Genomic DNA, 121,271 nt, shown 5'->3' with positions numbered 1-121,271 from the left:
CGGTGTGATCTTGGGTTCCAGTGTGATCACGGATCCTTCTCGGCCTGTTTCCTCAGTTATAAAATAAAGTTGAATTAGATGGCCTCAGATCCTTCCTAGCTATAGGTCTAGGTCCTGAAATCTGAGTTCTTCTGGCCATGTGTGTCAAGGGGCCTGAAAGAGCGACCAGCACCGTATGAAGAGGCCAGGTGTCTTCCAGAGAGAGCGAGGATTCTGTGAGCATAATAAATGTGAGATAAATTTCAGGTAATGGGGAGTTTATTGAGAGAGACAGAGACTGATAGACAGTCGAGGGATGGATGGAAAGAGAGAGAGATGACTATAAAGTCATGAGAGTGTGTGTGTGTGAGAGAGAGACGGACAGACAGACAGAGAACTATAAAGTCATGAGGGAAATATAACTATAATGTTGAGACAGAGAGAGAGAGAGAGAGATGACTCTAAAGTTATGTGATTCGCTGTCTTGGCAAGGTATTCCCAAAGAGAAGTTTGAATTCCAAAACTTCTGAGCAATGGTAGCTCATATCTCTGACTAAAGTATATAGCCTCCAGGGTGACCAGGAGGAAGGAAGGCTTTCACTTGGATGTGGACATTTGAGCGCATTTGTTACATTGTCTTACTATTTTATAATCACACCTTGTATATTTTAAGAAGGTTCTGCCTTCCTGGCAGTGTTCCCAAGGGCTCCCACTTTTTCTCTGGATTTTCTACCTACTTCTATACTATTAAGTTATTGATTTCCTTTTGCCTGGGCTTCCTTTCACAGCCAAGGAGAGGCCCATTCACCAGCCATGCCAAAGGTGCTAGCTTATAGTTCTGTAATCAAATTATGTGTTTAGAGAGAGTAGGGGGGTGGTTGGTCACTTTTCCATCAGCAACCTATCTTACCAACATGGACTGACTCAACAGAAACTTTGAGAAGTGCTTTCTGACCATAAAATAACAAATTGGAGAAGAAAAGGCTAGCATAAGCGGGTGATCAGCACTGTAAGAGATGGCAAAATCCAGTCATTAGAGCATTGGACAACATGTCCGTCAGAAGATCTGAGTTTCCATTCTATTTGCTAGTGGTAGGACCTTCGGTACGCCGCTTCACACCTGAGCCTCGGCTTCTTCCTATACAGAGTGATGGGGTTGGACTTGATGATCTCTTAAGGCTCTTTCTGGCTCCAAAACGACGATCCTGTGACCCCCTCTGAACCGCAGTTTCCTCATCTTTAGGATGGGGCTAGATAATAACGGTCGTACCATCTACCTCACAGAGCGGTTGTGAGGAAGAGAGTGCTTTGTGAACTGTGAAGCACCACGTCGACGTGAGCTATTATTATTATTATAATAAATTCCAAAGTAGTTCATGAGTTTCCCAAGGCAGAATTTCCCAAGGTCATACGTGATGAGACAAGGAAATCAGAATAGCGAATAGAATACACTCTATATGGACACTGTGAGGAGAGCGCTGGATGTGTGGTTAGGAAGCCTGGGTCTGAGTCCACCTCGGACCACGCCCTTAACCTTTACAAGCCTCTGTTTCCTCATCTGTAAAGTGAGGAGAATCATGCCTGTATCACCTACCTCACAGGGTGCTTGTGGGGAAAGATATTGGTAAACCTTAAAAGATATAAATGTATGTCGTTATCGTGCTTAGCTTCCAGAGGACAAAAACCTATTTCGTTTGGAGCATCGGTACCAAGAATGTCCTAAAACGACGCATCTGCTGAAGGGTTGTATGTGCCAAGCAAAAGGACTGTATTTCTAAACACCCAAGGCACTTGACATCTCCTGGGCTTTGAATGAATCACTTTCTTTCTTTTTTAAAATGATTTTGTATTCCCCCCCAATACATGCAAAACAATCTTTACCATTAATTTTCTAAACAGTCTGAGCTCCAAATTCTCTCCCTCCCTCCCCACGTCATTGAGAAGGCAAGCAATTTGATATAGGTTGTACGTGTGTTATAGGTTAGACATCACTTGTTTTCTAACAGCCTGACCCTTATTTTCCCACTTCCTTGGGTCCCTGCCTTCTCTCTAAACAGCATAGCTCTAAATCCTCCCCCAATTCCCTGTAGACCCTCCCAAGGTCTAGATTTGTTGAAGATGGCACAACATGGTAGAAATGGCACTGGAATTCGGAAGACATGATTCCAGACCCAGCTCCATCACTGGGTATTAGTATGACCCTGGGCAAATGCCTTCCCCTTGCTGGGTCTCAGATTTCTCATCTGTAGAGGGAAGGGGTTGGACTAAATGACAGGTAGGTGGTATAGTAGAGAAAGTCAAGAAGACTTGAGTTCAAATCCTGCCTCTGGCTGTGTAACGTTGGGTACGTCACTTAACTCTCAATTGCTCAAAGTTCTCATCTGTAAAATTCAATCTCTGACATTGTACGTTCTTGGGCAGGAGATTATATCATAGCTTCAGAGTTGGAAGGAACCTTAGAGACCATCTAATCCAATTCCACCCATTTTATAGGTGAAGAGAAAAGGTCCAGAGAGATTATATGAAGGTCACGTTTTTATTGTTCAGTCATTTCAGTCATGTCCGATTCCTTGTGACCCACATCTGGGGTATTCTTGGCAAAGAGACTGGAGCGGTTTGCCAATTCCTTCTCCAGCTCATTTTATAGATGAGAAAACTGAGGCAAACAGGGTTAAGTGACTTGCCTAGGGTCACAGAGCTAGTAAGTATCTAAGGCTGGATTTGAACTCAGGTCTTCCTGAGTCCAGGCCCAGCATACCATCTACTGTACCACCTAGCTGCCCTGTAGGTCACATAAGTAGTGAATAGTAGAAGTGAGATTTTAGCCAAAGTCCTGTGTTTCAAAGCCATTGCTTGTTTTCACGCTGTACTCAAAGTAATCAAAATGAAAGCAATATGGATTTCTTTTTCTCTCGTTTTTTGGCTAAAGAGAAGCACACCGTCCACTGGATGAGTTTTCTCAGCTTCTGTTTTCAGGACAGTCTGGTATTTGTGTGCATGGAAATTTAAGGCTGGTGTTAGGACTAGATAGCATCATCCCAGACAACTTGACAGATGAGGGAAGAAGGAATGGTGAGATATAAGGGAGATTAGTGAGAAGTGACTGGGTGGGTGAGGCTGGATTATGGAGCATCTTAAATGCCAGACTGAAGTATCCAGACTTTTTTTCAGTAGGCAGGAGGGAGTCATTGAATCTCTTTGAGCTGACATGAGCAACAGAGCGCTTTAGAAAGATTCATCTTGCAGTGATTTATGGAATGTACTGGAGTGGGGAGAGACTAATGGCAGAGACACCAGTTTTTAGGCTCTTGCAATGATCCAAAGGATAGGTAATTAGGATCTGCATCAGGGCCGTGGCAATGGAAGGAGGGGAGTGAGCAATAGCATGGGAGAGACATTGCAAAGAAGAAACAGCCAGATTTAGAGATGGGCAGTGGGTGAGCAAGAGGCAAGAGACAGATTATTCTGAAGTTTCAGGTCTGGGTAAGGTAGAGAAAAGTGATGCCATGAATAGGAGATCATACAGGAGACACAGGTGTGCACTCTTAGGCCCCGGCCCTTCCAGGAACCCTACAGTGCTGCTGCCTCCCCTTCCTCTTCCCCCTTTTCTTGTTACTGCATTCCCACCTTACTACCTCAGCTGTGGTCATCTCTGCCTTTGCTGCAGAGACCATTCCATTGCCCCACCACCATGCTCTCCGCTGTTCCTGATGCTGCTCACACCTTTAGCTATGGCCACTTTAAATTCTTTACCCACACTGCCACCACCTCAGGCAGCAGCATCACCACCACTGACTGAGTGCTGGGAAACTACCCTCTGCCAATACCTTCTGTGTCCAGGCAGCTGAGCCACCACAAATTAGGAAATGTTGATATTTTAAAAACATCTTTCTATTAAGGAGCTTTGGAAATTTAATGGAATGAATGTACAACATACCAATTTCTCTGTTATCCAGAGAGCCTACAAAAGTGAATGTTTCCTCTAGTATTAAAAATAAAAATGTATTTTGAGGGCAGTGTTTGAAGAAGGCAAATGAATTTTTTATGTAAAACATTTCCACACTAGCCACATTTTAAAAAGTAAGAGAAATAAAGTGAGAAAATTCTACTTCAGTTTGCATTCAGAGTTCATTAGCTCTGTCTCTCTGGAGGTGAATAGCATTTTTTCATCATGGTCTTTTGGTGTTGTCTTGGATCATCGTATCAAAGCAGTCAAGACTTTCACAGTTGATCATCTTTACAACATTGCTGTTCCTGTGCACAGTGATGTCCCGGTTCTTCTCACTTCATTTTGCATCAATACATATATATCTTGCCATGTTTTTCTGAAGCCAGCCTCTATCATTTCCTACAGCCCAATAGGACTCTGTCACAATCATATGCCACACCTTGTTCAGCCATTCCCCATGTGATGAGCATCCCCTTGATTTCCAGTTCTTTGCTATAAATATTTTTGTACATATGGGTCCTTTTCCTTTCATCTCTTTGGGAAAGGTGAGTGAGAAAGGCCTCTGTAGGGAGAATGGCAAACATTTTGTCTGATGGTGAACGATGGGCAGAGGTTGGGGAGACAAGAGGCTTGGTATTTAAAAAGAGGAAGATGTACATTTTCATTGGCACCAACCTGTCAGTCTCCTGCCAGTCATATCCCTCTGCCTTTGTATCCTATGACGCTGACATTTTTTTCTCCCTCTAAGAAATATAACGAGGCACCTTCTACCTTATGTTCCAGCGGCACGGGGGAGAGTGATGACTTGTCACAGTACTATATTTCATAACATTTTGGAATCCGCAATGTCAAAGCATATAACCTAATTACATCTCACCGGACCCCTTGAATTTCCTTGGTTCCTTCTCTCTACGGCTCACTCTGGGATGGCCATCCTATTCTCCATCTCGCCTCCTCACCTCCCTTGACTTCTCCCCCATTTGTTCCCAAGTCTTCTCTCTCCATTTTTTTCCGTGTGGTTTCCCCTTCCTTACTTCATTTCCCCAAATCTCTAGGTTGGCATCGGTTCCCCTTGCTCAACAGGGGCCTCAATTCTCCCACATCCTGGAGGTCAAACTCCTGTGTGTGTGTGTGTGTGTGTGTGTGTGCGTGTGTGTGAAGAGAGTTGTGGAATACTTAAAATGAAACTGTATATTCTTGGATTTGGTATGGATGGGCTGAAGGTGACCCTTGGAAGAGCCAAGTAAATGGGGTCCTGCTGTATTGTGCCAGCTTTCATGTTGGCAAAACTCAACAGCTGTAGGAAGCCAGTGAGGAAATAATAGGATTAATGGTGGCTGCAAATTCTATTCTTAACTTTGCCGTGAAGTCTGCCCTTGAATGCGACCTAATTTTTCTCTGCCTTGGTTTTTTCATTAGTAAAATTGGTGTGATGCTTATCTACCTCCCATGAATGTTGTTTAGATTAATCAGTTAATGATGGTAAAACATTTTTATAATAAAAAGCATTCTAAAGTATGTGCCATTGTTGTAATGCTAACATTCACTCCTTATCTTCAAAGTCTTTCTGTGTTCACTTTCCCTGCTCTAGCAGAATTACAGATGTGCCCGCTTTGTGTGGTAGTACACCCTTCCCCCTTTTCCCCATTGGGGAGGCTGAGGCCGGTAGATTGCTCTGACTTTAGAAACACTTAGCTGCAACAGAGCGAAAGCTGATGGGTCTTTGCAATATGGTGAGCACTCAGAAATATAGGGCCACTAGACTGCCTAAGGAAGAATGAACCAGCTCAGTTCAGAAAATGGTAGCAGGTGAAAGCTTCTGGGCTGACCACTATGGGGATGGGGCCCATGGGTGGCCACTGTAGTTCTAGCCCAGGTAAGATAAGGAGATCAGTCTCCAAAAAAAATTAAGCGTATAAGCTATGGCTATTTGCTATACAAAAGGGTTCAATACAGGGGTCTAGTAAATAGTGAGCCCTTGGGGTTAGTTAAATAGGATTCCTTTCCCAAAAATGTGATTCACATATAGTTTTTAAAGAACATATCTACTGAATAAAGAAAGGCAGCCCAATATAGTTGATGGGTTTCTGAAATAATCAAGAACTCAGGAACAGGGCAGTCAGCTTATTACAAGCTAGATGGCAGTTCTATGGCGGTTCTCTTGTTATTTATGTGAGAAGGGTGGCTCCCTTAACACACCAGGATTTGAAGATCTGGTTGGACCAGTAAAATAGCTGAAGGCTTCAGGCTCACAAATATTCCTATTAGCAAAGTGACTTAATAGAATTTTTTTTTTAAAAAAAACAATGGGCTGGGAGTCAGAAAGTCTAGGTTTGACTAGTTTCAACACTTGCTGTCTGACTTCAGGCAAGTCACTGAAAGTCTTTGAACTGAAGATTGCTCCTCTATAAAAAAGAAGGCTTGTCCTTGAAGTGTTTACCTTTATTGGAAGCCAAGTACTTTGCAGATGGCAAAGCACTTTGGAAACCTGAGCTGTTGTAGTAGCCATTGGAAACCCAGATTTCAGATTCAGATTTTTCTGATTTCTCCTTCTTTTTGTGCAAAGCACAAGATGAACTCCTTGGGAGGGGGAAAATCCCTCTTTTCCTGTTCCTGTTCTTTTTTTACTATTAGCCAGTGGATTTTCCTAAAGTGAGCTAGTGAAAGTACCTACGGGACTCTGAAAAGCATTTAGGAAATGTTGAGAGTGGATAGCAACCCATAGAGAAGGCATTCTTAACCAGTTTTTTGTGTCAATCTTTGGCAGTCTGGCTAAGTTTATGGATCCCTTCTCAGAATAATATTTTTAGTTGCACAAAATAAAGTACGTGCAAAGTAACCCATCATTTTGAAACCTAGTTATGAATCTATTAAAGAAATGGAGTGATGAGCTGAAGTATTTCAAGATAATCTGCAACTACTAGTGCGATATGAAAATATCTGAATTCTATTGGTGACAAAGTAATAGGTATTGCTAACAGTGCCATGGTTTGTCGCTTACATTCATAATGAAAGGAAATATTAAATTTCAGTTAGAGGTTAGTAAAAATAAAGATGTTTCCATTTTTTTCAAAATAACTGAAATCTGTCCATGGACCTGGGGTCTGTGGACCCTACCCTGAACAATACTAATTCACACATACTGTATCTGATCTTACTGTGGTCTCAACCCTCCCTCTCGAATTTTAGTGACACAGCAAGCAAGTGAATTCTCTTTCATGTTGCAGAAAGGTCTTCTGTGGGTTGCTGCTGGCCATGGGCCAGAAAGCTGAGTTCATAATTTTGAAATGCTTAGAGATCACTGCCATCTTATACTGGTTATTCAGCCTATTAGGACCTGAGGTTTATTACCGAGTTCTATTGGATGCTACTCTTGAAAAACATTCACAAGGTTAAAAGACTTTGACCTCAAAGGTACTTGGACAGATAGTTCAGGTCATGCATTAGACATTTCATAATTGTCAGTTATGTACACGATACTCTGCTAGGAACAGGAGCCAGGAAGATTATAGGAACAAGCTCAGTCAGGCAACAAGCTTCTCTTAAGCACTTTCTAGGTGCCAGTGCCAAGTGCTGGGGATACTGAGGACAGCCCAAAAAAGCCCTATCCATGTCCTCAAGGAGCACACAGTCTAACCGGGGGGGAGGGAGGAAAAAGAGGCAACATGTAAATAACTAGGTATGTACAAAATACATACAAAGGAGAGGAAAGGAAGGGTAGAAAGAACAAAGCTAATATGGGAGGGGAAGGCACTAGTTGCTAGGATCTCCTGCAGAAGTAGGAGGATTTAAGCTGAGTCTTGAACCAGGGAAGTTGAGAGGCAAAAGGGAGGACATTCCTGGCATAGGGAACAGCTGGTAAAAAGGGCACAGGGATGGGAGACGGTGTGTCCTTTGAGGCTTCTACAGTGTAGCTGATAATAATAAGAATAATGGAGAGTTAAGAAGGCACCAGGTCGTAGGGAGCTTTAAATGCCAGAGAGAGGAGTTTATATTTGATGCTGGTGGGAAGAGGAAGCCACCAGAACCCAGTGAATGGGGGGCGGGGTGGGACATCATCAGACCTTCACATTAGAAAAAATAGTTTGGTAGCTGAGTGAAGGACAGATTGGAGTAGGGAGAGACAAAGTCAGAGGACTACTGCCATAGTTCAGGAGAGAGGTGATGTGATGAGATCCCGAATGAGTGGAGATGCTGTGAAGGTAGAAATGTTAAGATTTGGAATTAGATTTGGTATGTGAAGTCAGTGAATGAGAGTGAGGAGTGGAGGATGCCACAAGAGGTTGTGAGCATGGGTGACTGGGATGATGGTGGTACCCTTGATAGGAAAGCCGGGGAAGTTTTCCTTGATATGAGGAAGGGGGGGTGCAAATTGGAGGAAAAGATGATGAGTTCTGTTTTGGACATTTTGAATTTAAGATGCCTCTGGGGCATCCAGTTTGAGACATTAAAAAGGCAGTTGGTGATGCAGAATTGTAAATTCTGGTGAGACTAAGGCTGTACACATATATCTGGTAATTGTTTGCATAGAGATGATAAGAAAACTCATGGAGGCTGATGAGATCACCCAGCGAGATCCTATAGAGGGAAAAGAGAAAAAAGGCCTTGCCTTGGGGGACACCGAGAATAGTCAGACAGACAATATGTATCAACAATCTGGCTAGCAGCTGCTATGAGGGTGTAAAACCAACAACAACCAGCTCACAGAACACTGCAAGCCCAGGTCCTTTTGATCTGCTTTACTGAGGAAAGCAACATTAAGGGGTTAACAATCTTACTTTAATCCAGCATACAAATATCATTCACTTAGTTCAGGGGAAAAGACCAGCACCCTGAATTACAGACCAAATACAATTCATAGTCATTTTATCCGAGTGTTCAGCCAGGGAGCTTATTACAACGGCTGGCCCAGAGTCACAGGCCACTCCAGCTGTGGCTCAGAGCTGGTCCAAGAGAGAATGCCAACCTCTGCGCTTATATATCCTCTTCAGGGCCCCGAGGGCCCTGACCTCACCCAGGCTGGGCATGGAAAAGTTCCCCACCCCCAATTGCTCCTAATTGTCTCAGTGCTGAGAAATACAAAAACATCCCACTTTATCTGCCCCATTCAAACAAAGGCCCCAGTCATTAAAGGTCAACGGCAAAAAGTCCCAGCTTAATTACCATTACACAGTAAGAGAACCAGTAAAGAGCAGTGGCAAAAACCTAGAGAGGAGAGAGTAGGCAGGATTACAGGCTAATCTACAGTATAAAAATGCTCAAGGTAGGTCAAGAAGGATGATAATTGCGGAAAGGCCATTAGACTTGGCAAGTAAGAGATTATTGGTGTCTTTGGAAAGAGGAATTTCAGTTGGTTGATGAGATCTGAAGTCAGACTGTAAAAGTTCAAAGAAGCCAGTTGATATGGGGAACAATGATAAGATGGAGCTGAAAGGAGAGTGGAGGCAAAGGTTGGCCAGGAAAAGGGCCACTTCATCTGGAATGAAGGAGAAAATTGTTGGGAAAGATGTCTCAATGATAGGAGAGGAGAGGAGAAGGGGTAGCCCTTTGTTAATGGCCTCAATATGGGGGCTGAAATATGAGGCGAGGTACTCGGCTAAGGGTATGGGGATCAAGTCAGCAGAGTATTGGGATTTCCTCCAGTTTCATTCAGCAGCAAAGGAGATTTTTTTTTAAAAAAGTAGATAATAGGAATAATCCAGAGTTGGGGGAGGTAGTTTAGGTGTGATTAGTGATAAGAAGAGGGAAGAAATTTAAGATGGAATTTATTTGGTTCACCAAAGGTTGGAGACAGGGAAGAGAGGAGAGTGGAGTCAGTTCAGTGGTGATGGCCTAGATGAGAACTAAGGATGGAGGGAAACAGAGGTAATGGAGAAGAGAAAGAACAGGGTTAAAGGTTTGGCACTGGGAAAGATAGAATGATAAAAGATTATGATTAGATCAGGACTGTCCAAAATGTGGCCCTCGGCTGAAGTTAGATTTATGCAGCCCGCCTACAAGCATAGAAATTTACATAAATGCCAAGCTACCACAGAGCTCTCACTAAAATGGCAAATCAAAATATATTGTCTATTGTTTCAATAAAAACCTAAAGTTGGACAGCCCTGGATTAGATAAAGGAACTTCAGAGTTTGTGAACAAGAGCAAGTTTGTGAAAAAAAAAAAGGACCTGTAACATTTGGGGGTGATAGCAAGATCAAGGGTCTAACTATCTCTACGCCTAGCTGAAGTGGATTGAAGGGGGTCATGGGAAGTGAGTAGATTGAAGAATTGGGAAGTTAGGATATTGGAGTGGGGTTTCAGTGTGTATACAGGCAGCTAAGTGGCTCGGTGGGCAGCGTGCTGGGCCTGGAGTCAGGAAGATCTAAGTTCAAATCCAGCCTCAGACACTTATTAGCTGTGTGACCTTGGGCAAGTCACTTAACCTCCGTTTGCCTTATTTCATTAGAGAAGGAAACGGCAAACCACTCCAGCATCCTTGCCAAGAAAACCCCGCAGACAGCAATGATGTGCTATGACAAGACTGAACCACCACCAATGTGTATATTGAGAGACTCTGGTATGAGGAAAGGAAATGAGGAGGCAAGAAAGACTGGGCAAAGTACAGAATTCATTGAGAAAGGAAGGGGAAATGTCCTGGGAGCAAAAGATAATAGCCACTTAGACAGAAGAAAATAGCCTCTGCCTTCATGTAGCTTGTAGTCACTTAGGGAAAAAAAAAACCAAATATTGCAAGTAACTATTTTGTGGTTTAGTCTTTTCAGTCATGTCTGACTCTTTGTGACCCGATCTGGGGTTTTCTTGGCAAAAATGCTGGAGTAGTTTGCTATTTCCTTCTCCAGCTTATTTTGCAGATGAGAAAACTGAGGCAAACAGCAGTGACTTGCCCAGGGTCACACAGCTAGTACTTATAACTATAATGCCAAGTAAGTGATGCTGACTGCACTAAAGAGGTGAAAACAAAGTAAGGTTCTAAGGGGAAGGGTGGTACTAATCCGGAAAGGCTTCATGGAGGAGGCAGGTGGTTGATCTGGGTTTAAAGGCCGGATAGGAATTCGACTGCTGAAAATGGCAGGGGCAGGGCGGGGGGGGGGGAGGGATGAAGGAAAATGAATGACATTCAATGAAGGAAAAGGAATGACATTCAGGCATATTGAAGAGTATAAAGAAGGTACCTAGGCAGGGAAATATTGATCATGGGTACCTAACAGAGGACATAAAGGGGAGTAGTAAGAGACAAGGATATAAAGGGAGTGGTTACAAATTATGGGGAGCCTTGAATGCCAGCCTGAGCAGTTTAAACTTCAACTTGATAGGCAATAGGAAGGCTCTGAAGGTTTTTGAGGAAAGGAATGATGTGACCAGATACATTCAATTGGTCCGGCAGCAGTAGCAAGGGTGGATTGGAGTGAAGGGAGAGTAAAGTTTGGGAAGTTATGGCCATTTCCCAGGTGAGTGGTATTGCATTAGGGTGGTGGCGATCAGAATACAGATAGGATGGTTGAGAGATATTGCAGAGGCAAAGCAGATGGAACTTGGTAATTAGATGGATATGAGAGGTGGGAGAAGGGGAGGATTGAAAGAAAACATCCAGGTTCAAACATAGGAAATTAGATAGACCGACAGAAGTGATGATGGCTGAAGGAGAAGTAGAATGTGGAGAGGCATGGATATAAGCAGCTCAGTTTTGGAAATTTGAGTTCAAGGGGCTTAGCAGGACACCTAAGCGGAGCTGTCCAACAGGCAGTTGGAAAGAAGGGTTTGGAATTCAGGAGATAGGACAGGGATGGAGATAAGATCTGGGAGTCATGCACAGTTGACTGAAGCCTTAGCAATGAATGAGGTCGCTAAAAAAGAGAATGTAGATTAAATGAAGATGAAGAAGGCCGAGGTCAGACCCTGAGAGAATGTTTATTCTTAAGGAGTCAGGAAAAGATCGAGTGGTTAGAGAGAAAGGAAGAAAGCCAGGAAAATCTGTCGCCATGGAAACCAGCAGAGGAGAGACTATGGAGAGGGGAGCAGCCAAATGTACTCGTCAAGATTCCGTTACCTAACAGTGCTGCAGGGGAAGGAGCATGGGTTATTGCCACTGAATCGCATCGTGGGGCCTCAGGGAAGTCACTTCCTCCTCTGTAATGACTGACATATACATAGCATTCAAGGTTTGCAAAGCAGTAAGGGTTCCCAAGTTGGAAGGAACCTTGTGGCCATCTAGAGCAGCCCTTCCAAACAAGAAGCTCTACGATGACCCCCTCCCACTCCTGACAAGTGATCCTCCAGCCCTTGCCTGAAAGTCTCCAGGGAGAGGAAACCCTCTACCTAGAGGCAGTCCATTCCATTATATAGTTTTTTTTCCCTAATTTAAGCTTAAATTTGTCTCCCTCAAATTTTCATCTGTTCCTCTGAATTCTGCCCTCCAGAGCCAAATGAGTGAGTCTAATAAGTCTTCACAGAACAGCCCTTCAAATATTTGAAGACAGCCATCGTGGCTCACCCCAAGACTTCTCTTCTCCGGACTGAACATTCCCAGTTCCCTCACCAGATCATCACATGGGATAAAGCTCTTCACTCTTTGGCTTTTCACCCACTCCAAGTTGCTCTCCTCTGAAAACTCTCCAATTCATCAATGGCCTTTCTAAAATGTGCTGCTCAGAACTGAACATGATATACCTGATGCTACCTGTCCAGGGCACACTGCTGGCTTCCTCCTTCTTCCTATAAGCCAGGAGTTCTTGACTTTTTTTGGACCCCTTTGGCAGTCTGGGGAAGCCTGTGGAGCCTTTCTCAGAAGAATGTTTCTAAACACACAAAATTATGCGCATAGGATCACAGGGAAAACCAATTACACAGAAATACAATTATCAAATTATTTTTTAAAAGTTTGTGGACCTGAGGTTAAGAACTTCTGCAGTAAGCCATGATTCTATGAATGCAATGGCTTTGTGGGCTGCTTCATCTGATCCTCAGAACAGCTCGTGACATAGGGACAAAGGTACTGTGGTGCCCATTGTACAGATGTTCAGAGAGGTTTAAGTGACTTGCCTTTGGTTATACAGCTACGAAGAATTCAGTTGTGGGATTTGAACTCAGGCCCTTCTCATTCCCAATCCAGTTGCTTTTTCTTTTTTCACAATCCTACCTTACCTGTGTTATAAACTGTGGGGTTCCATGGAGGGTTAGGGATGATTTTTGCCTTTTCTAGTGTCCTCAGTGCTTAATGCAGTTCCCAGCATCTAGTAAATACTGAACAAATGCTTGTTGATTATCCCAACAGGCCTTTCTTTTCCTAATGTTCTAATTCTAAATTATTTGGCACCTCTGATTCCTCTCACCCTAAGTTAATTATAAAAGCATTTATTAGCACTATGATCCAGCTCAGTTTTCCATTTACCTTTGGCAGAAAATCCAGTATTGTGAAATCTCTTCTACTGAAAGACTGAAGCTTTATAATAAATGGCCTGGTTTTACAGTGACCTTTCCACCCCATATATCCTACAGTCCTGCTGGCATCCTTCAGGGAGAGGTAAAAAGCACTCTCTTGTTCCCATCTGAATTTTCTAGGGAAAGATGACACCTCTGTATGACTCCTTTACCTGTTCAGTCCCTGCTTTCATGTGATCAGAAGTGGCCAACACTGCCTTAACTTTTAGAACATCAGAAAGACAGCCCCCCCACCCCGCCACTCCCCTAGTCCATCCTCCGCTTCACTGTCAAATTGGTCTTTCTAAAATACATGTCTGATCATATCACACACCCCTTCCCAAACCCCATTCAATCAACTCCAGTGGTTCCCAATTACTTCCAGAATCAAATATAAAGCCCTCTGTTTGGCTTCCAGAGCCCTTCACAATATGGCCTCTTCCTACCTTTCCAGTTTTCTCACAACTTACTGCCCTCCATGTTCTCTGGCTGGCTTGTCTCACATGCCTGGAACTCTTTCCCTCCTCATCTCCACGTCCTGGCTTCTCTGAGTTCTTTTAAATCTCAGCGGAAGTCCCATCTTCTGCAAGGGACCTTCCTCAGTACCTTCCTTCAGAGATCACCACCAGTTTATTCTGTACATATCTTGTTTGTACGTAGTTGTTTACATGTCTCCCTCATGAGACTTTTAGCCCCTTGAGGGTAGTAACTCTATCTGCCTTTTCTTTTTTGTATCACCAGCACTTAGCATAGAGCCTGGGCACATAAGAAATGCTAGTTGACTGACAGTTAATCAGCTGCCAAATCTCGTCTATTCTACCTCCACGACATCTCTCCCAGTTTCTCCACCAAACCCCTTTCATCATCTCTTCCCTGGACTATTGTAATAAACTTCTGATTGGCCACTCTGCTTCTAATTTTTCTCCTGTCCAATCCATTCCCCACACAATAGCTAAAATAATTCTTCTTAGGGTACAGGTCTAACCATGTCATTTCCCTGCTCAAAAACCTTTGGTAGCTCCCTAGTACCTCTACAGGGATAAAACATACACTCTGATTTCAGTTTTCTCATATTGAAAATTAAAGGGTCATACCAGATGATCCCCAAAGTCCCTTAGAGCCTTACATTATGCATTAGTCTAAGGCTAGCAAGGGTTCTTAGCCCAGCCTCCGTGAACTTTTACCAACAAAAAAGCTGATAAACTATTTCAACATGATTGGTTTCTTTTGTAATCTCATGTGTTTTATCTTATGCGTTTAAAAACATGATTCCAAGAAGGGGTCCATAGGTTTTGCCAGACTGCCAAATGGTCTATGAATAAAAAGATTTCAAACTCACGGGCTAGAAAGATTCAGAGTTTAACCTTGAATTGGTTAAGACCCTGGGTGACAGATGGCAGAAATGATTGTTGATTCCAGCTAGTCTTTACTGAGGGTTATGTATGACGTTGGATTCTGAAACCCCACCCATCCATACCTACCTACAAATAAGCAATAGGGGAGGGGTAGTGAGTAACAAACCTGTCACAGAGACCCACGACAGGGAGAAACAGGCTGTTGGATGATGACGATGAAATGGAGGCTTTGGTTCAAGAAGCAGGTGCCTCATTTGGATTGTTCAAAGAAATGAGACAGTGAAACAAAAGGAAAAAGTAACATGGAATTGCAGATGGACTTTGATTACTGAGTCTATGGTGGTTCAGTGGAAAAAACAATGGCTTTGGAGGGGACCTAGGCTTGGAGCTCAGCTCTGCTACTCATTAATTGCGTGGCCTTGTGCATCTCTTTGTCTGGCCTTCACTTCTTCTAATCCTGGATCTCAAAGGTTCCTTTCTGCTCTAACTCCTCTGATTCTATGAACATCCAGCTGTGAGAAACTTACTTACTCAAAGTTCTCAGGGAAGGTTATGGTAGGTAAGACCACTAGCTGCCTGTATTTGGATTTCGTTTTCTTTTCTTGTACTCCATCATTTAGTACTTGACTATTATTTAGAATTAATTTATTGTTTCTAGGCCTGTTTTGTTTTACTTTTTTTTTCTAAAGCACTAACTGGTGTGGGAGTTACTAGAACTTTTTCTCAAATTTTCTTATAATTTTCCTTTGCCTCTTACCATCACACTTTGCCTTGTCTGTATCCATGTTGGATCCCCTCTGGCAAGCTTCAGGAGGGCAGTGGACAATGCCATTTTTCCTTTTTGTGTCCTTATCATTTAACATAGAGTGCTTTGTACATCAGTGTTTAATAAATTTTGGTGACTCCTCTTCTGCTGCTCAAGGAGCCAGCCACCACCATAAATGATACCATAACCATCAGAATCAGGAAGTTCATGACAAATAGACTTCTTCAGCGTAAACAGATGGTTATAGATGTCTTTCATCCTGGAAAGGCCATGGTGCCTAAGACTGCAATTCGAGAAAAATTGACCAAGGTGTACAAAAGCCAACTCCAGACATCACTTTGTCTTTGGATTTAGAACCCATTTTGACGGTGGCAAAACAACAGGCTTTGGCATGATTATGAGTCCCTTGACTATGCAAAGAAAAATGAACCAAAGCACAGACTTGCAAGGCACGGCCTGAATGAGAAGAAAAAGACGTCAAGAAAGCAGAGAAAGGAACACGGGAACAGAATGAAGAAAGTCAGGGGTACTGCAAAGGCAAATGTCGGTGCTGGCAAAAAGAAGGAGTGAAAGGCACTATGGATGATGTTTATCCCTGAAGATAATTTTTTATCAGAGCATTAATTCACTACGTAAAAACTTTTAAAAAGTTTTGGTGATTTGAATGGCAGTCCCAAGAGCCTGGTCTAACATCTGATAGCATTCTGCTTATTGTGAGATGCTTACTAACTCACTACTATGGGAGATGAAACGAAGGAAGGGGACAGTGTAGAGTGGGTTCTGTATCATACCTCACCAAAAGCTGGAAGTGGCTCAGACTTTGGCTCAGCAACCTGATTTTGTTCTCTTCTGTTCTTGACTTTACCTGTAAGGTCTGTTTCCTGATGCCCCCTGCCCCACTCCTCTCAGGTTATCCATCCTTCTGACTCCATCCAGGGGACCTGAGGCTTGTTTCTTCCCATCGCTCTTTGCCCTTCTCTGTACCTAAATTCTAACGAGGAGCCTCTCCATCAGCTCAGCAGGACAGGTCTAAACACTTTTCCCTGACAAACAGAAGCCTGGGGTCCTGTTTTAAGCTCCAAAATCCTGGACGCGTCCTTTTCACTTTGGCCTGTCTCACTTGCCCCAAATGCAAATTAACACCAAAGGACTCAGATGAAAGGCAGCTGCCTTTTCTGTAAAGCTGCTTTTGTTGTCATAGACCTAAGTCACCTAGCAAACTCAGAGTCCTGTCATTGAAGAATAAGCTTACTTCTATTTAATAACCCAGAGGAACTACCAGCAAAAGGCTATGCTTTCAAGGCTCAGACATGTTACATCCCCATCTGAACAGTCTATGCTTCCCTCATAAGCATGAAGCCTGTATATGCAGCCAAAGGGATTATGAAAACTGTGTTGAAAAAGTTCTGGTTTCCTGGGAGTGGGATGACCTGGATTCCAGGCCTGAGCTCTGACACTGATAAGCCATGTGACCCGGGTGAGGAATTTCACCTCTTGGGTCTTGGTTTACTCAAATAGAGATAAAAATGTTTATTCTGCTATAACATTTATTACTCAGGTTCTCACTACTTGAAGGCTAAGTAGGTTATGTTTTATCCTTCCCCTAGGGTTCTCAAGTACCCTTCTTAGGGAGAAGTGAAGGGGTTTTCTAGGCTCTCTGCAATTGGTTCTACCCTGCCGCACCACCACCAAAGGTGTCCCCTCTAGTGTAGGGGAAGGTCCCCGGCACCTCAGTTCCATTTAATCACTAACAAAGTAGCTTTTACAAAGGAATGTTTACTTCAAAGGTATAATAACAAATACGTAGGCATACTCTCCCGAAATGTGGAACGTAATCTACCTCCACCATTACACTTGCCAGCTCAATTCTTTGAGGAGTGGAAGTGGATTAGATTCACATTTTAACTCAGTTGACTCACTTGCCTACAGAACACCCAGTCTCAAGTTCCAAGTCCAAAACCCCCATCAGGTTCAAGTGCCAGGTTCTCTGCCTTCTCCAGGCCCCCCTATTGGGCGGCCCGGCTGCAGAAGTCCTGGCTTGAAGGTCACCATGGGTTGAAGTGGTGGGAATCCCCTCCAATACCTGACACTAGAACAAATCCACCACCAGGCCCTTTTCTCTCAAAGCCAGGTTAAAAGAGAGACTGTGTAGGTGAAGGAACTTTTCTCCTCTCACAGGTTCATTCAGTTCATGGCATCAGAGCTCTGGGTGAACGGTGTGATCTTCACCCTCTGGGTTCAGCAGCAAGGAGTTCAGAACAGAGTGCAGAGTAGAAAAAATGACTATCTTAGTCTTGCCAGTATTAAAAATGCAGCCTTTGTAGCTATGCTTCCAATCAGAGGAGGCTACATCCATTTACCTAGTAGGGGATGCAGAGCACTTCCATGTTAGGCACTCTGGGCATGCTCCAAAGGCCCCTCGGAACACCTCCTTACACCGCTTATCTTACTTAGAGAAGGCACTGCTGGCCTGGCCTGGAATCTGGAAGACTGGCTTTGAGTACCATGAGCAAATCACTTAAGCTCAGTGCTCCAGACCTCTTCCTAAAACCACGGTCTACAGATGAGTGGCCAGTCTTCATCAGTGGAGAGAGTTGCCAGATTGGGAGTTCCTCATACGGATGGAAATCATGAGTCTGAACCCAAAACCCTGATCATAGATGTAGGGCCAGAAGGGACTTTAGAGGCTCTCGAGTGCAACCCTTATTTTACAGATGAGGAACTGAGTCTGACAGATGTTAAGTGACTTGCCCAAGGTCACACAGTATTAGTAAATATCTGAAATAGGATTTGAAACCTGGTCTTCTACATGCCTAGGCCAATACACCATAAATTACATGATGCTGCTGTGAGGAAAGAAAGCATTTTGTAAAAATTAAAATACTAAATAAATGATTATTCCCACCCCTCCCAAGTTGTGAAGAAAGAATTTTATACAGATTTAAAGAGCTATAGAGATGTTTGCTATGATTACTACTACTATTATCCACCTCCTCATTGCTATGAAGATAACATTTTGTAAAAATTAAAATTCTATAGAAATTTACATTACTCTATTAACATCACCAGTACCTGACCCTCCCCCAACATTTCCCCTTACGACCTAGCTACCTCAGAAAGTTCTTAGGAAAGTACTTAGTGGACTTCAAAGTACTAAAGAAATATGAGCTCCTATAGCTTACTGGTGTTTTGATAACTCCGTTTGCCACAGACTATCACGGTGCCGCCATCTTTCCCACTAATCTGACAAAAGCGTCACCAAAGCAACTCAGGGTTAAAGCTTTATGTGAAAGTCGGTAAATGTGTAACAGGTTAACATTGTCATGGCACTGTTGCTTGGGGCGTCTGGGCCTCACTGGAACTTAGCATTTGCTGTAGATAGCGGCATTCCCTCGTTCTTCATATTCCTCTTTGCTGACCCAGAGCTGCTGGAAGGCTTGGAGTGAGGCTAGGATGGAGCCTCCAGTCCACACAGAAGTCTTCCTCTCCGGTGCTGCCGCCACGAGGGGACTGTCATTGGGAAAGAGCTGGCTCAGCTCCCTCTGGAAGCGGTCTGGGAAGCCATCCAGCATAGTGCAGCCCCCACATAAGAGTATATTGGCCATCATCTCCTCCTTAAAGGAGGCTTCACACTTGTTGAGACAGGTGGCAGTCACAGAGGCCAGGCCCTGCTGGCTCGAGCCAGCTACGGAGGGCTTGAAGAGCATTTCGGAGCACAAGAACCTTTCCTTGCCAATAGTGATCAGTTTACCATCCGGGAGCTCATAGTCCACCCTCAGGTCTTCGAGAGGCAAGCTGAGCTCTTCGTCCGGATCGGATGCCGCGTAACAGCACTTCTTCTTGATGTGCTCCATGATGTGTAGGTGTTCATTGTCGAATTTGTGCCCAGCTTCGTTCAGTAGCTTCATGAGGTGGTTGGTTAGGTCGCAGCCGGCATAGTCTACATGGCCTATCAAGCCTGGCATGATGTCCCCCTCTGAAATGGGCACGACATGAGAGACACCGTGGCCACTCTCCACTACCAGTCCTGAGGTCTTGCCGTAGGAATAGATGGACAACAGGGACTGAGAAGCGATGTGCATGGCTGGGATGCTAAAAGTCTCAAACATCAGCTCTGCATATTTCTCCCGGTTACTGCTGGGACTCAGCGGAGGGTCGGAAACAAGAATAGCATGTTCCTCAGGGAGGATCTTCATGGCTGAATGAAAGATATATTCCCAGATATCCTGGACACAGTCCCAGTCCACCACTATACCGTGTTTGAGAGGGTTGACCAACTTGAGGGGTACTTCTGTGTTCAGAAGTTCATGTCCCACATAGGTTTCTTTCTGGTTGTCTCCCGAGTGGGCGGTATCCGGGAAGTGCTTACCGACGGTCGATGAGATGAAGTAGGTGGGCCTCGGTTCTCCTGCATAGCCACATTTACAATACTGGGAGCCAAGGTCGATGACTAGCGCTTTGACCTTTCTTGTTTTCTTTGGTTTCATCTTCATCTGTGCTGATGTCCCATTATCCATGGATTTACCATCTAGGCTCATTAACACACTAGCTTCCCCAGGATCACCTTGGGCAGTTCCTACAGGCATGGGCCTAGGGCTGGGGGTGTTCCTCGTTGCCATTTGCCTCCCTGACTCAGTTTTCACATCCACATACTTGAGATCTGTGGTGAGAAATAAGTAAGGATTACTCTCCGGTGGATGTCATGGCGACAGTTGTAATTATGATGTAATAAGCATTCATACTTCAAAGGTCTTTCCCCGCCAGTGGTCTATATGATGTACTGAGGACATGTGAACTCTTCACTTAAAAGTTTTGATCCAGTGGAAAATGCATAACCAGTTTTTTAAAATTCCACATACCACTTATTCTGAGAACCTCTCTCCCTCTCTCTTTTACTCTTTTGCTAAGAAGAGTTGAGTCTTCTAAAGGGGTTATTAACACTTGTGTTCAAAGAAGCAGGCAGGTCCAGAACCAAAGTTCCCCTGATTAATTTCTTTGAGAAGGTATAAAAAAATGTCAGCAAGTCAAGTCACGGGAGGCAATTTGAGAAAATCTATTCTGAGACAAGAAACAAAAACCTAATTTAGTAAGTATAGTCATAGTGGCATAGGGAATAAAGAGCCAGCCTTGGAGCTGGGAAGAGCTGGGATCAATTCCCTCCAAATGGACATTGGCTACATGACGCAGGGCAAACTGCTTTTGGTACTCTAAGCAATTCTCCAAGACTAGAAATTGCAGAGAAGATACTGACCTATATTGGTAGTAAGAGTTGCCTATACTAATGAAATAAGTCCAGTATTCATTCCTTTACTGTATTTTAAGAGGCAATGTAGAGTAATGGAAAGTGAGCTCAGTTTGGAGTCAGAAGACTTTGGTTGGAGATCTATCTCTAGCCATTAGTTGGGTGACCTTAGACTTTCATTTGAAGAAAATGAGGTTCAGGGAAGATATCTCCTAAGAGGGATTGATATTAACTGTCCTGCCTGCCTCACGGTGTGGTTTCGAGAAGCAGATGAGATGCTGTAGGTAAATGTTCTTTGTGAAATGTCGAACAGTACACAAAAGAAAGCGATTATTAACATTACCACTATTAGAATCCTCCTCTCTTTTCCTGTTCTACTGTATGGAAGTGCGCTCTCTCTCTCTCTCTCTCTCTCTCTCTCTCTCTCTCTCTCTGTTTGTGTGTTCATAAATTCAAGATAAAAAATAAAATTTAAAAACAACATTATCATTATTATGGTTAAAAGTAATTTAGGTCTATGGCAGCAATTAAAAAACAGAATAAACAGAACTGTTCAAAAACTATTCATTAAGGTCCTCTAGGTGTACTGTTCTGGGCTAGATGCTGGGGAATACACAAGTATGAGTAAGACACGATCCCTTCCCTCAAGTAGTTTTTAGTCCAGAAGGAGATAATACACAAGTAAGTCTAACATGGAACAGAACAGACATGCATAAGAGGGGTACAAAGTATACAACATCTGAGGAAGGGGGAAGATCATTTTCAACGGGGATCAGAGAAGGCTTCAGGGAGTAAGTAGGTAGCATTTGAGTCAGTTCTTAAAGGATGAATGGTATTATTTTAACACATCTTAAAGACAGAGTTAGAGGAGAATATTTCAGTCACAGGAGATAGAGGCAAGGAGATAGGAAAGTACAAAATTCGTACAGGAGCCAGAGATTTGTAAAACGTAGGGAGAGGCTTGAAGCAGGGAAATCAATTAGGAAGCTATTTCAATACTCCAGGACAGAGAAGATAAGAACCTGAACTGGGGGAGTGGTGTGAAGGGGACACATGAGAGAGAAACAAGATTTGGCAGTTGATTGCACACAGTGAGAGCGACGCATGGAGGATGCCACCAAGGTGGCCGTCTGGATGATGGTGCCCTCTGCGGTAATAGGGAAGTTTAAAAAGAGATGGGTTTGGAAGGAGAAATAACGAGCTCTGATTTGGACTTATACGCGGAGTTTAGTTGCCAACAGAACATCTAGTTTGAAATACTCCATTGGTGGTTAGTGATGCAAGCTTGCTTCTCAGGAGAGAGGTGAGAGCTGGATATGTAGATCTGGTAATAATTTGCACAGAGATGACACCTGAATGGAGGGCGGGGAGGGAGGTGGCTGAGAATGATAATAGCTAACATTTATTTAGGGCTTACCGTATACCAGGCACTTGTGCTAAGCACTTCACAGTTTTCTGATTTGTACAACCACCCTGGGAGGTAGATGTTATTATCTCCATCTTACAGATGAGAAAACCAAGGCAAACAGACACTAAGTAATTTCGCTAGGATTATAGGGCTAGTATCTGAGGCCGAATCTGAACTCTGACTTCAGGCCTGGCCCTTTATCCACCATGCCCAGGAAAGGTCCAGGAGGTTAAAGGACTTTCCTGGTCCCCCTAGCTTCTAGTGCCTACCTTCTATCTACTGTGTATTTATCTTGTGTGAACCTCATTCTTTGCATGTTGTCTCTCTGCTGGTTCCTTGAGTTCGGGGACTATTTTTTACTTTCTCTGTATACCCCAGCAGTTAGCGCAGTGCCTGGCACAGAGAAAGCACTTAATCAATGCTCAGTGACCAAATGGATGATGAGCCAGCAAAGGATCTTGAGAAGAAGCAGTCAGGGAGGTAGCAGGAGAACCAGTTATATGCCAGGCACCGCGTTAGCCCTGAGGTTACAAAGACAAACACAACACAGACCTTGACTTCAAGGAACTGGCATTCTATCAGGGGAGATAACGAATGAATGAAAAAGTATTGAATAAGCCCTTCCTGTGGTACAGATCTGTTGGGCCATGCAGAACTCCCAGGAAGTTTGGAGTCGTTGGTCTGGTGGGTATACGATAGGTTTGAAAGTTCAGTCTCCTAGTTTTCTTCCAGGCTGACCTCAAACCTCACCTGCATGAGGGCTTTCCCTGCCCTGATGGCACTACCTCCCCTTTCCCTAAAAAAAAATTACCTTTATTTAAAATGTAAGCTCCTTGAGGGGAGAGATTGTTTCATTTTTTTTTTTCTTTTTAACCTAGGGCAGTACTGGTCTGGCTCTTAGTACTATGCATTTACATGTTTGTTGATTGATTCTATATAGGCAAATGGGGAGAGATCACCTAGTAAGGCAGGTTGAGTTCCTGATAGCCTAGCAGGTCCAAGCAAGAAGCCAATTTAAAATACAACAATGGCTGTCCCTTGCCTACTGAATGATGACTGAGTATTCAAGTTCTTCCATAAGCTGGCTCCAAACTACCTTTCTAGCTTTCTCCAATGTGACTTCCCATCACGTACTGTGTGTTTTAGCCAAATTGGATCACTTTTCCCCCCCTGAAACGGGTCTCGTGCTTTCTCACTTCTATGCGCTAAACTGGGAACACTTCCCCCTACACACACGCGTGCGCGCGCGCGCACACACACACACACCCTCTTAGGCCCCAGTGGAGACATTGAAAGTATCTTAAGCCCAAAAGTGCTGAGGATAGTAGCTTCCACCTTCCACCTCCCCTATATATAAATATATACAAAATACATACACAATATAAGTGTAGTGGAGAAGGGTAGGATTTGGTTCTATAGCTTCTACCCAGAGCCAACTGATGTGACCACAGAAAGCAAATGGGAGGGTAAAAAGACATGCTAACAACACCCTGATGTCCTTCTATGAAATGTGATATTCTTCCTGGAAAAATTAGAAAGGGAGCCTGGACGTTGACCGGGAAGACAGTTTGACGATGAGAGGGAGAGAGACAGACAGACAGAGACAGACAGGAAGAGAGAGAGAGAGAGAGAGAGAGAGACAGAGAGAGACAGAGAGAGAGACAGAGAGAGAGAGAGAGAGGTTGTGCTGTGTAAAGCTTCGGGGCTACAGGGCCTTTGACTGGCCCCAAATATGGCCCAGGAGTGCCTGAGCCTGACGTATTCGGCTCCTTACCTACTACCCTTAGCACTACTCAGGTAGATGGACCAATGATGTGTATGATGAATATTGGCAAAACATTTTATTCATCTTCCCCAAACGATTAACAAGGACTATTCTATAGCCTCTTATTGTGCTCCTAGAGCACGGTATAGTGGGTGCAGTGCATAGATAGCTGGCCTTAGAGTTAGAAAGACCTGAGTTCAAGACCTGTCTCTGGTATGTACTGGCTATGGGACTCTGGGAAGCTAAGTCCCTTCAACTCTCAGGGCCCCAGTTAACTCTGTAAGATAATAGTTCTCAAAGTATGGCCCATTGATCCCCGGGGGTCCCTGAGACCTTCTTCCAGGGGTCTGTGAGGTCAAAATTATTTTCATAATAATACTAAAATGTTATTTACCTATTAAAATGCTCCAACTACATATCTGTGTGAGGCTGAATTTTCTTTATACACGTCAATCAAAACAGAATGTAACAGACTGAAGTGAATCTAGTTCTATTAAGCCAGACATGAAAGAGATTCGCAAAAATATGTAAAAACGTGGGGTGACAGAAGGGAGGGCAGACTGGGGAACAGGGCAATCAGAATATATGCCATCTTGGGGTGGGGGAGGGTAGAAATGGGGAGAAAATTTGTAACTCAAAATCTTGTGGAAATCAATGTTGAAAACTAAAAAATATTAAATAAAGAAATAAAGAAGTCAAAAAAACATATAAAAACAGTGCCACTCTTCTCACTAAATTTTTTTTTGCTTTGGAAGTTATTTTCCATAAATTATGTTATTTATGTTCAAATGTAATGAGTTTGTTATTATTTTAAACAAATCAATAAGTATTTGAAAAATTTGTCAGTTTTAATTTCAATATAGTAAATATTGATAGACATAATACACATACACAAGCGCTCTTTGTGGTACTCAGTTTCTGAGAGTGTAAAAGAGTCCTAAGACCACAAAATCTGGTAACAGCTTGCTCTAAGACTGTAAGTTGCAGAGAAAGTACTAATATGCATAAGTGGAGAGAATTTCCCCATGCAGCACTTCCTTAACCAATGAAACCCACAGGCCCATTCCATTTTCTTTAAGACAAGCAGAAAATATGTAACCTTCTCTGTTATAAGCAAAAACATTCTTGAAGAATTGTTTTTGTTAGTTTTATGTTTGTTTGTAATAGGGCCTGCCTAACATTACTTTGAGAAGCTGTGTCTCCCCTGTAGTTTTGCAGAGTTAAAAGGCTGAATAGGACCATAACCCAGCTAACACCTTTAGTCCCATAGGGCAATGGTGTCTAAGTTTGCTAGTAGGGAGATGGGGTGGAACAGGTTCCAGGCAGCTTACTTACTAAGTAGTGGTTCTTAGTAAGGTAATTTGAGGGAATTTTCATTAACCAGCAAGCATCTCCTTGGGCACTGTTATGATAGAAAAAAGGAATATATCTTTATTTCTGCCATGAATTATTTTTATGATATTTAATTTTAAAAATACCATTTAGTCTCATTTTCTCAGGGATACATATATGTATATATATATAATACACACATACACACATTTGAGGGGGGTCACAGTAAATGGGAAGAGGAAAAATAAGTTGGTCCACAATGATTTTCCCCATTGTAGTCATTCACCAAAAAGACTGAGAACCACTGAGGGGCAGACATAAGGAAAAAAGAAACCACCCACATAAGGAGGTTTGAGTGATTTAAAGTGGGTAGTCCTAGGAAAAGAGCACACAGAAATGACCAACTTTTTTAATCCAAGATTTATCCTAGAGCACACAAAACTTCTCAGTGACTGAAAATCATTATTCCACCAGGCTGTGCCAACAGTTGCCTTCTGTCACAATCAGTGAGGTCACTGTCAGGAAGATTCTGAAGTCACCATTTTGATGTTGGCCTCTTCCTCTGTATTACTCCAATTGAGCCTAAGGAAAGAGTCACCCATGAGAGGAGGGGAGAAAACATGGCATTCACAAGGACATGGGCTCCACAGGTAGCGACCATCGGGGAAGGTCCAGCAAAGAGAGCTCTACTTGTTAAAGCAAACGAACCCGAGTCCTTCCAGGTTGCCTCCTTGACAGAAGGTCCAGCAAAAAAGGCACTGCTTGTCAATAATAGGAAGAAACGTGAAGACAATGCCCTTTCTACATTCGTTAAGGAGAAACTAAAGAGGGTGAAGAAAATTAGGGCAGTGGTTGTGGACATTGGCACGGGATACTGTAAATGTGGCTATGCTGGAGAGCCAAGGCCTAGCCACGTGATTTCATCTACGGTAGGGAAACCTTACATGGAGACTGCTAAAACTGGAGACAACCGAAAAGAAACATTTATTGGACGTGAGCTCCTGTACCCCGATACCCGCCTCAAGTTAGTTAATCCCCTGAGACACGGTATCATCGTGGACTGGGACACAGTGCAGGATATCTGGGAATATCTTTTTTTGCACGAGATGAAGATCCCTACAGAGGAACATGCTGTTCTGGTGTCAGACCCTCCCCTGGGTCCCTATACCAACAGGGAGAAGTATGCAGAGATGCTCTTTGAAAGCTTCAACACTCCGGCAATGCACATAGCCTATCAATCTCGACTGTCCATGTACTCTTATGGAAAGACATCAGGTTTGGTGGTAGAAGTTGGCCATGGGGTTTCCTATGTGGTCCCAATCTTTGAGGGATATCCTTTGCCAAACATCACAGGTAGGCTAGACTATGCTGGCTCTGACCTTACTACTTATCTAATGACGTTAATGAATCAATCTGGGAAGCATTTTACAGAAGACCAGATAAACACTGTAGAAGATATCAAGAAGAAATACTGCTTTATGGCTCTTGATCCCATCCAAGAGAGCTCCTCCGTTAAAGATGATATGATAAACTACCGGCTTCCAGATGGAAAACAGATTACTATCGGCCAAGAACGTTACCTGTGTTCTGAGATGTTCTTCAAGCCTTCCCTTATCAAATCCATGCAACTGGGCCTTCATACCCAGACTATGACCTGCCTCAACAAATGTGACGTTGCCCTCAAAAGGGACCTCATGAACAATATTTTGTTGTGTGGGGGCAGCACCATGTTGAGCGGCTTTCCTGACCGTTTTCAGAAGGAGTTGTCTAAGATATGCCCTAATGACACACCAACAATGAATGTGTTACCTGAAAGGGATACTTCAGTGTGGACTGGAGGGTCAATCTTGGCCTCACTCCAAGCATTTCAACCACTGTGGGTCCAGCGGTCAGAATACCAGGAACACGGGCCTTTCTTCTTATACAGGAGATGTTTCTGAAGCCAAAGCATGCTTGCTGGAACATGTACTCGTGACTCAACTCTGCTATCTCTCAGGACAGGGGCCCAAGATCTATATAAAATACCATAACTCATGTTCTATTCAATAATTACCATGTTCCAATTCACTGTGTAAACGATCTTCTGTTGCTCGATTTCACAGGAATGGCAGACATCACAAGTACATCATCTGACTTAGGTATTTGCCAAAATAAAAGGGTAGGGGGAACAGGGAAGTTTAAAGGCATATACTAGATTGTTCAACCTAGACTTATTTTTCCTTTAGAGGAAAGAGAGTCATTTATTTACTTACATGCAATACTTAACATGCAAAAAAACTTTATAGTCAAAATTGGGGGGAGGAGGAGGGTCCATTAGTCATAATACTGATTACAGTTTACCAGGGAAGATAAAATTGCATATTTGCTTCTCAAAATTGGGGTAAAATTATCCAAGAAATGTCCAAGATAGTAAGAAAAGGTCAATCATCTGTGTCCATACCCTGTTGGAAGTGGGCAGGCAAGGCTCAGTGAGGTACAGACATAAGTAAGGAAAAGAGCAGTGAGTAGAATCGACTTGGACCTTAAGTTCACAAACTTCTGCTAGGCCATTCTTAAAGAAACACAAATTTGCAATAAAGTTTTCCATCCAGAGCCACATATATCAAAGAAATATGAAATCGTTCTCAGAATTTGGCCTGTAAGTAGAGTGTAAACTTATAAAATATAGATGTGAATTATTTCATACCTTCCCAAACTGGGGCTGGGGCGGGTTGTATTTGTCAAGCAGGATGATTATGGGAATGGGTCAACCATACAAAGTAGTACATGATCAACCAGTATTATGCAACTACTGCACGCCGGGCACGGTGCTAAAGGCCACATAGTCAATACCCTGATGGGTCACAGACCTAAATCATTCCCATTTCCCCAGCCAGTCAAGACACAAAGTTCTGATGCTGGGAAAAGTCCCTTTGTCAATACTGTCAACCTTAAGCAAGTCACCTGAACTCCCTGGGCCTCAGCTGTGAAATCATTTGGATTAGATGGTCTTGAGTTATCTTCTAGTCGTAGATCTATGACACCTATTCATCAATTTATTCTGTAAATATTTACTAAATATCTGTGTGTAAGGTACTACGGGAAAGAGAGTGTGATTCAGTGGAAAGAATGCTACATTTAGTCAGGTTTTTGTCTGTGAGACCTTAGACAAGTCACTCGATGTCTCTCATTCTCAATTCCCTCTTCTCGAAATTGAGAGAGGACCAGAGTAGATAACTTCCAAAGTCCCTCTACTTCTAAATCTCGATCTTCAAGAAGCTTCTAACCATGGGCAAGTCATATTCTCTCTCGGCTTCCATTTTTGTTACCTACAATTCTGTGGCACCTAGGTGAATGCTTGCTATGGATGTGCTAAGGTGCAGTCAAAGTGCTATGGCATCACGGGCTCTGCATTTGGGGCACTGTGAACCCGTTTGGGGAGCTGACATGCACAGACATAACTGTGTTAGTGTGGTTGAAGTAGAAGGCCCAAAACTGTAGCATCTTCTTCTACTGTGCATTTTTCACCCGCCTGGAAATGTTCTTAGGAGTTCCAGAGTAGTGAAACATTTTATGGGAATAAGTATTACCTAGGACAGGTTACTCTAAAGCCAAGTAATGTGTGCGTTTGATCCTTGGTCTAGAATCCCTGTTTGGTTGTAACCCTTCTCTCCTCTCTCCACCCTTGCCTCCCCACTCCTCACGAAATAAAAGGAAAAATTCATTAACTCTTAATGGAAATCTAGACCTGTGTGGAATAAACTTCTGGCTCTCACACATCTGAGATTCAAGGCACTCCAGGGGAAAATGCATCATAATCATAATCACCAAAAATGAATCACTTTGCTACTGCTCAGGGACATCTACAGCAGGGGTTTCCAAGGTGGGGGCCACTACCCCCCCCCCAAAGCAATCGACGGGGGAAAGACGGTTCATGACAAGCCGATTGGAGAGTGAGAAAATGAGTAGCACCTCACTTTCCCTGACAGTCAACTGAATGCTTGTCTCCAACACAACCCCACTGTTATCTTCACTCATCACTCTCCATTCCCCTATTCTCACCATGGAGCACCAAGCATCAATTTCTCAGGTGTTTACAACTTAATACTGACCCAGGCACCCACATCTACTACATAGCTGCCGTTGGGAAAATTCTTTCTCATCTCCTAATGTACTCATATCCTGATCCCAAAGCATCTCGTGGCTGTGGCAGGTGCCCTGAGTTAGTGAACAGTTGACACACAGGATGAGTAACCATCTGCATTGCTCGTCCCATCTTTTCCTTGTGCGTATTGCCCTATTTCTGTTAAAAGCACTACCACACTTAGTTACCCAGGTTCATTAGCTCGGCGCTGTCCTCCGTTCTTCACTCTTGCACACTCCACACATCCCATCCGTTGCCGCACCTTGTTTCTACTTCTATTCCCTCTTCTCTACTCACACTGCTATTACTCCAGTTCAAACCCTCAAGACTTCTCACCTATATTGTTGCAGTAGTGTCCTAATCCCCATTCTAATCTGTTCTCCACCCAGATGCCAAAAGGACTTTCTGCAAGTCTGCTGTCCCACTCAGTAAATTCTGGAACCTTCCTATTGGTTCTAGGATCAAATATAAACTCCTTTGTTTGGCATCGAAATGCTGGCTCCAACCTACGTTTCTAGGTTACACGTTACTCCCTTCTGCACTCTAGGATACGGCCAAACTGTCCTCCTTGCCGTTCCTTACAACGCTCATCTTCCCTGTGTGCCTCTGGCTATCCCTCGTGGCTGGAAAGTTCTCCTTCCACACTCTCGCCTCATAAAATCCTGTTTCTTTCAAAGCTCACCTCAAATATTACCTTTTACACGAAGCCTTTCCTGATCCTCCTAGGTCCTAGTGCCTACCCTTGCAAAATCACCTTCTATGTATTTTGCATACATCTTGTACATGCGCATTTACGTACATGGTATCTCCTCAAACAGGATCGGAGCTGCTGGAGGGCAGGGAACATTTCATTCTTGCCTTGGTATCCTGGTACCGTGGCCTGTTCAATGGCCATTGTGTCAAACATTACCTCCTGTGGGCCCCTCATGCATTTGTGCAACCCCTTTAGATGACGATCCTAAATTAAGGTGATGTCACCTTGTACAATTTTTTCCTGGTTTCACTATGTCTCATGAGGCAAATTAATTAAACAAATATTAAGCATCCACATATGCAATGTACTGTACTAGGCTCTAGAAATGCAAAAATAAGCAAGCTACGTTCCTCATGCTCTCCAAAAATTTACCACGTAGTAGCAGTAATGAAATGTATACAGACACATGAGTAAAACTAAAATATGATAAATGCTTAAGAGGAATGCAAAATGTTGAGATGAGGGAGAGGTTTCAAATCAGAAGAGATGAGGGAAGGCTCATTGGAAAAGGTGCCATTTTCTGGTCTTGAAGGAGGGCAATACATCAGAGACAGGATGAAGCGTGCATTTGTGCGTGTGTAACGGGAGCAGGTTTGGGAAAATACAACCAAAAGCACATTAGAAAGTATGGGATCCATTCAGACAAGAAAGAGGGATCCAGTTTGGCTGAAGTACAGAGCACACGATGAGAAATAGAACTAGAAAAAGTGAGAAAGACAGTTCGGAGCCAGATTATGCAAAGACTTGAACACTGTCTTTATTTAGTAGGCAATAGGGAATCATTACTGTCCTTGAAATTAGCTTCTTCCTTGGGCTGGTTGGGCTATAAAAAACTCAACATGCCTCACTTCAGTCAATCTCTTCCCATTTGCTCATATTCACTCAACCAACCAATCAAGAAACATTTAAGTGTCTACTATGTGCCAAGCTAAAAATACAAAAATGCCCCCAAGGAGTTTATGTCCTAAATATAAGGTAATTTTTTTTGGGGGGGGGACGTTGCAAGGGGGAGGGCAGGTGAGGGTGGTGGTACTGACAAGGCAGGGAAAGGCCTCATGCAGGTAAGGCAATCCACTTAGGTACTATGATGGTATATTTTTTTTTTAGAAAAGGATCACTATAAATTGATTGTATATGTTGTGTGTGTGTGTATATATGTATATGTGTGTGTATATATATATATATATACACACACACACACACAATATATATATATATATATATATATATATATATATATATATATATATATATATATATATATATATATATATATATACATACACACACACATACTTTTTTGATTCAACTTAAACATTTTTATTGGCGTCTTTCATTTTTACATCACTTTAATTTCTCAATATAGCTCTCACCCCCACGGTATGTGAAGTGTTCCACACCTATGGATCTCCTCTGCAAAGAGAAGGGGGCGTATTTTCACATCTCTTTTTCAGGTCCAAGTTAGCTTATTGTAATAGATGCTTTTTTATTCTTTCCGTTTTTCGCTGTTGGAATCATTATGCAACATTTTTTCCGGGTTCAGTTTACTTCCCTGTTTCCCCCAGGAGTCTCTGTATTCTTCACACCACAATAATATTCCATTATATAATGAACCACAATTTGTTGAGCCATGATGTAGTCTCAGCATTCTTAAGAGATCTGGTATTCTTACTAACGCTCTGGGCAGTAAAAGAAATCCTTTGGGATTCTAGTAACACATAAATTCCTCGCGTGTAGGAGCCATTTTTAATTTTTGGATGCATTTTTCCAAAGCCTTAAACACGGTATGTGCTTAATAAATGCTTACTGAATGCCAAATTATCAGAGCCCAGCCTCTAATCTTCTTCATCTCTTAAGTAGTATGATCCTACTTGTTACAGGGCTTGCAGGATGGAAAATTGTGCAAATATTTTATTTCTATTCCAAGCTAAAACTTTGCTTTTTATAATTTGCTTAAAGCAGTATCAAATAAGACAAATTTGACTAGAGATTTATCAGAAAGTTACCAAAGACAAGTAGGGGTGTAAAAAATCTCCTATTAGTATTCTGTATCTATTCAAAGTAACAGAAATAGAATTTCTTGGTGGTTTACATTCTGTAATCAGTAAGAACTGCATATGGGCTGTTTTGTGGTTTTATTTCATATAAAGGCTAGCTCATGGAAGGTTTTGGATAAGACCCAACAGCCATGAAGTGTAATCAGAATGAACTAGACTGTCAAGCTCTGCATTTGTATCCCCACACCTCATCTGCCTCTTAATGCCAACTTCTTTCCTCAAAACAGGGAAGAAAATCATCTTGAAAAATCTGCTATTTGTCAAAAAGAATGGAATGGAAATTAGAACACCCATAATCAAAACACAGTAGTAGCTGAGACTCTGCCTAAGACACTAATAAAAGGAAACAGTCTTTGGAAAAACAGGAGTTATTATTACATTTTATATGCTATGCAGGCACTCTGCTAAATTCTGTTGTGAGCGTAACAGTATTTCACAGGCATTTTGAGTCCATCTTCTAACACTGCTATCTCACTAGCAGTAAGTATTGAGGCAATCTATCAAGGCAGTCCACATATATAACCCAGCTATGTAGGAGGTAAAAACTCAGCATCTGGAAGCTTACTATTTGTGAAGGTATGCCTGTAGTTTTTATGAAAGTAACAATTGCCAACTAAGTGAAAACTGACAAATAGGAGAGTTTAAAAATTCAATGGAATCATAAAACTTTTTATCATGCTTTAGTTAATTTGGAAAAAGATACATAAATCATCGATGTTCACAAATCTTTAGGTGGTACAACTATTAGCAGCTTATTTTTCACATATATTGCCTTTCTCCAGGAACTTCAAGCATGTTATGGGCACGAAGGCATTTGCCCTCACAATACTCTTGTGAGGTCGAAAGTAGGAATCATTCTCATTTTAAAGATGAAGGAACAAGGCACAAAGACTAAGTGATTTGCCATTGTGTTGAAAGTGTAGTGAAAAGTGAAGCCAGTCCTGACTCCTGCACTAAGCAGTACTCACTAACTTTTACGAACACCATGAATAAGGTTCTTATAACTTGATACTGCATACAGACGCAAGTCTCTGTTTCAAAAACTGAGTACAGCGTAAGACAATAAAGAGATGAGTACTCTAAAAAAAGTAATTTTAAGGTGTTAGCCAAGATCTGACCCAAAAAGTAATAGTAATTTCAGAGGATATTCCTCTTGTATTCTCCAAAGTTCAGATATTAGGACCTCAAGATAGGGATGGGAAAAGACTGAGAGGAGTTTAAAATATTACTAATCACCCTCAGAGCAACTCCAAATGGCAAGAGAATTACTCTAGAAGGCTCAGTTTCCACTGGATAGTTTTATTGATCTTCGGAGGGATGAAAAGTTCTGTACCTGGAAAAGGGGGGAAAAAAACAGAAAAATCTGAATGATACATCAAATCTATCTTTAGTGAGAGAAGCAAAATTATATTCTAAGATCCTTGAAACCCCAAAATTCAACATCTGGTTGATATATTGTCAACAGCAACCCAGAAAACAAACGATTCTGATCTTATTTTTTGTCTATTATTAGAAATGGCTAACACTCCGTGTTCTTGGGAATTACGTGCCACTTCCCTGACGTACACATAATGGAAAGACAATACTCATTTTAAGTGCTTCTCAACACTTATTAATACAACTTGGTAGCAAGGTTGGGATTTTGTCCTCTTCCCAACGACCTGCTATGGCCATTTCTTCCAATTTCCTCACGTGACTGTATCCAACTCCAGGAGGTAACAAGATCTTAGAGACACTGCCTTCATCTGATTCCATGTAAAATCTTGATTTAACAAGAGATTTTCGGCTGATAGCTTACATTTCTAAAGCTCTATCAAATTTAATACAATCAAATTCTAATATAACCAAGGAATTTGGACACTCTCAATGATCCTCAGGTTTGCTATGATGGAATTTGACTTGAATGAGAAACAAATTCCTATCAATCTAAAACCAAGAACTTGTGAAAACAGTGACCAGAAAGTTGAAATGATCTAAAGTTTTTTCTTCAGCTTACTAATATATCCATATTCCTTTGAAAAACTAACCTGGAGAACATTATATACAATTACAGACACACAGTATCTGTAAGGACTAACTTTGATAGACTTGTCTCCTCTCATCAATGCAAGGTTCAAAGAGAGCTCCAAAAGGCTCATGATGGAAAAAGCTCTGCGCATCCAGAGAAAGAACTATGCAGTCTGAATGCAGATTGAGGCACACTATTTGCTCTCTTTTTTTCCCTTTTTTTGATTTCATTTGTTTTTTTCTCATGATTCACTCCACTGGTTATGATTCTTCTTTACAACTTGACTATTATGTAAATAAGTTTAATGCGAAGGTATATGTAGAACCTATGTTGGATTACATGCCATCTGGGGTGGAAAGGGAGACCAGAGGGAGGAAGAGAAAATTTGGAACTCAAAAACCTGTGGAACTGAGTCTGATAAACTAAAAATTAAAAAAACAATTTAAAAAAAAGAAAAACTAACCCTGGAAAACAGGAGCTGAAGCCTTTTGTTGTCGGTAAGAAGCCATGATGCTGTTTGCAGTTGAATTGGGACCCATAACCTAAGCAGAAAACAGCAATATTATTAGCAGCACATTCAAGAAGAATTTTTTTTTGTTGTGGGTGCAAACTGTCTACAGCATTCAAAGGATCTACCAGACGAATGAGGGCAGGGCTTCTCCAAGATACATTGCCAGCATAGCCACACAATTCTCAGAAGAATAAGAATGTGTGAACCCCAACAAATGGCTTTATTTACTTTCAATTCTTCCTTACTAGAGGAAAAAGCTTTGGTTTTGAGGATCTGAACCCTATGTATGTATACATGCATGCAAAAAAATATTTGCTGGGAATTCATTAAGTGATGCTACACTAGAGTTAATAACAAAAAATAAGTGTTCTGTCATTGTCATGGCCTAGTGGGGCGGCATAGCAAAGTGATAAAGTGCTAGTCCCAGAGTAAGGAAGAACCCTGTTTAAGGCCCAACTTGGGCATACACCTACTATGTGACCAGGGGCAAACAGCTGAGCCTCTGAGTGCCCCAGGCAATGCCCTAAGACCAAAAGTTGCAGAACAGTTGCTGACCTACTCTACCAAAGACATCATAGGTCTGGGTCACTCCTACCCCCACCTCCACCATGCAATGATGACTACGAGGAATTCAGAGACATATGGGAAGGCTTCTATGACCTAATGCAGCACGAAGAAAGGAAAATCAAGAGAATATATACTAACAACTAATCATAACATAAAGAGAACAACTGCAAAGGATATTTAAAGTCAAGAGGCCTTCTTCAGACCTCAGCTGGAATACTGGGTCCAGTTCTGGGCATCAAAATTGAAGCACTCTGATAAGAATATTGTCTATAGGATGACAACCAGGATAATGAATGAGCATTTTGAGTCTACAGAGGGTCCCAAAAGGCTCAGTACAGTTTTAAGTTTAGCTTTAAGCTAAGCTTAGCTTAAAACTGCACTAAGATTTTTGGGACCCGCTATACAGAAGTTAAGCCTGAAAAAGAAAAGACTCAAGGAGCATATGATAATTGTGCTAAAAAATCTAAAGGGCTGTCGTGTGGGAGAAGCATTACTCTGTGGGGCTCCAAAGAGTAATGGGTGGAAGTTGCAAAGAAAGAAAATTCTGCCTTAATGTCAGGAAAAACTTTCTAATATTAAAAGTGTCCAAAAATGGAATGGGCTGCGTCTAAAGCTGGTAAATTCCTCTTCCCTGGAGGTCTTCTGGCTGGGGTGGGATGACCACATGTCAGGTATGTTTACAGTGGGGATTCCTTCTGGGTAAGAGTTAGACAAGATGGTCCCTTCCAACTCCCAACTTCTGTGATTCGGTGAAATGCTATCATCAATCTTGGACTTATATACAGTTTTCTTTTTCTTTTTGGAAATATTCAGGATGATGTCTGTCAAATTTACGATATAAATAAAAGACTCATTGTGTGTTCCAGGTAAGTCATTCATTTAACCTTTTTTTTGAGGCTCAGTTTTCCAATTTGTAAGGTACTTACCCTTCCTACCTCAAAGGGTATACACACACACACACACACACACACACACACACACACACACACACACACACACATAGACATATAAAAATAGATATATATCTCTAGGGATTACAGTATTCATGCAGCCCGTTTTTGTTCATTTTTAAACCTTCCTTTCATAAGTGAGGGAATTCATCATATTGTCCCTTTTTATTGAGTTGCCTTAACTAAATTTTCTTGGATTTTTATTTTGTTTACCGGTCAGTTCACCAATCAAAAAAATCCAAGGAAATTTATTTTTGGTAACTCATAGAAAAGAACCAAATCATAAATCCCCTTACTTGCCAAATGAAAGTTTAAAGCAAAGCAATGCGATATATAAATTATGTAATCTCTGAGAATCAAGTTAGTGAAAACTTACAGGAAAAGTTGGATTCTGCTGGCAGGAGGGGGTCCAGATTTCTGGGAGCGAACTTTCTATCAGCTGCAGAGTATCCTCAAACATTTTCTGTAACTCTCTTGCTTGTTTATCATACTCAAAGAGAAAGAGTACTTTTAAAAGCTGGTAAATCTCATCTAGGGAGAATAAATTTGAGAAGTCACAAGGGCCTAAGAATAAGCATCTGCATCCTCGATCCCTTCAATATTACTGAAGGGGTCATAGGCTATGTTTTCCAAAAGGAATATAGATAACATCATACACTACAGCTGCAATCCTTATATATTCCTCTCCTCCAAACAATAAACTGCAGTTTTCAGTAGTTCTACTTCATGGGAAACAGTCATACTGTGGCTTAATTTACCCTTCTACTGATTTCCTTTAATTCAGTGGTGGTGTAAAGAATTCAAGTTTGATTGTTCGTTGTGGGAATCTAGGAGGACATCTTCATTGCTCTGGAGTGTTCATTTCCTGTGAACTACTTTAACTCCAAAGGCAGGGCCATTTCATAAAGGCATCAAAAATGGCTCCTCTTTGTTCAAAACCTCCTGTTTCTTATGGCTAGGACATTGTGCTTGTTACTAGTTTCCTGTCAGCCAGTAAGTCTGTCCAAAAAACTCCTCTTAAGGAGTAGTTTCTACATGAACCAATGTATTTGGCACATGAGCATCAAGAACATACCTTTCAGTTTTTCAATGTTGTTTACCACTTCACTCAGGGCTTCCAAAAGGGCCAGGTCTTCGAGTGGACTCCCCTCTTTGAGGCTGTGCTTCTTTCTTTCTGCTTTTCGGCGATTCTTGGAGGATCTCCTATTAGGAGATTTGAGAATTAGTTTCAAAAAGGAGGACTTCTCATGGGAAAATCAGAGAACCTAAGTAGAGTGGGACGGTAGTGACCAATCCACAAATGACTGAGACCTATTATTAAAGAAGAAATTCCCTTAAGGAGATTTAAATTTGGAGTAGATTTAGAATTGGACAAGACCTTAAAGTCATCTAGTCTGGATTCTTCACTGGGATGATGAAATTGAGGCCAAGAAACGTTTAGTGACTTGCTCAAAATTATACAAGGAGTATGTGGCAGGGGCAAATTCAAACTCAGGTCCTCTGCATCTTGCTGCCTTTGTGTTTGGATACAGAACAAATGTTCAGATTTAGCTAGACTGGTAACATCAAACAATCACACACACCACAAGGACCTCTGAAACTAGAAATGATGACAGTTTCGGGGAAGAAGTGGCTACATGATCATATTATCTGTAATAGATAAAAGGAGAATGTTAGGCATGGTCCAACCCGAATCCTAGGCTCAGGGAGATCAGATTTCATAAAAAGATAGGTCCTACCTTGAGGCCTAAGATTCTACAAAGGAAGTTAGTTTAAAAGGGATGGGATGCTCTCAAGAAAGAATTTCTGATGAGACAAATAAAAATGATTCTAACATGGCCCATAAGGGGAAGATAACTAAAGGACTCAAGTTTCTGAGAAGGGGAGAATTTATTGATTAAGCAAACTGAAGCAAGGTCAAGTAGTTGTGGATGAATGTAAAGGAATGAAGGTCCCATAAAATACTCTAAGAATATTTAAATTCATCCAACAGAAGCTTGAAATGAATGCTAAAAGACTTTTTATCTGTCCTGGGAAAACAAGATAGTGATCTTTGGGTGGACGACAATAACACGAGTGATGAAGAAAAGGCAGAACTAACCTAACTACAATTTTGCTTTTTTCCCCCTCTATCAAATAAAGTTACCTTTAAACAATTAAACACAGGGAAAAAAATAATGGGAAATTAAGTTCCAAGATAGTAATTGAGGATGTGATAGGAGGGGACCTAGCTACCTTAATGAGTTCACATTATTATTCAGACTGAGTTTAAATACCTTCTAGTATTCTTATTTTACAGATAAGGAAACTGAGGCCTGGAAGCAACGGGTGACTTGCCCAACGCCAGATTGCAAATTAATGGCAGAACCAGGCTCTGCTTCTAAAATCAGCACTCCTTCCACTACTGCATGCAGCAACCTCTGTCCTGGGAATACCAAACACTTGCATTTTATAGTATGAAGAACCCAGTGCTAGGAAAACACTAAGTTGTTTAATAATCAGTATACACACGCAGATATCCTGGAGTTACTATGAGAGTATCTGCCAGTCATGTCACTGCCACTCATACTGCTAGTTTCAGAGAAGAAGTCTGACTCCTGGCCATTTGGGACGTCATCATCTGTAAGAGAAGGGGGATAAACAAAATTTTCTTTATTCATAGTTAAAGACATACAAAAACACTCATTGATTTCTGAGTTTCCCTTCCAAACATTTTCATTTAACAGGGTAAGGTGACTGAACATAAGTCAAAGCCACAAATGTTCACTTTGAGGTGGATTCAGTATAACTGAAGTTATCTTTCTAATATCGCCGTGAAGTGCAATATGCAATGACAGAGTAAGCTTTTGCTCGCCCTGTATGCCAAGCGCCTAAATCCTCAGCGCTTACCTAGATTCGCTTGTTGCATCTGTTCCTTCAATTCTCGAACCACCAGCAAACGTTTTCTATGGCGGTTGAAAATGGCTGTCTGAGAGTCCATAAACACCATGTGGTTTTTTTGGGCTGAGCAGTAAAATGGAAAAAGAGTTTTGGAATGGTTTTAAAGGCAAAGAAGCAACAAAGCCAGGAAGGAACAAAAGTTCTGAAAGTTTTCTAACCAAGATAGCAAAATTCTCACTAGCCAATATAATACCTATCTTACCATTTAGTAGGAAAAAAGGAAAGGGAGAGTCCAACCTCCACTCTGTGTGTGAGGCAGTATTATATATAGTTAATAAAGCAATAATATCAATATAGAAATGAAAAATAAAGAGATAATTTTATCATCTGACCAAATCTTGGTGACAAAGCTTTTCTTAGGGGACCAAGAAGAGAAATCAGTAAAACGAACAGGAGAAGGAGGCATCAAAGTGGGAGCGCCGCAGAGTGCGGCATCTTGAAAATCAAGGAGGGCCGACAATGCTAAACGATCCAAAGAAGTCAAGGAGGACAGGGACTGGAAAAAAGCATCACATGTGTAAGACTGGCACATGTAATAATGGTTTTAGGCTTTCATCAGCTTAAATCTGCACTGAGACTTTTAAAACATTCTGCACGGTAATTTTAGTCCAGTGCTTTGTAAATATGAACTCATTTTATCCTCACATCAACCCCGGGAAGTAGGTACTATTATTATCCCCCTTTTACAGATGAGTAAACTGAGGCAAGCAGGGTAAACTGACTAATAAGGGTCTGAGGACAGATCTGAACTTGAACTTGGGTGTTCCTGACTCAAGGTCCCGCGCTCTATCTGCTGTGCTGCCTGGCTTCACTCCCCAGAGTGTGACAGCACTGGAAAAGAGAACGGTCAGGGCCTCTCATTGTCTTTCCCTCTCTGTTTCAAATGAGACAGTCTAAAGCATGAGTCCCCATTTAATAAAATGAAACACTCACCTTCTAAAATGGAAGGTTTAACATTTGTCTCTATGATGTCAAGCCGATTGTATTTGTAAACCTAAAAGCAAAAACCAAACAATAACAACAGGAAGAATGTGAATGGGCCCCCTCCAAAGATAACTAAATCTTCTTTAGGAATAGCTCATTTTGGAGAGGGAGCATCTTACCCAGTGAATGGCAGCTTGGAGTACTGGGTTTGATAAAAGCTAAGAAAGGTAGAGTTTACTCATTTCAGACCAAATATAAATATATGTTCCATTAAGGCCGAGCTCATTTCCATATTTATAATGAAAGAACAAAAAATGTGAGTTCCATTTCCTCAGACCCCAGCCTGAGAGCATGAGCTCACTAGCTGTTGTCAGCTGATCAAAGACTTCAGGCGACTTTCCTTCCACCTTAACCCAATACCCATCAACACAACAGCTCTTACCAGTCTTAATGCTTCTTCCCAGTTAGCTCCTTCCAACAGCAACAGTACAGCTTCCTCATAGTCCTGAGAGGAAACAAGAGGCAAGGTAATCACTTATGCAGAATCCTCAACATTCAATAGCTTTTGAGGGCGCTAAAATAAGTGACATTAAGAAATTGTCCAACTTCTACAATCAAGCCAGATCAGCCTCTATACTCATTTAAAGGACAACATAACACTAGTGTCCTCACTACTTTTTATTATCTTAAATGGTATTTAAATTGTTTTCTATGTACTTGCTGAGAAAACAGGGCACAAAGAACGCAGGTTTGGGAGTCAGCGTATGGCACTAGGAAGCAAGTACTGTGTTTCACTTCCAGATCATCCACTGGCTCACACTGATTTAATTCACACTTCTCCAATCATACAATGGGTAATTACTAAAATGTGCTCCAAGTACGGTAAGGACGAACAATAGAATGTTATGTAACATGTAACATTTATAGTTCATAAAGCATTTTAGATCCTTATGTTTGGTGAGGAAGATAATGTAAATGTCATGCCTTCATTTTACAGGTGAGTAAACTGAGGGAGGCTAAGAGAGATTAACTGATTTATCTGAGGTCACATAGCTATTAATCAGCAGGGCCAGGAGTAGAGTCTACATTCTTGGTTGAAACTACTGTATCATGTTAGACATTTTGGGAAGAAATCCAAGTTATGTGTAACCATGGTATCTTAACAAATGTACTGATCTTTGGAAGCTAGAACCATAAAATGTTAGATTTAGATGGGGCTGTAAAGAAGACCTAGTCATTTCATTTGAGGAGGTCCAGGGAGGGGGAAGGTCATCCTCAAAGCTGAATATCTAGTTCCATGGCAAAGGATCTGAATCCAGATCTTCTGATTTTAAGTCCTATGCCCTTTTTCTACTTCAGCTAAGCTGAGGGGTTATAGGCATACCTGAAAGTCATGGATGCATTCCAGAAAAGAGAGCTATGAAGCATATTCACGTAAACTTAAAGCACGGTTCTACAGTAGATCAACACCCTCCCTTCTTTTTAAGGCCATTTATATAACCTTTCCCCATCATTTTTGTCTATCGACTGACCACCAGGACGTTCATCTGCTATTTTCTTTTTAAAAAAGGACTTTCTTACTGATATCTTTTGTTTTTACGTTGCTAGAACGTCTCTCAGTATTCCCTCTCACCCCTGCCCCAATTATCGATTGTGGGACAGCTTTTGGTCTTATATCATATACAGGGTGTTCCAAGTCCTAGTGAAGTTTTAAGCTATTAAAGCTTAAGAAAGGGGGCTTGGAGTTATTAAAGATAAAAACTTCACTAAGACTTTTGAGATACCTGATACAGACGTATCTATCTACATACACATATATCTAAGTTGTGTATACATTTTGGATACCAAATCCTGATCTGAGAAATTTGATATAAACATTTTTCCCCCCACTGGACAACTCCCCTTCTTAACCTAGATACGTTAATTTTTTTATGTAAAACCTTTTCAATTTTATAGCATTAAAATTTGTATCTATAGTATCTTTTGTAATTACCTCTTATTTCTAATTATTTTTGAGAACATATCTGCCTACAGCTCTGAAAGGTATATTATCTATCTCTTCTAATTTTTTTATGGTATGACCTTTGATATGATGTATCCATTTTGAAATGTGGAATATGGTATAAGAGGTGGTCTAAGGCTAATTTCTGTCAGACTGCTTTCCAGTTTCCCCATAAGTTTTTATTAAGTAGGGAATTTTTTCCTAGTAATTTATATTTTGGGGGTTTATTGAACACTGGGTTACCGAGTTCCATTTCAGCTTCTTCCTTGTCTAGTGTATTCCACTGATTTACCTCTCAACTTTTTAACCACATGGTTTTAATAGCTGCCGCTTCATAATCTCTTCCCATTCTCAGTGACTAGCAACGGACCTCGGTACCTTCTCTCCTACAGTCATCCTAGAAGATTTTAACATTCGATTCACGTAACTCTATACTAATTAGAATGACCAAGCTCCCTCCCTTTTATGTAGAGGTGGGGTCAATGGATATGGAATACTGCACATGTTGTCAGAAAAGGTGATGCTGGCAACAGTGGCCGTCTGTCACAATCAGTGAGGTCACTGTCAGGAAGATTCTGAAGTCACCATTTTGATGTTGGCCTCTTCCTCTGTATTACTCCAAATGAGCCTAAGGAAAGAGTCGTCCATGAGAGGAGGGGAGAAAACATGGCGTTCACAAGGACATGGGCTCCACAGGTAGCGACCATCGGGGAAGGTCCAGCAAGGAGAGCTCTACTTGTTAAAGCAAACGAACCCGAGTCCTTCCAGGTTGCCTCCTTGACAGAAGGTCCAGCAAAAAAGGCACTGCTTGTCAATAATAGGAAGAAACCTGAAGACAATGCCCTTTCTACATTCGTTAAGGAGAAACCAAAGAGGGTGAAGAAAATTAGGGCAGTGGTTGTGGACATTGGCACGGGATACTGTAAATGTGGCTATGCTGGAGAGCCAAGGCCTAGCCACATGATTTCATCTATGGTAGGGAAACCTTACATGGAGACTGCTAAAACTGGAGACAACCGAAAAGAAACATTTATTGGACGTGAGCTCCTGTACCCCGATACCCGCCTCAAGTTAGTTAATCCCCTGAGACACGGTATCATCGTGGACTGGGACACAGTGCAGGATATCTGGGAATATCTTTTTCTGCACAAGATGAAGATCCCTACAGAGGAACATGCTGTTCTGGTGTCAGACCCTCCCCTGGGTCCCTATACCAACAGGGAGAAGTATGCAGAGATGCTCTTTGAAAGCTTCAACACTCCGGCAATGCACATAGCCTATCAATCTCGACTGTCCATGTACTCTTATGGAAAGACATCAGGTTTGGTGGTAGAAGTTGGCCATGGGGTTTCCTATGTGGTCCCAATCTTTGAGGGATATCCTTTGCCAAACATCACAGGTAGGCTAGACTATGCTGGCTCTGACCTTACTACTTATCTAATGACGTTAATGAATCAGAATTTTACAGAAGACCAAATAAACACTGTAGAAGATATCAAGAAGAAATACTGCTTTATGGCTCTTGATCCCATCCAAGAGAGCTCCTCCGTTAAAGATGATATGATAAACTACCGGCTTCCAGATGGAAAACAGATTACTATCGGCCAAGAACGTTACCTGTGTTCTGAGATGTTCTTCAAGCCTTCCCTTATCAAATCCATGCAACTGGGCCTTCATACCCAGACTATGACCTGCCTCAACAAGTGTGACGCTGCCTTCAGAAGGCACCTCATGAACAATATTTTGTTGTGTGGGGGCAGCACCATGTTGAGCGGCTTTCCTGACCGTTTTCAGAAGGAGCTGTCTAAGATATGCCCTAATGACACACCAACAGTGAATGTGTTACCTGAAAGGGATACTTCAGTGTGGACTGGAGGGTCAATCTTGGCCTCACTCCAAGCATTTCAACCACTGTGGGTCCAGCGGTCAGAATACCAGGAACATGGGCCTTTCTTCTTATGCAGGAGATGTTCCTGAAGCCAAAGCATGCTTGCTGGAACATGTACTCGTGACTCAACTCTGCTACCTCTCAGGACAGGGGCCCAAGATCTATATAAAATACCATAACTCATGTTCTATTCGATAATCACCATGTTCCAATTCACTGTGTAAACGATCTTCTGTTGCTCGATTTCACAGGAATGGTAGACATCACAAGTACATCATCTGAATTAGGTATTTGCCAAAATAAAAGGGTAGGGGGAACAGGGAAGTTTAAAGGCATATACTAGATTGTTCAACCTAGACTTATTTTTCCTTTAGAGGAAAGAGAGTCATTTATTTACTTACATGCAATACTTACATGCAAAACTTTATAGTCAAAATTGGGGGGAGGAGGAGGGTCCATTAGTCATAATACTGATTACAGTTTACCAGGGAAGATAAAATTGCATATTTGCTTCTCAAAATTGGGGTAAAATTATCCAAGAAATGTCCAAGATAGTAAGAAAAGGTCAATCATCTGTGTCCATACCCTGTTGGAAGTGGGCAGGCAAGGCTCAGTGAGGTACAGACATAAGTAAGGAAAAGAGCAGTGAGTAGAATCGACTTGGACCTTAAGTTCACAAACTTCTGCTAGGCCATTCTTAAAGAAACACAAATTTGCAATAAAGTTTTCCATCCAGAGCCACATATATCAAAGAAATATGAAATCGTTCTCAGAATTTGGCCTGTAAGTAGAGTGTAAACTTATAAAATATAGATGTGAATTATTTCATACCTTCCCAAACTGGGGCTGGGGCGGGTTGTATTTGTCAAGCAGGATGATTATGGGAATGGGTCAACCATACAAAGTAGTACATGATCAACCAGTATTATGCAACTACTGCACACCGGGCACGGTGCTAAAGGCCACATAGTCAATACCCTGATGGGTCACAGACCTAAATCATTCCCATTTCCCCAGCCAGTCAAGACACAAAGTTCTGATGCTGGGAAAAGTCCCTTTGTCAATACTGTCAACCTTAAGCAAGTCACCTGAACTCCCTGGGCCTCAGCTGTGAAATCATTTGGATTAGATGGTCTTGAGTTATCTTCTAGTCGTAGATCTATGACACCTATTCATCAATTTATTCTGTAAATATTTACTAAATATCTGTGTGTAAGGTACTACGGGAAAGAGAGTGTGATTCAGTGGAAAGAATGCTACATTTAGTCAGGTTTTTGTCTGTGAGACCTTAGACAAGTCACTCGATGTCTCTCATTCTCAATTCCCTCTTCTCGAAATTGAGAGAGGACCAGAGTAGATAACTTCCAAAGTCCCTCTACTTCTAAATCTCGATCTTCAAGAAGCTTCTAACCATGGGCAAGTCATATTCTCTCTCGGCTTCCATTTTTGTTACCTACAATTCTGTGGCACCTAGGTGAATGCTTGCTATGGATGTGCTAAGGTGCAGTCAAAGTGCTATGGCATCACGGGCTCTGCATTTGGGGCACTGTGAACCCGTTTGGGGAGCTGACATGCACAGACATAACTGTGTTAGTGTGGTTGAAGTAGAAGGCCCAAAACTGTAGCATCTTCTTCTACTGTGCATTTTTCACCCGCCTGGAAATGTTCTTAGGAGTTCCAGAGTAGTGAAACATTTTATGGGAATAAGTATTACCTAGGACAGGTTACTCTAAAGCCAAGTAATGTGTGCGTTTGATCCTTGGTCTAGAATCCCTGTTTGGTTGTAACCCTTCTCTCCTCTCTCCACCCTTGCCTCCCCACTCCTCACGAAATAAAAGGAAAAATTCATTAACTCTTAATGGAAATCTAGACCTGTGTGGAATAAACTTCTGGCTCTCACACATCTGAGATTCAAGGCACTCCAGGGGAAAATGCATCATAATCATAATCACCAAAAATGAATCACTTTGCTACTGCTCAGGGACATCTACAGCAGGGGTTTCCAAGGTGGGGGCCACTACCCCCCCCCAAAGCAATCGACGGGGGAAAGACGGTTCATGACAAGCCGATTGGAGAGTGAGAAAATGAGTAGCACCTCACTTTCCCTGACAGTCAACTGAATGCTTGTCTCCAACACAACCCCACTGTTATCTTCACTCATCACTCTCCATTCCCCTATTCTCACCATGGAGCACCAAGCATCAATTTCTCAGGTGTTTACAACTTAATACTGACCCAGGCACCCACATCTACTACATAGCTGCCGTTGGGAAAATTCTTTCTCATCTCCTAATGTACTCATATCCTGATCCCAAAGCATCTCGTGGCTGTGGCAGGTGCCCTGAGTTAGTGAACAGTTGACACACAGGATGAGTAACCATCTGCATTGCTCGTCCCATCTTTTCCTTGTGCGTATTGCCCTATTTCTGTTAAAAGCACTACCACACTTAGTTACCCAGGTTCATTAGCTCGGCGCTGTCCTCCGTTCTTCACTCTTGCACACTCCACACATCCCATCCGTTGCCGCACCTTGTTTCTACTTCTATTCCCTCTTCTCTACTCACACTGCTATTATTCCAGTTCAAACCCTCAAGACTTCTCACCTACATTGCTGCAGTAGTGTCCTAATCCCCATTCTAATCTGTTCTCCACCCAGATGCCAAAAGGACTTTCTGCAAGTCTGCTGTCCCACTCAGTAAATTCTGGAACCTTCCTATTGGTTCTAGGATCAAATATAAACTCCTTTGTTTGGCATCGAAATGCTGGCTCCAACCTACGTTTCTAGGTTACACGTTACTCCCTTCTGCACTCTAGGATACGGCCAAACTGTCCTCCTTGCCGTTCCTTACAACACTCATCTTCCCTGTGTGCCTCTGGCTATCCCTCGTGGCTGGAAAGTTCTCCTTCCGCACTCTTGCCTCATAAAATCCTCCAAACAACTTTAAAATAGTGCCTCAAATCAAACTCTGGAGTGGTAGACTCAATAAAAGGTAAGAGTGAGACATTTTCTACCCTGAGACAACTTAGGAGGTTGGCAGAAGAGGTCTGTATCACTGGGGTAGGGGCCAGCCCAGAGCATAGCATCATCAGTGGTAGGCCTTGGAAGAAGTAGTGACAGTGGTGCCTAGAGATAGTGAGGAAATCAAAGAACTGGTCAGAAAGAGATTAGAGGGGAGTCTTTGCTGACACTGGGTGCAGCTGGTGCTGACTGGCAATTCTCTTGCCCGTAAACAGTTGTGGGTTGCAGTTCCACGGTAGGGAGGAATGCATGTGGTCAGTTACAAGGGAGCAGGGGCTCTGGTCTCAGTTCCACAGCAGAGAGGTGCACTAGTGTTTGTGGCAACAGGAAAGCAGGGGACCTGGTGACAGTCCCAGGGTCAAGAGGAGCTTCAGGGTAAGAGGAGCCCTTCCTGGGTATAAATCAGAGCACAGGCCAGGAGAGGTAATCACCCCTCTCCCTGGATCACAACACCACGTAAGCACCAAAAACTTGCAGATCCCCAGAACTAGCTCTGAAGAAGCAGGACCAAAAAGCCTGAAGCATGGGATGCACAGTGCCTCCCTCACCCCCAGGTGAACATAGCCCAACTTTAACGTAAAGCTAAAAGGCAAGAAATAGTCTGGGAAAAATGAGTAAACAACAAAGAACTGGATAACAAAAGGCGAAGACTAAGACACACACTCAAAAGGAGATAATAACTTGAAAACAGCTATAAGCAAAGCCTCAAAGGAAAAAAGATACTAATTGGACATAAGCCCAACAAGAATTCCTCAAAGAGTTAAAGAAAAAGGTAAGAGTGGTAGAGGAAAAATTGAGAAAAGAAATGAGAGTGATACAAGAAAATTACGAAAAGAGAATTAACAGCTTGGTAAAAGAGGCACAAAAAAATAATGAAGATAATAACACCTTAAAAAATGCAATTGGCCTAATAGTAAAAGATACAAAAATTCACTGAAGAAAAGAAATTCTTAAAAAGGATAATTGGCCAAACAGAAAAAGAGGTGCAAAAGTTTACTGAAGAAAATAATTCCTTAAAAATTAGAACTGGGCAAATGGAAGCTAATGACTCCACGAGACTTCAAGAAACAACAAAACAAAGTCAAAAGAACGAAAAAAAATAAAAGAAAGTGTGAAATATCTCACTGGAAAAACAACTGGCCCACAAAATAGATCAAGGAGAGATAATTTAAAAATTAAGGGACTACCTGAAATCCATGATCTCAAGAGAAAAAAAAAAAAAGCTTTGACATAATTTTTCAAGAAATCATCAAGAAAACTGCCCCAATATCTTAGATCCAGAGGGTAAGATAGAAATTGAAAGAATCCACCGGTCACTTCCTGGAACCGAGATCCCAAAATGAAAACTCCTAGGGACATTACAGCCAGATTCTAGAGCTCCCAGGTTAAGGAGAAAATGTTGCAAACAGCTAGAAAGAAATTACTGAAATATGATACAGTCCCAGTCAAGATGATACAAGATATAGCAGCTTCTACGATAAAGGAGCAGAGGATTTAGAATATGATATTCCAAAGGGCAACTCCAAAGGATTACAACCAAGAATCACCTACCCAGCAAAACTGACTATAATCATTCAGGGGAAAAAATGGGTATTTAGTTAAATAGAGGACTTTCCAGTATTCCTGATGAAAAGACCAGAGCTGAATAGAAAATCTGACATTAAAACACAAGACTCAAGAGAAGCATAAAAAGGTAAACATGAAAGAGAAATCATAAGAGACTTAATAAAGTTAAACTGTTTACATTCCTATATGGGAAGATACATATAAGTACTAAGAATCTTATCATTATTAGGCAGTTAGAAGGAGTTTACATAGGTAGAGGACATGAATGTAACTCAATTATGGTTGGGATGATCTAAAAAAAAATGAAAGAGTGAGAAAGGGATGCATTGGGACAAGGAGGAAGGGAGAGGTAGAATGGGGAAAAATAAAGAATGAAGAAGAGCTTTTACAATAGAGGGGAAAATGAGGGGATTGTAGGCAATGTTTGAATCTTCCTCTCACTGGAATTGGATGAAAGACTATATATACACACCCAGTTGGATATAATCTATTTTATCCAACAAGGAAACAGGAAGGGAAGGAGATAACAGAAAGGAGTGTGTGTGTGTGGGGGGGGGGGGAAGTGATAAAAAGGAGGGTGGATTAAAGGCAGCAGTGTCAGATGCAAAGCAAACTCTTGAGAAGGGACAGGAAAAAAAAAGAGAAGCATAAAAGGAAGAAAATAGAATGGAAGGAAACTGTAAATGTGAATGGAATGAACTCACCTATAAAATGGAAACGGAAAGGAGAAAGGATCAGAAACCAGAATCCAATGATTTTTTTTTAAAGAGACATTTGATACAGACACAGAGTTAAAATAAGGAGATGGAGCAGAATCTATTATGCTTCAGCTGAAGTAAAAAAAGGAAAGGTAGCAATCATGATCTCAAAGTGAAAGCAAAAACAGACCTAATTAAAAGAGAAAATCAGGAAACTTCTGTTGTTGTTCAGCCGTTTTAGTTGTATCTGAATCTTCATGATCTGATTTGGGATTTTCTTGGCAAAGATACTGGAGTGGTTTGCCATTTCTTTCTCCAGTCCATTTTACAGATGAGGAAACTGAGGCAAAAGGGTTGAGTAACTTGCTAAGGGTAACCTAGCTAGTAAGTATCTGAGGCAAAATTTGAACTCAGGTCTTTCTAGCATTCTATCCACTGTGCCCCCTTTTTGGGTTCTACTCTCTCATCTTATTAGTTGGATAATAAAATCATTTGTAAATAATGACACGTTTTATGGAGATAAATATCCCTAAAGGGCCTAATCTTAAAAAAGAAAACAACAAAAAAGCCTTTCGCGTTTTATTTATTCTGGTCCATCAGCAAAGGAGACTGGTCACGTAAGGTTTTCTTTTCAATAAGAGTAAGGTAGTGACAATCTATTCATTTGGAAGCCTGAGATTTCATATACACAGTATCTCAAAGCTACTGAAGCTTAAAATTTCCCTAAGCCTTTTGGGCTTTTTTTTTTAAACATACAGATCTACAAAAGTAGTATATTAATTGTTTCTAAATCAACCATCCCTTTATTGCTTCTAATATCTTCTGATTTTTAAGTTTCAATCATCCTTTCTTGTCACCTTTATTGAATAAAAAAATAACTGAGATCACGTAAGAACATGATTACCTTATTTAAATATGTGATAACTAGCCTTTTAATGTTTGGTGTAAATCACTAAATAAAAGTTGAATAACTTCAAATATGGTAACGTCATTAATATCAATTATTTCAGATTATCCCTATAAACTGTTACGTATATTCAATTTTCCCTCCTGATCTGGGGTCTGTGCATTTTTGGAAATTCAGGGTTACATGAAACTGCATGAGGCAACAGATAACAGAGGAAATGACAACACAAGCAGGTAGGGAGGGACACCCCAATGAATTAGTTTGAGATTTGTGATGAAATCATGTATTTTGGGCAGTATTTACCTATATAACAATTTACTCTTACAACTCACCTGTATAACAATTTACTCTCCCTTATTTCCTAGTCAATAAGTGATTATTAAAAGCACAACTATTAAAGAAGTAAAAAACTCTTTAGCAAACAAATAAGATATTAGTGCATTTTTCAAAGTAGGCCTTTGCTCTAACAACTACAATAAAGCATTTTCAATAATATAGAGAAATTATATTAAATTTTTGGGTTTCCAAATATCAAGTTTTTCATATTTAGCATATTAAAGAGAAGTGCTACAACACATCCCCTCCAAAAAAAGGTATACTAACTTACAAATTAGGACATACTAATTTTTCATTCTGTTGATTAGGACTGGTACAGATTGGATGTTTTTCTCCCTTTTTGGTGAAGGAAGTTAACATGAAGGAAATAAAAGAGGTTTTACCTGAGCATACTGCTCCAAAACTAGGGCTGCATCACTGTGTTTCCTCTGCTCTGCTAGTTTTCCTGTAAGAAAAAGATGTCATTAACAGATGAATTGTCAAGAGAAACCTATTAAAAACCCCTCCATTAAACTTATAATAATAATTAATTTATACTGCATTAATGTTGGAAAAGAGATATTTTAATCCTCAATCATTTTAAGTTAAGAGTTACCAGAGCGCATGGATAAATGCCTCTTTAGAATGGTGTTTTTATCAAGGTTTTATGAAACTAAGGACAATCCCGTACAGTATTAAAAAACAGTGAATACAAAGAGAAATGAGAAAAACACAAATTCTAAACATAGCTAATTTGATTAAGGTTAACCTAATTTACTGACTATTTAAACATGGAGACACATCGAATCAAAGGAACAAAAAGATAGAATGAATTTTATGTTTCAACTGATCGACACAGTTTCTGAAGAAAAAAGATTTTAGATAGTGTACCATGGATCAGAATATGAGCTACACTCCAAGTATGTATTATGCAAACATAAACACTTTTAAGCTTTCCCAAGGAATGTGGATGGTTTTCCCCCCTTGAAGCACAGTATTTACCTATTGTTTCAGCAGGAAAAGAGCTAAGTGGCAAAACAGAGAACCAAGTTAAATTTTGCAGTTTATCTGGACTGACATTAATCTGCAGCATAAGTTCAGATTAAGATTATTTCTGTCTACCAACAACAGCAGAAAAAGCCACAGAAAGGAATATGAAAAACAATACCTGCATCAATTTTGGAGCCTAATTAAAGGTACACAGAAGAGGAGTGAACAAAGGATAGAGAATCTGGGCAGAAGATGCCCAACACTCACGAAGAATGAGAAAGTGCTCAAAAGGCTGAAGACATAGTCTTCAGGAAATATCTCCCAATCACTCAGTAGCTTAGACATGCAAAACATTTCTGGAAAACTCAGGAATATCTTCCTACCTAAATCCCTACATGGTAAAAGTTCTATCTTCTTGCTTGATGTGGGGAAAAAAAAAAAAAACTTCCTGTACCTAGGAAAAAGCTGACTCCAGGATCCCAGGAGAAGCTGGGCATATTTATACTTCTGGTTACCTGGGGCTCAGGCAGGATGGCCTTTATGGCTCTAGCTGAATAAAACAACATGAGAAAATTGGGAGCAGAATGAGATTTTATAATGCCCAGGACTGCTGGAAAAGAAGATCCCAGGTAGAACACAGAGGAATTTTCAGCAGGTGGGAGAAGGAAGACGTATCACAATGTTGTACACTCTTAAAACAAGCAAGTTAGTGTCGTCTCTAACTTCTTTCGCAAAGAAGCCTTAACGCAACAATGTCTCTATCCCTTTGGGAAAAAGATTACTGGCCACTACCTGCTACATTTTAAGGCTGTCTCCTCTTAGAGCTACATGCCTCCAGGTGTCAGCAAGTCATCTCTCTACATACAGTCTAAGGAAAACTGAAGCTTCCTCCAGATGTGACAAAAATAAGATGTAGCAAAGAATGAAGAACTCTCGAAGATGTTTGGCCCTAGAACTCTACATTTGTTGACCTCTGATTGGCTTGCAATTCTATGCTACCAAGAATTCATTCATATATTAGTTATGTTCAAAATGTGCATTTTTTAAAAATTACCAATAGGTCTATGAGAGAAGTTCATTATTCTGGCATGTGTGTAAAGATTTTATAGGCCAAGATGCTGGGTTACTGCACTTGGCAGTTGTTAAATTGTCCACAGACCCAGTGAAATACATAAATTCACATATACGTACATGCAGGTGAAAGGATGCAAAGCTGATGAATGATAAAAAGTGGATGGGTAGAAAGACTAAAATAAAGGGCTGAAGGGACAGAGATGAGGCTGATATACAGGGATGAATTTGGCAGACAAGGAACCACAGGATACAAGTGGAATCTGTTTACTGTATGATTGGAGCAGTGCTGCTCAATCAGTGTTGTGGACAAAGCAGTTACGTTACGGGAAATCACGTTTCCCTGAAGCTCTCTGGCTTCATTTGTGTCTTAACAGCCCAGCTCTTAATCCATTTACTCTGAGCCTTTCATTTCTCCATTACTCCATACATAATCTACAACCTTCTTACCTCCAAATATAGAAACTAGCCCTGTCTGGAATCATGTTGGATTTAGGTATTCTACCATCCCAATCTTAACTGACAGCTGTGTAAATTACCTTCAAGTGTGGTATACGAAATTAAGAATGTACAAATGTGTCAAAGAAATAACAAAAAGAAAAGGGTTACGTAAGACTGGTGAAGCAAACATCAAGTCTTACCTGACAGAGTTCTGCCCAGGCCAGACAACTGGTCTTCAGTATAGGTCAACTGAGCTGCCATACAGAAGGCTTGCTGCCAGCTGCCACTGTTCACAAAAGCTTCCAGGGCTTTCTCATAGGCGCCGGAGCGTGCAAATACCAGTCCTGCTTGTTCAAAAAGATTCTTTTGCTTCAGGTGCTCCCCATAAACGCTACTGATATCCTAAAGTGAATTTAAGGGTAAATGAGACTACAGATAAAATAGCCCCAATTACAGGCTGGCTCAGCCAGACATTTTTTCACCAATAACTTACTTAGCATGATAATATGTCTAAACAGCTTGAAGATAAACCTCAAAGTCAAGAACAGTGTTACTGGGTGTAATACCAGTCTAAATAATCCTACCACAAAACTCAACAAAGTCTCAGGACAACAAATCACATACCTTGTATTGTTGAGACTCTGATGGGTACAATTTCAGGGCTTCATTATATAAGTTTTTGTCCTTTACCAAGTTTAAACATTCTGGAAAATACTCAGGGCCTATGGAAATAGAATTAAAATATAGAATTTAGAATCAGAAGGGATGTAAGAAATCACCTAGTTCAATTGCCCAATTAGTGAGTAATCCCACTGAGAACAACCCTAAGAGATAAAAGGGTCTTGGCTACCTACCTTCGAGGACAGTCTGCTGGAAAGATATTTACCAGGCCAGTCTTCCTTCTGTTGAACTAAATTTCCCACTTTGTTAACTTACTCATTTTATTGGCGTAAAAAAAAAAAATCTCTTCATAAATGGCTCCCCTGCGATAAGATTTCAAGATAGTATGCTGAATATAGGTCGATTTCACATATATGTGTGTAGATAACATGAACTTCAATTATCATATACTTGTATATTATGTGTGTGTGTGTATACATACGTGTGTGTGTGTGTGTGTGTGTATGTAAGGCCATTAAAACTTGTAAGTGCTCATTAATCATACCTGCGATTAATGTTTGCGGAATGAATTAATGAAAATAAATAAAATTGGCTTTTCGATGAACTGGGCTCAAACTCAGTAAAGAAAAGAATGAGGCCTCTCCCTTAAGATCATGTTTAGAATAAATAAGAAATACTGAACAATGACAAAGGATAGGTTTAATCACAAATGACACATGGACCCATAGGTGAGCCCACAAGCAAATCGCCTCAATCTTTTACAAAAGCTTCAGATTCAGTTATTTCAGGGTACAATTAAAGTGGCAGCTGCTTCTCTAGGTGAAATTTTCTGGTATCTCTTCATGGTCATTGTGAGCTGCTACTACTGTATTCCTTGGAACTGCTGCCTCTACCCTGATGTAAAAGGTTGTTCACTCCTGCCAGTGTGATGACTTGAGCTACTGAAGGAAGAAGTAACCATGAAGAGAGGTAGTGAGATAACCCCTGTCAAAAACAGGAGCTATTTCATTTTCTACAGACTTGCAAATTTCTGAAGCCTGCCGCCTAGGGGGTAGGGTGGGCTCTGATAGCTCAAAGGATACAGCATTATATTTCAATAACAAATCAACAAATTCGGTTGCATGGGGGTTTCCAACATATTACAGCTTATTAGAAGAGTAAGGTAAAATTAAGTCTTCCTTGAATCTTTATGGACTTTTACAAAAACTACATTAATCCTAACTACTAAATAAGGTTTTCATTAGCCCAGGGTCATGCCCCAAGTTTTAGAACAGAGGATCTTAATTTTTTTGTGTGTTATGGATAACCCCTTTTGGCAGACTGGTAAAGACGCTGAAACCCTTCTCAAAATAATGCTTTTCAATGAGTAAAGTAAAATAATATGTACGATTACAAAGGAAAACAATTATATTGAAATATAGTTTAAAAAACAAAGCCAAGTCCAAGTTCTGGGCCCAGGTTAAGAACCCCTGAACCAGAGGATCTAGAATTCAGCCATCATTTTGCTCAGGTCTGTTAAAGGTGTTTCAGACTATCCACTAGTACAGCGGCACTGCTAGCTCAGATTGTCTAAGGCTAGCTCTCATACTGTTTTTCTGCTAAAAACTTATATTCAAAATTGACAAGAAACTATTGAATGAAAAAAATGACAGCTTCTATTAGTGGCTCTTACATATCATTTTAAATGAAATTCAGTCTCTTTAAGAATGAATAAATTTGAAGTTTTTAATCACTTACATTTCACGAAGTCATCTAAAATCAAACTGAACAGGATGATGCACTGTCCTGTGTTAAGAAAATCTGATACAAAGAACCTGAACTTTAATTGAAATATCTCTTTAAGACTAATCATAAACTTTCAATGGAGTCAAAGGACATGAATGGACAACTTATGAAGGAGGAAATCCAAATTCATTAATAACCATGGGGAACAAAGCTCAAATTTCCTAATAATCAAAGAAATGCAAATCAAAACACTAGGAGAAAAAAAATTATAAAACTCATACAAATATTTTAAAAAGCAACCTGGTAAAATATAAGAATCTTAATCCTATCTTTTGATCCTCTGATTTCTGTACTAGGACATTCTTCTAAAAATGCCATAAAATCCACCTCTCAGTAAAAAAAAAAAGTTGTCATTGCTGTACAAAAATATCCATTAGCTACATCATTTATAATAATAAAAAACTGGAAGCAGTCTAATACGCGTAACAATCAGAAAATGGTTGAATAAATTAGGGTTAGTATCATGAAAGTTGTTTAAAAAAGGGGGGTGGTGGGGAGGAAATATGAACCCAAGGAAAATCGGAAAGACCTATATACAAGATTGCAAAGCAAAATGAGTGAAACCAGAAGTGAATACACACGTGTGCACATGTATGTTTGTATACACAAGTGTGTATATATATATATATATATATATATATATATATATATATATACACACACTTATACATACACGGATACAAATACATACAAAGGAAGAAAGCCAAAGACAGTGAAACTTCAGACAGAACTGGATGGGACAGAATGAACATGTCTTCTTTGTTTTCTGTTACCTTGTTTGTTTCTGTACTACAAATTAAACGTTTTAATGCCTTGCTTTGCATGTGTATTTGATAGTCTGTTTATGGTTATTAAGTTTATGTAAAAATTTATTTTTTAATGAAAATCCAATGTGTTGCTAAGTCCTATTGATTCTACCTTTGCAATATTTCCTTGGACACTGACACCATTCTGGTGCAGGTCCTCTTCACAAACGATTTCCTTTAGTAACCAGGCCTCGGCTATAAACTGGTAAGATTTTGCAATTATATTTTTAAAGGACAACAGAGCTAGAAAGTTTAAGAAAAATTAGGAAGAAGACAGAAAATGCATTTAACTTTTGTTTATCATCTATTGCAATTTTGTTCAATTATTTGAAAGAATGTACAGTATAATAATCTTGGTGATTTTGTGTATGACTTTGTTTCGTACTTTGTACATTTATTTCATTATTTTTATTAACGATGATTAAGTTTATAGTCAAAAAATTGAAGTATCCAATGTCCCCTAATTAATTTTAAATAATTCAATTTTTAAAAATCTGAATTACAGATTTCTTAGTAATATATTTAGTTGGTTAAAGTAAGATGTGCTGTTACAGTAAACAATATAGATTTTAGATAGGAGAAATTATGATCTATGCCATATGACTTTCATATAAATGTTACCTTTTAAAAAACCAAATAGTAAAGAAACATAACAAATATTATCATAGACTTACCACATTTGCTGAGATGGCCAATGGCTTTTTCATACCGTTTCAAGTGCTTATCAATTGTGTACCGTTGATAATTGATTTCCATCTTTCTAAGTGTGTTCAGAAATGGAAGATATTCTTTGGGATCCTAGAGAACCAAATAACATTGCTATATTCATTTCTCTTGAATATCAAAGAATACAAGTCAATTTAGGCTAAATTTTTCAAAAATCTAAAATATTTTTACTTTTCACGCAGAATACACTTTGCTATTTAACTAAAATTTCACCTCGTCTACCTCATTCTCATGCCTTATTCTGTAAGCTAATACTGTCAAAGTTCTCACCTAAAAGATAATTGCAATATATTTCTCTCACAATATTCCTTTTGTTTTCAAAGGTTATATATGAAAGAAGCTGAATTTTTATGCCAAAGTGCACATTACACAAGTCTCCAGACTTATTACTCAAATATTTACTGAATGCCAATCTCCAAAACCACAGGGCACCAGGGAAGACTTACACAAAACAAAAGATGGGGAATCAGCATGGTTTAGTGGAAAGAACACTGATTTTAGAGTCTGATAACAATAAAATAGCTAACATTAATAGAGCCCCTAAAGGTCTGCAAAGAGCCTTTTGTATATTATTTGATTCTCTTAGATTCTGGGATGCCACTACACATCACAGAGCTCCTGGGCAATTCATTCAGGTGCTCCCTGGCAGAGCACACTCCCTTACTATAAATAGGCCATTTGTACTTAACTTGAGAAAAAAGAAGTAGAGCATATCTATTGAAGAAGTTTGAAAGATGTGGGTAAATTTTACTCTTCAAGGTCTTTGACTCACATACAAAAGCAAAAAGTACTTCAGGAAGCACTAACGTTAGCTTTACCAGAAACCATAATTTAATGCAAGTAACGTTTGGGAACAGTAAGAAATAGTCCTTTCCATTTCTCCAGAATGCCATGCAGCATGCATATGCTCACTTAGCATTAAAGATGGTTTATCTATTTTGAAAAAGTTCTTGAATTTTGTCATTTCTATCAATTTTTTTGGAATAAATGTTACACTACCGCTATCAAGGTAACAGGGATAAAAAGATATAAAAACAAAAAATTACTGATATTGTTCATACCTTCTGTGACTTCTCAGCTACCATGAGCACCAAGTCAAAGTCATACGTCCCTAAAGAATGGTCATACAATTCATTGACATCCACCAAAAGTAGTAAGTATTTTAAGGCTTCCTCCGCACTCACAGCATCAGGAGAAGATGGAGCATTTCCTATAATTATTTAAAAACACACAAGTCAACAGAGCAAAAGCCAACAATAACTACGTTGGGTCTACTACTAGGTTCTGGGCTGATATGCTACTACACTAACCATCCTCCTAAAAGGAAATCTCACTGAAGAACAAAATGTATACGAGTACATCCAGAAAAGCAACAAAAATATCAGTCACGCCGGGATTCTCTGCACGGCAGATCTGGAGGAAAGTGCAGCCTGCATTGTGAGCAGTAAAGTAATATCAAATTTTGGCAGAGCTAACACTATCTGAACATACACTTTTCTGACCGTTTGCATGTGACATGCAGCACTACCTCTGCCCTCCCCCTTTGCTACCCAATGCCTCTCATATGCATGCAGTACACTATGATGATTTACTGTTCTTTAAAAAATCATTTTAGTTTTTTTCTTGGTGACATCAACACACTGTTATGGTACCTTGAAGCTCATGGACCTTCTGTAGGACAATTTCTAGTTCTGGTTTAGTCTTTTTTATGTGAGAAGTCAGTATACATAGGCAGTACCTGAGATGAAAAGAGGAAAAAAATAATGAAAATTATTTCTTCTTGCTGTTAATTAGTATTACTAGAGACTTCATTCGACTTTTTACTCAGAAAGATTTTACTTCCGCTTCTCCTTTTTTTAGGTATGAAATACAATACTAGTATTAAAAGTTTGCCTGTGGTAAAATCATGTCTATTTATAATCAATATTGATTAAGGTATCTTAGACATAGCCTGTAAAGCTTAACATATTATTTAATCAAGTGACTAGGGTCTTTTAATTAAATGAAATTTATATGTCATATACAAGATCACTAATTTTCAAAGAACCAGATATACTAAAATATGATTTGACACTAAAATCATGAAAATAATTTAAAGCTTTTTTTATGATTCAGCACCAGCTTCAGAATCTTTCAGTGAGTCAGTTACCGTATAAACTTCAAATGACATTGTCTAATACTGTCAAATGTTAAAAACAATAGAATGGAATGGCTCTGGGTTCCACTACACACTCTGAGAGTTGTTGCTAGGAATAAATTCCTGATATTTTTTTTTTATTTTGATAAGCAACAAATAGAATGCTGTAAAAAGTTTCATATTATTCTAACAACATAATTCTTCCTGCCTCCACACTGTTCCTCCTTTAATTCATCTTAAACAATTATCACCATAATGAACATCCTGAAATACTGTTTTGCATAAGCATCTCAACTGTTCAAATATTTTATACTTTACCCCACAACTACAGGATGAAGTTCACACTCCCTAACCAGGCGGTCTTCTTTAAACTCACCTCCACCTACCTATCGAGCCTATGCCCCACTATTTCCCTACATCCCTTAAGTGCTCCTGCTGATTTATTCAAAAAGTCTATGCTTTTCCCGACTATCCATTGCTTCGCTCACACTTCCCTCTTCAAGAACGTCTTCCTGTTTCCTCTTTGTTGACCCAAGTTCTTTTTCTCTTTCAAGGCCCAGGTCAAGTTCTATCCCTCTTGTGAGACCTTTCTGGGCCACTTAATTACACAATAATCTGATAGGATTTATAGTCTATAATTACTCGTTTGGCAATAAATCATATACTGCCTAGTAATGTGTCTTGTACCATTGCCTTATATCATTATTCCTAAGTATGTATCTTGCCTCACAATTAGATCTGCAAATGTCTTGAAGGCAGGGATGATGACTTATGCTTCTATTCTCCATGAAACCTAATGTAAGAATTGTTCAATAAGCATGTGGCTAATTGTAAAGGATTTGTTCAGATTGAAAAAGTTCTCCTCTCCCAAAGTAAATGATTTTGCTTTGCTGTCTTTGTTGTGAGAAGATTTCAAGAGCAAAATCTGAAGTTGATAAAAATGCCAATATCCCATCATTTAAAGTTATATTTGAGTTCACTATCTTGTCTTCAAGACAAAGTCATGACAATATTGTCCGTGGTGTAATAAAATCATCTCCTATTGATACAATGCTTCCAAGTTTGCAAAAGCAATACAACAATTGTTTGAGATACATAGCGTAAATATTATTCTCCCCATTCTCCAAATTAGAATACTAAGGCCCTGAAAGGTTGAGGACTGAACTCAGGTCTTTTGATCACACAAGCCAAGGGTCCTTTCTACAATTACCAAACTTCCTCTTATGTTAAATACGAATGCAAATTTTGAACTAGATTCTAGGGTATACAAACAGTGCTCACTTTCTGTAGACTTCTCCTTCCCCTCCCCTCCAGGGGCTCCATGTGGCCCCCATTGCCTACATGTCTCCGCAGCCCTGCTTCAGTACTTGGTGCCTCCTCTCACCCCCCAGCCAGAGCAGCTTTAATGCCTGCAGTGGAGGACCCCTGGTATGGGATCCTGCAGCCTGCCTGCCAGGTTGCTAAATTTGTGTGATGCAAATTTACATAAAGCAAGAATTGTCTATACACATAAAACACAAGAATAACCTCCAATTTTGATGAACACCAAAGCTATACAAGCGTAATTCCATACTCCTGCTATTTCAGAATTTCTCTTAATGTATAGTATACATACTTGTGAGGATTTATGTTCTGCATAGCTACTCTCATGGCATCACAGATAAGGTCTACTTTTTTACCATCAGGACCTCTGGTCATCTGGATATTGTTGGCAACTGGAGAAGGGTACATAGTCTTTGTAATGTCTTCTTCCCTAAAAAAAAGTGTGTATATATACATATGTATTTGTGTGTGTGTGTATGTATATATATACACACATACACACACACATACACACACACACACGAATTATCACTAGTTGAACCCCACCACATGAATCCAATTATAATTTATACCCAAACGTGCCTAAGTAAAACAATGAAAAAAGTTGCAAGGATCAACAGTATGGTTCTAAAGAGTAAAAAAACTGGCATTTGTCTCTATCAAAAAATTCCAGACGCAAATTCTAGCAGTTTATTCATGTCCCCAAAAGTAGCCATTCAAATTTTTCAATTCCTAACGACATCAAAATTAAGGATCATTGTTCAAAGAGAATCACAGGCTCTTGGAGATCTTGTAACAACTATAAAAATCACTGTGTATGAGCTCCCACCTAGTAGACATCCCCTCTAAAACATCTCTATTAGCCTTTGTTTAAATACTTCAAGTGACAGGGAAATAAATCACTTTATAGCCCATTCCATTTTTGAACAAGCTGTAACTAATAAAAATCTAGAAAGGAGGGTAAAAAAAAAAAAAATCTCCGGATACTTACTTCAGTTCTGTGAAAAACAGGTTGATATAATTTACAGAATCAATCTGCTTTACAAAGGTTTCCACATTTTCAAGAAATGCCTGACAAAAAACAAAAATGATTTCAGTTTATCGAATAAACAAACACAAAAAGATGATAAGCAAAAGGAAGACATGTTTAGAGTTAATTAACTTCTGCCCTGAAATGACTCCATAATATGTAAATGTATAATTTTAAAACAATTGTATGCATATGCTTTCATACTACAGTCCTAAAGTCTGGACACATAGGCAAAAATGCATATTTTCAAGAAATGAAATTTTCAACAACATTTTATTTAGTTGGAATATTAATAAATAACATCTTCAATACGATTTCTATCATTTGTGATGCAAAGGTTGCAAGATTCACGTGAAGTTGATGCAATAACTCCACACTGTCATCAACTGCCTATGTGTCCAGACTCTAGGAACACCCTGTAACTGAATAACGGAAGCATTCTTGGTCAGTTTTTGCTCTCTGAAAATTTTCCTCATTATTTTTCTTCTCTTATTTCAGCCTTAATTATTTCTTTTCAAGATGGAAGATTTAAGTGTAGGATGGAAGTGAGCTGTTACTCCCTTATGTTTGTGGAATGTATATATGAAAAATCAGAGATTTAGACATTTACCTGCGGGTTATGGTCATGAATTAGATTTAGATTAATTCTCAGTTTTCTCATACATTCAAATGCTTCTTTAAACATAAGTCTGTGGTAAGATAAAAAAGGATGGAAAATACGTATTTCAGAAAAATTCACTTCACTGGAATCAGAATGGTTTCACTATTACAAAAAAATTTACAAGTAAATTATCTCCATATGCAAAAAAATGAATTTCTCTCACAAGAATGCAGTAATGGGTTTCTACTTCCAAAGAGTACAAAGTAAAAAAAGTCAAGTGCCAGAGTTCATGGGACTTCTTAAAGATGTTGTAGAGACAGGAACCATAGGCAGAAAGAACTCATAAGGCTGTTCAAAAGCAATTTTTTGGGGGGGCTCTAAAATGTTCCTAATGCCAATAAAAACCCACAATCATCTCATTAACAATACTGTTAACAGTAAAAGCATATGACACTCACCTGTCTAACCACTTCCGAATCTGAGCTAAAACCAGGGCTCGATGATAGACAACTTCCAAGTTTCCCCTTGGCATCTTTAACATAACAATGTAAATAATGTATTAAATTTTATGTTTAAAAAAAAAAAGCAGACAGATAATAGCCTCCTGGACCACAGGGAAGTGGGAGCAAGTTACCCGGCACAGACTTGTAAACGCTGTAGAGGCTCAACACCAAACCATCTTTTGGCGGTGATGAATCTCTATCTGCCTCTTGCTATGCTCTCAGTTAAAGGGGAACCCTCCAACAAAGTGCCTCGTGGGGAGTAATTCTGTTCACATTGTTCAATAGAGATGATACAAAGACAGGCGTTTAATAAATGCCTTGGATGACTTTTCACAGGAGAAATCTCAAGGGCAATGGCTTCCTCGGGACATATTTTCAATTCTGCTATCAAATATAGAGTAAAAGTTACTTAAAAATAAAAGCCGACCTGTAATACAAGCTTTGTGTCTTGAGGCACAACAGTGACAATGCGGGACCCTCTTTCTACTTTCCGCAGAGTTTCTTCATTAGCGGCAGTGCTGTTGGTCAGACCTGCTTGGAAAGCTGAAAACAACACAATAGTAAAACAAGCTGCAAAATAACCATGATCATCCAACTAGATGCAGTGAAGGCCTGGACTGAAAAAGGATGCAGACATACGGGAACTTCACAGAAATGTACTCAGGATCAAACAGAGGCCTAAGAAAATTTAGCCTATTTATAAGACATACCAACATGCAATCAACATCCACGACTATAATAGAGAATTACTATGCCAAAAGAAACAAAGAATATGAAGAATTCGGAGATGCAGAGGACAAGTTTATATGAACTGATGTAGAGTGAAGTATCTAGAACCAGAAAAACAACATATGAAGTGACTATAATAATGTATATAAAAAAACAGCAAAGTGAAACAATGGAGGAAAAAGTCTTTTCTCTGATTAAAGGGCTGGTAGCAAAAATAACTAGGGAACTGATTCAAATACATAAGAACCAGAGCCATTTCCCTGAACAGATAAATGGCTGAAAGATAAGGAAGGATACGAAAAGGTAGTTCTCAAAAAAAGAAAAGTTATCAACAATCATATGAAAAAATGCTTCGGATAACCATTAAGAGAAATGTGCATTTACAAACTCTTGAGGTTCTGCCTCACGCTCACGAGATCGGCAAAGAAGACAAAATGAGAAAATGGGGATTGTTGGAGATGCTGCAGGAAAACCGGCACACAAATATACTGCTGATGGAATTATAAACTGGTCTAACCATTCGGTAGAGCAATTTGAACTATTCCCAAACAGTAATTAAATTCTAAATATCCTTTGAACCAACAATACCACTACTGAGCACGTACGCCAGAGAGTTAAAAAAGAGAGAAAGAAATTAAAAAAAAAAGTTTAAGAAAGAGAGGAAAAAGGAAAGGGCCATAAGCAGAAAAAGATTTTTTTTTGCTGTGGTAAAGATTGCAAATTGAGGAGATTTCCACTGAATGGGAATGGCTGAACAAATTATGACATATCAATAGGGTATTAATGTAAAACATGACAAAAAGGACAGATTCAGAGGAATCTGAGAAAATGAGCATGAACTGATGCAGTGACAAGAACAGAATCAGGAAACAATGTATACAATGACTACAACACTGTATATAAAAACTATAAAAGACTCAAGAGCTCTCATCACATAATGTACAACCACAACGCTAGGAGACCGATAATGACTCACGCTTCTGATCTTTTGACAGACAGGTAATGGACTAGAGACGCAAAATGAAATACATATTTTTGGACACGGCCAACATGTGGATTTGTCTTACTGACTATGCTAACTAGATACAAGGGAAGATATTTTTGGGACCAGGGAGATGTTGGGGTGAGAGGGAAGCTAATACTAGAAATACCAAAAAAAAAGGTCAATGCATTTTAAGAAAATGCAAAAGAGATCAGGAGGAGTTTCAGAGGTCAACAGACAACTGAAACAGTTTTGAAACTAATGTGCTGAAATAAAGATATTCCTCCAGATGGTGGACAAAATAAAGGTAAAGCTCAGAGGAAAACGTATCAGTTAAGCTATCCTTTCTTACTGCTACTGTAGATAAAATATGAAGAAACAGATTTAGTCTGTAGAATGATGGATTTAGGAGGCTAGATATATGGCAAAATTTGCTGACAAGACAACCACTGAATATTAAAATGGGTTACTTACGGGATCATTAAAGAGTGTTGTACAATCTTATTTTCTGGAGGCTTTTCCAAATGGGACATGGGACAGATTCTAACTAGTGTGGAATGGCTTAATTATCCTGACTACAAATAAATGAAGGGACTAAGCTACATTTCAAGATTCCTTACACTCCCAGGATTACATATTTAAAAAAAATTTTTTTAAATTAGCTAGAACACAAAATCCTGTCTTTAGGAGACAAAGAACTTCTACCACAGTTGATTATACTTCTTATCTGAAAACTTACCTTTAAAAGAAGTATCTCTCAAGTATAGACACTGGCAGGTATGAGAGTGGGTTGTCAGCAGCAAAAATTCATCATATATTGCAAATGACATGATATTTGATGCAACCTACAAAGTGGAGAGTAAAGCAAGGAGGAGAAAGTCAGCATTTTGCATATACTCGAAGCTATGATCAATGGATCAATTTAAAAAATTAGCCTAGATACCTCAATGTCGTTAATGAAAAAGCGACACCTATCAGTCAGCCCCAGGATGCATTCCTACCAAAAGAAAAGAAAATGTAGATTGTGAGGTCCACCCTAATTTTTCACTGTGACAGTACAAGGACCTATAGAAGATGCCATCTCTACTAGAGAGATCAGTTGGATATTTTCATGTCTTAAAAAAATACCAAGCTTTTCCTAATGCCCATTTTTTTTAGTTTAAAAGATGAATTTTGTTGAGCCAATCTGATATGTTATTTCTCTCCTCCCACGTTCCCTCCCAACCCAATTCTGAGAAGAAATTAAGGGCTGCTTTGCTTGCTGCGAGGAAGAATTTCTCCAAAGGTTGATCATAACAGAGGGTCAAATCACTAGAAAGTAAAAATAGGATTAAAGATATGTTAAGAAAAGTTAAACTGATCTGAGTTCAGAGGCTGCACTTGGAGGGAGCCAGGAGAATTAAAGAAAATGTATTCCTGGACAGAGATGCTGAATTCTTTATTATCCTGGTCAGTAACAGTTAGAACCTAGGATAATTTACCTTCACTATATTTTACTAGCAAAAATGCACTTATCAACATTCCATAACAAACTCTTTTGATAACCATTGATACTATAACCATATTTGGACTATAACTTCTCAGCGCCTGGTGTACTACAGGAAGAAATAAAAATAATGCTCAAGATCATAAGAATTGAAAGAACAACTGAACTAGGATATAGAAGAAACCATCATTGGAAATGACAGGATCCTGAAAACATTAAAGGACAGATTCGCAAAATATCTGAAAAAGAGGAAGGTAATGAAGACCTAGAGGGGAAAAGCATGGATGCCAACAGAAATGAAAACAGGCAACTGAATGGGGATCAACATTTAAGGACTCATATGCCTACCTTTACTCCTTCAAAAAATCTTTGAGAATGATCTATATACACATCAAAGATATCTGTGATAAAAATGTTACAAAGGGAAAGGCTAGCTTTTGCACAAGATTATCTAGAAATGACCACAAGACTTAACTGTGCTTACAGTTGCTCATTATTTCAAAAAGCAGCCTTCAAAGTTCTCTCCCAACAATCTGCCTCCCCTGTGTACTTTAACATCACACAAGATTCCTTCAGGGTTGCAACATAAATATTGTGGTGATCGTGACAATCCAAACAAAGAGAAGCGCAAAGTGGGAAAGCATAAGTTCAGTAAGGGATCTGCACTGCCATGAAGAATGACTGCCTCAGAGTTTAATTTGCAGATAGCATTTTGGCGACTGTATCAAGTTGCAGAATATTCTAAAGTTCCCTTATTTAAATTGACAACTCAAAGGAATTAGGCCTAACAACTCTCACTAGAAAAAAAAAAGAGTTAATAAAGAAAGTTTATTGTCTAGACTATGATATGCAGTTGGATGAATAGACCATCAAGCTGGCCTATCAGGACATATATTTTGTACACTCGATGCAGATATAAAATCAGCTTGGCCCGGAATTAAATCGGAAGAAGATAACAGGCTGGTTTGCATTTGAAAAATTAAATTACCCTTTCAACTACCCAAGATTCTCTCTGAAATGAAAACTCGACTTTTTAATACTAAAAGTCTTTCAATGATGCTAGATGACTGGGCATACCAAAATCTCCAAAGAACCAAAATCATGCATCCTTCAAAGAGCAATGCAGAGACACAAGGTGGGCACAAATAGGCTGCCGAATATTGCCAATACTGAACTGCACACAAGAAACAACGTAAGACACAATCAAAGAGATTAATGGCTGGATGAGGTTGTGGGCCAGTCATAAAGTAAAAATGAATGATATCAGGTGGCCAGCCTTTGTGTTGCACTGGCATCCACATGATTAAAAAACATGGAGGAAGGCTCCTAGGATGTTGGGTGGGCCATAGAAGGAACTTACGGGAAAAACATGGCGAAAGATTCAGACAGGCTAAGAAAGTGTGGCTAGGTGGCAATCTGTACCATTAGAAGAAATACCTACATTGATAAGACCAGTGATTGATTGAAGCATACTTAAATATATAGTAATAGTACTCTATGTGGGAAGGATCTAAATTTTGTCATGGTTAGCAGAACATTCCACATTTAAAGGGTAAAATAATATGTTATATGAACAGCTTTTCCTAATATTCTTCACTGAATCTGAACACTGATAGAACCCAAAAAGTGAGTACACAATAAATCTGCCACTGAATATTTTGTGCAACAGGGATGGTACGCTTGCACAATAAGCTGCAGATTCCACCACGATGTACTCAAAGAATGAATAAGAAGCATTTATTAAACTCTTTCTATATCTATGCCAAGCACACAGAAGTCAGCTGTATCAGGTTTCGTTTCTAGCGCAGCATTCTCTCTTGGAGAAGTCCTCTCCCAGGATCACTTACTTCACCACCTATCACAGCCAGGGTAGTTTGTGTGCATGGATAGGGAAACTGGACAGCAAAACCACTCCGATCCTTCCATGTTTCAATAGCAGGAATTGGAGATTCTACAAATATATACAAAAGCATTTCTTTTTGAATCTTGTTACTTTTAAAGAAACAATAGCACAAGTTTTAAGAACTTAACATTAGGTGATGTGGAACAATACTGACATAGTATACCAAGTCATTTGTACCCTCCAAAATACACAAAAGGAAGAATGATACATTTAACAATATAAATAATATCTTAAAACTCAAACTCTGAGAAAGACCCAATGAAATAGATTACACTTTTCTAAAAGACTAAAAGATAGAAAAATTTTACAGTAAATAGATAGAAGTTCCAACCCATGGTTATAAATAATATAGCCTTAGATTCTTTATGGGCATACCCTGAGCTAAACTCTTCCATTTAAATTTATAAAGAAAATCCATAAAACTTACAATAAAGAATTTTGATACTTACCCCAAAGGTATTTGAGGATCTGTCCATCAGCTAACTGTAGTGCCACTGACTTGGTTTTGGGATTGTAACACAGACTGATCACAACTCCATCCACAGTCACTGATGAGCTAACAGAAATTAGAGAGGAACAAATGATTATCTGACAGATTTCCTGGGTTTAGCAAGGAAAGGAATATAAGAGGCAGTTTCCACATGGCATGACTTCTATTTCCATATAGAGGCAAGTATGGTACAGTGGAGTAAAGCCTAGGCCTAGAGTAAGAGAACCTAGATTGGAGTCCAACCAACATCACTTACAAGTCCTATGGCCTTGGGGGCGTAACAGCATCTCTGCATCTTGATTTCCTCACCAGTAAAATACCAATGCTTGCAATACCTCCCTAACAGTTGTGACGGAAGCACTTTGTAAAATGTAAAGTGCTATGTAAATTTAATGTATTTTGTTACTGTTATCATATGCCTTGCTTTCTATGTGTCTACATGAGATAATTTCAAATTTTAAAAAAATGGCATGTTTTTGACAGCTCTACCTAAAAATATTTAATTCCAACTGATGCGATACTGCACGCTGAATGAGAACTATGCTTTTATAGTAGTACACTACTTTCTTAAAGCCTTATTTGTTCAATGTAGAAAATCTGTGATAAGAGAATCTAAGATCTCTTGAATTTATCTACCTTCCTTCCATTCCTTGCACAACATTTCATTGTTACTCATCTGGCCTACTGCTACTTTACCAGTCTTTTGATCCTAGACCTCTTACCATTCCAATCCATCTTATATACGGCAATGCCAGATTGACCACTGCAGAGTTCTGATCAAATCACTCTCCAGCTCAAAAACTTTCAATGGTGAAACTTTATTCTCTACAGATTAAAATTTTAAGCTCATTAGCCCAGCATTCAAAGTCTTCAACGGTCGTCTCCAACCACCTTTCCCATCTTAGATCACACTATCCCAAGTCATACAGATTACAGGGTAATAAACCTAGCTTATCTGGCATTCTCTGAACTCATCCTGTCCTTTTCTGCCTCAAACCCTATGCTCATCCATCCCTCTGACTGGAGGAGAGCATCAATTATTTCCTTACTCCCATTCCTAACTCTTGCTTGTTTAAATCCTACTCATCCTCAAACTAGTGTTTTCTTGTCTTCTCCCTATTTCCTTGCTCAGAACTCCTTGCTACTGATTTCATGGTAAAGTATAAAAACCTCATTTCTCAGACCACCAAATAACACTTGCCTAAAACAAGCTGTCAGTTCTCAGACTGTTATGCTCTGGGTTTCTAACTGCTCTAAGTTATGATAGAAAACCAAGTTCTCCCTTCTTCTGAAATCTCATAACTTTCTTTTTTATTCCTCTCTTATTTATCAGACTCTGCTTTATATATTTGTTCCAGTCTTATTTCTACTTTAAGATTTTCAAGCACATATCACTGAATTTTGTATTACCAAGTGACGGTCAATTCAGTAACTATTTGTTCAAACACCACAATTCCATTTTGTTATTAATGAATCAAAAACATCCAAAAGTTTCTAATACCTGATATTCAGACATCCACTTTTGTCCTCTGTTTTGAAAGAGGCCACAGTCAAATGGTGAACAGCAGAGCATGGGCCAGGCTGACCATGACTGATAGCCAAGAAAGTATCTTCTTGGATCCAAGTGAGAAGGCACAAGTTCAAGGGATTTACTTCCTGATCTTCTCTATTCTCAAACTGAATTCTGTTTGAAATATTCGAGAAATCCAAGACATGAGTAAAGTTTTAAAGGCAAACTGGATTTTTTTTGTGTGTGTAGTCTATAAACTACTTTTGCAATTTGAATTGCTCCACATTATTTAAAGTAATCTTTAAAATTAAAAACTATTATTTTGTCATCAAACACTCTTATGCTCTGAGTAGCTAAAATGACTTGAATGTATTTTCATTTGTACATGAGTATATACTACATTCTTAGAATTCACAACACTTTAAAAAAATAAACAATAAAGTCACACTGTAAATCCATTGTTTAGGAGATAAAAAACTAAAATCTTGCTACCCTATTTCCTTGACCAGAACTCTCTGCTATTGATTTCATGATAAAGTATAAAAACGTCATTTCTCCGACCAGCAGAAAACACTAGCCTAAAACAAGCTGTCATTTCTCACTGTTATGCTCTGGGTTTCTAACAGCTCTAAGTTATGACAGCAAAATATGATAACTGGTTTTAAATCTTTAAATTTTAAATCTTTAAAATCTTTCCTTCTGCTGGGCTGTAGGCTAACTGAAAACAAAAGCAAATGAGATCTTCTCTACAATACATTTTACCATGTAATTTTGCCAATAAAAATCTCTGAAGGCAAGATGTGCAGTGGAATAGACAATGTATACAAATTATGATAATGTGTAACAGAATAAACTGTTCAGGTTTCTTGGCAACTATACTGCTCTTTCCAGTGGAAAGACTTCTGGACCTGGAGTCAGGAAGACTTGAGTTCAAATCTGACCTCAGTTACCAGATATATAACCTTGGACAAGTTGCTTAACTCAGTTTGCCTCAGTTTCCATTACTGTAAAAAATAATAATAGCACCTACTTCCCAAGGGCATTTTGAGGATAAAACGAGATGTTTGTAAAGATCTTTGGAAATCTTAAAGTGCTACACAAATTGTGGTTGTTGTTACTCTAATACAAAGGTAATCACGGACAAAAACTAATGATGACCAATCTCCCCCCCACCCCCAAAAAGGTAATTTGTAATTTGCAAATTAGTGTCTTTGATTTGGTTTGAACTTGTGGTTTCTTCTGTGCAAAGAAACCCTGATATGGAAACTCCATCTACAAGTTAAAATGGGCCTTCAGAGGTCAAACAACTTGCTGATGGTTATACAGCTAGCAAGTGTCAGAAGCAGGATTTAAACGCAGGCTTTTCTGGATCAAAGGCTGGGCCTTTATCCACTCTGCAGTTCTGGTATATGTAAAACCCAAACAGAAAGAGATCCCAACAGTATATTCACTTAGAAAACCACAATGAACATTATCTATGTTGTAATGTATTTTTATTTATTTTGTTAAACATTCCCTAATTATATTTTAATCTGGTGGGTAGCACTCAGGAGGGGCTTAGAGTTTGACAGTATACCACTCCGCAGTATATCCCTTATCTCTCAATGTAATGCATTATCCTTCATGTAGAAACAGGTGACTTTTAATTAATTTTTTAAAAATAATTATTTTAATTAACTAAAAACCTAATAGAGGCTGAGCTTCAATTACAGTTAAGTAATAAACTTTATATTTCAACAGTATTGTTGAATTTCATATTTAGCATGGATAAGTACAAGCACAATTTTAAAGTATAAGTTTGCCAGAAAAGCTATCTAGATGTTAAAAAGGCACTTATATGTTGAAGAGGAGCCTACTGAGTTAATTTCCTCTACACTGCAGTTAACTTTTTTGTGTCACAGACCCCTTCTCACAATAACGTTTTTAAATGCATGACACAAATACATAGGATTACAAAAGAAGCCAACTATACTGAAATATAGTTATCGAAATATATATTTTTGAAAACACAAGTTCTCAGACCCCAGGTTAACTGCTCTATGTGATACAATGAAGTAAATACTGTTGAGATTCGTCAGATTTTCATATTTCTATTACAATTTCTGTATTTCAGTTAAGTGAACCTTTAATTCGACTGGTCGAAGTGTTATTGAGTAGACTATACACAAATTATAAATATAATATTTTGCATTTTTATAGCATTTTAATATACATTATCCTATTTTGCATATTTGGAATAACTTGGAAACAGTTTCAAGGCAAATTGTAAGAAAGAGTAAGAGAAGGCAGATCAAATTTTTGAGAGCTCAAAGTATTTCATTTTCAGCACTCAAGTATTCAGTCTATACACCTTTATTCCCTTAAAGGGATCTGGGGAAAAGGAACCCACACCTGAAGGGGTAGCAGATAGTATCATCAAAAGGAGAAAAGTAGGGATAAGGGTAAATAGCCTGGACCAAGAAGTCTTTGAAAAAATTAACAAACATTTATTTTCCTCAAAGGTGACAGGTCAGATTCTACCCCTCTCCACACTGTAGCATCATATCACCAAAAAAATTGCCTACTTGTATATTTTTTCCAGGTGAGGTGTTGTAAAAGAAACTTTAAATCCATTTCCCCCCACAGCTCCTATTTTCACTGTGGGGTCTAAATCTGTAGTACCACCTAGAAAACAAATGTAATTATCATCACCAACATCACACACACACAAGAATACAACCACTCACTACGATTTTTCCTTCATTACCACCAAACTGCTTGATAAATGCATTACTACACAGTAAGGAAAGCCAGAGAGGACACTATCTTCCTTCCCCATAAACACATATTGATCCAGAACAGAATAACATCTTCTTATTTATTTTTGACTGATCATTCTTTAAAAGCAGATCAAAGTGGAGATCACAGCTTCCTTATTTTCACTGAAGAAACTGAAACACACAGAAGCTGATTTACCTAAGTTATCTGTGACTCTTCCACATTATTTCTCATTTCTGTAACAAATATTAAGGAAGTGGAGGGCTGAAGCAGGGAGAGGGGGAAAGCACAAGTCAAGGCTTTTATAAAATAACTATACAAATCACAAATAAAACCAAAATTTAATTCACTATATCAGAAGGCATCAAATTTTACTTACTGATAAGTAAGATGCTTCCCAACACTTAAACAAGTGACTTCACAAAGTATAACCCCTCCCCAATTTAAGCAAAATTGCTCAACAGTGACTATAACTCAGAGTACCAAGCATCATATAAAATTTATATTTTGATTTTAATAAAGAAGGAATCCCACAGCTATTGTATACCCCCCAGGTCCAATCATACCTGAGATACCCACTCTTCAAGCTCAAAATGCTCTTATTTTGAATTATATTGATTTATATGTTATATATTATATTATATATATATATATAAAATCACATACATATATATAATTTGAATTATTTATAAGCCAACAGAAACATAAAGTAACCCTCCAAAGGCAGTATTAAATTTTTTATATACTAAAATACAACACTAGAGTTCATTTTTTTGGATGAAGGCCAAAAGGTTTATAGCAGAATAAAACAAAGAAAAATAAAAGCCTATATATTTAAAATTCAAAAAAAAAAAAAACAACTCCTACCAGATCTATAGACAGAAATCTGGTTATGGGCATCAAGAACAGCAAGGTCACTGCTTTTTTTAGGATGAGCACAGAACATGACTTGGTTCACAGGATGTGGAAGATGCAACTCATAGGTACAGAGAGGTGGAGGCACCACAGAATGTTGAAAAGCTGTCACCAATACCTTGTCTTCAATTGAAAAACAAATTAGTACATAAAAGGTTAGCTACAATGATGTTTTCATTAAAAAGTAGGCATTTATAGAATACTGCATAACTAAATAGAGATGACAGTAGCATATTTCTATTAATTTTCCTTTAAAAGCTATCTTTTTCTGTCTCTGCAACAAATATAAAATGAAAGAAAATCATAATAACAAGCTTATAGGTTATGGAGGAATGTCCATGAGCTTTACCAGATAAGGAGACATAAAGGGTACCCAAATATAGGCCATTTATATTGGGATAGCCAAGAACTGCTGAGGTGGTCAGTGATATCTTAAAGACTGTGCAGAACAGGACAGCCACATCAGGAACAGAAATAGGGAAATGGCCCAATTTTCAAAAAACGGAGGAAAGTTTGTTGCCTGTAAACTATAAACCATTAAGCCTATCTTCAATTAGTGGCAAAACTCTAAATCAATGATATCGAACTCAAATAGAAAGTAGGGAGGGGTGCTAACATGGGAAGCACACTGACTTCATCTTTCTAAATTTACTTTCTGTTATATTTTTAGTTCCACACTGTTTCCCACTCTCCCCACAATATGTGACACAGATACCTTCTAACCTCCCCATCTGTAAAAAGTACTATGCATATACTTCCATTTATCAGCTCTTTCTCTGGAGGAGGATAGCATCTTCCTTCACAGATCCTTTGTAGTTGACCTGAGTACTTACAATACTCAAATTAGCTTAGTCATTAACAGCTATTCTCAAACAGTATTGCTGCTACTGTATACAACGTTCTCTGGGTTTTGCTCATTCACTCTTCATTATTTCATCCAAGTCTTTCCATGTTTTTTTTTTTCCTAAAATCAACCAACTCATCATTTCTACAACACAGTAGTATTGCATCACAATCATACACCACAATTTGTTCAGCCACTTCCCCAACTGATGGGCATCCCCTCAATTTCTAGCTCTTCGCCACCACAAAGAGAGCTGCTATAAAGAGTTTAGAACACAGAGGTTCTTTTCCTTTTTCCCTGATCAGGTTGGGAAACAGACCCTAATAGTGATATTTCTGGGTCAAAGGGCATACACTTTTATAACCCTTTGGGTATAATTTCAGATTGTTCTCCAAAATGGTTAGATCAGTTCACAGTTCCACCAACAGTACATTAGAGTCCCAATTTTCCTATATCCCCTCCAACATTTGTCATTTTCCCCTTCTATCATTTTAGCCAATCAGACAAGTATGAGATATCTCAAAGTTCTTTTAATCTGCATTTCTCTAATCAATAATGATTGAGAGCATTTTTTCATAAGACTACATATCACTTTGATTTCTTCATCAAAAAACCGCCTATTCATATCCTTTGGCCATTTATCAATTGGGAAATGATTCATATTCTTATAAATTTGAGAAATTTCTTTATATATTTGAGATATGAGACCTTTATCTGAGAAACTGTCTATAAAATTTTTCCCCTCAATTTTCCGCTTTCCTTCTAATCTTGGCTATACTGTTTTTATTTATACAAACCCTTTTTAATTTAATGTAACCAAAATTAGCCATTTTATGTCTCACAATACTCTCCATCTCTTGTTTATTCATAAATTCTTCTCCTACCCTTAAGTCTAACAGGAAATATGTTCCATATTCCTCTAATTTACTTATGATATCTCCCTTTGTATCTAGGTCACGTATCCATTCTGACTTTATCTTCGTAAATGGTGTAAAATATTGGTCTATACCTAGCTTCTGCCAAAAACTGGCATGCTGAGCTTTTTGAAATCACTTATTAACATTTTATACGTTCTATTTTATTAAATATTTCCCAATTACTGGTTCTGACAACCCAGTGTGTTTGAGACTTCTACTTTAGAAAATATTAGTAAAGAGATGGCCCTTGATAAAGGAAACATATAAGAAAACAGTGATCACAAAGATCCAGAGTAGCTTCTTTGAGCCCAAGTCATGACAGACTTTGCAAAAAGCTTTTCCCAGACCTCCTTTGCACTAGTGCCTTCCCTTTGAGATTATCTCCAATTTACCCTTGTATATAGTTGTTTGCATATTGGCTCTTCCTGATTGGACTTACTTCCATCAATGACAGCCACACTTGCTAGGTCACATGCATTCTCTCCTGCACTCCGGTCAGTACTCCAATGCCAGTCATAGCAGAGGTAATGCCATCCTTGACAGAGGACGTGTAATCTGTATGGAGTCACTGGGTCCCAGGTCAGAGATACAATCTTGCTCTTTTTGCAATTACTGAAGTGTAGATTTTGTTTAAGGTACCAGTGATAGTTACCAACTGTCCACAGCTGAACTATGGGAGAAAATAACAGGTCTGTTATAAGCTATACAGACTTAACTAGAAAGACCTAAATTTCCTATTATTTGCGAGAGTGCAAAAGTAGAGATAGTGCTTTAGCCACTTGACCTAAAAAAGTAAGGAACTGACGAGGGTAGAATACAGTCAGAAGTAGTCACAATGCTAACAGTTTTACTTAATTTTTTTTTTTGTTAAAAGGGAGGGATCAGTTGGAGGGAAAGGGAAACACGAGATGATCACTTCTTTAAAAGACTGCTTCCTATGGAAGGAAAATGTCAGGTACCAATACGGGGAATCAGAGATGCTTATTTTTATCTTGGATTTGAATTTCATGGGATAGTGGTTAGTCACTGTTTTCATCAGTTAATGTCTTTCAAAACCGATTGTTCCTACATAATTGCTGTTACACTGTTCTCCTAGTTCTGCTCATTTTACTTTGCTTCAGTTTAAACAAGCTTTCCCAGGTTTTTCTGAAACCATTCTCTTCATCATTTTCTACAATACAGTAATATTTCATCTCATTCATATACGGTAATTTCTTCAGCCATTCCCCAATTGATGGGCATCTCCTCAGTTTCCAATTCTCTGCCACCACTATTTTTATATTTATGGGTATTCTTCCTTTCTGTGATCTCTTTTGGGTACATTTTAGTAGCAGTATCACTGAGTCAAAAGGCATGCACAGTATAACAGCTTTTGGGGCATAGTTCCAGATTGCTTTGTAGAATGACTGCACAAGTTCACAGCTCCACCACCAACGTATTAGTGTGTCTATTTTCTTTCTTTTCGCTGAAAGCAGCATTTCATAGATGAACATAGGAGAAATAAAATATATATAGTTTCCCAAAAATTAGGACAAGACAATTTTTAAATGTTAGTTTCAGTTTAGCAACTTCTCTCTAGTAAGAGTTTCAACAAAATTACAAAAGGCAAATAAAAACAAATTTAACATGTCACCCTTACAATTTGTATTCTGAGATTCCACTTAGATTGTTAGAGATTATGCTAATAAAAGAGTTAAATATTGCTTATGCAAAATTTAACACTCTACATGAATGGTTTTGTTTTTTTTTTTTTTTGAAAAATACTGTTTAGAAATTCCTATGGTTGCTGTAGCTCTCCACTTAGCAACTGAGGCCAGTTTTCTCTGGACAGCAGTTTCTATTTTGATGGGAGCTCACCCAGACAGCTAGACTCATAATCTGCCTCAGGAAGCACTAACCCTCTAGAAGTCACATTCTCTTTAGGGCAAGAAAAACTTGCCTGAAATGGTTATTCTTTTGGCCTTGTTTGTTATAAACAGTGAAGTTTTCCACCCCACCCCCCAATTTGAATAGTAAACAATATTAATAAAATATAAATCAGTTAAACTTTTTATAGTGAGATGTAATAAATTGTTGGTTTCACTAGACTGTTTACTATAAGCATATCAAATTTTTTTCATATAGAGAATTCTTGTAACTTTCACCTTTAAGAACTGTATTTCCAATTAAAACCACAAAGGCAAGTTTTAATTAATAAATCAATGCTTGATTTGTAAGAAAGTAGTGTGCTTATTTTCCCATATCCCCTTTAGCATTTGTCATTTTCCTTTTTTTGTTACAATAAACAATCAACTGGGTATGAGGTGGTACTATGAGTTTTTTAATATGTATTTCTCTAGTTATTAGTAACTTAAGGGCAGGCTATTGATAGCTTAGTGACAGCTTTAAGGTCTTCTCCTGAAAATTGTCCATTCATATCCTTCGACCATTTATCAACTGCCCTTGTTCTTGCATATTTGACTAAGTTCCCTATATAGACAGCTCCTGCTTTATGTAAATTCACATCATGCAAATTCAACTTTATGTAAAGAATTCTGAAAGAAATGCACAATTCAAAAAAATCCTATGTTAACTTTATCGCATAATCCATGCTTTCTAACTCCCCTCCTGCCCCTCAGCTTGGCACTCCACAACCTCCTACTGCCTCACCAAAAAAAAAAAAAACAAAAAAACAAAACCACCCCCCAAAAAACCTCCAAGTGAAATCACAAGAACGTAAGGGCAGAGAGCCCACCCCAGCTGCTGGATTGGGGGCAAGCTTAAGACATCTGTGCTGAAAGAGGAGACCTTTGCCCCGCCAGGCCCAGCTGTCATGTGTCTGTCTTCTGTTCATCAGTGCTCAAGTATCGCCTGTCCTCTCCTATCTGTGTCTATGTTTGGCCCCCATGTGTCTGCCTCCCAAGTGTTCTTTGGGTCATTGAATCGTGTCCTGGCCCCCTCCCACCACTGGCTCAGCCCTTTTCTTGCCTTCCTACATCCCTCCCTTCCCCATGCCCATGGGCAAATTCGTCTTACATAAAAATTGCTTTACAGAGAAGTCTGCAGAACAGACCACTTATGTAAAGCAAGAACTGTCTGTATACATGTACATGCATAATTATTAAAAATAAACAAAATAAGTAAATGGTAGAAGAGACTAAGGGCACTGTGAAGTCCTGGAATAAAAAGAGATCTCCTGTCCTTCCTACTACCCGAATATTTTTATCCATACTCGGGATAAGTAAAGCTGCGGCTCTATACTTTCTTACCATAAGATGCTGGACCTGCATTCTCTTCAAAGTTAAGGTCTTCAAGCCAAAGTGCAAGGACTGTAGAATCTGAATTCCACAGTAGCTCATTTACCTGGTAAGAAAGATTCTGCTGTTATTGTACTATAATTGTTATTGATTTTTCACTCAAGTTTCCAAAAAACAAAGTCTCACTGACGCTGGAAATGCTTCTGCTCCTTTGTATAAATCAAGTGCTCCAAGAACCTCTTCGGCTACTTAACCGACAAGATCTCAAATAATACCTTAGTGGTGACTAAGTTACTTCCAAAGGTGGTGTCTGATATTCAACTGCTGATTAGCTTTGGTAATGAGGTGATTGTCTTATAAAATTAACAATAAAACACAACAAAATTCTCTTTCTACCCAGACTCCATTTTCCAATACAGTTCATTCTTTTCCAATACAGTTTTGTTTCAGGGAAACTTGTGAGGGTGGTATGAAAGGGAGTACATATCACATTTTAACAATCCATCTCTCTCTGCCTGAGTAACAAAACCATTAACACCCAAAAGGAGAAAAAAAAAATCAATTCAAAGAAATATATTCAATTTGACATTTATTCAATGACTATGTTCAATAAGAATCATGTTTTTAACAGTAGGCACCTATGGCGGAGATGTAGATAAGGTTTTCTTTTTAAAAAAAGTTATAAACTTGGTAAACATCGATGAACATTCCCATATACAAAAAGGAAAATAAGATTACATATTAATAGATGTTTTTTCAAAACTGTGTTTGAACTGCTAGACACGGTAAACAGTTATGTTGAGTTCAGAGAAAAGAATGCCTGTATGTATCTGTATCTATCTTTTTTAAGTGTAAAACTCAGAGCTTCAGATTAAGCGGCTGCATCCCAGATGCGTCCCCTGTACTTCCCAAGCTAAACTCTTCAAGTTTGCTTGAACCAAATAGTTTTGAACAAGTCCAACCTCAGGAATAATTCTCAAGAGAAGTCAACTAACCTACTAAACACCTGCTTATTCATAAAGTCTGTATTTTAACCAGTTAGCAATCATTCATTAAGCATGCACTATGTGGCAGGTAGGACAGGCAGGTGGCACAGTGGGTAGAGCCCAGGACCTGGAATCAGGAAGACCACAGTTCAAATCTGACCTCAGACACTTAATAGCTGTGTGATCTTGGGCAAGTGACTTAATGCCTGCTTGCATAAGACTGGAGAAGAAAACGGCAAACTACTCCAGTATCTTTGCCAAGAAAAACCCTTGGACAGTTGGTCCACAGGGTCACAAAGAGTTAAACATGACAGAACCACCACAAACATGTGTCAGACACTGAAGTGCAAGGAATAAAACAATCCCTACTGCAAGGGGCTTAGATTCCAATGGAGGAGACAACAATTACTTATAGAAAGTAAGCAAATACAAATATATACAAAGTAGTCTGGGAAGAAGGGGGGCCCTAGCCGTTAGAGGGATCAGGAAAGAGTTTATGTAGAAGATACTACTTCAGCTTGGCCATAGGGAGAGAGAGATTTTAAGGAGGAAGCAGTTACTGGTACTACGTAGGCCTTAACTAAATCCTTACTGACTTGGCTCAGTCCAGGTATAGCAAATAGTCAGGACGAAGGCAACTAAGTCCTGAGATGAAGAAGTGTAGGTAATCACCAAAGGAACAACTATACTTGTTATGCACACTATTCTATCAGCTATAAGCATTATTCTTTCTATGAGAAACAGTTCATAATGTTCAAGGAAAAGGATTCTGAAAATTGAACAAATATTTAATAGACTTCCAAATGAATTCCAAAAGCAACTCTATCTACAAAGCCATGATATCAAAAATCAAACTTATCCCTCTCAATACAGCAGGTGACATATCTTGTTTTTTAAATTTACTATGCAAGAAACAGTTCTCTTTTTTTTAAAAGGAAAGAATCATGCAGTGTATTACATAAAGAAGGTGCTTAACAAATGGTTGCTGAATGAAATGCCAGCTATAACTGACTTATCTTCCTTATTAAGAATTCATGTTTTTATTAATAATTAATGTCAGTTAATAAGACTTCTCCCTTTATACCAAAGACAATCATAAAGCTTTCCTATAGCTATAGAAAGTTTACTCAACATGGTAAGCTTAAAATTGATTCATCATGTACCTACTTTACTTACCTTTACCTGACCTTTCTGGAAAGGAAGTATAAAATCTCCATGAAGAAGTCCATTTTTTTCAAAAAACACAACATCATGCTGGTTAGGTTTATTCTGTGTAGATGCAATCAAACTACCAGAAGGCCTTAAAGCAAACCAAAAGAGTATTACAGTAAGGCCAAGAGCTTTTTTTAATAGCAAAGAAAACGGGCACCCACTTACTGGGGAACTTCTGAACAAACTGTAGTATATGAATATAATGAAATGTTATTTCACTGTAAGAAATTCCAAAGGTAAAGAATTCAGATCAAGAGCAAAATAACCAGAACTAGAATAATGATTTACACAGTAAGAACAAAAAGGGAAAACAACATTGAGCGGCATCATAACTCTATCAATGCAGCACACCATCAGAACTCCAGAGCATGGCTTGTAAAGCATGCCTTTCTCTTCTCAGCAGAGGGACAGTGAACGGCAACTACGAAACGAGGCATCCTTTATCAGACAGAGTCCATTAATTTTTTTCTTTCATGTACCTTGTTAAAAGAGAGGGTACTATTTCAGATATCAGTGGGGTGAAAGGAAGTGATATTAATGCTTAAAGGCTTAAAATTTCTATAAAATCTCTATATTAAATGACTTCATTTTTTTTAGTCATGGGTCCAAAATATTCCCTGTCTCTTTCACAACCATTAAATCATACACTCACTAGATTTCCAAATTAAGTGGAAGTTACATTCATCCCTTAGGACTTCTTACAAGTCCTTAAAATAATCGGCTCAGAATTTTCCTTGTTTCAGTTGCTCCTTCCTATGAGAATTTCCATATACATTAATAGAAAAAGAGGATTGTATACAAAGTCATGAATCTCTTATTATAAACTGCTTGCTTTTCCTTTCAATATAATAAATTCAAATAACTGAAGGCTGTATGGATGTTTTAGCTTATCTGAAGAATTCAAAACTGTTTTACGGAATGGTTGGTCCAATTCAAAGCTACTTGTTCTGTGCTCATAACAGTATATACAGCAGTATATCAATGGGCTCGTTATCCCCCATCTCCCCTGACTATCCCCATCCTTTGTCATCATTGGTTGTGAAGTAAAACCTCAGGCTTGTCTTCTTTTGCATTTCTCTTATTATTAGTAATGTGGAACATCCTTTCCTATGGCCGTTAATAGTCTGCAAATCTTCCTTTGAAAACCATTGATATCTCTTGACCACTTCTATGTTTGGATCTTACATATTCCTGTTACCTCCTACAAATTTTGGATATCTAACCCTTATCAGAGATAAATGATATAAAGATTTACTTCTCAATGGATCACTTCCTTTCTTATGATAGTTGTATTAATTTTATTCATGTCAAAGCTTTTCAATTTTATGTAATCAAAACAAAATCATTGATTTTCAATCCACTTTGCTATTTAATGAAATATTCTCTCTCATTTCTTATGAAAGGATTATATGGCATAAAACAAAACAGAATCTCACAATTCTATATTCTGTTCTAAGAGTATGACCAAAACTACATAGTTTAAAATAAATCTTTTACAGATAATGGTTCAATACTCTACTGAAGTCTGTTTCACAGAATAAGGTTAAAGAGTAGTGTCAAACACGAACAGAAATGGAGGCCATTAACTATACATAACGATATGCGTGGGCCACATCAGAAAAACATGTAACATTATCTTTGTTCTACTGTATTTTTATTTATTTTGTTAAATGTTTCTCAATTACATTTCAATCTGTTCTGGACCACACTGCGGCCCTCGGGCCACTTGTTTGACACCTCTGAGGTAAAGTGGCTAGAACTAAAATATGTTGCTTCTTCTATTGTCATCTAAGAAGCAAGGCAGCAGAAACAAATTTTGGATAGCTGGAAGTCCAAATGTTACCATATTATGGGTATAATAAGTTAACACCTACACAGCTTTTTAAGGTTTGCAAAGTTCTTCACATAAAATACAAAAGCTTAACACTGCACTGAGACCTCTGGAACAACATCAAGTGATGGTACTTCTAAGGAGCTATTTCATGACCAGGAACTAGACTGTTTAGAGAACTTACATAAAAGAGATTAAAGTATACAAAGAGATGAAATAGCAAACATAAATATCTTTTCCAAGACTCATTTCTGATGGAGAACTGAAAATCAAAAGCACGTCTCTGACCTTTACCCAAATGAAATCTACAAACAGCAGTGAGGTCAGACCTTATCAAAGACAAACTACAAAGAATACATAAAAATCTAGCAGCACTGTAATTCTACATGGCAATTCTACAGAGTTTTAATAGAGCCCAGAAAAAGAAATGTCAAGGTTCTGAAGTAACCATGAGCTAGCCAGCAAACAAAGCAATACATTTCTCCACTTACTTCCATGCCAGTGCTGGTCCTAGTCCTGCAACAGGCTCGCTGGTTGACTGTAAAACAAGCTCTCTGTTCCATACTCTGATTTTGCGAGCCCCTATAGAGTAAAAAGAGTGAATCGACATTTAAAGAAGAAGAAATGGGGGCAGGGGAGAACCAAGGAAATGAAGGGAAGTTACAAATTATTGTCAATTCAGAAACTTTTTGAGGAATTCCTTCATAAATGAAAAGTCTATATATAGGTTTACACACAAATAGATTCATGATTTTCTGCTAGCTTTTTAAGCCTGTTAGAATTTAGTCTATCCCATGTTGGATCACTTCTGTTTCTCAATGGGACTGGTTCAAATTTTGTATTCAAAAGAAAAACTGAGCTAAAAAAAGAGCAAAATCTGTCCAAGGATCGTATCTCTCGAAAAGGATGATGCCATGAACATTATGTCTTTAGGACAAACACTAGGAAGAGAGAGGAAACAAGCTTCTACTATTTAGTTATTGAGAAAGTAAAATCTACTTATTGGTAACTTAAGGGAAGTAAGTCAGGGAATTAGGGAGAAAAGTACCTACTCTTCTGAGTCACCATATTTTATGAGGGTGCCTGCCAAAATAATAAACAGGCAGCTTTGAAACCATGTAAGATATATCTGAAGGAAAATTCTTGAGAGCAAGAATGTTGTTATTCATCTGTGCATCCTTCACAGTGCCAAGTAGTGTTTTAGATATAGTAGCTGCTCAATAAATAAATGTTAAATGAATCAATCATCATTTAACCTGGTATAGAGAAGCCTTGAGGGAGAAGTGATAGCCCTTCAAATATATGAAGGAAGATTATACGGCACAGCGATCAGACATTGTTATTTCCACAGGGAAGAACTAGGTCCAATGGGTGGAACATAGAGGAAAGGTTTTGGCTTCATTCTTTAGGAAGCATTCTCTAATAATCAGAGTTGCCTAAAAATAGAACAGGCTGCCTTGAAAAGTAGTAAGCTCCTAACACTGGAAATAGTCAAAGAAAATTTAGATGACCAAAATGAAAGGTGCTATAGAAGTGTTCCTTCATTAAGACTTTGGATCAAATGACTTCTTGATTCTCCTTTCATAAATTAGATTCTGTAATTCTTTAGCATTTATATATTTTTGAAGTTTACAATGAGAAAAAAATTATCCCAAAATGACATGAGATACAATTTCTTTAACTTACTAATAAAATTAAATTTTAAAAAGAATATTTATGGAAGCAGTTCATCTCCATACCTGTCTCTGGGCAAACAGCACTCACAGCAAAAAACTGTCCATCCCCTCTCCAGGTAACTTGGGGTCTATGATCATCCCAGGGCAAAGCAGGCTGCTCCTTCTGAGTGAAGAAGAGAAAAAGAAACAAAATACATCATCTAAACGCCTGAAACAATGCATGTCCCCTGCCCTAAAATGGTTTCTGGTTATTAAAAATAAAATATTTTGTACGTAGAATAATGTAGAATAGACATTTTGTATGTAGAATAAACCCTGACTGCCTAGAGGCCAACTATTAAAAATCCTACTTGATCCTTCAGGCTTCCTTATCTAGTATATACTTAGAAGTTGTGGGTCTTCTTTGGCAATGAAGCAGCAGACCCTGATCATCTAATAAGAATGGAACAACACAGAGAAGACTCTTAGAATTGCAGATGATATTCCATGAATTATAATATTTAATAACTCTTACTGAGGCATCATTTTAAAGCACTTTATGCAAAGCATTTTACACATATCATCTCATTTATTTCTCAAATAATCCTGTGAGACAGGTGCTATTATTATTCTCGTTTTACCAATGAAGAAATAGGCTAAGAGAGGGTGAGTGACTTGTCCGGGGTCACACAATTAGCATATGAGGTGGGGTACAAACTCAAGTCTCCCTGACTCCACGCACATTTCAGCCACTAGAACAAACTGCCTCCCACAGCAGTTCAGTTCATTGACTCAGTAGTATAGGAGTGCTATGTGGTAACTGGTGGTAGCTATCAACAGCCTTTTTTTTTTTTAAATAGGAAAGACAAGCAGCATAGGAGAAGAAATAAGGAATAAAGGAAGATGGCTGCCATCAGGAGCAATGAAAGCAGAGATTATAAGGAATGATGAGCAACTCTAACACCGGAACAAAGAGCATGAAATGAATAGATATGAAATAAAATTTTATGTCTTCTGGCTTTGTGCACAACCATCTGTATCTCAATACAGCAACCCCTGATGGCATGGGACACTTCTATTCTGAATGTGTATTTGGGAGGTGGGAGGGACTAAAAAGGCACCTGTGCTACACTCCTAAGAAACCCTAAAGGCATCACTTTCCTTGAAGAAGACATATCGATGAGTACCGTTTAACAATAGGCGGAATGAGGACAGGAGGACAGGATACACTAAGTCAAAATACAGTGGAATACTTTAGTCTATAATCATCGTATAAAAAAGCAAACAGTAAAAAGGATCTGGTTACATCACAGGAACAATACTATAAGATTCAATTTGTGTTAAGTCAAAGACTAAACAGAGAAATGGAAAAAGGTTGCATTAACCTTAAAATATAAAATGGACACCTGTACATGATTTGAAAAAGGGAAGCACAAGAAAAAGCTGATGATAGCTAAAATACTGTGAATCTCCATGGCTTAGCATGCATGGTTTGTTAAAATTTTCTTTGCGGATTCTGACACACCTAAATATAGAGTAGTGCCATACAACACACTTAACTAAATTACAGAACTTAGACCAACTTGTACATGAGTGGTTTTCAAAGAAAAAAAAAACCGACGGTACTCCTACTTCTAGTCCAATGTTTATTGAAAAACAAAAATATTTTATGAACAGTCAGATAAGCTGTGTCTATTCTCTGAAGGGTGACACTGGTACTTCGAACTAAGACATGGCATAAGAAGGCCAGATATAGCTGATGAAAAAAATTCAACAAATTATGTGGCCAAAGACTTGTATAGTTTTTTCCAGATAACTCATTTGAGTATAGTCAATTTTGCAATCATGGTAAAAATTGTCAACTTTTACCCAGTAAAGTATTAGTAAATTATGTGTGCCTCACATTTAAACATGCTTTTTGCCTGGGCTGATACACAAGCTATAAAAAAAAAAAACTTCACTGAAAATTGAAAAATTCATTATCACAGAGTAAAGGCATTATACATTTGCCTCTTGCATACAAATCAACTAATGCGCAGATAGTCAAACTGTTTTTAACTGCTTTGCATACTTTCGGCAAAAGATCGTTTTAGGACCATGGGCTTACTTGAAGCAAGGAGAACAACTTATTGCTAGAGACACTTAAAAATTTCAGTCTAAGGAAGTACATTATTTCCTTTTTTCCATAATAGTATTTTTTTCCAGTTACAAGTAAAGAAAGTTTTGAACATTCATTTTTCTAAAATTTTGAGTTCCAAATTTTTCTCCCTCCCTCCCCCACTTCTTCCAAAGACAGCAAGCAATCTGATATAGGTTATACATGTACAATCACGTTAAACATATTTTCACATTAGTCATGTGAAAAAATCAGAACAAAAGGGAAAAAACACAAGAAAAAAACAACAAGTGCAAATAGTCTGCTTCCATTTGCATTCAGACTCCATAATTCTTTCTCTGGATGTGGCTAGCATTTTCTATCGTGAGCCTTTTGGAACTGTCTGTGATTATTGTATTGCTGAGAAGAGCTTAGTCTATCATAGCTAATTAACAAACAATACTGCTGTTGCTTTTGCTGTGTACAATGTTCTCCTGGTCCTATTCACATCACGAAGCATCAGTTCATGTAACTTTTTCCAAGTTTTCCTGAAATCTGCCTGCTCATCTTTTTTTTTCTTCTTCTTTTTTTAGCATTTTCTTTTTATTTTTCCCCAGTTTCATGTAAAAACAATTCTCAACATTCATTTTTAAAACTTTGAGTTCCAAATTCTCTCTCTTCCTCTCTCCCCACCCTCCCTCACTGCAAGCAGTTCAACGTCATACATGTGTAGTCATGCAAAATATATCCATAATAGTTATGTTATAAAAGAAAACAGACCAAAGAAACTCAAAAAAAAAAAGTATGCTTTAATCGGTATTGAGACACCATTAGTTCTTTATCTGGGGATGGCCAGCATTTTTCATCATATGTCCTTCAGAGTTGTCATGGATCGTTGTATTGCTGAGAATAGCTCAGTCTATCATAGTCTATCATAGTTAATCATCACACAATGTTCTCTTGTCGTGTACAACATTTTCCTGGTTCTGCTCACTTCACAAAGCATCTGTTTGTGTAAGTCTTTCCAGGTTTTCCTGAAATCCGCCTGCTCATCATTTTTTTCCTTCTTTAAGTGTTTTTTCCCAGTTACAAGTAAAAACAATTTTTAACATTCGTTTTTAAAACTCTTAGTTCCGAATTCTCTCCCTTCTTCCCTCCACAACTCCCCCTCACCAAGAAGGCAAGCAGTTCGATATAGGTTATACATGTGCAATCATGCAAAACATATCCATAATAGTCATGTTGTGAAAGAAAACACAGACAACCCCCTGTCCCCCCAAAAGTATGCTTCAATCTGCATTCAGGCACCATCGGTTCTTTCTCTGGGGACATGAAGCAGTTTTCATCCTAAGTCCTCAGAGTCATCCTGGATCACTGTGTTTGTGTTGCTGGGTCTAGCTAAGTATTCACAGCTGATCACCTTACAACATTGCTGTTACTTTGTACCCAGTACATTTCACTGTGCATCAGCCCATGCAAGGCTTTCCAGGTTTTTCTGAGAGCATCTTGCCCATCATTTCTTACAGTACAATAGTATTCCATCATAATCATATACCACAACTTTTTCAGTCATTCCCCAAATGATGGGCATCCCCTCAATTTCTAATTACAAAAAGACCTGCTATAAATATTTTTGTAAATGTGGGTCCTTTTCCCTTTTTTATGTTTTCTTTGGAATACAGACCTAGAAGGGGTACTGCTGAATCAGGATCAAAGGGTATGCACAGTTTGGTGGCCCTATGGATATAATTCCAAATTGCTCTTCCAAATGACTGGATCAGCCCACAACTCCACCAACAATGCATTAGTGTTCCAATTTTCCCACATCTTCTCCAACATTTATCAATCTTTTTTCTGTCACAATACCCAATCTGATAGGTGTGATGTATACTTAAGAGTTGTTTTAATTTGCATTTCTCTATAATCAACAGTGTTTTAGAGCAATTTTTTTCATATCATTACAAACAGCTTTAACTTCTTCCTCTGAAAACTACCTGTTCATATCCTTTGACCATTTATCAACTGGAGAATGACTTGTATTCTTATAAATTTGACTCAATTCTCTATTTTAGAAATGAGGCCTTATGGCTGTATAAATTATTTCCCAGCTTTCTGCTTTCCTTCTAATCTTGGTCGCATCAGTTTTGTTTGCGCAAAAACTTCTTAACATCATCAAAATTATCCATTTTGTATTTCATAATGTTCTCTATCTCTTGTTTGGTCATAAATTCTTCCCTTCTCCATAGATCTGACAGGTAAACTATTTCTTGCTCTCCTAATTTGCCTATGTTACTATCTCTTAAGTCTAAATAATGTATACATGTTGACTTTATCTTGGCATAGGGTGTTAGATGTTGATCTTTGCCTAGTTTCTGCCATACTATTTTCCATTCATCCCAGCAGTTTTTGTTAAATAGTGAGTTCTTACCCCGTAAGCTGGAGTCTTTGGATTTATCAAACAGTAGATTGTTAGTCATTTACTAATGTGTCTTATGTACCTAACCTATTCCACTGATCCACCACTCTATTTCTTAGCCAGTACCAAATAGTTCTGATGATTGCCACTTTATAATATAGTTTTAGATGTGGTATGGCTAGGCCACGGAAGTAGATTATTTCTAGGAATATTTTTCTATCTCCTTCCTGCCCTTCAATATTATCTTAATGACTGATGGACCAAGTTGTTATTCACAACATGAAGTTATTACAAATAGGATTTCAGAACTTTGCTCTTAGACCATCATCTTTTTTTCCTCCCACTGGAACCCTAGACTCTGACCTGGTTTCATCCTCTCTGGTGACAAGTAAGCTTTCACATTATCTTGCAGAAACCCAGGTTTCCAGCAGCTGCAGGCACTGCACCCCTTCCAGTGCCCCTTTATATATTGTCTTCCCCCATTAGAACGTTAAGTGCCTTGAAATCAGGGACTGTTTTGCTTGCTTGTATTTGTAAAACCAGTTTTTAGAATGGTGTTTAGTACATAGTTAAAATAAATATTTGGTTTCTTTTAATATGCAAGTTACAATTCTCAGTTTTTTAATCTTGGCATTCAGCTCAAAGTCAAACAATCCAAGAAAGGTCACAAAAGCTGAGAGACGCTAATATATTCAGAAGCGTCAACAGAGACTGAGAGAACTTTAGACAGCAACTGGAAATCATCTAGTAAAACTTCCTCATTCTGTAGAGAAGCCAACTGAGGCCCCCAAAGGTGAAATGACTTGTCCAAGGTCACACAGTGGGCTGGTAGCAGAGCCAATGCCAGAAACCAAGTCTCTTGACTCTCAGTCCACAGCTCTTTTCCCTTCACTATGTTTTTAACAGCGAACACTTTATAGGCTTTGGAGTAAGCTAATCTTAATACAAATTCTTAACAGGAAGAGGAATATTCCTTGTCAGCAAACTTTATACAAGTGAGACTGAGTAGTATTTAAGTTCAAGATGCCAAGGAGATGCCTGTTACACACAACATAGATAGAAATATCCTATTAAAATTCTGATCCTTAAAAAGGTTAAACCTCAGTTATCTAGGGAAAACTTAACATGACAACACTCATTGTCTCAGGGGTTCCAACAGGTCCAGAGAACTGAAGCTTTATTATACTACATAAAGACCAAATAATTGACCATCATTAGCTGGATACCTGGGATTTTCATAAAATATTTCTATTTTTGATTAAACATATCTGTTACCACTATATACTTACCACTCCCAGGAATTCACTCTTTTGGGTCTGACCAGTACACTTAAATTAAAGAAATGACTTAGAAATCACCTTTGCATGTTCCTAACTATCCCCTATGTAATTGAGAGATGTTATCACACAGAAAGGCATTACCATTTGCTTGCGATGTGCCGCTTGTTTGCCTTCTGATCCATGGAACTGAGTCTCCTTTTTACCCCATCCAACAGTGATAAATTTGCCTACAGATTAAATTTGAAAACATGAAAGATAAAACAATTAAGCTAAATAAATTACAACAAGAACCTCCATTATTTCCTATCTAAGCTACTAATCAGCAATTACTTGAGCTTTTAGAGTTTTCATTTAACTGACCCAAAGTAATTCATCTGAAATACCTAGTTTCTTAATATGCATACCTATTACTATGAAGAATTTAAAGAAGTACTTTCTATTTCTATTTTAGAGATTCATTTAACAATTTTCATGGTAAGGTATGTCAGTAATCTTATCTCGTGCCACATGTGAGCATTTTAAAAAATTATATATCCATGAAAAAAGCAAATTACTGGAAAAGATAAAAATGAAATTGACTATTTCCAAGCCTTCAACTCACCAGCTGCCATTCAATTTTCCTGATTTTTTTTTAAACTTTAATTCAATTTTATTTTCAGTTCCAAATTCTCCCCCTCCCTTGGGTTTCTGCCCAAGAGACCAACTCTTGAGCCTTCTCCTGGGTGAGGGTAAATGAGGAGATGAGTTTCCAAAGAGGGACTCTGTCTCCAAGTCATTCACTAATGTCTGTTCACACATGTTCAGTCATCAATTTGATATTCATGCACCATGCAGTCATTTGCTTCTAATGAATCATCATTAGTGCCCAACTTTAAAAATTAAAGGCATTAGATCAAATAGCATTTCAAAGTTAGACTTTTACTCACTTTCTCCAAAATCATCTTGATGGATTTGCCTTTCAATGATTGGTTCAAAGTCTTTGGTCATCAAAATTAAGGTCTGCTGGCCTGTAAGGAAAAGAAAAAACAAATGGTTTGCTTACCAAGTTTTTGCTATTCCCTAAAGACAATATTTATTCCCCAAGGAAAATGTTTAGTAATCAAAAGGATATGGAACAAGATCTGTGATTTCACACTGAAACAGCTTCTAAGTGAAGAGATCCCTCTACTAAGAGAGGTTAACTGGTATTTTTAGAGGTGACCAGCATGTGTCTGAGGTGAGACCAAAAGCCAGTTCTGTGGTTTCGAGGCTGGCTCTCTATCCACTGTACTAAGCTTCCTTCCTCAGCACTCCTCCTTTCATTCATTAGCTTGTCAGCGTTAGTGCTCATACGTTCACTCGGGTGCACACAGGGGCCCTTATCCCTGTAATTCCATCAGGAATCACAATTCTGTTCCATGAATACTGATGACTGCTATTCATCAAAGAATCCTTGGGAAACTGGTAGCCCATTATTAAAAGTTATCTGTTTACAGACACAGTTACATAGGGGATACAGACAGACATGAAAAGGAAAAATAAAACATTTTTAAAAATCTGTGGATAAGGGTACCTTTCACCTAGCATCTCAAAATTCATAGATCTGAAATACTAGACTAGGCATACAGGATTAAGCCTTGAACTGTTAAGAATAAACAGCATCTTGAGATTTATCAATGATAACTTTCCTAGAGAAATACGCTGCACTGTCACCCACTTAAATATTTTATGACCTTGCTTTTCCTTTCCACACACTCAGAAAATAAGGTTTTAGCAGCACACTGTGCTAGAAGCTCCAAGGACACAAACAAGATTCCCTCTAGACTATGATACTATGTAACTTTTCCCCCAAAGTCTTCCTTCTGACATATTTTTTTTAAAGAAACAAGTCGAAGATACAACAGACTAAGTTACAATACTTTATGAGAGGGTCAGTGTAGGTAAACTATGACAACTCGACCTGTAACAAGAAGAACAAGCTCCTGGTCTGGACTCCAACTCATGACAGACAAACCACTGGCAACATTCCCAACACACTCCAGCTGAAACACACAGGGGAAAAGAAAAGTGAAATGCTGATGTTCAGATGACCAATTGGGTGCTTATTTAAGTTTCCTAGCCTTGAATCAAAATAGTAATAACAAAAAAACCTAAAAAACCCTTAAGCATCACACCCAATTTTTTAAAATAAAGAAATAAATAATACAAGCTGTCCAAGATGGCTCCAATCAATGTTTCTGAGCTGATTCCAAAAGCTCTCCATTCCAGGCCTACTTCCTGTATTTTGTACACAGTATTGCTCCTCCTGCCACCATGCTTTTGTGGAAGTTGTCCCTCATTCCTGGGATGTTCCGTTTCTCATTTCAGCCTCTTGAAATCTCTAGATCCCTACAAGATTTTGCTCAGGTAAGACCTCCTACACAAGGCTTTCCCTAATTCCATCCCACCCACAATTGTTTGGGATCTTTCCCAACACTAATATTATTTTGTATTTATTTAAATACATGTTAGTTCCTCACTCTCTCCCTTCCCCACCTCCCCCCGCAAGAATATAAGTTCCTTGAAGACAAGGACTCTTTTATTTTTTTCTCTGTATTCTTAGCACAAATGTCTGACGGGCCCCTAATAAAATGTTTATTGGAATGAATTAAACAAAATTTGAAATCCAATACACTTTTGACCATAAAATAATCTGGAAGATTTATAATGGACAATTTATATAGCTGATATAAAAGACAGAAAGACAAGACAGCAAAAAGGATTAGGGAAGCCAGGTCACCAATCTGAAAACACTGTTAGTAAAAAAAAAAAGGGGGGGGGAAGGGGAATCTATATATCTAAAAAAAATAAAGTTTACTATATCAACAATCTAATAGAGGAAGATGAAGTGACTTTAAGAAGCTACCTTTACCCCATTAGTTTTTTTTTAATTTATTTTTTATTTTCATTTTACAACAATCAGTTCTACAAGTTTTTGAGTTCCAAATATTCTCTCCCTCCCTCTCCCCCAAGACAGCATGTAATCTGATATAGGTTCAACATATACCTTCACATTGAATTTGTTTATGTAACAGTCCAGTTGTAAGAAGAATTATAACCAATGGAATGGATCATGAGAAAGAAGAGGCAAAACCAAAATTCAAAAGGAGAAAAAAAAAAAAAAGAGAGCAAATAGTTTGCCTCAATCTGCATTCAGACTCCATAATTCTTTCTCTGGATGTAGACAGCTCTCTCCATCATGAGTCTTTTGGAGCTGTCTTTGAACCTTGCATTGATGACAAGAGCACCCCATTAGTCTTAATACTTTGTAGCACTGATGCATTCATGACAAAAAAAAAAAGTAAGTTGCATTACATATTTGAAAGAAATGAGTAAGTTCAGACCTAAAAAACAATTGCAACTTAGGATAACATTTTCTGGAAATGGTCAACCCACATACAAGCACACAAGGCATAGCTCTTGTCAATACCATAATAATTATATTTGTAAAGTTCAATGATTTGTCAATAGAGGACAATATAAATTCTCTGTATGGTTTCAGCCAAAGAATACCCTCCAAATCAAGAGTGGAGAACCTGTGGCATTGAGGCCACAAGTGGCCCTCTAAGTCCTCAAGTGCAGCCCTTTGATTGAATCCAAACTTCACAGAACAAATCCCCTTAATAAAAAGAGCTGTTCTGTAAAACTTGGACTCAAAGGTCAAAAGGTCACACCCAGGGGCGGCTAGGTGGCACAATGGGTAGAGCACCGGCCCTGGAGTCAGGAGGACCTGAGTTCAAATCCGACCTTAGACACTTGGCACACTTTACTAGCTGTGTGACTTTGGGCAAGTCACTTAGCCCCAATTGCCCTGCCTTCCCCGCCTCAAAAAAAAAAAATTTAAAAACAAAACAAAACAAAACAACAACTACTAAGCAAAAGGCCACACCCAAGGGCCTAGAAAGTGACATGTGGCCTCAAAGCCACAGGTTCCCCACCCCTGCGTCTAAACACTGCCAGGGCCAAGACTGCAACTCTATTAAGTGTAAGGCCACAATATAGAATACAGTGACATTTAACTTCTAAAAAATATACTCCCAAGAACACTGTAACTGATTCAAATCAAGATCTTAAACACAGGACACATAAGGCAACTTTTCAGGGAATCTGCAGATATTTATTCCTTTTACCTGGCTAGTGGTGAGATTACAGAGTAGAACATCTCCTGCAGCTGTAGCCACACACACAGACTCCTGATCCAGCAGGTCCTGGACACCCACAATGCAGCCACTGCCATCTTCTGGCAGATAGCCCTCTGACACCAAGGGAATCTCACAGGTTACCTTTCAGTCAAAGAAAAAGAAACACAAATGAGAAAAGCAAGGCTCTCAAAACAGCACAGAGCACTCAAATCACACAATAATGCTTAATGGCTTTCACAAGTACAGAAGTTTCATGAAAGGCCTTCAACTAGGGAAAATTCAAAGCTCTGCTAAGGAAAAGATCATACAAGTAAAGCGTCACTGCGATCTTAGAGGAATGGCAGGCTAATGGTAATAAGCTCTGTCTTCAAATTGTGTAAAAACTGAAAGGGTACAAAGACTAAATGCTCACTTCCCAAAAGGCAGAAAGTAAGAGGATGGGAAGGGAGAACCCAGTTAAAAAGATTCCCACTATTTCAAAGCAATCTTGTTTGTTCTAGGCTGAAATTGCATTGAGCACTCAGGTGTGTTCAGTGAGTTCAAGTCAACAGGTCCAGGCAAATTACATCCCAGGGTAATAAAATAATAAACTACGATAAACAGGAGAGGTGTTACAGAACTGAAGGTGGGCAAATGTCCTGCTTATTTGAAGAGGAAAAGTAGATAATTTAATTTGTAGAATAGTGATCCTCACTTAAATTCCAGGCAAAATTCTAGGTGATTGTTGTGTCCATCAATATCGACCTCATTCTCTTTGGAGAGCGTTAGTAAACTGAAAGATCCCCACCCCCCCCAAAAAAGATCCAACTGATGTTACAGGTAGAGCAAATACGAACTTCAGCAAGAGTGTGCACAAGATAGCTAACACTATCCTTGAAGAAAAAAACAGGGACGTGTTGTAAACGATAATACCTGAGTGTACTTAGAACTAAGTGAACGCCAAACTGTCCCCAAAGGGTAGTGACTAACGGATCTCTGTAAACCCGAGGAGAGGACCGTAGAGGAGTGGAATAAAGTTCTACTGTAGCTTTTCTCTTTCAAATTTTCACCAGTGACTTGTAGGGAGGCATAGATAACTTGTACGTGTGTAAAATCAGCAGTTGGCATAAAACCTGGAGGGATAACTAATATAGTATATGATACGAGAATAAGCTTAATTTAATTTACAAAAAAGATAGGAATGAATATAAAATCCTGCCACTTAGACCTAAAGTGGGAAACAAAGTAACAGCAAATACTGTAAGATGATCAGCTGTGAGTGACTTAGCTATTCTCGGCAATACAATGATCCAAGACAACTCTGAAGGACTTAGGATGAAAAATGCTATCCATCCCCAGAGAAAGAACTGATGGTGTCTGAACACAGACTGAAGTATACTTTATTTTTTTACTTTCTTCATTTTTGTTGGGGTTTTTTTTGATCTATGTTTTCTTTCACAACATGACTATTACGGATATGTTTTCCATGACTACACATATACATAACCTATGTGGAATTGCTTGCCTTCTCAAGGAAGGGGAGGTGGAGAGGGAGGAAGGGAAAGAATTCGAAACTCAAAGTTTTAAAAACATATGTTAAAAATTGTTTTTCCATGTAACTGGGGAAAGTTTAATACTAAATAAATACCAAAAAAAAATTAACTGCATAGTACAGAATAGAAGTAATATAGCTAGGGAAGAGTTTACGTGAAAAGGATCTTGGGATGTTAGTAGACTCTGAACTCAATTTAAGTATGATATGGCAGATACAAAGAAAGTGAGTGCCCTACTGTATTGTTGTCCTGAGCACATCTAGAATATATCTGGATAAATGAAAAGCATTTCAGTTTCAGGAATGAATAAGCTAGAACATGTCCAGAAGAATGGGACCAGAATGGTGAAAGGACTCTAACCCATGCCACAAGAGGGACTGGTTAAAGGAGCTGAGTATGTTTAACCAAAAATGGAAAATGGGAACCCTTAAGACAGAGTTGGTAACTGTCTTTGTATGTGAAGCGTTGTCAAATGGAAGACTTGTTCCACTTTATTCAAGATGATAGATCTAGTAATAACCACGGAAGCTGTAGAAATGATTTTAACTAGATATAAGGGGGAAAAAAATCTTAATAAATTGGTCCTGTCCAAAAGCAAAATGAACTTCCTGACAAGACGTACTACATAGCTCCTGAGGTCCCTTCCAACTCAGAAATACTAAGAGTCTGATTTTAACTGTTCAAAAATTATAAACACCAGTGCTTCCATAGTTGTTTATAAGAGTGGTATGGGAATCTGAAAGAAGAAAAAAATGGGTTCCAGTAGTTCCTTTCAGTTTGTATTTTCTTTTTTAGATATCACTGTCACTTCCCAATTAATTTTCTTCCCTTGGAACAAATACATATAGTCAAGAAATGCAAATCAACACATTGGCCAGATGTAAAAGTACATGCCTCATATCATGACTATGTCTACCACTTCTCTTCCATGAGGTAAGAGGCATGTTTCACCATCAGTCCTCAAATCTAGTAGTTTCTGAAACAATTTTGGGACCCATAAGCCCTCACAAAGCAAAATCCAAATTTATATATTAATTTAACAAGGTATATGCCATTCCACTCAACAACTGAAGCAAGTAGTTATCTCTAATATGCACCTATAACATCAATAAACAAAAAGGTTGATGTCTCCTTTCCCCCCATTCAAGTCCCTATGGGATGTGGAACAAAAGAAGAACATAACTACTCAAAACATGTTAAGAGTGTGTACCATAAACGAGTATTCATTCAGTGGAAATGGAATAGTGATCTCTCCCTCCCTCCATCTCTCTCACCTTCTCTCTCCTCTCTCTCCCCTCTCTGACCTCTCTCTCTCTCATACACACATGCGCGTGCGCGGACGCGGACACCCACACACACACACACATATATATAAAAACATATATACGTATATTTCCTCAATCTTAGGCCAAACTTCTGCCAACTACCCTACAGAGAAACGAAATAGATTATGACTTGAAATAACTATGCCTTTTATGACACACGTAAATCAGTAGGGATTTCTCATTAAAGGGAGAATGAAAAACCATACAATTAAAATGATGCCATTAAAACCTGGAGAAAGAACTGGAGAAAGTTCAGAAGAACTGGAAAAAGGCTATGATGACATGACATAAAATTCTCCCACAGTGACTCACTTCTCTTGCAACAGCATCCACTTCTATAAGTCCATATCCTGAGCCAATGAGCAGTGTGCCCTGATCAGTCCGGAGAGAAAAGCACTGAGGTTTCCCAACAGTCTGAATATCCTTGAATTCCAAGGTCCGAAGTAACTTTAGGTTGCGCATGGTGAATGAACAACTGTTGGGAGAAATAAAGTTTCAAACTTAAGCAGCATTCAATTAAAAAAGGAAAATGAAAAGCTTAAGTCACAATAAGTGTTTCATATTCATGAGTAAATGAGCATCGGGAAAAAGGATAAGAAAATAAAATCGGGCAACAGATACATACATATACATACACACACACACACACATTTTCACACGTGATCTCTCCCTCCTCCCACCCCTATATCATATGGAGGCATATAGCAGATAGTCAGGAACTGAAATCTATTTCTGACTTTGCCATTTAAAAACCAGCAAATCTTTGAATTTCATATTTCTTCAGCACTGAAAAAATCCTAGATATTTCAAATATTAAAAACATGAAGACACTCAAAACATTTTATCTATGGATTATTAAAGTAAAAATAAATTAATATAATCTTATATTATCAAATGAGTGATAAAAGATATACTCTTCTATAAAAGAAAATAAAACTGTATGACCTTGGGCAAGTCACCTAATTTCTCTGGAAAAGGAAGGAGTTCCAAGGTAATCTCCAGATAAAATCTTAAATTCTCAAATGAATATACAAACAAATTATGCTTAACAAGAAGCTTCATAAAATTATTACTCTGAAAAATGTCTTAGGAGTTCAATGACCTCATAAAAAATTGCTTAAAATAATTACATCTCCCCAATAAGCATTTTTCCCCCAATTCAATCCTAGGAAAAAGTTACAAAAGACTGACCAGGAGATAGAAGCCTTTTGAACTGATAAAAGCTGACCTTTACGATATCAAATTTAAAACTTAAAAAAAAATTAAACATAGTAAATATTCTGTGCAGATCACTTTAAGATTTGGAGAGAGACAGAGTAACAGCAAATTCTAATTTTATGTCAGAAGTGAACAGTGAGCACTAGAATCCCAATAGTTTTAAGATTTCAAAACATTTAACCTCATCTGTTCTTTGGAAACGTGCAACTGATTTACTTCTTACATGCATCCAAAACCTAAAGATTATTCCAAACTCTTCCTCTTTCCTGAAGCTTCCAACCTCATCCCCATTCTCCATGTTTACTGCAAATGACAGCTTCCTACTTCACTGAGAAAATTCAGAGCCGTCTGACAAGAGCTTCTTCATATACCTTTTCCTCACCCCTCCATGTTCTTGGAACTTCTCAGCATTTCCAACCAAAAAAGAAGACCAATAATCTTTCTGCCTGTACCCTTCATCCTATCTCCTCCCTGCTACTCTAGAACATTTGATGGGCTTGTCTTCACTGGTTCCTTCTGAGACATTTACTAGCTGTGTGACCCTGGATAAGTCATCTGACTCCTATTGGCCTCAGTATGCTCTTCTATAAAATGGAGACAATAGCATCTACCTCCCAGGGTTGTTGTGGCCATCCAATGAGAGGACAATTGTAAAGTGCTTAGCATAGTCCCTAGCACATAGTAGGCTACCATCATCATCAGCCTACGTACACTTAGGTCTCTCCAAGCCTTTAAAAAGTTTCTCTAACACTTGTACTCTACACCAGAAAACTGATCCATCTTCCATCCCTCTCACTGCCAAACTTCTTAAAAATAAAAACAAAAAATCCCCAAGCACCGTCTATCCACATCTACTTCCTCGCTACTCATTTCTTCATTAATGCCTTGCCCATCACAGCTTGCTCCATGGTCACAAACAGCTTATTAATGGCCAAATCCAAAGTCCTTTCTTTGGTCCTCATTCACCTCTCTATAACATTTCACACATGACTCTCTCCTTCTAGAGCAGGGGTGGACATATCTAGCAGTTTGGTAAAGTCTATAGACCTCTTCAGAATAGCATTTTTAAATTTATTAAAAACACATAGGATTACAAAGTAAACCAGTAATATTGAAGTTCATGGACCCTAGAGGTTAAGAATCCTTCTTAAAGGCTGTAGAGCAAGCACATCATAGAGACCCAGCATCAGGAAGAACCCTGCCTCTGATGGGTGACTCACTGTGGGATCCCTGACATGGCACACAAACTCTCTGATGGGTGACTCACTGTGGGATCCCTGACATGGCACACAAACTCTCTGAAACTGTTTCCTTGCCTACAACACAGGGATAGCTACAGTATCTACCGCTCACGGCTCCCTGAGACAAAACAGACCTTCCAGGCTACCTCATCCAGCCCAAGGGGTGCTGGGTCTCCATTTGACTTTCCCCCACCTGACTCTTCTGACCCTCGGATGCACCGACAAAGCAGACAGAAGAAAGGGGATACTTGTTCACTCAACGCACTTGATGGGACTAATGCCTCCTAAATGTTCACCTCCCGCTCCATCTTCCTTCCTGAGCTCCAGGTCTAGCACTAGCCCAGACCCTGACGCGGGGCGAACGCTTAACAAATGCTTACTGACCGAGACTGACTTTGGGAGTGGGCAAGGACACTCAAGTTGGGGGAGTTGAAGCAACTGGCCCAAGGTCAGAGAGGGAGTGAACGTCAGACGCGGGATGTGACTCCGGGGGCAGGACGCTCTATGCCGCACACCGCCTCCTCCCTCCCTCTTCCCAACAATCTCCTTCCCCCTCCCGCCACTCATTCACCTCTCTACTTTGGCCTTTCCCCCAATTCTCCTAGTTCAAATGCTCTCCATCCTTTAAGGTCCAGCCCAAGTGTGACCTCCTCCACGAAGCCCTCCTTAATCAATCAATAAATTTTAAGTGCCTACTATGTGCTAAACTCTGGGGATACAAAAAGAGGCAAAAGACAGTCCCTGTCCTCAAGGAGCTTACAATCTACCGGGGAGACAAGATGTAAATACATTTTATGCAAAGCAAGCTATATACGTGATAAACAGGAAACAAGGGAAGGCACTGAAATACACAGGCGTTGGGGAGGGTTCTCGTAGATGATGAGGTTTTAGTGGAGACTTAAGGGATGCCAGGGGGTGAGCACGGACACTAACCCATGGGCATGAGCACCCTTTTCCTTCCCTGAACGTCTACACCGTCCTTCGTCCTTCTCCCGTGCCCACTCCGCCTGGTATTGGTGGCTCGATTAAATGTCTCCTCTCTCCTATAGACGGTCCACTCCTCGAAGGTCGGGAGCCCGTCCCAGCCCGCCCGGCGCGTCTCCCTCCCTGACCACACGTCACGCCCAGCATCCACGAAGCCGGAACGCGCGAATCAATGAATGGAGCGACCCCTTCTTCCGCCTCCTTCCGGGGTGTCGCTACAGAGACAGAGTCTGTAGACAGCTAGGCGTCCAGGAGGAGGCGGAACACAAGAACCATTTAACAGCTATTCCGGGGCGCATAGGTCGTGAAGCCCGAGGTGAAACCCCGAGAAGCCAGACGCCTCCTGTAACGGGCACGCGCGAAGACGCTCCCGCGGGGTGGGGGCGCAGCGCGCACGCGCCCTGCGCGGGTGCCTCCGCGCCCATGCCCGCTGGTTCTCTCTCACAAGTGGAGCCCAAATGGCCAGAACCCCGCCATCCCAAATAACTGTGCGTGTATTTACCTGCGGCTGCTCTCTCTCTGAAGGGAGTCCGGCAGGGTCCGCAGCCACGCAACCCCCTTTCCTCCGCGCGCACGCTCTCCCAGCACTACGGCACACCTAGGCGAGCCGCGAACCTCAAATGCGCAGGCGCCGGCGCTCGCGGCCCCGACCTCGCTCCAGGCCGCGCGTGCGCGCCCCCGTGCCCCCGCTCCGGCCTTTTCCCGGTTTCCGGCTGACAATCTCGCGCCCTAGTTCGGCGGTGTTTCAGGGGCCAGCGAGGGGCTTGCCGGGAGAGACCGTGGCTAGGGCCCGATGCCGCGGCGGAGGGCAGCAAGATCCAGGAGCTAACCCCACTCGAGCGTGGCCACGGCGGAGTACACGTGACAACAACACAGCCTCGTGACGGCGGCCCAGACACGTGACGACTTCAAGAGAAAGGGCGGGGCGTTGGAATGAGGTGTGAGCTGCGAGGGGGGCGAGCGTGCTGTGGTTGCTCCCCACGTCCTGACCCAGACTGCAGAGCTATCTGCTCCGTCTGGCACGGAGGTTCCTAGGATGGGGGCGGGGAGGACAGGCACCAGAAGGGTGGGGCCCCTTCCTCCGTCTCCCGCTTCCGAACTTGGGCGGGCTCCGAAGTTTGCTGCACCCCCCGCATCCAATCCGGGAGCCACGCTGAGGAGGAGTTTCCATCTTCCGTGAGGGGCTCAGCGGACCTTTTCTGTTCCCCGTTCCCGAACCTCCGAGGTCCGTGCCTTGTTAGTCTCCCCAGAGCCGTGATCGTAAGCGCCCAGTAGGGTTTCCCTGGTTGCAGTAGTCCGTCCCCGCCTTGTCTCTCACCACCCGACTCCCCACCCAGTCCATCACTCGCTCCCCCGCTCAGCACGAGGGTCAGTCGTGTCCGACTCTGCGTGATCCTGATGTGGCTGACTTGTGCCCAGCAGCGGTGAGAGCCTTGGCCAAATCTGCATCTGCCCAGTAACGTGCGGCTCTAGCTGTTGACAAGTAACCTTGTTACTCTCTGCCTTGCTCACTGGCCCCTAATGTTTGTGCAATGTTGCAAGCTAAGTTTCTTGATTTGTGCCCACATCCCTGAACTTTGTCAAGTATCTAACACACCTGCTTCCCCTTTCCTAGCAGCCTTCCCACTGTAGGAGCATGCCCCCAGCCCCAGCTAAGTGCCCACAACTTGGGTAGAAAAGTAAGCCTCTGTCTTCTCTCAAACTGCTAGTGCTCCTAAGGGACTTTTGTGACAGTAGGAGAACCTCTGCCCCCTGAATGCTTCCCGGACAACCCGACTCTGAACATCCTCTGCCTCTTTAATCCCATAGACGAAAAGTTTTCATGGCGCATACTGAAGTGGTTTGCCATTTCCTTCTCCAGTGCATCTCCATTTTGCAGATGAGGCAAATAGGGGGTAAATGACTTGCCCAGGGTCATACAGTTATTAAGTGCTGGATTTGAACTCAGACCTTCTAATTCCTGGTCTGGTGCTCCATCCACCGCACCACATAGCTACCCAACTCAGCACTAACTGAAAGAACAGTCTGAGTCACCTACTACTACTTTGAAAAAAGTTAAATGGCTCCCTGTTGCTTAATGAAAACAACAATAATTACAACAAGAACTAAAGAGCTCAGATTTGGCCTCTTCACCTCTGCTTGCCTCAGTTTCCTCATTTGTAAGATGAGGGTAATAATAGCCTCCAAGGTTTGTTGTGAGGATGAAGAGATTATATAAATGCTAGTTGTTATTATTGAAGTTGCTCTATAGTGTAACTCAATCTATTTTTCCAGTCACACCTCACATTATTCCTATGGCCATTTCCTCCCTTAATGCCTCCACCTATTGAAATCCTTCCAGACCCAGCTCAACTGCTCCATTCCCTAGTACCTTACGTAGAAAGAACCTTTGCCATCTCGGGTCTCTCCGAGCATTTTAGGTCTCTTTTTTGGACTGCTGAATGTTTTGTATCTCTTTCTGGACTTATGAATGAATTAAAAGGCACTTATGTGCAAAATTTTATGCTAATCACCAGGGATATAAGTAGAAAAGTGCAGACACTCCCTGCCCTCAAGGAGCTCACTAACATTTTACTGGGAGAGACAACATATATCTGGGAGGTTTCAGCTAGATGTGATTGCAAAAGTTTCCGTTGACAAAAAATACACCAATTTCTGATTTTGAATTCTTCACACAGCTGTTGCCTCTCTGGATAACAGCTGTTCGGGTTGGGCTGAAAGCAGGGCTGGCAGCGTGGGATATACTGTTGTTCCCAGAGTTCTTGAGCTCAGTGTCCTGGGCTTCTCCACTGAGGTCTGAGTGCTCATGGTAGTCCAGGCTTGTTTAATGTGGCTGTGCCATGTTGCTGCCTGTCCCTCCCTCATCGTACCTTGCTGCTTCAGCTAGGCTGCCTTGCCTGGCCTGGAGATGGCATTTGGTCAGTAATTAATGAGGATATTGGCACCTTGTAAGTAAGGAGGATTTTGTTACTCCTTTTTAGATGATAGTTCCCAGGATCCTAGATATTAGTCCCCAGGATCATAGTTGTAAACAATTTCTACTGTGACTACGAAGTGAGATATAGAGATGACATAATATTTATTACACTTGCACTGTTAAGTCGTGATGATATTGCTAAAGTTAACCTGGAACGCACAAGGGGAATGTGCATGTGTGTTTGCCTCAACCCACCCCCATTGAGGCTTATCGGGGAATGCACAAGCTAGAATGCTGTGTGTGCCTTGATAGGCCCCCATCAAGGCTTGGGGGGAGTTGTTAACATGTATTAGTCTCAACTGGCCCCCATCGAGACTTAGGGGACCTGCAGGAGTTGTAGCTCTGGCTATATTCTCCACCCTGTGTGAGAATAATTAGGGGATGCTGTAGGAATTGGTGGTCCCATTATCAGCAACCCCTCTTGAGAAGAGTAGAATAAAGTAAGCTTATTTAACCCCTTAGTATGTCTCCGTTCTGTCTTCCTATCTGCTCGGATCAAGAGTGAACCTGGGTTCAGATTCAATCCATCTCAGCTCAGGTTGTCAATACAAGCATCAGAAAATGTGCTCCAGGTAGCTCCTGAGGACTGAGCTGCAGAAAAGATGTTTCCTGGCCTGTTCATCCATGTACTGTTGAAATTACAGGTTGGAGTGAGGCTCTGCCTCACTTAAATCCAATTCACCCGCCTGGCGTCTTTGGTTCTCTTCAAGGATGCAGGACAAAGGACAAACGATAACCGCAACCACAGCGATTCAGGTCGGCTTTCTGTCTTCACCACCTTCATATCCCTTGACATCCTCGAAATCACGCTGCCTCTTGCACTTAGTTCCTCTTGTGTCCTCAGTTCAGTCTGTCTTTGCTCTCCAGTGTCCTTCCTACGTTCTCTGTCAGTACATCTGGGACTGCGATGTTAGAATACAAATCCGGGGGCTTTATTATGACAAGTTTTTTTTAAATAAAAATCCCTGTATATCTTTTCCATTTTTTATCTGTTATTCAAGCTTCATACTTAAATATTTGTGATATTTGGGCATAAGGCTTCTGCGGAAAGTCTCTGTTGAGGGAATGGCTAAACAAATCGTACTACATGAAATTAAAGAAATATTTGTGAACTGCAAGACATGATGTCTGTGATAAATACAGAGAAGCGTGAAAAGATCTATATGAATACGTATGAAGTGACTTAAGCAGAGCCAAGAAAAAAATATACACAGCGACTATAATAATGTAAATGGAAAGAACAGCCACACAGAGAACGTCAAAAATTAATGCAATGAAATTATGAAGATCAAGTAGAACTACACTGAAGGAATATGAGAAGGCACTCCCAACCCATACCTTCAGGTGTCATGCGTTGCCCATGTGCTTGGATTTTTTCATAGTATAGATGAATCGTGCTGATTTTTTCCTACCCCCAAATTAAGATTTGTTACATGGGTTGGCTTTCTGGGAAGGGGTAAGGGGGAGGATCCCTGGAATGACCATGATGATGTAAGAAACAGAAAATATCAATAAAACTTATTTTATAATTGGCATAGTTGGTGTTATCTGTCTGACATCCTCCACTAGGGTTGCTTCCCTGGACGATGGCTGCAGGGTCTAGGATGCAAGCAGGAATGCTGCTGGTAGTGGTAGGGTGGTGCTTATGCACACTCGCGGCAATTGGTCAGCAGTTAGTTTACATAGCTTACCTTTCCTACTAAACAGTAATTTCCTTACATCAGTTAACTAATATTTAAGTGCCTGCTATGTACCAGGCACTGTGCTTAGCGCTAGGGAACAAACAGTGCTGCTCTCAAGCACTATATATAAATTTATGTAACTGTATATAAATAAAAATATATAATAATATAACTGCTTTATCTCAAATGAACTGGGAGTAGTTTCAGAGAGACTTCTTGCAGAAAGTGGGACTTTAGCAGAGACTTGAAGTCAGAAGGTAGAATTGAAGCGGGAGAGCATTCTAGGAATGGGGAACAGTTCATGAAAATGGATGGAGTCAGGAGATTGAGCTTTGCTTGTGAGGAACAGCCAGGAGACCACTGCCACTAGATCACATTATACATGGAGGGTTATAGGATGTAATTAGACTGGGAAGGGGAACAAGTGCAAGTTATGAAGGCTCTAAATGCCAAACCCAAGATTTTATATTTGATCCTGGAGACTGAGGAACCACTGGAATGTATTGAATGAAGGAGGGGATGATATGGTCAGAGCTGCATTGTGGGAAGATCAGTTTGACTTTTTTTTCTGTAAAATTTTTAATTATTTAAATATTCTTTTCAAATTTGAAACTCCAAATTCTCTCCTTCCCTTCTGCCCCTCCCCCACCCACTGAGAAGGCAAATAATATGATATCGAGTTATACATGTGAAGTCATGCAAAACATTTCCATATTAAAAAAATTTTAAGTGAGAAAATTATACTTCAATTTGCACTCAGAGTTAATCAGTTCTCCCTCTGGAGGTAGATAGAATTTTTTCAGCATGATGTTTTAACAACCCACCTAGCAGCTTCGGTGGGGGCGTAAGATCCCTCCCCCGCTGCCGGCACCCAGGAAGCTGCCAGGAAAGCACAGGTTCTTTTTATCTGCTTAAACAAGGAAAGCACGGTGAAGGGGTTGACCAGCTTACTTTAATCCAGCATTCACTTAGCATACAGACAACATTCATTTAGTTCAGGGGAAAACACCAGCATTCAGTTAGTTCAGGGGAGCATACAGACAAGCATCAAGAGACAGACCAAATACAGATTCATTGACTTACTTCAGGGGAAAAAACCAGCACCCTGAGGTTCAAAACATTCATTTAGTTCGGGGGAAAAAACAAACCAGCACCCCGAACCTCAAAACCAAAATACAAACAAGTTACAAATATCAACAGACAGACCCAATACAATTCATAGTTACCAACATCTGGGCTCGCCCAAGAACAAGGGCTGGCCCAGAGTCACCCTTGCTTGCTGCTGCTCCCACACCAACCGGAAAAGGAAAGAGAGAGCTTCAAGCTGTCCTCTCCCCTCTTATAGAGTTTTTGACATCATCAAGCACCGCCTGAATGACCAGGGCCGATTGGTTCTTGACTTGGCCCCTCCCCCTAGCGTAGACGTTAACACCTCCCCTCAGCCAGCCCCATGACTCATCACACAGGAAGTTTTCTGCTTCCTGACATGCTCTCTGGGCTCCCTGCCCCGGAAGAGCAAGCCACAGCATCCAGAGGCTCAATGAGGTAAGCTGAGTCATTCAAAGAAAACAAAGGCCATTCTGGTTACACATGAGTCCTTTAGAATTGTCTTGTATTGCTGTATTGATCAGAGTGGCCAAGTCTTTCACATTTGATCATCATTACAACACTGCTATTACTGTGTACAGTGGTCTCCCAGTTCTGACCACTTCACTTTATATCAGTTTGTATAGGTCCTGTGGCACTGGAGGGAGTATCCCCTGCAAAGGAAATCCCAGATCACTTTTGAGGTGCTGCCATACCATCAAGATGAGACTGGCTGGCTAGGCCATGGAGTTGGTACATTATAGCATATATTTGGGACAGACTACAGGTGGGCAGTGAACCAAGAGCAGAATTGAATGGGAGGGAGAGAGTGGACTGGATTGCATTTGGAAGATTATACAGGGTTTCTAATTATATCGAATTATTTTCTGCAATAAAGAGTCATCTTTCTAATGTAATCATTCTAGTGATGCTGTAGAGTTGCAAGTCTTGGAACATCACAATCTGAGGAATCAAAGTTGCGAGTGACTGAAAGGACAAAGATGAGACATAGAGGACACAAGTATTAGAGCAGAAAGACCACTGGATTTTCAGTCAGAGGACCTGGGTTCAAATCCTGGTTTTGCCATTTCCTATCTCAGCCATGGACAGGTCACTTCCTTTCCCTAAACCTCAAATTCTTCATCTTTAGAATGAGGGAGTTGGACTGTATGATTTCTGAGGTCCCTTTTGACTCTAGATCTGTGCTCTCCCAGTATGTGTGACCTCTCTTGGGCTTCCATTTTCTCATCTGTCCTGGTATAAAGGAAACAATTTTATTTTGTTTTTTTGTCTGTTCTTGTGCCTTGGAGTATCTGCACTGGGTGCTATATATCTGCACAGGCCAGCATAAAACTGAGGCCTAGGGACATTGTTATCTGTCCAAGGTTTACACAGATAAGTAAGTAGCAGAAGCTGGATTTGAGCCCAGCTTCTCTGATTTTCCAGGCCCAGGTCTCTTTCTACTAAATCATACTGTCTCTCAGTAAGAGAGAGACAAATCAAAGAGAGACAGATAATATGCTGGATAGCAGAATTAGGCTCCCAAGAGAACAGAACATCCTGATATGTTGGCCAAATGTAAAAAGATAGAATTTTAACAGCATTAATGTAAAGTTGTTAGACATAATACACAGGAGGCACTGGAGGTTTGGATTCCAGCCTCTAACAGATTCACACTTCATTTGGTCAGAGAGGAAAGACAGCTTCAAAGGGGTTAATAATAAGCTTTATTCTGGTCTAGTTTTCTCTAACAGTATTGCTGATAACGGAAGCACTACAAACTCCTACAGTATTCCCTAATCACCCTTCTCACAGGGGCCGGCGGGCAACTACCCCTACATCTCAATGGGGCCAGTCAAGACATTCAACCCTAAAGGGTTCCCCTAAATCCCCTCAAGCCTCAGTGGGGGCTGGTTGAGGCAAACACAGATTCCCCCCTCCCAGTCCTTGATGGGGGCCTATCAAGGTACACAGCATCCCAGCTTGTGCATTCAACCATAAGAGTTTCCCAACTCACTGCCCACTGACCACCTATTTTATAGGGTGTCAGACAAAGAAGGCATATTGCCAGCAATAGCCACACAAGTTTACATCACCTCATCCCTATATCTCACTGTGCAGTCACAGTGGATGTTTACAGTTTCAGCACACATATTTATATTATTTATCCTTATATAATGCTGCGCAAGTGTAGTAGAGATGTTTTGAACCATGGGCCTGGGAACTCATATCTAATGCCTGGGAAACAGATTGTTATGGCCACGGATCCTGGGAAACTGAGGTTGTTATGGCCATAGATCCTGGGAAACTGAACTCTAAGAAATAATAACAAAAATCCACTTTACACACACTAAAATCTACCTTACCTACACTAAAATTCACCTTACAGAAGTCTTCAACTAAGTTTAATATGTAAAGACCTATATAACACAGGAAGAAGAAGTCACAGTCAGACAGACATTCATTTGAAAAGCCTTAGGGATTTAGTTGACTGTTAGTACAATGTGAGTCCACTGTGTGGACAGAAAATGTGAATTCAGTTCTGGGTACTATAGTTTACAAAAGGCATTGACGAGTTTGGAGGGTACCCAAGAGAGCACCCTTAAATGCACCTGGTATCAACAGTAAGACATTCAGACATGGAAATGAGGAAAGACAACAGTGAGACCTTAGACCTTTGCGCACAATTCTTGGGACATTAGTTCGTAGGGAGGAGAGAGAAAGAGATCTGAGGATAACCTTCATCTCTGTCTACAGGAAGACCATGATGCTGTTGCTTGGAGGCCACCTTCTAGGGGAGAGAGAAGAGTTGAGTTCTTATTCCAGCAGGAGTTCATTTGGAATGTGTTGGTTATTTGGTGGGTTCCTATTTGTTAATTAATGGTAAGCTCAGTGGCTTCTACCAGTTGTTGGCCTACTCTAAACTTTGGTGCCTCAGATAAGGTGTCAGTGATTCTGCCTTAATTATTCTTCTGGTATCCTGAGGCAAGTGACTAGAAAAGTGAGAGGAGTAGAAACTGTCAGACAATGATCTGTTGAAGGGATACAGAATGTTTGTCTTAACAAAGAAGAGTTGAGGATGTTATTGTAACTTGTAACATATCTTGTAATTTAACAGTAAGATCTAAGGAGATGGATAGATTATATTCTGGTTTTTGCTTGGGATGTGGGAATGTCAGTTATTCCTTGTTCCACTGCCCTTTGAAACTAACTAGTTCTCTAGCTCATCTGAACTGGTAATGAGCTCTTTTGCTTTTATTTTTGAAGTCAAGCTTTTCTTGTGGAATTCTAAAGTTTTTACATGTTCGTAAAGAAATATATTTTGGAATTTTAGAGATGTCAGTTTTCTAGGTACTTCTATAAGTATAAATGTCAGTTTTCTAGGTACTTCTATAAGTATAAACTGTACGATTGCTTTGTTTGTTGAAAGATAAATTTTATTTAATAATACTTTAAAGTTACATTGAAACTTGCATTGCCTTCACCTGTTAGGCGGGAAAACATATTGTGAAAACTAACCACATCTTTTGATTCAGTGACTCTGCTGCTAGAACTTTATTCAATATCTTTTAGTGGCAGTAAGAATTCAGTTTGCAGTTAGAAAGATCTAGGTTTGAGTTCACCCCCAGGGACTTACTATTTGTATGATTGCAGGCAAGTGACTTAAAAACTGAGGCTGAAAGGCAGGGATGAGGGAATAAATTCCAGGTGTGGGTTGATGAGATGGTGTGTTTGGTTCTGGGAATAGCTAAGAGTATGGTTTGACTGGAAGGGAAGAGTTTGTCAAGGGGAACGGTCGTGTAAATTACGTCTGGTGGAAGCCATATTATCAGGCCCTTAAGTGCCAGGTTTTATCCTGGAAGGCAGTCGAGAACCCTGAAAGTTTTTTGGGCAGGGCTGGAGCGTGGTCTGAGCTGGGCTTCGGCACATGCTAACGTAAAAAAGGAAGGCGGGAAGCCCTGCACCTCTAGGCATGGACCAGCAGGAGTGACGGAGACTCTCGCCTGGGGCACCTTTAAAGGAGCTGCTGAAGCGCTCGTGGCCGCCCTTATTTTGAGTAGGAGCCCCGCAGCCTCCCTCCTCATCCCAACAGCCTCTGCATCCAGCGGTTGCAGAGTAGCCCAATCTGCTGGCGCAGTCCAAGACATGACGGTGCAGTCCAGCTGCGCCCACCTTCGGCTGCCGGACGGGGGCGCTCGCGTGCGCACGAGGCTCGGTGCGCGCGCCGGCTCCTGCTGCCGCGTGGGAAGGCGGAAGTGCACGGCGGGGCGAAGAGCGCCTGGGTCTGTGGTCGTGGGATCTGGTGGGAGGCCGAGCTCGCCATGGCGGCCGGGGCCGGGGCCATTTCTGCCGCAGCCCCGTCGCTGGTGGATCGCTACTTCACCCGCTGGTACAAGGCCGGTAGGTAGGGGGCGGCGGGGCTGGTGCGGGAGCGGTTGCTGCGGCCCCCGGCGCGCCGACCACGCGGGTCAGCAAGCATGTATTAGGCGCTTACTGTGTGCCAGGCGCGGCGCTAAGCGCGCGGAGGAGGTCGGTGCCTGGCCCCCACCCCTGGGGTCTTTCCTTACTTATCAAAGGCCGTCCTAAATGGCAGGGGGCAGTTGGGGTGGGGGTGTGTGTGCGCTCTGGCGCCCCTCTCTGGAAGCCCCAGGGGATGCTGGGAAGGGCCTCCTGGGGCTGCAGAGCTTTGGTCCGCTCTCCCAACCCTGGGGGAGAATGGGGTGATCCAAGCCACGAGGCCCCCTCCTGTCTGACGTCGCGTGTAAACACGGGGCGTGCGCCGCCCAGAACCTTGCGGTGGGAAGTGGGGAGAGGGGAAGGGCGCTTCCCCCGGGCCCTTACAATGCCGCATTAGGAGCGTTCAGTTTTTGAAATTCAGATTTTATTTTGCGGTGGAGTGTTTTGGGAGGTCGGTGCATCGTAAGAAGCTGTATATGCAGTACAGAGCATTGACAGGACGAGCGCTTGTCTCTGAAGGATGGGGGGTTTCTGTAAGTAGAGGAATCGCAAGTACTAATGTAGCAACGGTGATGTGATACACTTACTCAGTTCTTCTGTGTTTCCTAGATGTGAAGGGAAAGCCGTGTGAGGATCACTGTATATTGCAGCACTCTAACAGGCGAGTGAATCTGAATTGGTATTTTAATTATTGAAAAGTTATACTACTTGAAAATAGTAATAGTGCATATTTGCATATTTTAAAAGATTTTTTAAATGTTTTTCTCAAAAAATCTTATGAGGTAAGTAGTACGGTGATGGAATTTGCATTTTATAGCTGAGAAAGGTCAAGTGTTGTGTTCAGGATTATGTAGCTAAAAGCTGGGAGAGCCCTGATTTTGTGATTGTGATAATTTTATTTTTGTGTAGCATCATTCATTAATGATGCCTCATATAACTTGAAGCTTTTGAGTAAATAATTGTCATTAAAGCCTTCAAGAAAGTCACTTTGGGTGTACAAGATTCACTTTCTTGGGAAATGGCAAAAACTGGTTCATCCAAAATTCAGTTACTCAACAAGCATTTATTATACTTTATGCCAGGCATTGTGCTAAGTAAGAGCTAGGTAAGCCAGAAGCGCTCTCAAAGAACTTACTTAATGTACATTATATACACAGGGGGATCAGAAAAAACTTATGTAGAAGGTGGTGGTGAAGTCTTACAGGCAAGTAGATTCTAAGAGAAGGGGGACAGAGCCAAGATGGTAGAGTGAAACAGAGGTGGTGAGGAGGGATCGGGGACAGCCATTGCCAAGGCACAGAGATACAGGAAAATCACTTTGACAGCTGTGGGGGGATATATTGGAGTAGGGAAGAGACTTGAAGCTGTGAGACCAGTTAGGAGGCTGTTATAGTAGTGTGTGGGACAAAAGACCACTGGCTCGGGTAAAAAAAAAACAGATGTCTCGGTTTCTCAAGGTAGAAAAAAAACCCAGAAGCTTTATTTGATCAAGTCTGGAGAATTGGGCATCTCTCCCTACCAGGGCGGAGATAGCAGTGAAGAGAGGCAAGAGGGGGAAGGCAAGCAGGGAAATATATACCCTTGTACAAACAATTCTAAGAAATCCCACCCCAGAGGCTGAACCCCTGTCCCCATTTGCGGAGACGAGTGGCCTCAAAATCTAACCAGGAATAAGTTTTTACCCAATACAAGCACAGAAACTACAGAATTACCTTATAGGGAAACTTTAATGCTAAGATGGCCATTTGTAAGTAGGCTAGGGGAGGGGGAGAGGGGAGTATCATCTGGTTTCCCCGAAATCATATGATTTACAGGAAAACGAAACTTAGGCCTGGTGAGGTTCACATCCTAACTAAATTTGTACTATCTCTATTTGAATATTGCCTTGCATGAGTTATTCATAGGGAAGCTTTCACAATCTTGTATTCCCTTCACAGCTGAGGTGACATCTATAAATCTAAAGAAGAAGGGGGAGAAAGACATTCCTAAAGGCTAAATAATCAGATTCCCACAGACCTAAATTTGTCCCATTTCCCTTTTCTCTAAATATTGATTCTCAAACATTTTAGATATAGGTGAGCATAGAGGAGACAGGATTGGCAACTGATTGGATAGGTAGAGTGAGTGAGAGTGACACTGAGTTTGTGAACCCGGGTGACTGAAAGGATGATGGCACTCTTGGTAGAAAGATAAAAGAATTCTGTTTTAGACATGTTAACTTTGAGGTGCCTGTGGGTCATCCATTTGAAATGTCCAATAGGCAGTAGGTCATGTGGGACTGGAGCTCAAGAGAAAACTTGGAGCGAGATCTATAGATCTGGGAATCATCTCAGTAAAAGTGATCACTGAACCCATGGGAACGGATGAAATCACAGTGAGAGAGATGTAAAAAGAGAAGAGGACCCAGGATAGATGGGTTACACCCAGAATTAGTGGGTATGACCCAGATGATGAGTGAGTGAGATGGACTGAGGTGAGGTCTCACAGGAGGAAAAACATGGAAGAGCAATGTCAGGAAAACTCAAAGAAGAAAGAACATCCAGGAAGGAGAGGGTATCAAATATCAATAAGTATCAAATACTTTCTCTTTTGTAGTGAGCAGATCCTTACCATTTCTCTCAGCTTATAAATTGAATAGCATTCTTAATTATTCTCCACAGAGCATTTTATCATCAATATATTTGATTATTCTTGGCAACTTTTTGTGAAATGGTTCCGTTAAGTGTGTAATATTTCCTACATATGTTTCTTCAGTTCACAATAATGCACTTACCAACTGCCTTTAAAATATTTTTTATTTTTCTCAATTACATGTAACAACATTTTAACGTGTTTTTTTTTTCATTTGAGTTCCAATTCTCTTCTTCCTTGGTCCCCTTTCTCCCCTCCACCCTGAAGATAAGCAATTTGATCTAAATTATAGATGTAAAATCATAAAAAACATATTTGCATGTTAGTCACGTTGCAAACCACAAACACACAAAACCCAAGAAGAATGAAGTTTAAAAAGCATCCTTCAATCTGCATTCAGAGTCCATCAGTTCTTTCTCTGGAAGTGGATAGCATTTTTCATCATAAGTCCTTAGGAATGTCATAGATCATTGTATTGCTGAGAATAGCCAAGTCATTCACAACTGATCATTGTGTGGTATCGCTGTTACTGTGTACAGTGTACTCCTGGTTCTGTTAACGTCACTTCCTAAGGCTTTTTAGTCGCAGATAGTCTTTATTGCAGATCCCTAGACTTCTTTATTTTTAGTGATTTTTCTTTGCTTCTTATCCAAATGAAGTATGAGTCAAGGCATACTAATGAGGCTAGAATGGACCTCGGAAGGTAATACAGTCTGGGCTTCCTTGGCTACTTTGTTTTCTAGCATTAGGGATCATTCTTTCTGGTGGTGTGTGGCACCTACATTTTGCTGTTATAACGTGCATTGACACCATACCTGATACAGTTAGATTTAGATTTTGCTTTCTGAGGCATTTCAGGGGAAGAATTTAACTCCGCTCAAGGGCCTATATGAATGTTTTCCCGATACCTAGCTGTTGGTACCGTCTGCCTTACCAAATTAAGTGGTATGTATTTTCCGTTATAGGTGTATTTGTTGATACCCCAATGGAATGTAAGTTCCTTAAGGGCAGCAACTGTTTCTTTTTTTTTTTTTTGTCTCTATCCCTAGATGGAAATTGTAATATGTCACAGGCTGCGTTTAAAGTAGGGCATGAGATAAAATGACTAATGTGAACAGAAGAGTAGCTGGCTTTGAGACTAGGAAAGGGAGAGCTGCAGAATAAGAATATGTCCCTCTTTTCCCTCAGCATTGTCTCTGATCTAGATGACTAGCCTGGTTATTTAAACACAAGTATCATGAAAATGGAGAAGTCAGTCAAAAAATATCTGTTAAGCTTTTACATGCCAGACATACATTCAACATATATACAGAGCAGATGAAGGCAACTTTGAAAGGCGAAGAGATGAGCAGCTGGGACAGAAATGGCTTTTGAATTTGGACTTTGAGCTCAGTCTTGGAAGGATGAAAGGGAAACTAAGAGGTGGAGGTAAAGGGGCTGAGTATTTTAGGCACAAGGGACAGCCAGTTGAAGGAGGGTCATGTTCGAGGAATTCCAAGTAGGCAAGTGTAGATAGATCAGGGAGTTCTTGGTGGGAAGTAAGGTGTAAGAAACCTGAAAAGGGGGAGGGATTCAGGTTTTGAAGAGCTTTAAATGATAAAGAGTTTCTATTGGATTCAGCAAGTAATAGCAAGGCAGTGGAGTTCATTGAGCAGGGAAGGTGGTATGGTCAGACCCACCTTGTCAAGAACTTGAAGAGAAGTTTTTAAAACTGGGAAGGAAGGGAGCTTAGGACTAGCAGATTTCAAACTATCCTACAAAGCACCATTCATCAAAATGATTTGATTCTGGCTAAAAAATAGAGGTCAAACAGTGAAACAGATTTGGTACAGGACATACAGGAGCAAATGAACCTAGTATCCTAGCATTCAAAAAACCCAAAAGATCCCAGATAAGAACTCACACACAATTTGAAAAAAAAAACCTGCTAAAATTGGAATGCGGCCTGGCAGAAATTAGGCATAAACTCACTTCTTCAAATGTATAGATGACATAGACATCAAGGGTGACACCGTAAACTAATTAGAGGAGAAGGAAATTACCTTTCAGATTTATGGATAGGGGGCAAATGACCAAACAAGGGATTATAGAAGATAAATTGGGCGATTTTTATTATATAAAATTAACAAGTATATGCACAAACGAAACAAAACCATGAGTGCAGCTAAAATTAGAAGGGAAACATAACTGGGGGAAAAACTTTCCTAGTAGGTTTCTCTGATAAAGCTATCATATTAAGATATATACACCATGTATAAAGAACTGATTGAAATTTTTAAGGCTAAGAGTCATTCCCCAGTAGATAAGTTTATGGTCAAAGGATATGAACAGGTAATTTTCAAAGGAAGAAATTTAAGTTATCAACAAAGTTGAAAAAATACTCCAAATCGCTAAATTAGAGAACTGCATATTTAAAGCACACCTGTGGTTCTACCTCTCACCCATCAGATTGGCAAGGATTACAAAAAAGAAAAATGACAATTGTTGAAGGATCTGTGAGGAAGTAGGCACGTTAATGTGCTTTTGGTAGAGCTATAAATTGGTACAGCATTCTGGAAGACAGACTGGAACTATGCCCAAAGGGTCACTAAACTCTGTATGCCCTTCTGACCCAGCAATACCTACAATTTGGCATTTATCACAGATGGAAGAAAGAGGAAAAGGATATTCAAAGGATATTCAAAAATATTTATAGCAGCTCTTCTTGTAGTATCAAAGAATCGGACACTGAGGGAATGCTCATCTATTGTAGAATGGCCAAACAAACTATGGCATATGAATGGAATGGAATATTGGGCTCCAAGAAATTAAGGGGATGGTTTCAGAGGAAACGGGAAGACTTTTATGAACTGATGCAGGGCAGACTGAGTTGTAGCAGAACAGTAAATACAGGAACAGTATTGTAAAGACAGACATTCAATGCAGTGACTAACCATGATTCAGGAGACAGTTGATCAAACTTGCTGCCCAATTTTTGGACATTGGCACATAGTCAGTATGGGAATTTGTTTTGCTTGATTGTTATAAGGACTTCACCCTTCCCCCCTCAGTTTGGAGGGTGAGGAATAGAAGTTCAAGGAGAGAATAGGATAGTAGAGGGGAAAAAAAAGGAAAGACAGCCATTGAGGTATCTTTTTTTTTTTTTTAAATAAAAAAGGATGGAAAGGAAAAGGCCACACAAAAAAGACAGCTTTGAAAGCCACATTAGATACTTAAAAAGAAAAACAAGCTTTACATAATATAGACCAGTTTCGTGTATAATCCGGAAAATTTAGGAGAGATTATTCAGAAGGAAATGGTGACTGACAAGTGTCAGATGCTGGAGAGGTCAAAGGGGATCAGAATTGAGAAAAAGCCATTAGATTTCACAGTTAAGAGCTCATTGGAAACTTAAGACAATACAAATTAGTCGAATGATGACACTGGAAGCAGGATTTCAGAGGGTTTAGAAAAGAAAGGTAGTGAGTTCATCAGGTTACCATATGAGGATCCCCTAAAAATATCCAACTCCCTTCGCTTTGTATTCATAAGCTTTCTTTTTGGTGGTCTCTAAAGTGGTTTGTCCCTTTCACTATATAGAGAACTGTTACCAAAATTAACAAATGTCATTCTAGGCTCTTCAGTCTCTGTAAAAATGAAGAGCAGAGTGACTCAAGGTATGTCTCTGTTGTCACAGGTCAGAGTGTATGCCTGTGTGTATATCATTCTCATTTGTAATAAGGAGATCATACTTGAACCTGGTTTTGGGAGGAACACATGAAATATTGTATATGAAGGAATTTGTAAAACTCATATGTCAGCTGTTGTCCTTATTTTACTTTCTCCCTTCCATCTCTTAGTAATCCTATCATCTCTGGTCCCATTCTATTTAGTAACTGAGATTCAGTCTGTTTTCTAACAGTTTTGTTTTGTCTTAGGAGCAGCGGTTTTCAATTTTGTCTTAATTATTACTTCTTCACATCCTGCGTCTTAATCCTTAGTTCTTGTCCTTCACCCAGCAACAACCACAGGGGAATAAAAACCATTGCTTCTGGACCAAGTGTTGAGTGGTACATTGTAAACTCAGAGAAATTGTATGTGAGACAACACTAGGTCATGGATGAGATTAAAAAATTAAATGATGGATAGTGTTTCTTTTTTATAGAATCTGTGTGATCACATTGGCAGAATCTCATCCGCTTCTTCAAAATGGAAAAACAATTAAGAGCATTAACTACCAAATCAGTGCCAGCTGTAGCAGACTGCAGAACAAGGTTTCTGGGAAGTTTAAACGGGTATGGATATTTGTTTTTATTATCTATTTACATCCTCACCATTAATAGTAATATAAAAACAAGTAAACTTTGACAATAGGTGGTGGTTAATTGATATTAAAAAATCCTTTCTGAGAATATAAGGAAAATATTTGTTCTCTATACTCGTGTCAAATTCTTGAGTATTTATTGTCCATAGCTAGCACAAAAAAGATTATTGGTGTTTGCTGCCATGTAATTAATAATTAAGTGGTATGACTTTTGACTTTGGAAGTAAATAATGGGGTTAGAGGGGGAGGTTTTAGAACTGGAGAGCAGAACCACAGTCATGGCTAGGCTTAGTGTTCCTTGTTTTCCCATAAAATCTTTTGTGATTTGGGGTGCGTGTTGTTTCATGATGGGGAGGGTGTTATGACTTTCAAAGTGCTAACCAATACGTTCAAGTCTTGCTGGGTTCGACAGATTATCATTGCTTTGCTTATTTAAGAAGCTTAAGTCTGTGAGTGACCTCTTATACCAGGAAAACCAATTCTGGCAATATTTGCAAAATTTAGACAACTTCTGTTGGGAGCATTTTATAACCTGACTGAAGTAGATTTCTTTATTTCCAAATTTTTCTTACTACATTTTTAAAGCACTTATCAAACTTTTATTTTGACGTATTTGTGAACTTAATGGGGCACAATGAAAAGCAAATTAGCCATCTTCATCTCCCCACCATTCACCTAACAGTCTAGCCACCTGGAAATCTAGTATTTTCTATTACCAATCATATTTCATATGTACAAGTATATACACTTCAGCCGCCTCCCCAATTATAACCACCCTATCTTTCATATCGCTGCTGAAGATTCCTATAAAGAAATGAAGAATTTTAAAACACAAAGGATTGCTTCATGGTACATTGAAGTATCTTAATACATTAGTTATATTTCATGTGATATTTTAATGTTGTACATTTTAAAACAATCTTTAAAATGCTTTTAATTCAACAAAATATTTTTAAAAGGATGACAAGCATACATACATGGATGAATTTCTCAAAAAGTCATATGAACCCAGGTCTTCCCCAAAGACTGTTAAAATCTGCTGAGAAAGCCCTTATAAACTCTATGACATGATCTTCACTTTCTGATTTGTTTTAGTAAGAAAGAAGCTGAAATTAGGAAGCAAAATTTAAAAATTTATACAGTGTTATAAAACCCATCATGTAAAATTTAATATTACACAGCAACTTTGAGTTTTGTACACTTTGGAAAGTTTATCCTAGAAAATAGGCAGTACTATTACAGTTCAGTTTAATAAATATTAAACATTTCTTACAAGGCACTGTACTAGGTGCTGGGGGACAAAAAGGTGAAAAAATAGATGATTGAGTGTGCTGAGTTGGGTCATTTTATTGAAAAGGTGGGCATCTTGCCCTTGGGTCACGAACTTAATCCTTTGTTTCCCTGCCCAAAGACTTGGAGTAGTTTCTTCTTACCTGAAATACAAACTCCTTGTCAAGGAGTCTAGGATTATTCCCTTGTCTCCAACCTTATTTTGCAGGCATTCTTTCATACACAGTGCACTTCATCCAAACTGGATCACTCACCTTTTCTTGATTTTTATCCTGACCTTCCCCATTTCCGTGTATTGGTCTGTCCCTTCCCCAGCTCTTGTCCTTTTGAAATCCTTTTCTTTTTCCTCCAAGGCTGGCTTCAGTTGTCACTTCCTCCATGAAGTCTTCCTTAAACACTGTAGCTTCTTCCTCTTTAGATTTTTCATGACACTCCGTTTGATCCCTTCTCTGTACTTAATTGAACTCCTCATTTGTGTGGGTAGTGTGTAGAATCGTAAGATTTACATCTAGAAGGAATCTCTGAAATCATCTAATCTCCCTTCATTTTAAAGATGACAGAACTGAGGCTTATAGACATTTAAGTCAATTTGCCAGTGACCACATGGTCTTCCCACTGTACAACTGGGTATAAATATATTATCCTTCCCTTACTAGACTGTCAACTTTTTGAGGGCAGGGACTCCTCAAAAATTTATCTTTGTGTATTTCTAGTGCCTTGTACATAGAATGTGAGCAATAAATGTTTATTAAATTGAGTGATTTTCACTCATTGTTAGCACATTTTTACAGGAATGTAATTAGTCATAAAATAATATGTATACATTTTGTAATATAAAAAAGCTCACTTTATATAATGCTTCAAGATTTACTAAATTCTTAGCTTTAAATATAAGAACTGCTTATATGTTTAGAAAGATTAAAATATGAATGAATTTTTGTTCTTTCTCTTATATCCAGGGGGCACAATTTCTAACAGAACTTGCACCTCTTTGTAGGATATCTTGTTCAGATGGAGAAGAATATACTGTGTCAAGGTCAGTTGCTTTTGAAACAGAACTTGGGAGAGAAGGAAAAGGGAAGCAGTTTTCTTTTAAAATGGTCTTAAAAAAATTTTTTTAACAGCTGTGTCAGAGGACGGTTGATGGAGGTGAATGAAAATATTCTAGATAAGCCATCCATTTTGCAGGAAAAGGTAAAAAAAAGAGTCTAATTCATAGCTTTTTGTTGGATTTTTGTCATTTCAGCTATGTCAGATTTTGGATTTTATTTTCTAGCCATCCACTGAGGGTTATATTGCTGTCGTGCTACCCAAATTTGAAGAAAGCAAGAGCGTCACTGAGGGATTATTGACACGAAAAGAATATGAAGAAGTCGTGGTGAAACGAATTAATAACAGATCAGAAACATCATGAAGATAGATGAAATCAAAAGAAACAAATTTACATGTGTTAAAGGACCAACTGCTGTCGACCATGACTGGACAAGAAAGTGGTGGAACAGTCCTCTCCATAGTGTGGGATGGCTCTGCTTCAGTTCCTGGCCACTTGGGTATTGGTGGTCTTTGCCAGTTCATCTTGATTTATTAGGTCATCTTTCTCTCCCTCTTAGATTGGCTCTGTCCCAGTATGCCCCATTTCTCCCTAGCTCTTTTCACTTACTCAAACACAACATAAACAGTTGGGAAACTGCACACACTATTTCCTAAATACTTTGTTTTTATTTTATGTTCACTTTGGTGAAACAAAAGACACTCCCCCTCCCCTCAGGCCTCCTCCCTTACCAGTTTCACCAGAACATTTAGACAAGGTAGTATACTTTGCCCAAGGACACTTCTTTTTTTAGTGTTTTTTTGGGGGGGGAGGGGAAGGCAGGGCAGTTGGGGTTAAGTGACTTGCCCAAAGTCACACAGCTAGTAAGTGTGTTAAGTGTCTGAGGCTGAATTTGAACTCAGATCCTCCTGACTCCAGGGCTGGTGCTCCACTCACTGTGCCACCTAGCTGCCCCCCAAGGACGCTTCTTGATTGCCTGAACTGGAAGAGTAGAGATTGGGAACTGAGAAGAGGTAGAAACTAGACTTCTTTCTCCTTGTTTACTTATTTTTTGACCAGACCTATGATTTTATCAGTGTGGGGAGCTTTCAGTGAGGATTTCTCACTCTCATTGCAGATGGCCACATGCCCTTCAGCTTAAAGAGCCTAAAAAAGCTGCTTGGGGTCCCAAGAGGTTAGGGATGTTACCAAGCTAAAATTGTCTGTGTCAGAGGCAGAACTTGAATCCAGGTCTTCCTGTCTCTAAGCCCAGCTCTTTCTGTCCATCATGCTATTTCCCTTGTCATCAGATCTTCAGTAAAGCTTTTTTTATGTCTGTTCCTCCCTTGTTTCTGGGGTGTCCTCTCTCATCTTGGCCCAGAGCCGAGACTCTGAGATTTAAGTATGTGAATTCTTGCCACCAGCAGCTGTGGCGCTGAATTGGCCCAAGATGGCCAAATGCCCCGGAGAGTGAAAAGATTACATGGGCCAGGCAGGAGAGTATAGGACAGCTCTGTTTATTAAGCTGAAGAAAAGGGCTTATATACCTTTTTAGGCAAGCAGATCAACAAATTCATGTGCGAGACATTTGTTACATTGCATGGCTTGCTTATGCTTTGTTCTCCTTTTGC

The 121,271-nt window shown here is 39.8% G+C and overlaps 5 protein-coding genes and 1 long non-coding RNA gene across 7 annotated transcripts in view; 4 read left to right on the top strand and 2 right to left on the bottom strand.

Moving 5' to 3' along the window:
- Positions 1-18,744: 18,744 nt before the first annotated feature.
- Positions 18,745-20,167, bottom strand: ACTL7B (actin like 7B). Its single transcript, XM_036739455.1, has one exon. The coding sequence runs from the start codon at positions 20,086-20,088 to the stop codon at positions 18,832-18,834; it is 1,257 nt and encodes a 418-aa protein (XP_036595350.1). The 5' UTR covers positions 20,089-20,167; the 3' UTR covers positions 18,745-18,831.
- Positions 20,168-25,821: 5,654 nt separating this feature from the next.
- Positions 25,822-27,156, top strand: ACTL7A (actin like 7A). Its single transcript, XM_036739297.1, has one exon. It carries the CDS (start codon positions 25,837-25,839, stop codon positions 27,154-27,156), a length of 1,320 nt encoding a protein of 439 aa, XP_036595192.1. The 5' UTR covers positions 25,822-25,836.
- A 5,659-nt stretch (positions 27,157-32,815) lies between these two features.
- Positions 32,816-101,055, bottom strand: ELP1 (elongator acetyltransferase complex subunit 1). The gene is made up of 37 exons (XM_036738143.1): positions 100,686-101,055; positions 97,053-97,215; positions 93,872-94,024; positions 91,663-91,744; positions 90,650-90,730; positions 89,865-89,950; positions 84,017-84,116; positions 82,769-82,859; positions 80,411-80,534; positions 78,261-78,354; positions 75,452-75,682; positions 73,204-73,374; positions 72,144-72,243; positions 69,571-69,753; positions 68,029-68,135; positions 67,524-67,627; positions 65,134-65,187; positions 64,930-65,035; positions 62,907-63,022; positions 62,435-62,508; positions 61,986-62,064; positions 61,337-61,416; positions 60,638-60,775; positions 58,538-58,623; positions 57,947-58,095; positions 56,834-56,957; positions 53,572-53,669; positions 53,148-53,349; positions 50,850-50,911; positions 40,493-40,555; positions 40,060-40,120; positions 39,076-39,189; positions 38,698-38,806; positions 37,262-37,389; positions 36,563-36,717; positions 34,622-34,700; positions 32,816-33,483 (listed from the first exon to the last, which is right to left on the bottom strand). Exons 2-37 carry the CDS (start codon positions 97,200-97,202, stop codon positions 33,416-33,418), a joined length of 4,002 nt encoding a protein of 1,333 aa, XP_036594038.1. The 5' UTR covers positions 97,203-97,215; positions 100,686-101,055; the 3' UTR covers positions 32,816-33,415.
- On the top strand, positions 42,704-44,029 carry LOC118831043 (actin-like protein 7A). Its single transcript, XM_036738218.1, has one exon. The coding sequence runs from the start codon at positions 42,719-42,721 to the stop codon at positions 44,027-44,029; it is 1,311 nt and encodes a 436-aa protein (XP_036594113.1). The 5' UTR covers positions 42,704-42,718.
- On the top strand, positions 75,514-84,950 carry LOC118830996. The gene is made up of 2 exons (XR_005009120.1): positions 75,514-75,591; positions 84,793-84,950. It is a non-coding gene; the product is annotated as an uncharacterized LOC118830996 (long non-coding RNA).
- Positions 101,056-110,166: 9,111 nt separating the features above from the next.
- Positions 110,167-121,271, top strand: part of ABITRAM (actin binding transcription modulator) — a 12,669-nt gene continuing 1,564 nt past the window's right edge. Inside the window, exons 1-6 of one of the 2 annotated variants that reach the window (XM_036737774.1) lie at positions 110,167-110,329; positions 110,996-111,047; positions 117,162-117,291; positions 119,570-119,646; positions 119,735-119,804; positions 119,887-121,271. The exon at positions 119,887-121,271 is cut by the window's right edge and continues 1,564 nt beyond it. In XM_036737774.1, the coding sequence (XP_036593669.1) occupies positions 110,251-110,329; positions 110,996-111,047; positions 117,162-117,291; positions 119,570-119,646; positions 119,735-119,804; positions 119,887-120,024 (546 nt within the window). In that variant the 5' untranslated portion in view covers positions 110,167-110,250 and the 3' untranslated portion in view covers positions 120,025-121,271. Of the gene's footprint in view, positions 110,330-110,839; positions 110,920-110,995; positions 111,048-117,161; positions 117,292-119,569; positions 119,647-119,734; positions 119,805-119,886 lie in introns of those variants that run through there. The other variant, XM_036737775.1, reaches the window with a different exon arrangement.

This window comes from Trichosurus vulpecula, chromosome 9 (assembly GCF_011100635.1).
Source record: "Trichosurus vulpecula isolate mTriVul1 chromosome 9, mTriVul1.pri, whole genome shotgun sequence".
Classification (NCBI taxonomy): Eukaryota; Metazoa; Chordata; class Mammalia; order Diprotodontia; family Phalangeridae; genus Trichosurus; species Trichosurus vulpecula.
This window is presented reverse-complemented; position numbering and strand designations above follow the sequence as displayed.

Coding starts and splice junctions, on each gene's coding strand:
- ACTL7B (XM_036739455.1), bottom strand. CDS start 20,088: ATGGCAACGAGGAACACCCCCAGCCCTAGGCCCATGCCTGTAGGAACT.
- ACTL7A (XM_036739297.1), top strand. CDS start 25,837: ATGGCATTCACAAGGACATGGGCTCCACAGGTAGCGACCATCGGGGAA.
- LOC118831043 (XM_036738218.1), top strand. CDS start 42,719: ATGGCGTTCACAAGGACATGGGCTCCACAGGTAGCGACCATCGGGGAA.
- ELP1 (XM_036738143.1), bottom strand. CDS start 97,202: ATGCGCAACCTAAAGTTACTTCGGACCTTGGAATTCAAGGATATTCAG. Junction 78,355..80,410: donor TCCAGAAAGGTCAGGTAAAG/GTAAGTAAAGTA, acceptor CTTTCTTACCAG/GTAAATGAGCTACTGTGGAA. Junction 65,036..65,133: donor TTTTCATTAACGACATTGAG/GTATCTAGGCTA, acceptor TCCACTTTGTAG/GTTGCATCAAATATCATGTC.